The following is a 144,179-nucleotide window of genomic DNA, read 5'->3' on the forward strand; positions in this document are numbered from 1 at the left end:
CTGTTCAAGTCTGTAATTTTATTCTAAGATGCTTGTAATGTGGTGGAAACGGGAGGGTACAGAGGAAAAAGAGGGGTGAGGAGAGTGGGAAAACCAGAGAGAAACATGATTATGGTCTAAGCCTAGTTTAGATTTTATCAGAAGCTGTGTGCAATTTTGTCGTTATAGTCTAACTTTACATCCCCTCCCTCCCCCTCCCCAAAAAACCAAACCCCCCACTGTCTTTGCCTTGGGGCTATTATGAAAGTCTATGCACAAAAACACTGTACATTTTTATACATACAGGATTAATAATATAGGCATGTAGGTGGCATGATTCAATTAAAAGGCTTCTTTTTTAAAAACTTTATGCCAGAAAAGAAAATCAAGAAGAAATAATAAATAAAAAGGTGCTAGAGTTAGCATTAAGAATGCAGTTGTAATATATTGACAAAGGTTTGGGAAGTCACCCTCCCTCAAGCTCTCCAGATACTGACAAATCTCTGCAAACTAGGAAGCAAATACATAAATAACTCAAAAACATATGATTTGAGACTGTGAAGGCTTTAAAACTAAGACAACATAATTCAGGTTAAACTTGTTTGTTTTCTTTTGTTTTAAGACAATGAATAAATGAATCATCTACACCTGAATAAAAACATGTTTAACAGTTTTGAATTTTTTTTTTTTGCTTAACAACCACAAAAAAAGAAAAAAAAACCTTAAACAAAGTCGAACAAGTATTTTGATTCAAGGGCACACAAAAGCCCCCCTTCTTTGCCAGAAGGTTTTGGCAGTGGCCTCCCAGAGATGCAAATAAAGCAGGCTGAAACTCCACGTGGATGTCGTGATGGTTAAAGAGAGCAACACAAGGGTCACACCGAGCAAAACGCCACACCCTGGAAAACGGCAAGCTGCCCCGCTGCAGAGCTTGCGCGGCGTGCCAACGCGGCGGCGCAGACAGGGACGGTGGGTTCCGACAGACATTATTCAAAAGCTACCTGATGGCCACACGCCGCTAAGCGAGCACTAGCTTGGTGGTGTAACCTTTGAATAATGGGAAAGCTTTTTTTTCGGGGGGAGGGGAGGGGAAGGTGTTTTTATAGTTTTACTCCTTGTATTTAAATTCTCGTTTTAAATGACAAGGTCACTAAAACTCATGCACGCTGCAAAAAACCTCATGCAGTAAAGGTAAACCATCCAAGCAGTTTTTATTCATTAATATTCATAAATACACACAGCAGCTTCATTAGAGATTTCATTTTTTTTCCTCTTCAGTTTGAATGTGGAGTATTAAGAGAGCCTTTTTTGCATGTCAAAAGTACAGGGGCGCAAAGGAGTCTTTTCCTCCGCGCTGCAACCTACATTTACCTGCTAGAAGTAAAAATTATTTTAAGTGGAAATGATTATCATATATATCTTTTTTTTTATCTCTCTCTCTCTTCCTTTGAATGTACACAATGTAACAAGAGTGACAGACCTGAAATTACAATCACCAAAAACAAACCCAAGATAGTTGTCGTCCACTTTCATTGGCAAATACAGCACAGAGGACATTGTCTGCGAAGTGGGATGTCATCAAAGAGGAGGTGGAGGAGGCTCGTTTCCTTTATTACTCTCTTTTAAATTTAGATTTTCTAAAGCAACATCTAAAGGCATAATATCTACACAGCCCATAGCACCAAAATCGGCCACCTCCCCGCGCTCGTCCTCGTCAGAGGAAGAGCTTTCTTCCCGCATCAAAGTGGACAGTAGAAGCTCCTGGACAAACAGGCTGCGATCGGCCCGCTCACTCTCCATTGACTGACGCTCGGCCTCCGACATCTTGGGGTCGTTCAACCTACAGAGGGAGGGGAGACATGAGAGGGTCAAAGGGTGAAAACCCTGCTATGGGCGTACGCTCACCTGTGGGGCTTTTTAAGATAATCAAGACGTAGAACCCCTGAGCATGTTTGGGACTTCAGAGGTCTTAAAATATAGGTTCAGAGAATTCCTGCTGCCCCCAACTCCTCATGTTTTGGCACTCATTCACACATGAAGCTGCCTTATACTGAATCAGACTCTTGGTCCATCGAAGTCCAGTTTTATCTACTCAAGAGTGGCAGCGGCTCTCCAGGGTCTCAGGCAGGGGTCTTTCACATCACCTACTTGCCTAGTCCCTTGAACTGGAGATGCCGGGGATTGAACCTGGGACCTTCTGCATGCCAAGCAGATGCTCTACCACTGAGTCACGGCCCCTCACAAAGGAGGAGAAGGATGAGAAGAGTTGGTTTTCATACCATTTTTCTTTACCTTTAAGGAGTCTTTACCTTTAAGAGGCTTACAATTGATTTCCCCTCCCCACAACAAACACCTTGTAAGGTAGGTGGGGCTGAGAGAGTTATGATAGAACCATGACTAGCCCAAGGTCACCCAGCTAACTTCATGTGTAGGAGTGGGGAAACCAACCCGGTTCACCAGATTAGAGTCCACTGCTCTTAACCACTACACTATGCTGGCTCTCCACTTAGCCTCTGCTGAGAACTAGTGGACACAAATATCCAAGCTTGTACCTGCCCCCAAGGCCTGAGGTTCGGCAGATAGATGCAACAGCGCTCAGTTGCTTTTCTACATATGCCCCATCTCATCACTCTAGCACTTCAATGCTTCCTCCACGCTGCCCGCTCAATCCAGTGCCACGACATGCTCAGTTTGCCAGTGTCACACAGATTCAGCAAATGTGCATTTTGACAGGAGAGACTTAAGGCCATCACCTGAAACCATCAGTATTAGGTTAAAACTATCAACCTACTTGCTGCCTTAGTTCTTTGTGTAGACAGAAGAGTTGGTTTTTTTTATATGCTGACTTTCGCTACCACTTAAGGGAAAATCAAACCAGCTTACATTCACCTTCCCTTCCCCTCCCCACAACAGACACCTGTGAGGTAGGTGGGGCTGAGAGAGCTCTAAGAGAACTGTGACTAGCCCAAGGTCACCCAGCTGGCTTCATGTTCTTTATCTTTAGAAGAAAAACTTTTAAAGGGGTAATGTACACCATCACTTTGGGTCATGGGATGTTTGTGAGAAAGGAAGATATGCAAATGTTTTAAGTAAAGTAAACTAAAGTGGATCTCTCTTACCCTTACACAGAAAGAAACTATGACTGACAATTTGGGGGCCATATTATTTCTAGAGATAATGTCTCTGCAGACCAGTTTTCCATTTATTCCTTGACTGACTGGTCAGCATCATGAGGCCTTTTTACAAAACGCCGTAACTGTAAATTATTACATCTCCCTGTAGCTTCCTTCCTTAAGTCAAGGTAGCACCCCTTTCCTGTCAACCATTTTCAAAACAAAAATAGCAATTGATGGAGATTTCTAGGATTGATGTCTGTTATCGTAGGTCTTTAATAGGTTCTCTTTGTATTATTTTCCCATCTTTTGGGGGGGGGGGTTGGTATACTTAGTAGGCCCTGACCTGGATGGCCCAGGCTAGCCTGATCTCGTCAGATCTCAGAAGCTAAGCAGGGTCAGCCCTGGTTAGTATTTGGATGGGAGACCACCAAGGAATACCAGGGTTGCTGTGCAGAGGAAGGCACTGGCAAACTACCTCTGTTAGTCTCTTGCCATGAAAACCCCAAAAGGGGTCGCCATAAGTCGGCTGTGACTTGACGGCACTTTACACACACACACACACACACTTAGTAGATTGTATCTTATCCCTCTGAGGATATCTAAGGTTTTTCTTGATACAAATGCAAGCTATCAGAGAGGTTATGTAAATGGAAGTTATCTTATGTGGTGCTGTTATGCTATTATAAAGTGAAACAAATGTTTGTTTTGGGTCCAGATGAGCTAATGTTATTTCAGGCTACTTAGAAGAGAGTTTTCCAAGAGTTAACAATTAATTTTGCTTGCACAAAAAATTGCAGCTCAACACAGATGTGGAACACTGACCTCTCTCGGTAAATGAAAAGTTTGCAAAGCCAGGGAAAGTGGCACATTGTTCGCTGGGATACTATTAAATGTACTTTTACAACTGGTATTACACTCTGATCAGCATTTGTCCTTGTTCCTTCTCCTCTCTTAGGAGACAAACCAACAGTCTGTTTCTAGTAAGACAGGAACAGAGTAAGGATGTCATCTGTGTACACAAAACAACCATCACTAACGTGAAAGCCCAGCACAATGATAGTCACTTAGTGGCTCGGGAGTCGCATGGGGCTCTTCGACATGTACCCCATGTTTCAGGAAAGCGGACAAAGCCTTTGCCCAGTGGGACATGGGGTTGGCAGGTGGTCCCCATCATGAAACAGTGGCCACTGGAGCAATGGGTAAACTGAGAGCCTCCCAGAGGTGCATGCCTCATGCTCGGTTCTTTTGGTTGAAGATAATGGTGAATGTGGCTCTCTGCAAGTGGCAGAATGAGGACCACACTTCCCCCACCCCTGCTTGGTAAATTCCCTGAAGAGTCAGTTGAGCTTTTGGCAAAGAAGCTCCTATTAGGAGAAGATCCTCAGCTCACGCTCCAAACTGCCAAGTTCTGCACTGTTGCTATTAAAATATGCAGAACTTTATTAGAGAATGAACATTAAAATATTTTACAAGTTTATCAATTTTAAGGTGATAATTTTAACCAGGGGTTGTTTTTATTGAACTTACACCTTTATTTGTACGGGCAGTCTGATTCTGCGGTGCCAAACTATTGAGTCTGGAAATTTTGATGTGTTGGCATGTAATTGGTCAGTTGACCGTATTAATAAATTTGATTTGATTTGAGTGAGCGCCGCAGGCCTAGAAGAATACCAGAACCAAGACAAGCAATGGTGCCCATCCCTCTAGAACAAATTACCTTGTAAGGAGGAACTGAGAATTCTGGATAGTCTGCTGACTGTTTTCTGTGTTAGATGTGTTGGTTGTCGCTGTTGATTGTGTTATAGTGGTGGTGACGCTGCTAGTGTTGGTGCGCCTCGTAGCGTTGCGCGCGGTCTCCAGTTGCTGCCGTGCCGCCTGTGCGTGCTGCCGTTCTAGCTGCAGTTGCATCTGCAGCTGCTGTAACTGAGACGCAGACGGGCCAGAGGAATTGAGCTGTCCCCCTGCGGAGCGCCTCACACCGGACAACTGAGATAAAAGCTCTATCGGCGGGAAAAACAGCCAGAGAGAAGCTTCAGTCTTCTGTTGAGCGGATTTCATTACTAGTGTTAAAAACTCCTCATCACAGCGAGCTGCTTCCAGAATACCATCTCACACATTTTTAATTTACTGTGGTTATGAAACACAAACAAGGCACATTCCCAGTCCCTAGCTCTCAGCCTGTAATGACCTAACTATTATTCAACAGCCAGTGTTATAACAACTCAGGAGCTGCAACAAACAAGGGGGGAAATGCTGGGGCTTTGGAACTATATTTCAAAGTGGAGACTCCTTAAAACTCAAATGGTTGAAAACGACTGCAAAAAGTAAAAATATGAAGAGTTGGTTTTTATATGCCGACTTTCTCTACCACTTAAGGCAGACTCAAACCGGCTTACAATCACCTTCCCTTCCCCTCCCCACAACAGACACCCTGTGAGGTAGGTCGGGCTGAGAGAGCTCTAAGAGAGCTGTGACTAGCCCAAGGTCACCCAGCTGGCTTCGTGTGAAGGAGTGGGGAAACAAATCCAGTTCACCAGATGAGCCTCCGCCACTCATGTGGAGGAGCAGGGAATCAAACCCAGTTCTCCAGATCAGACTCCACCGCTCCAAACCACCGCTCTTAACCACTACACACACATGCACATTTAAACTGAGATCAATAGAAATTAAGATGAGTGTAAAAGTGATGTACGTACATGCCTGCTTTTAGTACAAAACACACAAAATGGAATAAGGATAAAAGCTTTGTTATCTGGCACTTTAACTGAGTTTTCCTGGTATTAAATCAGACTGATCGGTGGGGGGTGGGGAGAAGGGACAGTGAGACACAGTGGTTGCTCTGAGAGTGAAGGTATACAGGAAGGCACCGGATATGAGGGGGATGGGGTTGGGGGAGGAGCCAGCGAGGCACTTGAAGAATTAGGTCATGTGGGAGGCACTCAGGGTATGGAGGGGAAGAAGCCTCAAAACATACAGACAGGGAGTAAAGCAACCCCACCCCCATTCCCCAGGAATGCCAGACAACAAAGTTTGTGAAGTACTATAAAGATTCATAAAGCTTACCAGCTATAGGATCCATGGCTTCCCTATTGCTTGGAGAATATGAACTCTGTGAAGATGAAAACCCACCAGTGGAACTGCTAGTAAAGTGCATGTTTGATCTACGTGCGCGAGGGCCACCCAAACCCCGGCCTGGGTGAAACATTCTACGTACATGCCGAACACCGCTGGATTCATCGTAACCAATGAGTTAAGGGAAAAAAAGAGGTCACACTGTGGAGTTACTAACACAGAAAACACAGAATCGACTGTTAGCTCTAGTGTTAAACTTCGCAGAGTTCTCTTTTAATTCAGAGTTACACAACAGAGAGAATTCTGGGGTTTAAAACCAGGCCTGCACATTATAAAACCAGCAGGCAAAGGATCAGCTCATGACCTTCCTTCATCCTCTTTTTTTGTTCCACAGACAATGTAAGAGATGCCCATGGCAGACACACCCTTTTTGTGTTATTGCTGGTATCATCCAATCCAGATAGAATTGGGGTGCACGAATACCATGGCCAAACACACCTTGGTCATGGCCAAACCACAGACCGCTAACTTTTCAAGCGGCACATTTAATTAGTCTTAAAATTTTCTTGCATGATCCATTGCACTATGAAAAAAAAAATCTATAAAACATTAGCCCTCCTCATTCAGACTACCTCTTGAGAACAGGGCAGTGCAAGCATATATTTGGCAGAACAGGTAATCTGGATGACAACTCAACTGACCTTCAAAGTTACAGGAATTTATTCTTCTGAATGGAAGTAATTCAGGCAACAAAGGGAGATGCCGTGTTTATACACATTTGTTTAGACCAAGGATCTGAAATCTATGGCTCTTTACATTAAGATATATAGGAGTAGGTGGGAAACTGGAATAACTAGTATGTTAGGGAATGGCAGAGATTTTAGCGGGCTTCAAGATGCTTTACAGATAGGGATACAACAGAGGTGAACACATGCCAGTAATCCAGACACAAACAATGTGCAGATTTAATGCTAGGACACTAAAACAACCACACAGGCTGCTCCTGTATATATAACCTATTGTGAGACCTTGTGCATAATACTGGGCCCACAACAGGCATTTGGGCTGCAGAAAAGTTATAGATTATCATCAACATGTTCATCATGAACATTAAACTGTATATTTTCAGTTATGCAAATGGGCTTTCTTATCTCTTGCTTTGAATTTTGATGTAATTTGGCTCTTTAATTATAAAAAGTTGTTGGCCCCCATTTTAGGTGGACAATGACAGACCATTCTGCCTGAATGATATCTGTCTTTTAAAAAAAGTAAAATCAGATTTACCAATTTTTGTTAGCCATTATTGATGCGATTAGGAAGTGTTCAAACATCTAGCTGTTCAGACCAAAATAAACCAGACAGCCCTGCTAACAAGCCAGCAGAACCACCCATTTCAGAATCAACCTCGAGATAGCTATTAATATATAAAGCAACAACAATCTCTCTGTTTCTTCTTGGCCTGGGCAAGGATATTAAATCTCTAGGAGCTCTATGTTCCAGTGTAAGATGAGCTGCAAAGTCATCTGTGACATGATTGGGATCTCCTCCTGGTAATGCTGCACATATTGGACAAATCTGAAACGACAAAGTCAGAAGCTCTGTTTGACTATTTAATAGGGGAAAGTGATTGTTAGGTAACAGCATACTGGAGAACACAAGCTTTTATTTGGAACCAGTTTGGTTAAAATGTTATTCGTAATAGCTCCTCACTAGGTAGAGGGGGAAAACTGGACAAAGATTAGATATGAGACAGACACTCATGATGAACTTTCGACAACTACTAATAGTTGTTTATAAGCAGGGTTTATGCGAGCATCTCATTTCTCTGTCCCCCATTATTTCTTCTTTCCCTTCCCCAAAAATCCCTATATCTCCTCTTTCCCTGCTTCCTTCCCACCCACCAGCCAACTTACCTTTATCCGCCCCCTTGTCTTCAACTTTACCTCCTTCCTCCCCCTGGCAGCCCGGAAAACTCTGGCCCACTTGTGCAGCACCGGCCACCGTGTGAGGGCGCAGCTGTGTTGCGGGGTATCTACAAAGACTTTGGGGGGGGCACCTCACATTCCCCAGTATCCCCCTCCCCACACTATTTCTATTTTACCACCTCCTGGCAGCTCCTATATCCTCTCCCCTTTCTCTGCTTCCTTCTCTCCTTTCCTCCCACCCACCAATCCACCTTTTTATCTGCCCCATCTTCGCTATATTTATTATCTACCTTATTTATACTCTGCCTTTTTCCATGATTGGGACTCCAAGCTGCTTACATCATTATCTTCCATTTTATCTTTATATCGACCCTGTAAGGTAGGTTAGGCTGACAGTGGGTGACCAAGGTGTGCGACCAGTGTGGCCCAAGGTCCATGCAAGCTTCCATGGAAGAGCGTGGATTTTAACCTGGATCTCTCAGATTCTAGTCTGAAACTCTCACCACTGCACCACAATGGCTTGTGTGTGGTGGCTGCGGTTGAACAGTAGCGAGCAGCCAGACCTGGCCGAATCACGCAAGTCTGCCCTGCGGTTGCTGCTGGGCCCGGCACCAATGAGTCCTCCTTGCCTGGGGAGACCTTGCCATCTAAGCCAAGCTTTTCTACCTGCTCATCCCCACCCCATGACTGCTGATGCCTTCAAAATGTGCATTTTTGACTAGGGAGACCATGCCATCTAAGGGTGAGCTTTTCTTTCCTGCTCAGCCCAACCCCTAGCTGCCCGCCTGTCAAGCAAACAAGCTGGAAAAATGGTACTGTTTTTGTTAATTGTGAATTATTTGATATCTGTGTTATAATAGGATGTTTCATATTTGTTAGCTGCCTTGGTTGTTCTTTTGAACAGAAAGGTGGGATATAAACAAGTGAAAAAAACAAATAGAAAGGCCAAAATAGCTGTGGAAAGGGCCCTGCCCCCTCCCCCTGCCTTTTAATGACAGAAACAAAGGCTTGAAGGCTGGCAATACTGTTTGAAAGCCTAGCAACAGAGGGTGTCTTTTACCATTGCCACAGAGGGTATCTGATACCACTGCTTCTATTATGTTGGGGTTTTTTAATCCTCACATTTTGGGATCTCCTAAGGTTTGCAGAAAAAATATTTTTGGTCTGTTCATGGCCACAGTCTTTGGATTAAAGTATCCACAGATGCGACCATGTTGAGAATTAGATACACTAATGCTACTTTACACTCTGGTCATGATTTCTCCTGTGATCTGATTCAGCTTGATTATTAAATTATGTTGTGCACTTTGCAGCAGGTAATAAAGAGGAAAGGCATTCAGTATTAAATTCTTCACTCAACTTTATAAACTTACAAAGAACTCACATTAACATTAAGTAGTGAAGTTCTGCCAGTAATGCCATACTTTAGTAAAACATAAGTAGTGACCCTTGTGAGAGCAAAAAGGTGGGATACAAGTTTTGTAAAATAAATAAAAAGCTTTTTGAAATAATATCCTCCAAATTACTAGCAACGGAATATATTGTGAAAACAAACGCTCAGGCGGACTTATGGTCCCCTAACTCTTACATTTTCATTCGCAGAAAAAAACATATTCTTACAAATGCATCGAGCACTAGTGCATCTTCCAACTTTACAGTCCGGCATTTCAGTTACGAATGCCCTTGGTTAACCTCAGGTTGAAGCAGACGGTCCAGCAAAATGCTGACATGGGTAACCAGGACATTGTGACATGACGGAGAGGAGTACTGCCAGTACTGGGCCTGGAAAATCATGGACACCAATGTGCCACCTCAGTGGGGGGGGGGTCAAATGAGTAGGGCCTTAAGGGGCTTACTGAAACCACCTCCTTTTTTCAAGCAGCTGCAACTCTTGGATACAGACACTCCAAGCCGCCAGGATACTTCTTCTCAGAAATATGCTGTTCCCCCCTGCTGGTGCCCTAGCGTGTGCATGCCAAGGACAATCTCCCTATCTGTTACCAAAGCGATGCAAAGGTAATAGGCAATATAAACTGTGGTATACAGCCTGGATGAGCAAACACTTGAACAAAAAAATCAGCAAAGGGTGTGTGTGCTGTGAGCAGAGACAGAATGGTAGGAAGCAGCTTCGAAAACTCCACGCATGTTTGCTTTGCAATATGGAAGCCACAAGGGAAATAAATCCCGTATTCCTTGGCTAGGGATCCAAACATACCCTCACACACAAGGAGACACCTACATTAGCAGCCTTTACTGCTGTGCTGGCAAACAGATCTTGTTCGCAAAGATGTATAAAACATCTCTTGGTACAGGACTATACCACACCAACTCTGAAATCCTTTGTGACTGTGAAAGGGCATGTGCTAGAACCCCCTGGTTCCAAAGCCAGTTCCAAATCAGCCTGGGCTTTCCCCATAATCAGACAACAAGATGCTCACCACACCACTGCTTCAGAAGATACAGAAGGAACAGCATATGTGCCAGAATTCCATGTGGAAACTGGTTGTACTAAGGAAGTTAATGCTTTAAAAACACTTCACCATTACTGCGCCACACCCATCTAGTTTTTGATCAGGTTCCCACAGGAGAAAATTTAATTTGGTTGTCCTTTGGTTATAAGCTTTCTTGTTTCAGGGTTAGGTATAACGCTACCCTGACTCCCCTGGCCCATAATACTAGAATGCGAGGTCATCTATTGAAGCTGGAGGGTGAGATTCAAAACAGATAAAAGGAAGTATTTTTTCACACAACACATAGTTAAATTGTGGAACTTCCTGTCCCAGAATGTGGTGATGGCTGCCAACTTGGAAGGCTTTAAGAGGGGAGTGGACATATTCATGGAGGAAAGGGGTATTCATAGCTATTAGTTAAAATGGATACTAGTCATGCTGCATACCTATTCTCTCTAGTATCAGAGGAGCATGCCTATTATATTAGGTGCTGTGGAACACAGGCAGGATGGTGCTGCTGCAGTCGTCTTGTTTGTGGCTTCCTAGAGGCACCTGGTTGGCCACTGTGTGAACAGACTGCTGGACTTGATGGGCCTGGGTCTGATCCAGGAGGGCCTTTCTTATGTTCTTAATGTTCAGGAATCAGCATGTTAAGAAATGAAGAAAGAGGCAAGCTTTCCATAGGGAAAGCTGGTTACATCTCCTTCCTTTGCTCCAAACAACCAAGTTCCTTATTCAGTGACCTCTCTGGAATTTGAGTGAGTTGCATAACCCCTACAAGGGAATAAAATGCCCAATGTAAGAAAGAAGCTTGAAGACAGTATGTACCGCTGCCCTTGTTCTGACAAAGAGGGTGAGCAAATTCCTAACAAAGGGCCATTTCCCCCCCCCAAACAATTTAAGGTTGCACACATATCTGAATAGGCAAATCCTAGACTGAGACCAGGCACTAGTAATTCCCCCCCATTTTATTGATTTAAATTTCATTTACAGTAAGAGCCTTTAAAAAAAACTTGTTTAAAGTGATATCTGAATGTAACCTCTTAAAACAGAATCCATGACGTCCATACACACCTTGTGATAAAGTCTAATTTTATATGTAAATGAATGATCTAGGATTTTTTTAAATGTGTCTTTTTGAGGTCAAGTATTATACACATAATGTAGCAGTTTGTGTGTTTATTATTGTGAAAGTTATGCTTTTTTTGTGGGGAGAAACATTCTTCTGTCCCACAGCCTTTGTTTCTGGAAAGTTCTGAGAGCTTCATCTGCAAGGAGACAAATCTTGCTGAGGGCCCTTATGTATATTTAGAGTGCAGAGAGAAACCCTTATTTTCGCAATTACCGCTCATAAGCAAAAATAAATTCTATAGTGGAAAATGGCTGCATGTGGCCCATATAATCAGAGGTTTCGGATTAGGCTCCTGGTTAACATAAAGTTCCATTTAGTTAAATGTAGCCAAGCACATTTATTTGGGCACTACATGAATTAGCTTTGACTCCCAAACTTTGCTTCCATTTGTGTCCCTCTTTGTTCGTGGTGGAGGTAGTCCTTTCTTTGCAAAGCCTGCTTATGGGCCGATCTGGTTTGTGCTGGTACGCATGCAAAGCAAAAATCCTTTCTGTGACCACTAGTCCCATTCTGCCTTAAATTATAGGAAGCATCTGGCTATGCCGAACATGGACTGGTGCTTCATGAGTTTCGCCCGCCAGTAACTGTGGCACTGAATCACGTCAAAGGAGCTCACATACTCTCAAACTCAAAGGTAAATGTCAGAGCATCCTGTGTATGTTCAATACTGCCAGGACTGCGGGTAGAACTTGCATCACGCTACCAACTTGTGACTCAAGTGTGACAAATACTTTGAAGCAGTAGGTCTGTGCATTAGTTCTCATTTCACTGGAAATGCCCTTCCAAGGATTCTCCTCTGCCACTCTTTCATGTGCCCCAGCCACAAACACAGCAGATCTAAAGACCTGGGGTTAAGAAAAAAATAACTTTAAACAGTAGGTACTTATAAGAAGCCAGACCATTCACCCAAGTAAGTGCCTTCTGGATAGCAGAAAGCAGATGTGGCTCTCTGTTTTGACCATTTTGGGAGTACGACTGCTGTCTGTCTGACTATAAAAGAACAGCTTACCCTGGAACAAAACATGGGACACCAGGACACAGCCAGAGTTAGCGCAAGAAAATCCAGACTGGAACAGTGATCCACGTCTATGTAACGTTACTGCCACCCAGTGGAATCAATCAGAATTTACATCCCAGTACTAATTAATTTAACATAGAATACCAATGGACAAGCCCCGTAAATAAAAGAAAATAATAATAATGCCTACAGAACTGCATTCCCAGTATGTTCAAGAACAACTCTCTCTCTCTGCAGGTGTCTGATAACATCTATGAAGTATCATATATGATTCACTTCAGGGTCTGTACTTATCAGAAGAGAAAATAAAGGAAATAGTGTATACAAAATTGGGTCCTGCTCATTCAGTACTGGAATCAAAAGTACAAGGATCGTATACAACCATTTTGTTATTTGCAGTGCTATAAAGTTTCTGTCCCTAGATTTTACTCATAAAAACACCTCAACAAAAAAAAGTAATTAAAAAGGCAAGTTGCTATTCATTTTTGCTATTCACTGTAATAATTACACATTCAAAAAGAATCAGCAATGTACAGCATGCCTTTTTAGCTTGTTCCATAATAGGAAACGGGGAGAAAAGAAAATATTAACATTTCTTTCTAACAATGGATAGTGGTTTTTATCAATAAACTTAACATTTACTTCATTTCCTCAACAAGGCACTTATACGGAGGTTTCTGATAATATGCGAATTTAGCTGCAGCTAAACAATAAGCAAAGTGTTCCTCAACTGGCTGTCAGTCTTTGCTCATCAGTTGTAGCAGCAAAAGATTTGAAAATTGCACTGAGAGGTCTGCTTACACATTTATTCCCTTACAACGGAGCTGCTATAAACCAAACAAGGTAAAACCAGAGAAACAAGGCATTCTCTGGAGTGCTCTTCGACAACCCACAGATCAACGGTGCTGTTAGAATCACAGAGTTGGAAGGGACCACCAGGGTCATCTAGTCCAACCCCCTGCACAATGCAGGAAATTCAGAACTACCTCCCCCCACACACCCCCAGTGACCCCTACTCCATGCCCAGAAGATGGCCAAGATGCCCTCCCTCTCATGATTTTTTTAAGAGCTGGTACACAGAACAGCTAAGGTATGAGCTAGGCAGGCTGAACTCCACATGTAGCCTCAGGAAGGCCACTATTTTCTGCAGCATAGGGTATAGTAATGCAGGTCTACCTTCCAGGCTTGTTGCAAAGCTCCTTAAGATAAGGTATGTGAAGAACTCGAAAGTGTTATACAAATTCTATGCAGTATTATGCTTTTTTCCCATGATGTACCAAAATACAGACTTTTAATTACAACAAACATGGAAAAATCTTCCCCACAGAGTCTTGTACAACACCAAAGCTGTTTGCACAATCATTTGGAGATTGTAAAAATTGACAGGATTTTCACGTTTTCTTCTCAATGCGTAAACAGCTTGGAAAAAAGGTCCTTTTGGGGAGGGAGACCCGAATGGGATGGTTGATGAGAGACAAACAGAGGTTGCTGATCCCGAGGAGTGGGGAATATTCATCTATTATTTATCAATTGAATTAAAATTCGCATTCAAATATGGTGGATGGAATTGCAACATTCAGACATCGTATCAGCTTACCACTTCTGTTGATGTTTCTGCATGTTCTGAAGTAACATGTTCTTGAAGAGACGTTTCCGTATAACCCATTTTTCCACAATAAGGACAAGTAAAAGACTGTGGCTGCTCTACAGAGAAAGCTTCTCCACCATAGTACAAATCTGGAAAAAAAAATTAGGGCTCATGAAAGATTATAGCTATAAGGCAGGGGAAACATAAACTCTGAAGAACTTTATAAACTAAGGCAATCCAAGCAAAGAAGAAAGGTGAGAAGAGAGCCAAAGAGGGGGACGGCCAGGTTGGCAGGTTTCCCAGGATGCAAAGTGGCTTGAGTGGCGATGCTCTCTTTCACCTCCGCCACTTCCTTTGCCCAGGCAGTGGCTAAGCCCGTCCTAGTTATGTGCTGTGCAGTTTGTTTGTTTTTGTGCTAATTTGTGGCTATCTTGTCATAATTTCTACCGTAATGCTTAATGGTGTTTATTAACATGTAAACTGACTAGGTAAATGGAGTGGACATATTCATGGAGGACAGGGCTATCCATGGCTCCTAGTCAGAATGGATGCTAGTCATAACACATACCTGTTCTCTCTAGGATCAGAGGAGCATGCCTATTATATTAGGTGCTTTGGAACACAGGCAGGATAACGCTGCTGCAGTCGTCTTGTGGGCTTCCTAGAGGCACCTGGTTGGCCACTGTGTGAACACAATGCTGGACTCGATGGACCTTGGCCTGATCCAGCATGGCCTTTCTTATGTTCTTATTTACATTCCTAGCATAAAATGTCCCAATTGTACCGTCTATTAGAGGCAGGCAGTGAAAGAACAGTGCTCAGTGGACCAACCTTAAAGAAGGTCAAGCAGAGCCTCTACAGGCCTGAATGGGCCAGTTCTAAGAAAACAGAGTTGCACTTACCTATAACTGCTGTTCATTGATGTCTTTGGTGCAGACACACATGTGGGACTGTGCCTGCGCGCAGGCCTGCCGCCGGAAACTTTTATTAGCCTCAAACCTCTAATTGGGGATGCCCCTCCCCTTGACGCGCGAACTGGCCTCGCACCAAAACCATCGCGTGCTCTTGGGCGGGGCATCCCCTCCCTCCTCAGTTCCTCGCCCGCCACCGACCTCTGACAGTCAGTGAATAGCAGGCCCTTATGTGCCCGGTGGCAACATGTATTCGGCCTGCTAATTTTACATCTCTGCTATGTTCTCGTAGTCTCTCTCGTTTCTTTTTCTTTTTAGGTCGACAGTGGGGTCAGAGGGAGGGATGTGTGTCTGCACCGAAGACCTCAATGAACAGCAGTTACAGGTAAGTGCAACTCTGTTTTCATTTTCAGTCTTCGGTGCAGCCCCACATGTGGGATTTTAACAAGCTTACTCCATCTGGAGGTGAGTGTCGATCTAGGAGAACAACGTCTGGAGGACCGCCTTTCCTACTTCAGCATCTCTTCTTGCCTCGCTTGACCACGTCTCCGCCTTACAGATGTCACGGATGGGAACCTGTCTGTGAAGAGCAGCGGAAGAACCCTGGGCTCTGGTACAGTGGGCTCAGACTTCTAAAGGGCATGTCTTGTTTGCTTCTTTGTAAGCGACCACCCATCTAGCTATGGACTGGGGGGATGCTAGCTTTCCCTTTTTGAGACCCTGGTAGCAAATAAAGAGGGATTTTGACTTCCTGAAATGTTTTGTTCTATCAATGTAGTACAGGATGGCCCTCTTAAGGTCCAGGGTGTGGAGGGTCTGCTCAGCTGGAGAAGTCGGGGTCAGGAAGAAAACTGGGAGTACCAGGTCTTGAGTCATGTTAAAGCTAGAGACCACCTTGGGTTTGTACTTGAGGCTGGGGTGCAAGGCCACAGTTGTACACCTTGAGGAAAGGACTATCTACCCTAAGGGCAGCCAGATCCCCAACCCTCCCGGTAGAGGTGACAGCAACTAAGAATGCCACCTTGACTGAAGTAGAGACAAATGTATGTGAGCCAAGGGTTCAAATGGGGGTAGCATGAGCTTGGCCAGTACCAGGGAGAGGGACCACTGAGGGACCAGCTTGGGTATTGGGGGAAACAAATTATTGAGTCCCTTTAGGAAACGCTTGGATAGGGGGCTAGAGAAAACCGTGTACCCCTCTATCTTATCATGAAAGGCCGAAATTGCTGCTAAATGTACCTGCACAGAGTATACTGTGAGACCAGTCTTGGTCAACTCCAACAGGTAATCTAAAACATGCGGGAGGGAGCAGAGAAAGGAAAGAAATCCCCAATTAGAGGTTTGAGGCTAATAAAAGTTTCCGGCGGAAGGCCTGCGTGCAGGCACAGTCCCACATGTGGGGCTGCACCAAAGACTGAAAATGAACGGGTTCGCTCCCTGCAGCAAAACACGCCCCCCCTCCCACAACAGAAGTTCAGCATTTGTGGTCACCAGTGTCGATCATGGTTAACTTTTGAATCAGAACACGAAAGAGATGCTAAAGAGTGGGGCGGCGTAGAAATGTATAGTTGCTGTTTTAAGGAAGAAGCCATTAAGAAACCTGGCCTTGAGAGTTTCACCCCCCAGGAATCACAGCTGAGATAGTTTTGAGAACACTTGGAACTAATGAGGAGGCAGGAACCCAAGGTCAGCGGTTAAGTGAAAAGGGAGGTTGCTCGAGGGGGGAGGGAGCTTGGTTCAGGATTTTGTTTGTTCTACAGCGACTAATAGTAAGGAGGAGTAAGACCAGCTCTGTGTTGTAAGTAGAGTAGATTTCTAGTTGCTTTGAGTTTGTTATTTCCCTTTTAATTGCCTGTAACGGATATGAGAGCTTGTTTTCTTTATTTGTTCTCTCAGAAAGCAATAAACTTGTTTATATTATTTAAGCAAAGGTGTGAGTCTAGTCCCTGTGTGACTCTTCCCTGCCCAGAACGAACCGGACTTCTCGCGTTGAGAAGAGACTAGAACCTTACAGCTGTAACGAAGGAAAATACGGTTAGTAGAAAGTATGACATCTGCACGATCCAAGAGTACAAATCTTCAAAACTTTGTGGAATATTTGAAGAGCCCCTTGAAGCCTGAGAACTATAAATGGCCACTTAGTGGGGGCAGGTCCAAATACAAGAAGCAGAAATGATGGGCAAAAAAGAACCACAATTCCTCTTCCTTGTATGCTGCTGGGCACACAGAACAAGGGAAGTTCAAATGCAGCACCTCTCTTAAATCGAAGTCCCTTGAGAAACACGGGCTGCTTATACACAGTCATCAGAACTAGGGCAGTACTTAAGGAATGTGCTCGTTGCTCAGTAAGACTGCAGCACTTAAGCAGCTTTTGATGAGGCCACATAAGTAGCAGCAGTACAGTTTATAACAAGGGCACTAGATGCTGGAATCCATGACAGGAAGCTAAAAAGTCCCCCCACGCCCCCACCCCTCAACACAAAGAGGCATTCCTAGGAAGTCTAAAAATCCTCACTAGATTCAATGAACACAGTTCTCACACTTGCAAAAGAACAATTTCTGCAGAGAAGAGTGGAAGGTTTCAAGAGCGCACCGGACTTCTCAGTAGATTTTGGTCAGGGGTGTAAGGCTTTCTTGTTTGAAAGTTTCTCCAAGTCAAATCCTCCTTAGATTTGGAAAGGTTATTCCCATTATTCCCTTTGCATCAGCAGGGAAATGCATCCATGAGTTCACCCCTCAGGCCAGGAAACATAAAGATTGCTAAAGGATGCCAAATTGCTGTTTGCCCCAGAAAATGTTGCTTGAACCCATCCACCAGGCAGCTTCTAGTATTTGTCAGCCCAGACAAAACAGGGCGAGAGCCCTTTTGGTTCTTCCACTGGGGCAAAGGCTGTCAAGAAATAAGGAGTGCTCATATTAGGACCTTTTGTTGCCTGCTTCGATGAAGAGGCAGCAGAAATGCGCTTGGTGAGAAGATCTGCCTCATTAAATCAAGCTAAAGAACAAGGGCTAAGAGCTGCCACCTCTAGCAAGACACACCCATCAGGGAAGTTCTTTTCATTACACATACATTGGGAAATATTTGAGTCATCGCCGGTCTTCGTCTCCCTCATATAGGATCAAGGACCATTCCTGATGGGTTTTGCCTTGGAAGCCACCCAAACTGCACACAGACACTGTTCTTGGCACATAAATCAAGGAAAATGCCTTGAGTTTTGTTCCCTGTTATGCCTCTGAGAAACAGAGCGGCCAATACTGCATTACCTTGATATTTCACTGAACACAAAAGCACTACACTTAAAACAGAAGACAAAAAAGTCTACACTCAACACAACCCCCCCCCCCGGTCATGTCCTGCAGCAGAACAGAGAAGGGAGACCTGTATAATGACTGAGGGACAGCCCAAAATATTTCTAAATATAGAAACTGACAGTCATCAGAAGGTTAAAAAAACCCACTTTCTGGATAGCCATTTCCCAACTAAGTCTGCAAAAGTTACTGTCCCACAAGTATTTTACTAGCCTACCTGCTCATTCATATCTCTCTCTCAATTAATTCTTGTGGCACACCAAAGGCTTAAGAGAAACTCTTTTCTAATCTATACAAGCTATCTAAGCTTGGTCACCTGGAAGAAGTCCTATTCATTAGAGGCTATTTGGGCACTGGCAATTTACAAGTCTGAGCTACCGTATATACTCGGGTATAAGCCAACCTGCCTAATTTTACCCCCAAAATGGGGAAAAATTAGGCACCCGCGTATAAACCGAGGGGGAAATGCACCCCCCTGCAGGCTTACCTGACTGGGCTCCAGGCGCACAGGCAGGTGGTGGCGGCGGCCCCCTCCCTGCGTGCAGGAGGCCCCGCAGGGTCAGCTGGCAAGCGGGAGGACCGGCCCGGGTGAGGTGGGGGTGGAAGAAACCGCCGCCGCCCAGAAGGCGGGGTGGGGTGGGGGGTGAATAAACCGCCGCCGCGCAGAAGGCGCGATCGGGTGGGGTGGGGTGGGAGAAGGCGGGACAGCCCGCCCATCAGCTGGCCGGTGGGAGCGCGCTGGGAGAGGACCCGGCAGGCGAATTACCGTATTGACCCGAGTATAAGCCGAGGTGAGTTTTTTAAGCCAAAAATCATGGCTAAAAAACTCGGCTTATACTCGAGTATATACGGTATTCAGATTGAGCTCACCTATAAAACTCACATTGCTAAGTAGATAGGGAAATCAACTAAGGCTCTATACTGCTTTCTCCCTCTGAGGCAGGAGGAAAACTGAAACAGAGGGCGGTCCTAGCCCAGGGGACAGGAAGAGGAAGTTTAGAATCCTGCCTCCCTGAGCAGAAGAAGGAAACCACCCGCTGCTGAAGATGTCCTCCAACCTCAGAGTCAGAAGGTATGCTTTCACACCGACAGTTCAGCCAAAGAGAAGGGGAGAACAGAAAGGAATCCTGGAGATATTCTGCAAACTGCTATAAAAACCCTTTGCAATGGACAGTGCTTTTAGAAAGGACCTAAGGTAAACGTAGTCCCCTGTGCAAGCACCAGGTCATTCCTGACCCATGGGGTGACGTTGCATCCCAACTTTTACTAGGCAGACTTTGTTTACGGGGTGGTTTCCCAGTGCCTTCCCCAGTCATCTTTCCTTCACCCCCAGCAAGCTGGGTACTCATTTTACTGACCTTGGAAGGATGGAAGGCTGAGTCGACCTTGAGCCGGCTACCTGAAACCAACTTCCGTCGGGATCGAACTCAGGTCGTGAGCAGAGCTTTTGACTGCAGTACTGCAGCTTATCACTCTGCACCACGGGGCTCCTAGAAAGGATCTACTTGCTCATAAAAATTAGCAACCAGAACATGATAGGAAAAGGCAACAGTCTCCAACATGAGTGACTCACAGCCTGAAGTAGCTCTGCACAGGGGAGCACTGTTAGCTCAATATTTCCAGGATGCTCAGAACAAATTATATAGCACTTTCCCCCAAAAGCAGGCATCTTTGTCTGCCCCTGGGCAGAGGTGACAGTGATCATGCCCATCTGAAGGAGGGAGCTTTCTCCAGCACTGCCAGCAGTGTTTAAAGACAGCCTTCTTCCCCATAGGTGCTTGATTGCTACAGCACATTGCAAACAAGACTGTACACACTATAACTATGTACAACTACTATAGAATCATAGAGGTGGAAGGGACCACCAGGGTCATCTACTCCAAACCCCTGCACAATACAGGAAACCCACAACCACCTCCTCCCTACACCCCCAGTGACCCCCACTCCATGTCCAGAAGATGGCCAAGATGCCCTCCCTCTCATCATCTGCCTAAGATCATAGAATCAGCATTGCTGACAGATGGCCATCTAACCTCTTCTTAAAAACCTCCAGAGAAGGAGTGCTCACCACCTCCCGAGGAAGCCTGTTCCACTGAGGAATCGCTGTGTTAGAAAATTCTTCCTAATGTCTAGAAACAGTCCGTGTTTCTCAAGGGACTTCGGTTTAAGAGAGGCAATGCGTTTGAACTTCCCTTGTTCTGTGTGCCCAGCAGCATACAAGGAAGAGGAATTGTGGTTCTTTTTTGCCCATCATTTCTGCTTCTTGTATTTGGACCTGCCCCCACTAAGTGGCCATTTATAGTTCTCAGGCTTCAAGGGGCTCTTCAAATAATCCACAAAGTTTTGAAGATTTGTACTCTTGGATCGTGCAGATGTCATACTTTCTACTAACCGTATTTTCCTTCGTTACAGCAACTATACATTTCTCCGCCGCCCCACTCTTTAGCATCTCTTTCGTGTTCTGATTCAAAAGTTAACCGTGATTGACACTGGTGACCACAAATTAAATCTTTTGATTTAATTTCAACTCATTGGTTCTGGTCCGACCTTCTGGGGCAACAGAAAACAGCTCAGCACCTTCCTCTATATGACAGCCCTTCAAGTAGTTGAAGATGGTTATCATATCCTCTCTCACCCTTCTACTATTCAGGCTAAACATACCCAGCTTCTTCAACCTTTCCTCATAGGATTTGGTCTCCAGACCTCTCACGATCTTTGTTGCCCTCCTCTGGACACGTTCCAGCGTGTCTACATCCTTCTTAAATTGTGGTGCCCAAAACTGAACACAATACTCTAGGTGGGGTCTAACCAGAGCAGAGTAAAGCAATACCATCACTTCGCGTGATCTGGACACTATACTACTGTTGATACAGCCAAGGATCCCATTTGCCTTAATCTGACATGACTTGTTCTTGAGAAACCCATACAGAGACCACGAAGTAGCCAACTAACTGTGCCTTCAAGGAGTCAGCAGAAACATGTGAAATAAAGCCAGAAGTGGCAGTGGAACAGAGGTTTAACAAAACCATTTTGCTCAAGCAAATTATTGCACACCGTAGTGAAAAAGCATGAAGGAGCACTTCTCCAATGTTTTTTTTAAGCACAAAAAGCTACTAATTTGATAAGACGCACTTTCTTTGGCTATAGGAGCCAGCCAAAAAATTTAGGAACCATAATTATTTTTCAGACTCCAGGGATTTTAATGGCCATATTTTCTAACCTCTTCACAGTTTCTTGCAATTTTATTTTTTTGTTTTATTAAACAAAACTGTTACAGTACATAAGTAAACCGCTACTCCAGCCCTCCTTAGAATCATAGAATCATAGAGATGGAAGGGACTACCAGGGTATTCTAGTCCAACCCACTGCACAATGCAGGAAATTCACAACTACCTCCCCCCAACACCCCCAGTCACCCCTACCCCATGTCCAGAAGATGGCCAAGATACCCTCCCTCTCATCATCTGCTTAAGGTCATACAATCAGCATTGCTGACAGATGGCCATCTAACCTCTTCTTAAAAACCTCCAGGGACGGAGAATTTACCATCTCCCGAGGAAGCCTGTTCCACTGAGGAATCGCTCTGTTAGAAAATTCTTCCTGATGTCTAGATGGAAACTCTTTTGATTTAATTTCAACCCGTTGGTTCTGGTCCGACCTTCTGGGGCAACAGAGAACAACTCAGCGCCCTCCTCTATATGACAGCCCTTCAAGTATTTGAAGTACTTGTAATCTCCAAACCCTTCCAGCTGCTGCCCTTTTTACGTTCTCCTGCTACTTTCTTTTGTCAGGATTTCAAAAAATCTCCTTTCTAATGATGACCATGATCTCGCAAGACCTCAGTCAGCACTTCTTTGTTGGAGTGATGAAGTATGCACAGGGCAGACCTTGCTTCTTTGATTGGAGGGGAGAGGAGTTATGTTAAAAAAAAAAACTTCTCAGGTTTTTTTCTACAGATTTTTTTGGGTTTGCACAAAAATTTCCCATGTACATATGGCCCCAGAACTCTGATTTTTTAAATTTGCATTCTGGGGCCACTTTTCCAGGATTATAAACTTCCTCTCAATTTCTCATTATTCCATTACAGTTTTAAAAGATTCATTTATTTGAACATTGGAGCCAGTACAGAAAACAATTGGTTAAGAAATGAGTTCGCCCGTCACCGCTGAATGGTATAAAGAGAAGTTTCCATATAAACAAGCAATGACAAGAACTTTGTGCACATTTCTTTTTGAGTCATACAACAAAACATTGTAATGCAGAGAATAAAGAAGCTTCCACTGAGAACTGCTGAGAGATACTACAATAAAGTAACTGCTAAAAATACTAGGTCCCGCAATGAAATCTATAGGTGCTGTGGTGGCCTGGCTCCTAGGAAAGCCTACTGATTTCTGCTTTGTGACTATGTTTTAAAATAAAACTGCAAACGCTTGGAGTAGTCACCAATTATCTAAAATTATTAAACAAGCTCCTTCAGCTGATTCTGGGTTGGTTCCTCTGAAGCCAAAACGAAGGCAAGGAAACAAATGGTGAAGAGGGATATGAATTCTTTAATAATATTTATAACCCCAATGCGTTTCACGTCAATCTTCATCGGGGGAATCTAACAGTGGTGTTACATTGATGATGTTTTTGTATTATGGAAGGGAATCTTGGGCCAGTTAAGAACATTCCGCTGTTGGCTTGATAAGAGAGACATGAATTTAAAATCTGAATTACATGCAGCCAAAAAACAGATCATTTTTTTAGATGTCATGGTTTGTAGGGACACTAACCAAATTTTTTACAAAAATCCCAACTGATAAAAATTCCCTTCTGACAGCCACCACCCCACTACATGTGAGAAACAATTTACCTTTTAGTCAGTTTCTTAGCATTAGGAGAAATTGCACAAGGTTATAGCGTTTTCAGAGGGAGGAATCGATATTACAGAAAAACTTGGCAGATAAAGGATATCCAAAGCAGGTTTTGAAAACATCTCTTACCAAGGCCACTGTTAAAGATAGAAGTAAGATTCTGTCCGGTAAGAAGAAAAAAAGTGACCTGGGAAGATGTGTATGCAGTCTAACTCAGAATTCTGTAGGTGTAGCTGTGAGGGTCTCTGTCTTTGTGTCTCTGCTTTCCATCACCTGCGGTGTTATCAGTGAACTCGTAAAAGCAGTTCACACCTTCTGGTCTCAGGCGCCAGGCCTGATGGCCCATGTATCTTCCCCCCCGCTGTTCTTCCTGCCAGTACTCCCTCAGGCCGGTGCGGCCTTGGAAGTGTGATAGCCGCACCAGACTTCCTGGGATCCGTCTGATGTTTTGTATTATGCCAAGCTTGTAACTTCCCATAACAATAAGTGTGAACCCCAGTGCCCCAGTGCCCTGGAGTCAATATATTCTGTAAACCCGTATAGCCCCTCACTTGCAACTTTCTACCTGTGCCTGTCTCATCTCCTGAAGGCTTCAATAAATCTATTGTTTCTGTATCAACGTCTGAGCAACTGATTTGGAGAAGCAAACTCAGAGAGGGGGATCTCTCACATTAAGTTGCAAGTCCTTGCCTCTCGGACTGCAGCTGTACCGCTTTGGACAGAATGTCAGCCGACGAGGACACCACCCCTAACCCCGATGCCCCCAAGGAACCGGACGAGCCGGAGAAGCCGGACCCGAAGGAGGAGGGAGCCAAGCCAAAGAAACCGAAGGGTCGCGCACCCGACCAAGATCGGGACGGACGTCCCCGGGGGCTTACTTATTGGCTGGACTCTCCCAAGGGCTGGTCGCTCTCGCGGACTGCGGCGAAGGATCGCCGGTTGGCCTTCCCCAGCACGGGACTCGAAGGGGACCCGGCCCGCAAAGAGGCCCTCATGGAGGAAGAACGAAAGCAGTGGCAGGAAGACCGCCGGGCTATGCAGGAGCAGATGGAGATCATGCAACGCGTAATGGGTGAGATGGCCACGACCCTAGATGCGCTGAAGTTGCAACCTCCAGCCGGTGCTCCCCCAGACGGGGCGCCGGTAGTTCCGCCCGCAACCCCTGCCCCCCCGGCCCGTCGGGACCTGAAAGTCACGTATGACGGGTCGGGAGACCAGTTGACCTTTTTTATGGTCCAAGTAGACATTTTTATGCGGGAACAAGGCCGAACCTTCGTTTCTGAGGAGTCCCGGGTGCAGTACGTGGCTTCCTTACTGCAAGGGGAGGCGGCTGCCTGGATGGTGTTGCAGTATGAACTCCGCTCGCCGGTGCTGCGAACCCTGGACGAGTTCATGGTAGCACTCCGAAACCGTTTTGAGGACCCGACTCTGGGTGAGCGGGCTAAAGCCTCCCTGATGCAACTGCGCCAAGGGACTAAGTCGGTGGCGCAGTATGCAAGTGAGTTCCAGTCACTGGCTAGCCGAATTCTGGACTGGAGTGAAGCTACTTTGGTACAATGTTTCAGGGAGGGTCTCAACCCAGACCTCCAACATTGGGCCTTCATGCAAGGGAACCCCCCGGATGTGGAAGGTTGGGTTCGCCATGCTGCTGACATCGAGAATCGCAAACAACTCCTGAACTTGTCCAAGCAACGGCTTGGGCGAGACCCCAGGCCCCGAGGTGACCGTGGCCGGGAACTCCGGCAAGGGGGTGGCGGGGGTCTCTCGGCCGCGGAACGCCGCAAGCGGTTCGAGGCCGGCGTCTGCCTGATCTGCGGGGGAAAGGGTCACTTTGCATCGCAATGCCCCTCTCGCTCAGGCCGTCCGACCCCCCCCCGCCAAACCCAGGCCGAGCCGACGAAACCGGCCGCCGACAGCCAGCCTCGCCGCAGAAGTGGACCACTGAGCCGGCGCTCCGGCGCACCCTCCGCTCTCCACGCGCGCCCCCAGGATGGGGCATCCGACTCTACGGTCCCATCGGGGTCCCGGATTACAAATACCGTCTTTGATTCGGACGGCTCCCCGGAAGCCACCACCCCGTCCCCCTCTTCCAGCGAGGAGGAAGAGTGGGAACAGCCGGCAAAAAACGCCGTCGGTCTGCTGTAGAGGGGGCTCCGCAGCAGACCGTCCCTATCGTTGTGCAAGGAGCTCCACCGATGGTAAGCGCCCAAGAGGACAATGTATTTGTGCGTGTTCATCTGTCCCTACCCAAAGGGGGTCCCCCGTTAGAGGTCCCCGCGTTGGTCGACTCGGGGTGTGCCCGCACCATGATAAATGAGGAAACTGCCAAGAAGTTGGGTGTCCGGCGCAAGCGGCTTCCGGGACCCCTCCGTTTTTCCCAAATGGACGGGAGTGACTTTAAACGGGGCCCTGTGACCCACAGAACTGCAGCCGTGATTATGTCCGTGGGGGAACATTGGGAACGGTTGTATTTCACCATCGCCCCTATTGTAACCCCTGTGGTGTTAGGGATGAACTGGTTAAGGGGACACAATCCCTCCATTGATTGGGTTAAACGGGTGCTTTCCTTCCCCGAAAACCCCTGTGGGTTGCATGACAAGGAACGGGTACTCAGAACTCCAGCCGCCGCACTGGTAGGGTCCCCCGCCCCAGTCTCTCCTCAATTACCCTCTGAGTACTCGCAGTTTACTGATGTTTTCGATGTTAGAGAGTGCGACGACCTGCCTCCCCACAGAGAAACGGACTGTGCCATCGAGATTGTAGGGGAAGGCAAACTGTCTAAGGGAAAGGTTTACCCCATGAGCCCTAGTGAAAAGACTGTATTGCGAGACTATCTGGATGTCAATCTGGCGAGGGGTTTCATACGCCCCTCCAAGGCTCCTTATTCAGCCCCAGCTTTCTTTGTAAAGAAAAAGACGGGAGATTTAAGACTGTGTATTGACTTTCGCAGGCTGAACGCAGTCACCCAGTCTAATGCTTACCCCCTCCCTCTTATTCCTGACCTTCTAGCACAATTAAAGGAGGGCCGAATCTTCACCAAACTGGACTTGGTAGAAGCCTACCACCGCATTCGCATCAAAGAAGGAGACGAACCCAAAACGGCCTTTTCCAGTTGTTTTGGGATGTTTGAGTACCTGGTCATGCCGTTCGGACTTTCGGGGGCTCCGAGTGTCTTTATGCAATTAATTAATGAAGTTTTGCATGATTTACTGTTTCGGGGGGTGGTGGTATTTCTCGATGACATTCTTATTTACTCTGAGACCATGGAAGAACATGTGCGCCTAGTGCGAGAAGTGCTCCAGCGGCTGCGGGAGCACAAACTGTATGCTAAGGTGTCCAAGTGTGAATTCCACCAACCTTCTATTACATTTCTGGGGTATGTGATTTCCCACCAAGGGTTGGAAATGGACCCCGCCAAGGTCCAGGCGGTGCGGGACTGGGAAACCCCCACTACCCGCCGCCAACTTCAACAGTTTTTGGGGTTTGCCAACTTTTACCGGAATTTCATTCCCAACTTTGCCCAAGTTGCGCTTCCCCTCACTGCCCTGTTGCGTACCAAGGACAGGGGGGCTAGCGCCGCACTCCCCTCAGCCCGTCTGCAATGGTCTCCCCAGTGCCAGCAAGCTTTTGAACGTTTAAAGCTACTTTTTTCATCCGAACCCGTTTTGGCTCACCCGGATTGCACCAAGCCCTTCGTGGTGCAGGTGGATGCCTCGGATGTAGCCATGGGCGGGGCCCTATTGCAGAGGGATGAGGGGGGACGGTTGAGGCCATGCGCCTACTTCTCCAAGAAGTTTTCCCAGTCCGAAATCAACTGGGCCATTTGGGAGAAGGAGGCAGCAGCGGTCAAACATGCCCTTACCATATGGAGACACTTCTTAGAGGGGGCCGAGCTGCCGTTCGAAGTGTGCACAGATCACAAGAATCTTGAGGCTCTCAAGGGAGCTAGAAAACTCAATGCCAAACAAATTCGGTGGGCCCAATTTTTTGCAAAATTCCGGTTCACCCTCAAACATGTCCCTGGCAAAGAAAATGCCCTAGCTGATGCTTTGTCACGACTTCCCCAGTATCGCAACGATTTCGATCGCCCCGTCGACTCCCTGTTCACTCCCGAACAGCGAGGGGAAGTCCCTGGCTTGGCCGTTACCACCCGATCCCAAGCCCGCCAACCGGAGACCCCCCCTACGCTCAAAGGTATCCCGGAAGCATTCCAACAGCGACTCCGGGACGCCTCCTTACAGGAGGAGGAGCACCATCTCCTCCCCACTGGCTTGGAACGAACCAACACTTGGTGGGTGCAAGGGGGGAAACTATATGTCCCATCTTCCCTTCGCAAAGAAGTATTGGGACTTGTACATGGGGCCAGGCTAGCGGGTCATTTTGGTTTCATAAAAACGCTTCACCTGGTTCGAAGGCAATTCTGGTGGCCCGGTATGAGATCTGATGTAGAGTTGTATGTGCGCAGCTGCCCCACCTGCGCCACAGCCAAGAAACGGATGGGAAAACCCCCGGGGCTTCTCAAACCGCTTGAGAACCCCTCCCGTCCCTGGGAAGTCATCGCCATGGATTTTATCACCGACCTACCTCCAAGTCGGGGGAAAACGGTTCTCTGGGTTATCACAGACCTCTTTTCCAAACAGGTTCATTTCGTTCCATGTGCAGGTCTTCCTTCAGCCCAGGGCTTAGCTAAACTGTTCATCACGCACGTCCTCAGGCTACACTCGATCCCGAGGAAGGTCCTCTCCGACCGGGGGGTCCAGTTCGTTGCCAAATTCTGGCGGGCTTTCCTAAAGTTAATGGGAGTGGAGGAACAGGGCCTTTCTTCCGCCTATCACCCCCAAACGGATGGTCAAACGGAACGAGTAAATGCGGTAGTAGAATGTTATTTGCGTTGCTATGTAAATTTCCACCAGGACGACTGGGTCGACCTGCTGCCATTTGCCGAATATGCGTACAACAATGCGCCTCATTCCTCTACCGGCTTTAGTCCCTTCCAAGTTATATACGGGACGGATTTTGGCCCTTTCGGTTCTGCCCCCGTCTCGCCAGAGCTCCAGTCTACCCCTGATCTTCAGGAGTGGATTCAGGTGGTTAAATCCACCTGGCCATGGTTGCTCAAAAATCTGGAAAGGGCGAAAAGCAAGTACAAGGAACAAGCAGACAAACACCGGTCTCCGGGATGGGAACTCAAGGTGGGGGAGCAAGTCTATCTGTCCACCAAAAACCTCCGCTCTCTTCGCCCCTGCAAAAAACTGAGCGACCGTTATGTAGGACCTTTCCCCATTACCAGAGTAATCAACGAGGTTACCGTGGAACTGAGTCTCCCTAAGACTCTCAAGGGAGTTCATCCAGTCTTCCATATAAGCCTCCTCAAACCTTATGTAGCAGCTCCCCAGTTCCACCCCCCTCCCGCTCATGAGATTCCTACCGTAGTAGGAGGGGATACCCATTTGGAAATATCCAAGGTTTTAGATTCCAAATGGAAGAAAGGGAAACTGTTTTACTTTGTTCGCTGGAAAAACCTTGGCTCCGCTCATGACGAATGGGTGGCCGCACCCCACATGGCAGCTCCTCGCTTGGTCCGAGAATTCCACCTCGCTTATCCCGATAAGCCTCGTCCTCTCGGAGGGGGGCCTTAAGGGGGGCAGAATGTGAGGGTCTCTGTCTTTGTGTCTCTGCTTTCCATCACCTGCGGTGTTATCAGTGAACTCGTAAAAGCAGTTCACACCTTCTGGTCTCAGGCGCCAGGCCTGATGGCCCATGTATCTTCCCCCCCGCTGTTCTTCCTGCCAGTACTCCCTCAGGCCGGTGCGGCCTTGGAAGTGTGATAGCCGCACCAGACTTCCTGGGATCCGTCTGATGTTTTGTATTATGCCAAGCTTGTAACTTCCCATAACAATAAGTGTGAACCCCAGTGCCCCAGTGCCCTGGAGTCAATATATTCTGTAAACCCGTATAGCCCCTCACTTGCAACTTTCTACCTGTGCCTGTCTCATCTCCTGAAGGCTTCAATAAATCTATTGTTTCTGTATCAACGTCTGAGCAACTGATTTGGAGAAGCAAACTCAGAGAGGGGGATCTCTCACAGTAGCATTTTTTAAGAAGCCTTTACAAGAATTAGAACACAATGAATAATATTTCAATGTGTAGGAATAGACCTATTGTTCCTTATTAAAAAAACAGCTAGTTTGAAAGATTGTCTGGTCAGAGTGGATTTCATTTAAACCAAACTGATTTAAGTCACTAGTCAGTAAGACTAGATTTAAATCATGGTTTTCTACACAAAGACTCATTCTTGCTGGTATAATCTTAATATTTACAACCAGGTTTCTTGTTAGGTTGTCTTGTTAGGCTGTAGTCCACCCACAGGTCATCATCCATGTGGGCACTGCTGTTTTTGCAGAAATACAAAATCTATGAAATATTTTACTAGTCCAGTTGACAGTAAACAATACGATCTCAAACAACATGTAGTAGTAGTGATCATGTCGTTTATGCAATATCTCATGGTTGTGGGGAAATTTATATTGGTAAGATAAGTAGACCTCTAAAATTAAGACTCGTTGGCAGAGGGGAGGGGGAGCGCCCCATCACTAGGCAGAAGCTTTCTACTGACAAATCTCTGCGGCTGGCCTGCGCATGCGCAGTACCCGTGTGGGACTGCACAGAGGCCACGACAATGAAGAGTTGGTGCTCCTCTGGTTGAACATTTCTTAGATTATAAGCATAAACCCACAGATTTCTTGTTTTGGGTCATATGTAAATAAGATAAGACAGGATGGCAAAATACTGATGTGGAAAGAAGCTGAGTAGATTCTGAGGTTAAAAACTTTGCACCCTAAGGGGTTAAATGAGAATATTTATTGGCAGACTAAGAGCCCATTCCCCGTGCAGGCATAGGTACCACCTTATCATGGAATAAGGTGGCACCTACGACAGCACAGGGGTAAACACACCGGCGCCCAGGGTCCGCCAGCGCAGCACCGCCAGCATGGAGGGGGAACCATTCCTGGGGAAGGAGCTGTGGTTAGGGCAGCTTCTTCGGTCTTTTCATTCCGGGAACGCCCCCTTGCGGGGCGGCACCACATTTTTTGGTGGCGCAGTCCCATTGGAGGCAATGGGGGACTTCCTCCCTTTTTTGTTTTTTATTTTCTGAACATATTTTTTTGCCTCCATGGTCACTGGAAGCCTCTAAGGAGGCAGTGTGGCTATACTGCCCCCAGCCACTGTGGATCTGCCCCCCCTTCAGGATTGGGCTGCCTGAGCCGGTACTAGCTGGAACAGCTCACTTTTGCCTTAATGCATGTATGGGTACATTACTAAAAAGAATCTGAAAGGTCAGTACTAATTAATGTTAATTTTAAAAGTGATTTCTTTGTAAATTTACAATTCATAGTATACATTGTTGTTCATTTAATTTTCTCAATATTAAGATGTAATTAGATATTGCGCTCTGTACATGCTGTCTGAATTGTCCTATGTATAATTTTTCTATATTAGTTTTAATAATGTTTTAAGTAATGTATCACATACATTTATATTATTATTTTGTGTTATTTTCTCATTTGTTAGATTTCTCCTGACGAAGCTGCACGCAACATGTTGGGGTTATAAAAATTACTAAGGAATTCGTTTCCCTCTGCACCATTTGTTCCCTTGCCTTTGTTTTGCCTTGGTGCGGCCCCCTTCTTTTCTTCTCCTCTGAAGCCAAGCAATTCTACTGAAGCCCTGCAACAGGAGTGACTGAATGGTCAAATCCCACCCAAGGAAGAGCCAAGGCAGAATCCCCCAAGATTAAGACAGCGCTCACAGTCCCTTTGATAAATACAAAATTAAACCAGTGTCTTAATTAAAATCAAGAGTAACTAGCCACTGCGACCCAAGCAAATTCCCTTCACTAAAGTAAATATGCCAATTACTGAGCCCTTGAGCAAGAAGGCAATTGCCTAGTCACTGAGACCCACCCCCAAGAGAAAAGGGTTCTGCCCACACAAGTGCAGTGGAAGCTACATAGGTTTGGGACATGGGGAAATTGGGCGTAATTTCCTCCTAACCAACAAACTCCTGCAACCAGACCCAAACAAGACCCTGAAATTCACGAACCACAAGAAGGAAACAGACCTACTGGCTTGAATTTGTATAACTACTTTTCAATTCTCTAAGCGATATATACTTATGAAGCTTCATAAAATCATCAGGATCACTTCATTGTTCTTTTTTCACTTCTCTCTGCACGTGAAATTCTGCTGCCTGTTATGCTTATTCTCTTTTACCCTTTAAAAGGAGAATTCTATTCTTTCTAATTTCTCTATTTTTGTCCCCTCCAGAGAATACTAAAAACAAGGAACATTATGTGGACTTCTACCGGACAACTCATTTTTACGAAACTGCACAGCACTTTATACACTACACATTTTACTTCTTTAAGTACATTTATTGCCTGCCTTTCTTCTGTATAGAATCGGCCCTCAATACAGCTAGCAACGTAACAAAACAAAACACGATACATGCCCTGTGCAAAGCTACATTCTCTCCCCTTTTGTCCTCCCTTCTCATGGCTTGCTGATACCCACAGCCAAACTTTCATGTTACTTATGCAGAAGGAAGTCACATGAACACATATGACACTGCCTTCTACTGAATCAGACCATCAAGGTCCATCATAGTCAGTATTGTCTACTCAGACTGGCAGCGGCCCTCCAGGGTCTCAGACAGAGGTCTTTCATATTACCTACTCGCCTAGTCCCTTTAACTGGCGATGTCGGGGATTCAACCTGGGACCTTCTGCATGCCAAGCAGATGCTGTACCACTGAGCCACAGCCCCTCCCCATAAGTCCCACTGAACCATATGAGGCTCACTCCTCAAGTACTCATAGGATTGCTGGCTTAAACAATAACCCTCCAGCTGTGCCATTTAGATTAAGCACTATACAAATAAAACTTTTCTGCATAAGAAAGGGTGGTGGTGGAGCAAAATCAGAGGACTTTTTACATGCTCCACCACAGAGAAAGACTGCTGAATTCTCAGGTTACATCCTGCAAAATCACGAATCACATGACATGATCAAACAGGCCCACACATAGAGCACTTACCAAAATCTACCCTCGTTAGTATGCACTGCATTGGATGGTCAGTTGTATGCCTTGTCGTCGTTGCGCCACTTTCATAACAAGATGCACACAGATCGTAATCGTAGCAAATTAAACACTTGTATCTGCGTCCTCGAAAATTTCCTTTTAAACATGCATCGCAGCTGACACCTGGAAAAAAACACACACACAGAGAGAAAAAATTCATTAACTCCAAATTATATTCCCTTTCACTACGAATCGTTCTACTTGGCAATAGCGGCAGCTTGAAAAAGTGCCTTTTCACTGTAATGTTATTTTGTGTTCACCGTGTGTCACCTTGAGCCCTCCGTTGGGAAAAGGGCGGGGTATAAATAATAAATAAGACTGAATATAGCTGCTAAAATTACTCTTAAGAAAACATTCTATTTCACTTGCTTAACCAATATTTTATTCTTCAGTTCCCAAAAGAATGTCTTATCCTTCACCAAACGAGAGCACCCAGATGAAAATAATCACTCATTTATGTTTAACTCTTTAAAATATTTTTACCCTACTTCTTTCCCTCAAAATATTGAAATTCACAAGTGCTTGATCACAAGCTATTGTGCACTAATGGCCAAAGTTACTGCATTTCACTATTTCGGGATATATATGAATGTTTTAAATTAAAAAAAATAAATGTGTGAGCATGCCATATACATTTAATAATGGTAACTCGAAACATTACTGCCCGAAAGATATATTTCATTGTATATCCATACAGGATATTCCTGCATTCAGAAGAACCACACAAGCAAAGTGTCTGGTTCATACAAGAAATTTTATGTTCAGAGTGCCGAGTCACAAGCTGAACCTCAACTTGAAATGTGCATGGATACATTTTTAGCCCTATCCCACACTAATTAACATGCCAGGAGCCACAGGGACCCTATTTGGGTGGAAAGGTAGCATATGAATGTTTTAAATTAAATAAATAAATGTGTGAGCATGCCATATATAATGGTAACTCGAAACATTACTGCCACACATCAACAAAGTATGATAGAAACTCCATTAAGACCCACAGTGATTAAAATAACACGGAAGCACCAATCTTTGTGTTAAAGATATCACTGTTTGTCCCGGTAAGCCTGTACCTTTTTAAGTCTGGAATGGATTCAAAAGCTTAGTCCACTCAGAAGACTGGGGTCATCAATACCACAATGACTCCACAAATCAATCTGCCAATGTTATTCAGACTGCAGTGTGTCACAACCAGAGACATGGAGGAAACAAGCCAGGCCATTCCACAGCCCAGACTGTGCAAAGAAAATGTGTCAGTGCTGAAGATGGATTTCTCCAGGTTCATTCACTGAAATATTTGAAACTAAAATCTTCAAATCCTGATTTGTACAGATAGAAGGTACAGAACTTTCCTTGGTGACTATTCAATAGCTAGTTTACCATCACACTCTTTAAATGTAGGTGTGCTGGTTCCCATTCTGATCTCAAGCCATCAAGTGGCATATTATATGTGCACAACTAGTATTCAAGATCAAACATACTTTATATGAAACTGCCAACAGAACAAAGCAGAAGGATGCTCTTAACCACAGACTGAAAAACAACTTCAGTTCATAGATACTAGCACTAAATTTCTATAAAGCCAGTTATCAGTGGGCTTTGGTACCACATTTTAACAATAGCTAAAATTAAAATCTACATGCATGTTAGTCTAGTTTCAATGTGCCTCAGGTAACATGTCACAATTTTATTTTATTTTCCTCCTGGAGACACATACCCATGATATACGGGCGGTTAAATGTAAATAATGCGAATCTTTCTAGCAGGATCAGCATTCCAGAAATTTCCCCCTTTCAATCTCAAACAAGTTCCCCATATCAGTACACTTTTGATTCAAATTTTAAAAGTAAATTATTTGCAATACAAATAGTACTCTTAAGAAACTGCCCACTTTACATTTACAATTTTGGAATAAACCAAAACTGGATTCCTGAATCTCTAATTAGAGCCAGTTAAAGCCAACGAAAGTCCAGAATCGTAAAAGCTTTAAGTAACTACATCTAATAGTCAAGGGTTGGCATCCAAAACCAGAGTTATCATTTAGGGTACTGTAATCCCATCAGGCTCAAGGTTGACTCAGCCTTCCATCCTTCCGAGGTTGGTAAAATGAGTACCCAGCTTGCTGGGATTAATGGGAAGATGACTGGGGAAGGCACTGGCAAACCACCCCGTAAACAAAGTCTGCCTAGGAAACGTTGGGATGTGACGTCATTCCATGGGTCAGGAATGACCCGGTGTTTGCACAGGGGACCTTTACCTTTTTTAATCCCATAAGGAGGTAGCGGCCACAGCCATCAAGAGAGAGCCAAAGCTGGCAGGGTAAAACCACAAAATAAAAACCTTAGTTTAACCAAAGAGTTAATTTGAGGCTTTCCCACACCCCACATCTGCAAAGCCACCTTGAGCAGGTTCTCTGGACAGCATACTAATTTTCTAAAGAAATAATAATAACAAACAGCAATATCTGTGCAGATGTTACACACTCCAAAAGCTGTGGGGGGATTCAGGTTGTCATGGCAACCCAAAATGGCAAGCAGAAACATGGCAGACATAGCCACCAAGAGAAAGCCAAAGTGTGCATGTTAAAGTCAAGCAAGAACCACAGCAGTCAGGGAGGAAAGAAAACGGGATGCCCCCTCCCCCACGAAACCTCAGATGCCCCTTTCTAGTAACACAGGTTTATCTCCAGTTGGAAAGAATCTTGGTTAAAATGAATTTTAGAAACACTTTTACGTACAGCCGAGGATATGCTCAAAATCAATACTATACAGTCTCATCAAAGATACACTTCTGACTTAAATCAGCAACAAGTGCAATGTTAAGCAAAGTTTAAAACCATTGCTTCTGATTCCGCTGAAGTCAATGGGTTTAGAACGGCACTGTTAATCACTTAGAAGGGATTAAAAGGGACCCCACCCCCATTTCAATCAATGAGCAGCATAAACCACTGTAGTTCACCCACTAAACAGACATCCTGAAACACAACTGGAATTTTAGGGTTGGTGCGAGTCTTCTCACCAGCACAACCTAAACCTGAAACAAAGAGCCAAAAAGTCTCCAGTGCTTTATTTTTATGTGGAAATATTTCTATTTCTAAAGATTTAGTGTGCCATAAAACTAAAACAAAGAATGGATCTCATTGCCAATTGTAATATTCTATTTTTTTTTTTAAGTCCACCATTCCTGATTGGCTCCACAGGCCAAATCAAACCAAAGCTAATTTTTTAAAATATGCCTCCTCTCACATGGTATGAGGGATACAGTAATCACGAATCTGATACGGAACGAATAAGTAGAGCGGGTTATAAGATTGTTAGAGCGGGTTATAAGATTGATATAATAAATACATAATAAGTAATGCAAGTGATGCTGTAGAGAGTGACAGTAAAACTTGACGAGCTCCAGTGACCTGCGTCATGTACCATACTTCAATTTTAATGAAACAGAAGACACTCATGTCCATGGGGTATCAAGCACAAGTTCTGGGGTGTGCTAAAATTAGTGTGTCCCTTGTTTTCTATACCTTCAGGGGTTTTTCTTACATTTTAAAGAAGATCAGTATTATCTTTAATTTTTCCCAAGTATTTTTTCATATAAAACTAATTTCTGAATAAAACTTATCAGAATAAGACGCTTGACCCCCCCCTTCCCCAACCCATTATTTCAGTTCACATATTTGTTGCTATTGGGAAATAAAATTAACATAAAATTAAACTGTTTGCTAAATACAAGTCAAAACAAAAAGTGCTAAATCAGATCACGCTCTGTTCAGGTCATTTTCCGATGGGCATTTTTCTGGAAAACAGGCATCGCTGAACCCAACCACTTTCATCTGTCAGCCAGAATTAGACAATTTTGCGGCTAATTGGGGCAGGAATTTGTGCCATAAATAAGCTTGGGATCTGTAGGAGAATTTTTAGAATCCTGCAACACCTCAGTTCCACTAATCTGAGCCATGGCAATCGTGACGTTAAAAAAAGTTTGTAATGCAACTGCCTGCATGGGCTCTGTCTATATGACAGCAGGTTTCAGCACCACTTTATTGCTTTGGTACCTGATGCAGTTATGAAGACTGATGACTTCTTCACTGAGGCCCAAACTATAAGTGATGGCACCAGATCCATTTACGTACAACTCGGCACCAAACGCTTATAAAACAGGGGTGGGGTGAGGTCATCTTTAAAAAGGATGGGCAGAAGAGAGACGGCAGTGGGGTCAAAAATGAGACTCATTTTCAGTTGCAACAAAAATACCGACCATGTATGTGATGCTTTAGGAGATTTCAAACTGCTTCACATGAACTCACTTAATAATCGTTGGGAAGAACTCCATACAGTGGGCTGATATTATTAACTCTGTACTACAGGGGTGGATCACTAAGGCTGAAAGAATGATAAACAGCTTTCCACATGCAGAGCTTATCCGGGGAAAGCATCATGTATTTTCTTCTTTCAAATTACCTGGCTAAGCAAATTAATGAGGACAATCCTCCCTTCAACATTGTCAGACTTTGTAAATTATTGATAAGTGAAATATGAATGTGCATCAATGACAGCTTCACATAATTGCCCTCCAAACCAGAGTCACACCCACACTTTCAGCTAGTGTTCCTCCACCTTAATGGCAGGTAGTGCATGAACTCTCTTTATCAGCAAACACCAACAAAACCAGTTCCCTTGCCTTTCCACTGAGCTCCCTGATGGATTTCTAAGATTGCTCTGTGACCATATGCCCTTGAATTTCAGTCTTTCTCTCTCACCCTCATGCCCCCTTTTACTTCATCAATGGACTATTTAGAACACCAATAGAAATAGGACAGAATCAGTGAACACTATGCCACTGGAGGGTAGAAGCCTAAAGATAAAAATGGCTCATCCTAATTTTAAACGATTAACACACTGCTTTCCTAAGACCTTCTGTGCCTTTGTAACTTTCATGCATCCATTTTCTTGGTATGGTCCAGAAAATCCAAGACATGCATACACAAGTTTATCGCCCCAGATACTTTTTTTTCCTCAGCAGGGCCTACTTTGGGTATTGAAGCATGGCTGGGAGAAAATGGAGTTTGTGTGCTGGTCTGACTGGAGGTAGGTGTACCACTCCACTTACCTGCTCTTAAAATCCGCCATCGTGGTGTAGTGGTTAAGAGCAGCGGACTCTAATCTGGAGAACTGGGTCTGATTCCCCACTCCTCCACATGAAGCTTGCTGGGTGACCTTGGGCCAGTCATAGTTCTCTCAAAACTCTCTCAGCCCCACCTACCTCACAAGGTGCCTGTTGTGGGGAGAGGAAGGGAAGGCGATTATAAGCCGCTTTGAGTCTCCTTAAGGTGGTCAAAAGCGGGGTATAAAAACCTACTCTTCTTCTTTGTATGTGATGGGACAAGCAAGCTTTAAACAACAAGGCCTACCACCTCATGTCAGAGCCTGAGAAAGTCTAAAAGAGGCTGCTTTGGTTTAATGATTTGCAGCTGAGTGGGCGAAGGCTTGAACCAGAGAAGCAAAGTGGTGAAGAAACTGAGCTATGAACCAGAAAGACCCAATTCAAATTCTACTTCTATCACAAACTCAATGACTGGCTTTAGGCAGGTGCCTTTTCTCAACCTCAGCTCTCAGACTGTAGTATGGGGATAAAAATATTGACCTACTTTGGTAGTTGTAAGTTACAGAGGTAGCAAAGTGCTTCAAGCCATCTAGACCACCACCTAAATGCAATGTTTCTGTGCACACAAATTCTTTGGTTTCTTTGGTGGGAGTGTTAAGAATATACATTCTGGTGTTTTGACCACTGAAAGGTTTGTGTTTGACAGCATTTTTTAATCCTATGATGTCATCCCTGTCCCAAGTGTGGGCCACTTAGTCCTTCAGTGAATGGAATGCCAAATTTACTGTTAAGAATCTATTAGAATGGAGTGTATATGCAACAGAAATTTTAGTTGATGAAAATATATGGGTGCTAGCACAGACATACATTCCGCTTAACTTACAAACACTACAGTTGCTTCACGTAATAAAGCAACTAATCTCACTAGCATTCCTCAGAATTATGCTGTCTACATTTGAGAAACACAGCTCCCCAGTTCAACAAAGCTCCGTTGTTCCCTGCCTGAATAGTAGTGGAAATTTGTTTATTGGAGGACATGTGGAAATGCATCTGTATTAGGGTTCCATTACACATAGAAGAGCACATTAGATGCTGCATCTTAAGTTAGTTTTCCACGAAGAATGATGGGGAAAGTTACCACGGATGTTTGAATTTGGAACAGAAACTAATTAACAGAACTCAACTCTTATCCTTTTTCACATGTGTAATTCACTTCAGCTTTCCCTTGTCTAAGAAGGGCCTGCCTTTCTATCTTGGCTTTGCACATCATCATCACATGAACTGCTGGGCAAATATAGCCATGTTTCAAGAGGACTCAAGCCACAGACAATGGAAGTTCAAAACACATTATTTATTAGCCTATGTGCTTTAACTGGCACATTAATCAGCTAGAGCAGTGGCTCTTCACCTTCAACTCAGTGCCACCCACTAAATATGCAACATTACCATCAAACGTCCCCTCCCCCCAAGCCACAGCTAAAAGCTTAGGATGGAACAGCGTTCCCAACAAGTCAGCTTTTTATATTTTATGATATATGCATGAGGTATACGCGATTTGGGTCCCAAGATGGTGCCGCGGCAGAAGTGTTAAGCGTTTGAGCTCCCAGGTTTTGTTTTTTCAAACTAGTTTAGGGAGTGCTCTGACCTCTGAACTTCAGGACGGCTCAGGTCTGTAAACGATTGGAGTGTGGAAAAGAGCCATAAATCTAAAGTGCTGAGTCAATACTGTAGTCCTTGCCAGGATGTAAGATCAGTCCTGAGAGCCCTGCAAATAGGAGCTAGGTACTACTTCACCCCTCACACTGGAATGGCAGTTTGCTTGGGTGGTGCCCTGCATCATTATACATTGCACAGAATTATACATTATACTACAATTTAGAAAGGTAGGTGGGAGGAAAAAAAGAATCAGAAGAGGAAAAGGTTACAGGGGGAGGGAAGGAAGAAAAGCAGAAATAGTAGGGGGAGTCCCCCCCCCCTTGTTTATTACTATCTCTAAGCACCGGCAAAGACTGTCATGTTTTTACAAGACGACGATTGTGTCAACAGTATAGCATAATCACACACAGACTCAAACCAACATGACTAGAGACTACTGCACTGGCTAAGACTACAGGTAAAACCACCAAAAGCAATTTGCAATGTTGACCCCCCCCCAAAAAAAAGCTCAATTTGGAGCTCAAACTTTGAATAATTTTTTTTGTTTACAAACAGTGTAGTAGAGTGGCATGCATAACATTTTAAGATCCATTTCTCAAAACGGGTTCTGTAAATGCATTTGCCTAGAACAGCAGCCAAGAAGGCTGTTTCAATTCTGTCAAAAGCTTTCTCTCCATCAAGGACGGCCAAGATTGAGGTTTATGACTCTTTGCTCTTCTTTTCAATCAAATTAACTATTATCCCTTTTAATATAACCCACTTGATCAGAAGAAATATATGCACTAAGGACTACATTTTCAGTGTATTCCTATACTTCCATTGAAATCAATGGACTTAGACTGGGGTATTGCTGCATGGGATTGCACTATTCATCTCTTAGTGAGGACTAGTGCAATTCAATTCCTGATTTGATAAAGCAATAGAATGCAACATCAAAAAGGGTCCTTTCCAGCTTTCAAAATTAAATTTAGTGTCTTACAAAGAAAATGAAAGATGGAAACCAAGATCTTTGTTACTTGTTTCAGAGATTGAATGTGTACTTCAACAAACTCTATGGAATTCTATGAGGCCATCAAGTCCCTGGCTCTTATTTGTACTAATAGAAAAAGGACTGTTATGGTGGCGAAGAGGGCCCTTTGTCAATTGCATTTAGAATGGAAATTGTCCTAGACTCAGTAAATTTGGCTTTGCTGATCCATGCTGCTGTAACTTTGAGACTAATATGTTCTATATGAGGCTACTCTTTAAGACCATTAATAATTTCCACCTGCTACAAAACACAGTAGCTCACCTTTCAGCTAAAGCAAACTCGCTTGCACATATTACACCTATTTTGGAGCATCTCAATTGGTTAACTATTTGTTCCCAGGCTCAGTTCGAAGGTTTTGGTCCTTGAAACCCCTCTGGACTAGGACCCATGCACCTTAGGGATTGTCTCTATTGGTATGATCCCATGCACCAATTACACTCCTCACTGGCCATATTTTTGTAAGCCTCCTTGGGTTCTCTTGGGTAAAAAAGTTTTATTAAATTAATGTCAACACGGAAATTTTATTAGTAGCTTGTGAAATGGTGGTCTTACTTAATAATCTATTAATAGCTTCTGGGAGCTTGAGTGGTATAATTGAAAGTTGTATATAAAAAATTCTGCCATAATTCCCTTAACTTCAGTCATTACTCTCTCATCAGTTTTAGTGTGTATTTATTTTACCAGTTTCACTTTGTAGATCAGTAGCTTATCCTCGTTTCCACGTTCAAAATAAAACCTGAAAACGGGTGACAGGCATTTTTTAGAATTAGTGAATTCCATGGATCCACCGATTATAGAGTTAATTATTTTAATGGTTTTGGAACTCGGACTGAGAATTAATTGATTCTTAATTTGTTAATAACAGTGAGAATTTTAAATGATCAGAAATGGAAACCTAATGAATTATTCTCAATTGACCACTGGATTAATAAATTATTGTCTGTAACAGGTCTTCTAAAATTAGCCGATTTGGTACAGGCAAAGGAAGGTGCAATATCTGAAGTAGTTTTGAAATGTATAAACTGTTGTGAGATCCATTATATGGGGGGGAAATCAATTTAGTTGCCAAATTATCAAGTTAGCAGCAGATGGGTTCTATGCTAAATTAAATCCCTGTTGTATGAACATTTACAATAAAAGTCATTAATAAAAAAATCCAAGAGAACAGTCCATAAAAGTGAGGCTTTACTGCCTCCATTCTAAGTACCCGTTACTGGGCCTTGAAATGTTTACTCTTATGATTAATTCAAGAAGGCACATCACTGATCACTACCACAGACTGAAAGCTTGCTGATAAGCCACAGAAACAATACAAAACAGATGCCAATTTACCTAATAGGGGATGAAGGAAAATTCTAGTGCATCAGCAGTAAGAGGGTTTGTGTGGAACGAGCCACATATCAATGCTGTTCATAAGTCACAGAAACTGGAAAGTACCAGAAAGAGCAAAGAAAAAAATGGAGAGGCAGTTTGCAGATTTTACAGGCAGAAAAAGAAAATACTATTAAGATATGGTTTAGAGATGTATGTGCTAATACTTCCAACAAAAACACTACACACAACTAGCAGACAAGTAACACAAACCACAATTCTGAAAAGGTGGCTTACCAGGGTTACAAGTGTGAGGAAAACAAAACTTAATTTTTCACAACTCTTATGTAGTACAATGGACAAACCTAATCCTAAGCATTTTTACTCAGAAGAAATCCCTCCTAGGGTCAATGGGGCTTGCTCCCTAGTAAGTACAGTTATACAAAAGGGATTACCACCTCTATTTTCAGAGGTGGGAAGGTAACTACACAACAGGTTGGCGCAAAAGTCACACCCCGTTAAAATAAAATAAAAAGTTTAAAAGAAAGGTCACACCCAACAAATATGTTTTTCTTGGACAACTGGAATGGTTAGCAAAAATGCCTTCCTTCAGACCACCCTACAGAAAATGACAATACTGATGGAAGATGGAACTTTCCACTATAAAGCTTTCTCTACAGGTAAGGCTGAACAGGAACATTTATTCCACAGAAATATTTGCTCGTTCCGTTCATAATAAAGGTACCATACACTAATATCTTACTCCTCTTTGAACAGGATGCTCAATATAACAGTGTAAATGTAAGAGGCTTTGCACACAGCAATCAACTCTGTATTCGAAGTACACTCTACTTATGAATGGATTGCATTCCAAAAGTTTGTTTCTAAGTCAGGTATTTGGAATCCATCTTTCCCACAGACAGACATGAAATAGATGGTTGTTAGGTTCCTAGGATAGCCCACAGAAGCTTATTTAACCCACAATGTAGTACAAATACTATATGATTGCAACAAGAAACAGAGGAATGTAAAACTGTGCCGCAGTTAAACAAGGCAGACATGAAAATAAGTGTAGAATAAGAAACGTATTTTCCTTGAATGCTGGTGTGGCCTTGCTTACAGGAAGCAGGTTCAATCAGAGAAAGCTAAGCATGCTCAGCACTGATCCCATTTTGGGAAAGGGGGGAATTCTTTAACTCATGCCTGAAGCCAAAACATTTCATTCTTTCAGGAGCCACTAATAGAAAAAAAATTAAACTGAAAGGGGGCATCGATGGATTGGGAAGCTAAACAGGCCCTGGCAAAGGGCCCCACCCCCTCACCTGATGGAGACATGAAGAGCAGAGGGAGGGAGAGAATGGAGCCTTGATTACTTACCGTGAAGGCTCCTTCTCTCTTGAGGCGAAGGCGTCTTGAGCTGTGGGTTTTTTCCTTGCATCATCAGGGTAGGCAGGACCAATTTTGAACTTCCTGTCTCCCCTTTGGCGGGAAATAGCCTGTAGACCTCAGTTACAGTCTTGCCTAGCTACTATGACAGGAATAAAACTCACTCGATAAAAAACAATCAAGAAAACACATATAACAACTATGGTACAATTAACCAAAGGATATGTGACACTACCCATGAGGCTGCAAAAGCAGTTCCGGGATAGGAATCGGGTCTCCTGAATGAGACTAGGCGGCTCATAACATAGCACGTAACTAGGGTGGACAAGACGCCTTCGCCTCAAGAGAGAAGGAGGCTTCACGGTAAGTAATCAAGGCTCCATTCTCCTTTGAGGCTCAGGCGTCTTGAGCTGTGGGACCTACAAGAGCTCCCATGAGGGTGGGTTATGAGCCTTCCTCTGCCACCTGCTGTAGCACCCTTCGGCCGAAGGCTGCTTGGGCAGAGGCCCACGTATTTACTCTGTAATGCTTAATAAATATTGAGACAGATGCCCATGTGGCAGCCCGGCAAATTTCTTCTACCGGAGCCTGTCTGTCAAACGCCGCTGTGGTGGCTGCACTGCGCAACGAGTGGGCAGTGAGACCCTCAGGGACGGAAACACCGGATGCCCTGTAAGCCTCTTGGATACATAACCTGAAGGTATGGCTGATTGCCGCGGCCGACATTCTTTTTCCCTTGTTAGGATTGTTAATCCCAATGAACATGAAGTCTGATAGTCTAAGACTAGCCGTTCTGTCAATGAAGATACGTATTGCCCTCCTTAGGTCAAGTGTATGCCAGGAGTGTTCCTTAGGACAGGAGGGTCTTGGGCAAAAGGATGGTAAATTAATCTCTTGTTACCTATAGAAATTGGAATTGATCTTTGGGGTAAAGGTGGGATCAGGTAGCAGCAGCACCTTGTCCTTGTGAAAGACGCAGAGACCCTTACGTATGGAAAGGGACCTAATTTTGGAAACGCGTCTTGCTGAAGTGATGGAGATCAGGAACAATACTTTCATGCGAAGGTATTTTAAGGAAACTTCTCGGAGCGGCTCAAACGGTGGTTTGGTGAGTGCGTTGAGCACCAGATTAAGGCTCCAAGAAGGAAAACGTTAAGTGACCGGTGGCTGACTTTGAGTTACCCCTTTTAGGAATGCCACGATGTGTTTGTGTCTGGACGTAGGGACCCCATCTAACTCTGGGATGACCATGGCCAGTGCGGCAATCTGTCTCTGCAGTGTGGAAGCGGAGAGATTGAGCTGCAGACCCTCCTGAAGGAACTCAAGAACTTTGTGTGTGCCCAGCTTAAAGGGATCAACCTTTTTTCTTCTAGCCGAGCGAACAAAGGCTTTCCACGAAGCGTTATATATCCATCTGGTGGCCGGTCGTCGTGCCTCTAATATAGTAGCCACAAAGTCTTCTGAGTAACCCGTCTATTAAGGATTTCCTCTCAAGCGCCATGCGGTCAAACAGAACCACTGGGGGTCTGAATGGACTAGGTGACCTTGGCGAAGATGGGATCCTCCAGGGTTCCTGACACGACCTTTGTTGAAGGGTTGCAAACCAGAGCCAATAAGGCCAGAACGGTGCCACTAGAATTACATTGGCCCGCTCCTTTTGGATCTTTCTTAGTACTTTTGGCAATATGGGGAGAGGTGGGAAGGCATAAAGTAATCCGGGGGCCATGGGCTGAGAAGAGCGTCGACGCCCTCTGCTGCAGGATGGCAGTATCTTGAAAAGAACCTTGGGACCTTGGAGTTTTCTACGGAGGCGAATAAGTCTACTGAGGGAACGCCAAATTTGGTGGTAATTTGCCAAAAGGCCTCCTGGTCCAAAGACCACTCTACTTCATCTGCGAACTGTCGCCTTAAAATATCTGCTTGAACATTTAGGGTTCCCTTTATGTGTTCTGCCCGAATAGACTTGAGGTTGGTTTGGGCCCATGTGAGAATTTGTACTGCTTCCCAATGTAGGGAAGAGGAGCGAGATCCCCCGTTTGTTCAGGTGGGCCTTGGTTGCAATGTTGTCCGTTCTTACTAGGACATGTAACCCCTGGAGAAGTGGAGCGAATGCTCTCAGTGCGAGATTCACTGCTCTCAGTTCCAAAACATTGATGTGAAGGGTTGTCTCCTCTGTTGACCATCTGCCCTGTGTTGTGTGAGACAAAAATGCAGCTCCCCATCCCCCCAGACTGGCGTCTGTAAATATTTGTGCTGGCTCCTCGTAGATGTACTGCGTGGGTCGGCAAAGATTGGTGTGCTGAGACCACCAGAGGAGACTCCTCCTTGTTTCGGAGGAAAAGGGGATTAACCTGTCTCTCTTCCTTGCATTGTCCCTCTGAAAGGGACGGATTTGCCACTGGAGTGGCCTGGAATGGAAGCGGGCCCAAGGTACCACCGCTATGCAGGCTACTATGAGGCCCAACAGCCTTGCCAGAGACATCAATTTTTCTTTTCTGGACTTGGCTATGCAGGAGGCCAGGGTTGTTATTTTCAGGATCCGTTCCTTGGGTAAAGACAGTGTATTTTGGATAGAGTTTATCCGGACCCCCAAGTGAACCATGGACTGCGAAGGTGAAAGGGAACTTTTTTGAAAGTTGATCACGTATCCATGATCCTGTAAGACCTGAATCACCCTTCCTGTGTGTAGGAGGGACTGTTGTTTTGACTGCGCACAGATCAGAATGTCGTCCAGGTACGGGTGTACCTGGATTCCCTCCTGTCTGAGCGAGGCTATGACAGTGACTAGTATTTTTGTGAAGACCCTCAGGGAAGAGGCCAGACCGAAGGGGAGTGCCCTGAATTGAAAATGGGAGTGGCCAAATGTGAAGCGGAGAAAACGCTTGTGTGAGGAATAGATTGGCACATGCAAATATGCTTCTGTTAAGTCCACCGCCGTCATAAAGGTGTCCGGGAGCAAGGATTCTACGATGGATTTTAAGGTTTCCATCCAGAAATGATTGCGCGCCATTCATCTGTTCAAATACGTTAGATCTAGAATGGCCCTCCAGTCCCCGTTCTTTTCGGGGACTGTAAAAAAGATGGAATATATCCCTTGACGCCTTTCAAGGGTGGGGACTGGCTCTATCGCCTTGATGGAAAGCAGGTGTTGTATGGCCCTGAATGTTCTGGCGTACTTTTGTGTTTTGAAGGGAATTGGGGACTGTAGGAATCAATCCCTTGGGAGGGAGGTGAGCTCCAGAAGATAGCCCCTCGATACTATTTGAAGGACCCACTGGTTCGGGTTTGAGGTTACCCAATTGGAGCAGAAGTGTTGAAGTCTCCCCCCCCCCTCCCTTCCCAGTATTACTGGAAAGGGTCGATGAGGATGTTGACTTACAAGGACCCGGCCAGGGAAAAGGAGGGAGTTTCATTTGAAAGACCTGAAAGGCCTGCCATTGCCTTTGGAGGGCAAGGTTTACTCATGCATCTGCCTCCTCCTGGGTTAGAACATTACCGCCTACTGCCGCGGATGTAGAGGGGGGAATTACCGCCCGCCACCTCAGATGGAAGGGGGAATTACTGTCTCCCGACTGGAGGACTGATCCTGCCGTCAAGGGGTTAGCCGAGGGGACCATGGATGCCGCGGCGTGTGATCATGGCGAGGAGGCGGGTGTCCTTTTCCCGGCTCTCGTCCCGGCTTCGCTCCTATTGCCACGCTTTCTCTTTTGAAAAACTTGTAGCAGAGGCGGCACAGCTTTTTGTGCCTTTTTCACTTTTGCTGCTGCGGTCAGGACGCCACTCTGCTCGGTATCCTCTTGAACCATGCCCCCTAAGGGATAGCTATTGCGTCTGTTGGGAGGATCGGTCTCCTTTTGGGTGGATTGGACCAGCCCCACCTGGTAATTGGAGACCGACAGCAGATCATCTTTCCTATCTAAAATGGCTTCCGCCATTTTGGATCCCCCAGAGAAAGAACCCCGGGGAGAAAGACACACCGGACAAGTGGAGGGAAGGGGGGAAACAAGCAAATTACAAAGGAAGTATACTTACTGCCTTGTACGAACAGACTTGTAAACGAACAGAAGGTACGAACACAAAAAGCTAGCTAATGCCTAGGCAGTCACAAGCACGGAGCTGTTTCTGCGACCTGCTACCCTTTCCGAGGCAGGACGGAACTGGGGTCTGCAGGCTATTTCCCGCCAAAGGGGAGACAGGAAGTTCAAAACTGGTCCTGCCTACCCTGATGATGCAAGGAAATAACCCACAGCTCAAGATGCCTGAGCCTCAAAGGAGAAGGCACCACCATTCTCTCCTTGCTGGCTGCACGATGCCAGGCTGGCACAGAGCAAAGATAGGCACTGGCGGGGCCCTGATCCTTTTTGCGACCTGGGTGCTGTGGGGCCAGGGAGAAGGCGCACAGCAGCATTCAGCTTGTCCAGGGGCAGAGTTACTGGCAAGGAGACGCACCGATAATATGCCCTCTCCTTGCCTGTCATGCCACGCCAAGATCCAGCAGGGCAAAGCCCAGAACTCCTATGCTCCTCTTTGCTGAAGCAGCACAAACATGGCAGCGCCCAGCATCATCCACAGCAGCTCAACAGTGGTGCATCTGGTAATGAGCAGCGTGGCATGACAATTCCCAGCTTCGCCCTACGCCTGCCTGAGTGCGATGGGAGGAGAAACGCAAGCACAGCAGGGCCCTACTTCATTCTGTGACGCCTGGTGCTGCAGTGTTGATGCTGCTCCTCGCTGGCTGCACTGCACCCCAGGGCTGGCACAGGGCCAGGCACCACCTTGCCCCCACCACGCTAAGTGGGTTACGTTTTAACTAAGGTAAACTTAATTTCAAGGTAAATGAGCCAAATGCTAAAGAAATCCCTATTGTGATGTTTGTTGGTAATGCAGTGAAGACAACTCTATACAATTACTATTAGGAATAACACTGCAGATGCTATTCAAAATTCAAGTCCAACGTGCATGATTGAAAATTGAAGATAGAATTGTAGATTAAAGTCACAGGCTGAAGACAAGCTGAAGACGACACCCCGGTATTCAGTCGTTTCGCATAGCTTCCTCAGTTGAACACATGAACACATGAAGCTGCCTTATACTGAATCAGACCCTTGGTCCATCAACGTCAGTATTGTCTACCCTGACCGGCAGCGGCTCTCCAAGGTCTCAGGCCGGGGTCTTTCACATCACCTACTTGCCTAGTTCCTTTAACTGGAGATGCCGGGGATTGAACCTAGGACCTTCTGCATGCCAAGCAGATGCTCCACCACTGAGCCACAGCCCCTCCCCTTCCAACTGCATCCACTAGAAAGGAGATGTGTATGCATGAAACATCTTCCCTGGAATTCACAGAGTAAATTAACAGCTTTAGAGATGCATTTACCAGTCGACACAGGAAAGAGGATATTTTGGGACTGCATTACACAATTGTTATTTAGGATCTTCTATATACTTGGTGGCCTCGTGGTGCTGTTATTTCTTTACTATAAGTTTCGCAGCACTGGTTGTATATTTTGGATTGTGAAGACAACTCTGGCAATGTCTGACTTACAGTGTCCCACCACAGAGAAGTGGCTCAGGCAGGCAGACTCTGGCTGTGGTTAGTAGTGTTGGTCGTTCAGACCTTAGAGAGGGATGGAACAGGCTGAATGCTTAAAGGAGGAAGAGTGGGAGAGTCTAGGAAACGTAGGAAGCAGACTCAGGGAAACAGGAAACCCAGGGAAAACTGGATGTAGCCCAAAGTAATAAGGTACAGACTAGGGAGAGAAAAATGGGCGTAAGAGAGAAAAGCAAACGGGGATAGTGAGCGGGCACAGGAGGCATATACAGTGCTGAGGAAGGCTGAAGATTATAGGGTGATTTGAAATAACCAGCCAAATCTTTGACAGAAGGGCTCTGTTTATTTTTGGGTGTTTATATTCAGATGTATTCTCAAACAGACCTGTGAAGGAAGCAGGGATTGATCTTTTGCAATGTGGTCCAACTTATGGCTACCAAAATTTCATTGACTAAATTTTTCTACCTTATGCTCAGTTATTAGTAGTTGTTTTTTAATTTTGCTTTTAACACTAAGTACTGGGGGTTAACTATATTCTATTACTAGTATTTCTTTACACAATATTGCAGATCCTCTAACAAAGCAGCATGCGAAACGTGTAGAGGTAATCATATTATTGACAAACTACTTCTTTCCCAGTGCACCACCACTTCTTTTGCTCTCCTTTGTTTTGATGATAGGTATGACTCTCTTTTAAGATGGCCACAATTGTTTTCACATGTTATAATTATCCTTTGTCCTTTTTCAGTATGACAAAGGGAACAAAACACAGCACGGTACCCCATGCTTCATTTCCATGCTTTTCTTTACACACACAGGACCTGACTGGGCATCTGATCATGGTAAAAGTTTAGAATTCTCACAAGACTGCAACACAGGTTATGAAACGCAAATTGAAATAATTTATTTTCTAATGCGACACTTCCCTATAAAACAATTCTAGAAAACTCTTTCCTAATTGAGGGTAGAGTTCCCCAAAAGCAAGGAGTATACAGCCCACCCACACAAAAGATCATTATACTCAGTGAGCTTTCACAAGACTGCAATTTGCTTCAAGTAAGACTCTAACCAAAAATAGTTAAGCCCTAACACATACTAATACACAGAGTACCTGTGCTTCAAACAGCTGAGAAAATCTCACATTAAGGAGACTAAAAATTTTCCCTAACCTAACTCTGTATTAAACCAGAAGTCCTATTTCCTCAGAAAAGTACACAGAACTACCCTTGCCAGTCCACCCTACATTTGGGCACACCAATAGTTTCTCCTGTCAATCAAGCTCAGCACCATACCGCCCACACACTGTTTGTAAATACAGTCATTGTATTCCAACTATCTCCTACAATCTAGTTTTACCACATGAGTCATGGGATTTCACATTAGTACACAGAACTAGCCTTAGCCTTCTAGCTCCACAGCTTCCTTCTAAATATTGGATTATACAGGAAAACACTGAAACCTCTCCCCACTAACTTTCACAACATCCAAGGAAGTAAAGGAGAGCCTATCCTATCAACCATGCATGTATTCCCTTTCAGCCATGGTCTGCTTCTGCACCAAGGATTTTCTTTCCACCATTTTCAAAGCCAAACTTTTTCTGGCATGTAAGCTTCCTCACTTTTTAATTAAGCTTTTAAAAGATAAAGCACAGACACACTATACTTTCCATCATAAGATACTGAAGACAAGTTGACAGGCTTGGACAAATGAACAAGTTCCATTAAACAATTACACCCCTTCACATGCATAATGCGTAGGTGACCTTCAATACCAAGATGTATTCAGCGGGAAGAAAAATAAATATGACCAATACATGGACATAAAACTATGGCCCCCATTAGGCTTTTCAGCCTAAAAACAAAAGCACTTCTAATTGAGGTACACCCCTCAGAAGGACAGCCTTTCCTGACATACAAGAGAGATGTCCAAGTGAACTGTCCAACAGCTGGCGAGACAGAGGTTCTGAGGAGGAGGAAGGGATCAGATAAGCAACTGTCTCTTCACTTTAATAGGAGTGATTTCTCCTATAAAACAACAAGACCTTTCTCCTGTTGTGTATACAATTTCACAGAAAGCTGAAGTTAAGAAAAAAGGAGAGGGGCAGTGGGGGAATGACAAGTGAAATAAAGGGCAGAAAAAAGCAGCGCCTGACAAATTAGAGTACCCATTCCTTTACTTTCTTCATATGTATTTATTTTGTATGCTTTTCTAAATATTAAATTGCTCTCTCCAGTAAGTAACTGGCAGCTCCTTTTGCTAAGTTCAAGCTCCCTGTTTTATCGGTCACTCAAGACCTTGGCCATGCAGCAAAGTAAATAAAAGGACAGCCCTTTCCATGTGGTGAAACCTAATGGGTGCTTGTTAGTGCTCACAATTATTTTTGGATGTAACAGTAAGTCAAGGACCTAACGCAGATTAAAAATCTAACCAGTTTAAATAACCGCATTTAAGGAAGCCAAGTCCTTCAATTCACCCAAAGGATGACACAACTGTCAATTTAAGGATTCTCCCCCCCCCCATCCCTGATTGCAAATTGTGCAGCAGTGGCAACTTTTTAAGGTACTCAGTCAACCAACCACAGGCATAAAAATGGCTCTCTTAACTGGAGTTAAAATACTGGGAAAAGAATGCAAGATTGCATACACCCTTCCGCCAGTCTTTTCTCTGAGGCACAAAGTCCCCCTCCTTTGTAAGCCTCACAAAGGCATCTCTGAAATCCTGCTTAACCTTAACCATGGTTAATATGTGTATTGACGTAAAGCAGGGAGCAAGCTCAGTCTCATGGTCCAGTCTCAGGTAGTTATGAGATCTATAATGTTATGTCTGGTTTGATCCACAGGGATGTAGGAAACCTATATTCAGAAGGTTAGAGAACTGTAGGAAGAAATAAAAAGACGGAAAAGCTGAAAGTCAGGTAGAACTGAACCCTGCACAGAGACTAAAAGGATCTCTTGATGCTAGCAAGAGACTTCATTGTCATAAATAAAAAGAACACAGATGTAAAGTGGAGCTACTGTACCTTAACAATGGAAAGAAAATTTAAGAACTTTCCTTGCCCCAAATTTAAGCAAGGAAAATGAAAATGAATAAGCTTAGACTGAGGCCTTTTGTATCAATCCAATCCGATGATTCTTACAGTCTGTTAACTGAATGGAGGAACCCGTGCATTCTAAATGAAGCCCAGTAGCAATCAAACAAAACGCAGGAAAGTTGCTCAGCAACACTAAAGAAATTCAATTCAATACCTTGATTAAAACAAACAACCAAGGCTGGAAATTTATTTCCACAATTGCTAGGCACCAGCGTCCATGTCCAGGAGCCAGTTCTGTACAGGAACTAATTAAAACTTAAAATTTCAAACTCCTAGGTGCCAGTTTCAATTCTGCAGTTGCCCAGGCTGCCGACCACCGGAATTCTGCACCCTGCATATAATTCCACAAGTCAACCATGATAATGTGATTTAGTTTTCAGAAGATCAAGAATGTTCATCGACATAACATTTTAAAAGAAGTTAAAAGTAAAGTGCCTGCAAGCTGAGTGGAGGCTGCAAGCCATGCAACAGATCTGGAGCAACTCCATCTCTCAAAGAGGGGGGGAAAAGATCAAAAGAATTCAAGCACCAGGATGATATACTGCAAGAGAAGATTTTAAAAAGGGAAATGTTCTTTACTCAGTGACAGCTGACTCCAAATGAACAGAACAGGAAAGCAGCAAACGGGTAAATTATGTACAAACCTACAAACTACACAAATCCATGTAAGCTAAAAATAAGTTCAGGTATGTCTGAAGAAAGACTGCTAGTTAGTTGGCAAGACCACGATGAAATAACCACGGTTCAAAGGAGTAATCATCATTCTCAGCTTTTACTTATTAAAACATTTTTATCCCACTATTTGTTCTAAAGGTCCAGAAGGTACTTTACAATGGAAAAAAAGCAGCAAACTGATCATTATGTAATGATTAAGAATGAAATCATCACAAACATTACAGCACACAGAGCCAATATCAGAGCACCCAGCACATCTCAAGCAGAAATCCCTACAGCAGCCCTCTAAGGTAGGCCCAGTATGTTATTCCAGTATCGCAGGAGACAGATGAAATGGCAGTGGATTACCTAAACCCAACTAATGAGTCTGCAGCTACATGAAAATCTCATCTGGAAACTCCTTGGCTCACACTAGCCTTAGCCCCTAAAGTCTGGTGAGAAACCTATTCTGTAATTACTCATTTTATGAAGCATTTACCCCAACCTATTGTAACAGCAACACCTCACCAACATAGTTGCCCCAATCCAGAAAGGAAGATCCAAATATGGAAGCAGCCTTTTGTACTCACAGTTAAGGCATACCCCCATCCAGATGCAGCAGCTGCTATATAGGACCAGTTGCCTATACTAACAGCTGGATTAGGGTCAGTATTCACATGAGGGGACTGGGAAAAAGGCTACCACAATGCCAATTTTTAAGGTACACTCACCAGAAATTATAATAGTAAATAAATAAACACACACAACCCATTTCTACAATATTTCAGGGATCCTGGGAAAGACAAGCCAGAACATCTTAATACCATGCAGAATGCTGGAACTAAAGGACAACCTTTACTATAGTACAAGAATTACAAAGCAAACAAGACCATCCTTTTTATTTGGACCAACTCATTTTTAAAATGCTGAAGGCAAGCTTTGGAGAAACACTCACAGATCAATGGTTTGCTGGCATTTTGAATCCTGTTTAGAGATGCGGTCAAGTCCATCTCAAACAGAAGCATCACAGAACTACAAAAGGTACAGAAAAGGGGGGAGGGGGACAAAATTACCATGCAGCTGAAGCATCTTCCTTACCAGGAAAGACTAAACAGGATTTGGTTTTTTGCAGAGAGAGAAATCTCTCTAATAGCAGTAAGAACAACCAACTCTCCTTCTGTAATGCCAGAACTCTGTGCCAGCCAATGAAATTTGCCATAGATCCATGGGGAAAAAATTTACACCCTTGCATAATTAACTAACTGAACTGGTTGTAAAATGTGGTTACCAGCTTGCATGGATTTCACAAATTCATGTAGGAAAGACGTATCAATAACTAGCAACTAAACCAAACCTCCATGTTTGGCGGTCTCCACTGCATTCTATCCTATATAAACAAGCCAAGGACTTTTCCTGTGGTGAAGCTACTTCCTCACTATGAAGCTCATATGGAGCCAACCATTCTTCTTTTTGGTGCTGTCCAGTCACTTTTGACTTATGACTACCCTATGAATTAATGACCTCCAAAAGATCCAGTCATTAACAACTTTGCTCAGGCCTTGCAAGCTGAAGGCTGTGGCTTCCATTATTGAGTCAATCCATCTCATGTTGGGTCTTCCTCTTTTTTTCTTGCCTTCAACTTTTTCTAGCATTATTATCTTTTCCAGTGAGTCTTGTCTTCTCATAATGTGACCAAAGTACAAGAGCCTCCTTATTTTTCTTTTAGATACGTTAAAAATATTTTTATTCTTCCATGGATTATTTGGTTTTTGTGCTTCCAGTTGACATAACATCAAAGATTGGTCTAGAACCCCCTAATAAATACACATACACGTGTACTTATTAAGGGGTTTTAGACCAATCTTTGACGTTATGTCAATTTATCCTTTTTCATTAGCCGCCTGAAGGCATTAGACAGGGCAATGTACAAGTGTTCTAATATAGAGAAATCAATCACAAGAGAAATTTAATGAACAATTAGAGTGAGAAAGATGCCCATCTTCTCTCCAGCACAGGTACTACCTATTCCAGAATCCAGCCTATGTCTCATACTACCTCTCTGCCTCTGTCTGGCCTACTGAGAACATAATAGGTTATCCCCTTTGTTGATTGCTCCCCCAGTTCAGTGGCCTGCTCTTTTCCTCAATACAGTCCTCCCTTCACACCGCCACATTTCATAAAGTTAAAATTCTAATTACCATAAAGTTAAAATTCTAATTTGGCCTACATGCCCTTTCACTTTCTGGAGTATCAAGTTCCTAAAGGAACCCATAGACATTTCTCAGCTACAAAGTCCTAAACACAAATATACTTCAGTGCCTTGGTACCCCAGCACTCTTTACAATCCATTAATTATGCACAGTGAAATCTGGCAGAAACCTATAGAGACAAAAATATACCTTCTCAGCCCTAGATATCCAAATTAAAGGGTCTTGTTTTTCCTGCACTTAGAATCATAGAATTGAATTACTTTACTTTAATGATACTATTCATATAGCCAATTCGGCCCTGAACAATGTCACACTGAGACAAAATTATAGAATTGGAAGGTTCCATACAGGCCATCTAGTCCAACCTCCTGCTCAACGCAGGATCAGCCTAGAGCATCCCTGACAAGTGTTTGTCCAGCCACTGCTTGAGGACTGCCCACAGTAGACCTCTCGCCCTCTCTTTTAAAGGATTCATGGAGATCAGCTCTGTGAGCTGTGTTACCTAATGGAACCTGAATGCTCAAAAGTAATGTATCCCCACTTATAGCCTGTCTTTTTTCTACTCAGAACTAACAGAGACGTATACAAGGTTCCCTGGTGGTATTTCATCCAGGCTCTGTTTGGTTTCAGCAAGGCTACTGAATTATGTGCCTTCCCACCTCTCCATTACCAGATGAAGAGGAAAAAAAGGTCGCTTGTATGTTTTACACTTTGTGACTTTCCAAAGAGCATCTGGTAGGGCCAATGCTGGTAATACAAAGTTTGACTGGATGAACCTTGACCTAATTCAGCAAGACATTCTTGCTGTATATTCTGACACAGGCAACCTCGGCATCATAGCCTGACTCTAGCAGCCGGTTCCTTTCAATAGTCATGGATCCTTTGCCTGGCTAAGGCTGATACTTTGGTTACCTTCTTCTCCGGAAGGATCAACATGTTCCTTCTGGTGTCGATGATGAGCCCTATGCGTAGCAGGCTCTGGGATGGAATGAGAATCCTTTTGACCATGTTTAGGAGGTATCCATGGTCTTCCAAGATTTGAATTACTCTGGAGGTGTGATTGAGGGCCTGCGCCTTGGTTGGAGCACAAATCAAGATGTTGTTGAGATATGGATGAATCTGTATTCCCTTTCTCCTTGCCAGAGCCACTAGAGAGGCTAAGACTTTGGAAAACACCCTGGCTACTGATGCGAGGTCAAAGACAGGGCTCTGAACTGACAATGTTGGTATTGATACACGAACTGAAGGTATCTGTGAAGTCTGCTGTGGTTGAGAATATGTAAGTAGGCCATGGTGAGGTCAATAGAAGTCATTAAGGCCCCTGGGAGTAGGGCTTCAGTAATCAAATGAAGTGTCTCCATTCTGAAATGTTTTTGAGCCGTGAATGTGTTCGTGTACTTGAAGTCCAGGATGGCATGCCAGTCTCCATTTTTCTTTGCATGGTGAAGAAGACAGAATTTACCCCTGAGCACACCTTTGCTGAAGAGACTGGTTCAATCACCCGCGTGCTCCAAAGGTGCTGGAATGCTTGTAATGTTCTTGTACATTTTTCCGATTTGAGGGATCTGGGGGAAAGAATGAAATGGTCTGGGGGAAGATTGGTGAATTCTATCAGATACTGTGATTGGATAATGTGTAGTACCCTGCGTTCTGAAAGTAAGCTGGTCCACTGAGCTAAAAACTGTTGGACTCTTTCCCCCACCTCCAGGAGCTTGGTGACACAGCTTGCACTGTTTTGCTGATCTGTCAATCCTATCAGAATGATAGGGTTGGAAGTGTGACGATCTATTAGAACAGGCTCCCCTATAAAAGGAACCTTTGTTGCTTGACCACTGACCTTTTCTCTGATCTGACCTGAAGAATGGTAAGGTGTTGTAGGACCGAAAAGAAGACGCTGCAAGGGAACATTGCCATCCTCTCAAATGTCTGGGCACGGCCTTCTTACCCTTTGTCTCTATCAGGATCTTATCTAGTTTTCCCCTGAATAACTTATCTCCCTAGAACGGGTAGGCCATCACAATGGACTTAGAATGTGAGCCTGCTTGCCACACCCTGAGCCAGAGTGCTTGTCTTGTGGAGGAAGCCACAGCCATTGCACAGGCTGCAAATGTCATAGTGTCTAAGGATGTGACTCCTAAGGCGATTGCTTTCAGGACGCGGTTGACTCCTTCTGTAGCTCTTTCATGGATGAGTTGGCTTAGCTTGTGGGTCCAAACTATGGAGGCTCTGGATAGGAGGGATGCTGTTGCTTGAGGCCCTGACGGCAAGCCTCATGAAATTTTTTGGGAGGCGAAGTCTGCCCACCAGTGGATCACTGATGGAGCCCAGGCCTCAGCCAGTAAGTCAGTAGACTGTAAGTGGGAGCACCCACAAGGGGAACCTGCAGCATTTCCATGGCATGAAGCACCAGACTGTAAAGATTTTTGGTGGCGGCAGAGAACTGTCTGTTAGCTAAGGGTATGTCCCACTCAGCCCTGACCAGTGACTCAAAGTACTCTGGGAATGGTACCGAACTTACTATGGTTGGTCACCTGGGGGGAAACTCCTGACACCCTTTAGGCCTGGATTTCTTCCCTGTGGCCTACTTGACCGGGTCCAGATCCTCCGCCAGTTCTAACACCAGTATGGCTTTGGCTAATAGGGTTTGGAAGTCTTCCCCATCAAAGAGCCTGGTCTGTTGCTCTTCCACAACAGGGTCCTCCTCCTCTGAGGAGAAATCTCCCTCTTCCCTATCATCGTCCTCAGAAACCAGGGAGAACTGCACCTGCCAGAGGACTGATGCAGGTGCCTGAACGGATAGCCTTCCTTGTGGCCTTGGTAGTCCATTGTGGTCTTGGTAGTCCTGTGGTAGGGAGCCTGGCCTTCCCAACTGTTATCCCGGACTGAGGGGTAGTTGCTGGAGTAGCATGGGGGAGACCCCAGCAATCCCCAAAGCAAAGGAGGAGGAGATGTCTGGATAAGATGAAGCTCAGGGTGGATTTGATTTAAACCAAATCAATTTAAATCATGATCTAAAACACGATTTAAATCACTAGTCAGTAAGACTGGATTTAAATCATGGTTTTCAACATTAAGACTCATTCTTGTTGGTATAATCTTAATATTTACAACCAGATGAAGGTTTCATTTTTAGAATAATAACTGTAAAACTAATCTGAAAAGTTATGTCCAGTATAACTAATCTGGTTATACTGTTGTAAGTACATAGTTCAGCTTACAATAATTTCATAATTATCTATTTCCAGTTTCATTCGGGCCACCAGGCCTTGCATTTCTTTGTTGCCGCGTTTACATTTTGCACACATGCCTACCTTACCCACTGGTAGAGGAACTTCATTAAAATATTCCCAAACTGGGTCTCTTTTACAGCCTGCTGCCATTAGAGATTTTCTCCACCAGGGTGAGAATAATATGGTAAACCTCAGGCTATACACTCAAAGATCCTAAGACTTGTGGGATTGTCTACTCAAAATGTTTCACTTTCATTTGATTTTTATCCACCCTGGTGCAGTTCCTCCCTCAGGGCCCTTCTAACTATCTCCGAGATGTTGAAGTACAAGGGTATTTGAGCTCCCACGGCCTCGGCAGAGGAGAGGGGGTTACATTATCCCTTGCAGCCTGATCCAAGGTGGCCCCCTGTGCTCAAGAGATGTTTTCGGGGGAGCTGGGCGGACCATAGGTACTGTATATGGCTGAACTGGTTGCCAAAGGAGCCATTTCCTCCCTGTGGGTACTTTCTGTGCCTTTTTTACTGGCTGCGTCATTTCTTTTAGGTGCGGCCACCTCTCCCCCACTCCCCCCTTCCATTTTGCTGCATCTACAGCTGCAATAAGGTTCTTTATATTTATATGGAAAATTGATGTTACACTAATTGATTTTACCCAACAGAAAGCGGGACAATTTAGTATCCAACTATTTTTGCAAGTGGTATGCTACTCGATGCACCTGCAATGAAGAGAAAGCATGGTGTTTGAAGAAATTATCATTGATCTTAGGACAGCGAGATTTCTTCTCCATCAGAAGAGAGATTTTTTCCCCTTGTGGAATGTATAGATACCATTTTTTCTATACAATAGTCAAAGTGGCTTACAAAAATGCCATTAGACTCAAACACACGTCAAATGGTAAAAATAAAGCAGATTTAGCAGCAGGATCGTAATTAACTTATCTAACACAAGGTTAAGATCATTAGCTTATCATTAAACTACAAAAGTTTTTAAAAACAGTTCTAGCTATGGTGACAGACCAAAAAAGAAAAAAACTGCGGTGGATAGTTTGTTGAAAGTATCAACAGTGTGCAGAAGGGCTAAAAATCAGCAAATTCTACACTACAGCTCACCAGGAAAGGGACTAAAAATAAAATTGTCAGTATAGTAACACCCTTATGCAACTCCCTAGTACAGCTACTCCTGGAATACTGTACAGACCTGTGGTCATTTCATCTCAAAATAATACTGAGGAGGGGGAAAACGTAAAGAAAAGGACAACCAAAATTATCACAGGTTAGAATGCCTATCCTATGAAGCATAACTAAAGCATATGCAGCTTTTAGCTTATAAAAAAAGTTGAGGCAGGGAGACACACGCATGCAACTTAGTCACCCTATGAAAGTGAATAGCAGTACATTCAAGACTGACAAAAGGGAAGTACGGCTTCATACAACTGGTAGATCTCAATGCTATAAAATGTGGCAGGGGTCAGTGGCTGGATTTAAAACGGGATGTGTGTGATCAAATTTATGGAGGATAGGTTTATCACTGGCTGTCAGTCATGACAGCTCAGTGGGACCTCTAGGTTCAGATACAGAATGTCTCTGACTGCCAGATGCTGGGGAGCAGGTGAGGGCTATTGCCTGTGGACTTTCCTTTGGCATGATGGAAACAGGATGCTGGACTAGAGGGACCACTGGTCTGATTCAACGTTAACTACTCTTGAGTTCTATATTCTTGATATTAATAACTATTCCTGGTTAGCTTTAATAGTAGTTCACATCACTGTTTACAACAACTCTTACCAACAGTTAAGAGATAAACAGTTCTATGCCTACTACTGTGCTACTCTGGGGAGGAAATTCCCAATACTGCCCAAGGATCAAGTGTGCGTTTTTGTAATTTATGACATGTGTACAGTTGGTTACATAAAAGCTTACAAATGAGATGTGGCTTCTTTCAATATGATCATTAGTCTGTAATACGATACTTAGCAAGGCTGTTCAAGGCGTATGGTACAGCCATTATACAATGAAATGGAAGTTATCCTTGTGTCCGCTGATAAAGTAAAGTCACTTGTTTGAGAGCATGTGTGTGCCCAAAACTTCACTCATTTCAAGGGCAGAACCTAATTGCAAGTGCAGATCAAGTTCTTTCACTGAAGTTAATGGGACAGTTCAAGCTGGCTGGAGGACTCCATAGACACACGTGCTGAAAACAAATACTAAATTCATGGCAATTTGTTTCATATATGTCAGAACAGAAAACTAGCTCAGAATTCGTAGCCTCCTGTGGAAGGCTGAAACGTTAAGGTGTCTGTATTGATACAAGATCAATCTTTTTCTTCAGCATCCGGACACATGTTTTTAAATAAAAGGTTCTTCTAAAAAACACTTACCACCTAATTTCAATTATTACTTGCATGCAGATGTTCCTTTATAACCTGGCCGGTCACTTTCAAACTGTGGACCAGGACATGCTAATGCGCCACAACGGAACTGCGTGCCTGTAACAATAAATCTATTAATTAATGGCGCCTCAGAATATAACCATCGGAAGCGGCTTCCCTGCTGCATTTCTGCATGAATTACCTCCTTCCAATCAGCCTCCACTAGGGGTGGGCCATTCCATCCCACCTCTATATATGGCAAGACTGGATCATTCAATCAGGGCCAGGAGAAATAAAGCAGACTTACTCTCCTCTGAAACCTGCCTGTTGTAGTTCTGCATGAATCACTGCTCTAGGCTGGCCACTTTCTTCTCAGGAGGCAAGCCCAGAACACTGACTTAACATAAAAACACAGGTGGTGGGCTCCTGTTGAGGGCAGATAATTTTTATTATTATATATTCTGAAACTTTCCACATATAAGAATGAATTGCCTCCCTTTTTAATTCAGGGGGAAAGTATGTCTCAGCTATTTTAACTCTGGGAAGCATCAGTCTACACACCATAATTGGGGATCTTTAGAAGAACTAAACAAAAATAATCTACAATTCAACCAAGTGTCAGGAGTACAATACAATGCATGGCTGAAAAGCAATTTTTATCTGAAGTATTTCTGCTAAAGTAATACGATGTTTAGCCTTTAATTTGACGAAAGTAAACATTTAACTGCTGTAGTTGTGGACAAAAGCTTAACACTTGACCACACTGCTTACTGAAAAAAATATCAACAAAGAGGTATAAAAAAAGGAATTAACCTTATTTTTATAACTCAGTTGACAAGCAACATATGATTTTGTGCACTGAAGATTGACAATTCAGAGGGGGGTCCAAATCATCACAACGGGCTGATCTCATCTCACAAGACTCAAATAAAAACAGTGCCCTTGTCCTTCACAGATCATTACATTGAGGTGACTATAACTCCTCATGGCCCTCAGACCAGAACTCAGCAAAGTATAATAGTTCAAAATGCAGCACATCCCTTCAACTACTCATAAACCAAACTCAATAATCCAAATTCCATCAAGGGAAAGTATGATGACAGAGGGGTGGGTCCAACCTTCCTCCAAGTCCCGTTCCTCCAGCCTAAGTCGTCCAACTTAAGCACTGAGCCAAAAGGAAAGGTGGATTATAAATATTTTAACAAATGAACTTGACTCAGTAGTATGGTAGGACAGGGGTAGGAGCCATCCCAATATATATTCTGTCCGTTCCAATATGAGATAGTATGCCTAAATCCTGGTAGGATGCATGTATAGATTTTGCTGTTGGTTGTGTTTTGACAAAGAATGGGAAGACCATGATTCCTACTGAGGACCATATGCTAACTGAAGAACCAGAGCTAAAGGGACTCTTTGGGATAAAAATGTGCAACACGCAAAGCTACAAAAAGAAAGTTAAGGAGGACTACAGGGAAGCAAAGTAAATTATTTGCATCAAACTTCATTACAAAAGATCCAGAAGACACAGCCACACATGAATTAAAGGTTTTCAAACTATACATAGGAAGAACAATATTAAACAGAAGGGACAATGTTTTAGAACTGACAAATTAAAGACAAATCACCTCATTTGGATGGAATTCATTATTTTTTTTAAAAAACCTAAAAAAATGGCTGATGTGTTAAAATAAATAAATATATAAAACGTCCTTTCCAATGACTCTTAAAACCTTAGCGCTCATGGAAAGAGGAGGCAATGAATGGACTAATTTTAGGAATTAATAATTGGTTAAAAAAAATAGAAGTACAGATTAGAAATAAACTAACAGTTTTTACAATGGAAGGAATTAAGCAGTAAAGCATTTCAATAATAACTTGTATTTGAGGCAATAGTATTTAACCCTTATTTCACATTACCAGGCTCTAAATTAGCTGCGATGAACATAATAAGACCACTGAAAATGTCAAGACGTGTGTAGCAGCACCGGATGGGGGAGGGAGAGGAGGCAAATTCAGCATTAGAATTATTAGAAAGAGCAACTATCACAATGTTGTAATATATGGAAGTTAAACTATGTCTGATCCAGTACCCTGTGTTCCTGCAAAACAGTTATCTCCAGAGGATGTAATATAGCCTGGTACTCCAGCCTGCAGGGTATACACAGGCACTCAGCAGCAAACCAGGCTGTTATGGGAGATATGAGACCTATGTGCACTTTCCATACATCTGTCTAGCCCTCTCTCCTCTTCTGGGCCAAGGAACACAAACCATGTTTCCTTAACCAAGTGGAGGGAAGAAGACTGGGCAGCGATGCAAGAGCACACAAAGCTTCCGAATACCTGGAGCAGCCTGATGTATCAAGTGCCTATGCACTGGGGTGGGGGAGACTATATGGTCTGATGGTCACTAGCCTGATGTGTTTAAAAGAGAGTTAAAGAAACCCATGGAATAAAGACACATTAATGTTGAACAGTGAAAAACTAAAACTGAGCCTCCATACTCAGGCAGAAATAGACCTCTGAATTTCAAATGTTGGTTATCCCATCACTGATTGCTGCTGTAAAGGGAATACTGGGATCCTAAATCTGATCCAGTGAGTAGCTGTTAATGGGGGCACAGCAGCTAAACCTATCTCAAAATGTGTGCAGTTTTTGAACTGGCTTCAACATTACACACACCCAAACAAGACATGAGAGTGTGAGCGTTCCATACGTATTTGAATTCTGATTTCTGGGCCTCTCTGCACTTTGTACTGGTGCTAGATTTGTGCTAGCATTGTGAGGGCAAGGTTAAGGAATTGGGAGTAGTTTCTAGCCATCGCAACCAGCAACAACAGTACTCTTACGGAATAAAGACCTCAACTGGAGTGACCCATATGCATCCCAAATGGTAGTCACAGTTAATTAAAAGTAAATGGCCTTTTTTTAAATCAATGAAACCACACTGCAAGAAATAACATCTGTACTAGTGGTACTCATTCCATGGCTTGTGGAGAGCCGCACCTGCAACTACCATCAACTAGAGTAGCCACACTTTCTTCCATCCCTGGTATGAGGCTTGCACCTTAGGGAGGCTTGCAGCTTACCCATTTCTCTGGCGGGGGCTGTTTAAAGGTGTGAACCACCTGCCAACCACAACCCCTACCTGCCAAAGTCCTTGCCTATTTTCCTGAACATGGGGGCAGGTGCCACATTGGGGAATACTGATCAGAAGAGGCACAGTTGCTATGACAAAGCTGTAAGTGGCTCATGAGCCACTGAGTATCACCATTCTATATCAATTGGGTGCACTTCTATGAACTTGACCTGAGAAAAAGGTTCACTAAAATCTATAGGACTTACCTCTAAGTAAATATACATGCAACCAGGCTGCAGGAAAACTAAAGAAACTCACAAGAAAGATCATGATGGGTATCTGTGCTAGTCTGTCAATAGAGCAAGAGTCCAGCAGCACCTTAAAGACTAACAACATTTCTGGCAGGGTATGAGCTTTCATGAGCCACAGCTCCCTTTTTCAGATACTTCAGAAGTGAGCTGAGGTTCACGAAAGCTCATACCCTACCAGAAATTTGGTTAGTCTTTAAGGTGCTACTGGACTCTTGCTCTTTTCACAAGAAAGAGTTCACGTTGTGAACCCAGCCAATGGTATGTTTGCAGAATCTCAGGCAAATGCTTTTTTAAAAAATCAGACATTTATAGGGAAAGCTCTCAGATTCTGAAGAGCTGGCATACACAGGATACATATAAAACCTCAGAAGCACTTGGCATCTCTCCTTTATAATTTTAATCAGTGCAGCTATAATAGATCTTTTATTCTGGTAGAATACTTCAAGCCTGTATACAATTTGATTGCTGGCCTTAAATAAACATTGGAGAAGCATTCATCCCAAAAATAACAAATAAAATAACTTATTGTTCACTTTGAACATAAGATGTCTAATGGATCAGACCAAGGGCCCTTCTATCTCAGCATCCTGTTTCTAGCAATGGCTAGCCAGAAGCATCCAGGAAGCCCACAAGCTAGTTGTAAGGGCAACAGCCCCTCAACTCATTGTATGCTCCTACAGATTCCATTTATGTCTCATGGCTATCAGGCACCCTCAGATTTATTCTTCAGACATTTGTCTGGTAGCCATTCAAAGTCATCTCCAGCTATCAATGCCTCTTGTCGGAGAAAATCCCACAAAGCAATGGAATTTTAACTGTGAAAAGTAGAAAAACCTTCTCTCATGTAAAATAAGGCGCAAGAACACATACACCTTAACACAGAGTTTTGGTTGTGCTGAACTCTCTATTCCTCAGTATCACTATCACATCTACCTTCAGTGCCAGAGCAAAATTTTGGATCCACCAGCGATTACTTTTTCTTTCCCTTTTGATCTTGTCCATACCTTGCTTAAAAAGTGTTATTTCAGAGAAGCAAGGAGAACATCTGTATATCATTTCTCTGATAAAGTATCAAACATCACAATAAGCCACATGCTTTATGTGCATAATATATACATAATTTTCTCCTCCTATCATGCATACTTTTCAGCCTTTTCAAGTTCCTTCCCCTTTTTTGAACATCCATTTATTTCAGTGACAGCAATAAACATTACATAAAGAAATTTGACCTATCACTTACTTTACCCTTCTGTATTATAGCAAACATGACCAAGCAAAAGGAACAAGGCAGCATGGCATATTATACTATTTCAGAAGAGACAAATTATTAAGAAGTCAGTACTGCAGAGAATTTAGCAAGCCACATGCACCTCTGTGCCACAGTGCCAACCTAATGGAACGGTAGAGATTTCAACCTTGTTCCTAGACAAGGCTTGATCACAACTGCGATTTCCAACAAACCTCTGCAAAGCGCCACCCAATCGAATTTGTGTATCGCACAAGAGCACAGTTTACATATAAATAGACCCTTGCACACCTTACCCTTTGCTATTTGAAGTTATTCTCCTCCAGCCATAACTGCACGCCGTTCCCTACTGTACAAAAACAAAATTGTGCACTCCCAAAACCATATGCCAAAACCTCATATGCCAAGCCCAAAGCGCTCAGCTTCAACTTCTCCTTCAAAGCTGACTTCCTTACTGGAGAACCCTCGTGCCCTGGCGTTTTCTTCAGTCCAGCTCTACATGCGCACACCTTTCCCTTGCCACATCAACACGTCCGCAGATGGCCTCCGTGCACCTTTCCGGGTCTCTGCCAACTGTGCCAGCCATACACCCTCACCAGCACCGCTACCAAAAACCCCCCTTCGGGCTGCACTCCGACCTCCACTCCACCTGAAGCCTGGCCAAGCAGGCAACCAGTTCTTCCCCTTCGGGCGACGCAAGGGGTCCGTTTGCACCCTCGCCCCAGCAACCCCTTTGCTCCCCCCAAACGCGGCCCTCTCCCGAGGGCCGTTTCGGCCCACGATGCCCACCTGCCGCGCGTGGCTCCTCTCCACGCTCCACCCCAGCTCCCAAAACTCTCGCAGCCGTTAACCCTCCAGCATAGGCACGCCATTCCCACGTGCCCCGTAACCACCCTTCACTCTGCCCCGGGGCGGCGCGAAGCCACGCCTCAAACCCACTCCCCCCGCTCGTGGATGGGGGCCCAGCCAGGGCTTCCCCGGCTGGGCCCCCCCCCGCCTTCCCATAAACCGCCACACAGGCCCAGATCGTGGCCGAAACGGGGCAGTTTGCCCCCAAAGCCGCCACTACCCCCCCCGCACACACACCACCGGCCTAGGGCGGGGCCCAGGCCAAGGCCCGGCGGCTGAGGCGTCCGCAACGGCCTGGGCCCGGTCCTTTAGGCCGCGCCGCGGTCCGGCCCGGGAGGAGCAGCCGTAACGGACACGCAGGCCCCATGACAATGCAAAGCTGGGCCCGGCCCGCCCGCCCTCCTTCCGCCCGCCGCTGCCCCGGGCCGGGCTGGCCGGCCTCCCGGCTCCTTGGCTCCCCGAGCGCGGCGCCATGATGATCCACCTCTCCTCCCTCCCTCCTTCCCTCCCCGGCCGGGGCCTCGCACTCACCTTCATGTCGGGACATCCTAGTTCAGAGGAGAAGGCGGCGGCGGCGGCCCGGCGCGGCCCAGCCCAGGCCCGTCCCGGGCTCCAGTTCCCCCCCCCGGCGTCCCTCCCCCCACCCCCACCCCCACCCCCGGTTCTTGGGCGGCTCGGCGCCGGCTCCGCAGCCTGGGCCCGGCCTGGCCTAGGCTGGGCCAGAGTCCCCCTCCCTTCCCCTTCCTCCCTCGGGCAGGAGGCTCGGGATGGTGCGCTTCGCCTTGAGGGCGCGCGGGGAGGGAGGGGGGGAGGGAGTGAGGGGGGGGGAGAAGGCGATTCCGGCCGAGGCGGCGGCGATGGAGGTCGTGAGGCCTCTCCGGGAAAGAGGCGGCGGCGGCAGCTGCAGTTTCCCCCCCCCCCTTTCCCGGGCGGGTGCCGCCGCCGTGACACGGTGACTCTGTAAAGCGGGCTCAGCCCCCCCCCTCCGGCTCCGCCCCTCGCCTCGACGACAACGGCGGCGGCGGGCCTTTCGCCGGCCTCTCTGCTTCCCCTCCCTCGCCTCACGCTCGGCGGGTAACAGCGCCGCCACGGCCGTCTCCTCCTCCTCCTCCTCGCTAGCGTAGCCCAGCCTAGCCTGCCTTTCTCCCCCCCCCCTTCCTCTGCTCCCGCCCGCCGAGAGGAAGAGGAAATCACACAGCGGGGGAACGGAGAGGAAGGGAGGGAAGAGGCGGCCGGGGCTGAGGAGAGGGAGAGAGGCGGCCGGGAACGCACGGGAGGGCTTCGCCTTCTCGGGTCGGCCGCTCTCCGCATGCGCGTTTCCCCCCACCCGAGCTCTCAAAACTCAACAACAAGCCCCCCCCCCGGCGGAGTTTTGACAACCCGGGTGGGGGAAACGTGCCGAACCGCCTCAACGGCCTCCCTCAGTCGGCCGGCCCGCTGGACTCGCTCCCCTCCCTCAGCGCCTCCTGCCTGGGCAGCATAACAGGCCGTGGACGCGCGGGAGGTTTGGCCTTGGGTTTGTTGCGCTCTGGCATGCCCGTCCACACACCCCCACCTCCAAATGGCCCAGGCTGGCCTGATCTCGTCAGGTCTCAGAAGCTAAGCAGGGTCGGCCCTGGTTAGTATTTGGATGGGAGACCACCAAGGAACACCAGGGTTGCTATGCAGGGGAAGGCGCTGGCAAACCACCTCTGTTAGTCTCTTGCCATGAAACCCCCCCCCCCAAAAAAGGGGTTGCCATAAGTCGGCTGCGTTTTCTAGGCACAACACGATTTGACGACGCTTTACGCACATACACACATGTATGTGTGATTAGGAAACTACCTACCTTAGATTAGATTTTATACACACACACACACACACATATGGAGAGCTTAGCTCGTGTGTATGTTTCTTTCACTGAGACAGGCTGCAGGGTTACACAATCAAGGAATTAACTTTTGTATGTGGTTTTTACTATAACTTTTATACCCTGACCTGGATGGCCCAGGCTAGCCTGACCTGGTCAGACCTCAGAAGCTAAGCAGGGTCAGCCCTGGTTAGTATTTGGATGGGAGACCACCAAGGAAGACCAGGGTTGCTGTGCAGGGGAAGGCACTGGCAAAACCACCTCTGTTAGTCTCTTGCCATGGAAACCCCCCAAAAGGGGTCGCCGTTGTTGTGTCTAGACGAGCCCATTGGCTACCCTAAGTGGCTCCTGACTTGAAAATCAGTCCAGTCCTGCATGTGGGAACAGGACTGGACTGTTCCACAATGTTGGGAGGTTCTGCCAAGAGGAGTAAAAGGAGAGGGTTGAGCAGAAGAGGACTTCATTGTCCCGTTCATGCAGTTGCAGCCCACAGTCTTCCTTAAACCAGGGGTGGGGAACCTTTTTTCACCCAAGGGCCATTTTGATATTTATAACAATTCGCGAGCCATGCAAAATTATCAAATTAAAAATTAGCCAACCAATAAGTTTCTCCATGGCCCGGGTGGGAAAGGGTTAACACAGTTTCTTGGGCTGTCCTACCAGCTCCATAGCTAATGACTCTTCTGCAAGGGGGGGGGAAAGGTTTCTTTTCTTGGCAAAACAAACTCACATCTGCCTTGAATAGAGGCTACTCCTGTCCACTGGAGGGGGCAGATGGCCAGTCTTAGATCCTTCTGAGCTAGAGATCTGTCAGGCCCCAAGAAGGGCCAGACCAAATGATTTCGCGGGCCTTAAACGGCCCCTGGGCCTGACGTTCCCCACCCCTGCCTTAAACCAACCTTCATCTCTCACAAAGGATAGCTGATGAGCTGCGTTTTATTGGGGTCTTCTTAAAAGCAAAGTTTTTATGTGCATATACTGTAACTTCATAAATTGTACTTACAAAAGAGTTTTTGTTTTTTTATTATTATATTTAGCAGCCTTTTGCTATTAAATTTCCAAAGTACACTTACTACTCAAGACATACAAATGAATTAGAAAGTTTGAGAGTCAAAATGAATTATTTTGAACTGGAGTCCCCTGGGCCAAATCTGCCATCCTGCAGGATGCCTCCTCTCCCTTCAACAAGTGCTGTTAACTTAGTGGCAAAAGAGGTATGAAGAAACCTGTGGCTACAGACCTTGCTGACGGATCACTTAAAGAGGTACTGAAGCACTGGAATTTCATATTTTGCTCCATTCTCAAAGCAGCCCTCCAAGATATTTAGCTGATGACCAACAACAACGAGTAACAAAAACAATAAACAGTGCAATCCTGAACAGAGTTATATCCTCCTACGCCCATTGACTTTAAAGGACTTAGAAAAGCATAGCTGTGTTTAGGATTGCTTTGATATTTATTTGTCCCGTGGCTAATACAAGATTAGGGTTGCCACAGTTTGCATTCAAAACAGAAAAGTTGAAATCGCTATAATAGTACCTTAACTGTGCAATAGGTCAATAATATAAAAGGAGGAAGTAAAATATAGCCAGTAGTATATTGGATTGCCCATTAACTGAACTGAGTCATCACATTTCACCCCAGATCATTCATTTGAAACACAATGAACACAGTAAAGTACCATGTAAATATAAATATCACAACCATAGCAACGCCCATTTTTTATTATTCGCTCTTTATTGCTGATTGTGCTGCCATCTCAGAGCTGATTTTGACATAGGCTGTTGAGGAAACACTATGTGAACAATATTGTCTGGTCTTTTTTTTTTTTTTTTTTTGGGAGGGGGGGCACGCAACACTATATCAGTTGCAACAATACAGATAAATCCCTGGAAAAAAACGGGGTAAATGTGTAAATCAAGAACCTTTTCCTGTCTAGAGATGGTTTTATATAAGAATTGATTGAAAAAATTAACTACACTGTCATGGAATAATAATTTACATTCCATTTTATATAATGCTCTAGTTGGCAGGAAAGTACTCATTCTAAACTTGAGAAAACTACATTTTTCACTATACCCGTGAAACTCCTTTACTCAAGAAGTATGGCTTACACTATCTTAAAGGCCTTCCAGAGTGAATTAAAGACTTTTATTCTCTGAAAGGCCTTAGAACTGGATTACAGGAGAGATGTTGCCTGTTGTTTTACCCCCAAACTTATTTTACTTAGTTTATTGTTCATTTGATGTGAATGTTGTGATCAAGTTGTTTTATGCTTGGACTATTTGTGAGCCAATCTTATGACCTTTGAGGGGAAAGGGAGTTGCTAAATATTTTAAAATAAATAATGACTTAATTTTCTTCTTGGTGCTGCTTGATACAATAACACATGTGTCCCAGTGAAGCTCTGTTCTGTTTTGCTACTTTGCAGGAAAAGACTGAATTAGCTAATAATCCCACAAAAAAGGGTTAGTTTTTTCTTTGGAGCATGACCAGAATTAACACTCCACCATTCCAACAATATAAGAACACAGTTTGTTGAACTACATTAAAAAGGTAGGTAAAGGTAGTCCCCTGTGCAAGCACCAGGTCATTCCTGATCCATGGGGTGATGTCACATCCCAACGTTTACTGGGCAGACTTTGTTTACGGGGTGGTTTGCCATTGCCTTCCCCAGTCATCTTCCCTTTACCCCCAGCAAGCTGGGTACTCATTTGACCGACCTTGGAAGGATGGAAGGCTGAGTCAACCTTGAGCCGGCTACCTGAAACCAACTTCCGTTGGGGTCGAACTCAGGTCGTGAGCAGAGCTTGGACTGCAGTACTGCAGCTTACCACTCTGCGCCACGGGGCTCTTCTGAACTACTTTAGCCTGGTGTTTATTCAGAAATATTTTACCAGCAATATTCCGCCATCTTCCAAAATGATCTGATATGTTCTTCTAACACCATCTTAAGTTAACTGGCCTTTTTAATCGATAAGGTTGTCAATCAATAAGTTGGGGCTTGGAGATCTCTCAGAAGTACAACTGATCTCCAGGTGACAGAAAACAGTTCTGCCAGAGAAAATGGTGGTTTTGGAAGATGGACTCTATGATATTATGCCCTGCTGAGGTCCCTCCTCTCCCCAAATCCCACCTTCCCCTCTGTAGTCTGGAGATAGAGTTGCCAGCTCTGGGTTGGGAAATACTTGGAGATGTGGGGAGTAGAGCCTGAGGAGGGCAGAGTTTGGGGAGGGGAGGGACTTCATTGGAGTGTAATGCCTTAGAGACCACCTTCCAATGCACCCATCTTCTCCAGGTGAACTGATCTCTGTTGCTTAGAAATCAGTTGTAATAGCAGGAGATCTCCAGCCACTACCTGAAGGTTGGCAACCCTTTCTGGAGATGAACATAAAAACATAAGAAAAGCCATGCTGGATTAGACCAAGGCCCTTCAAGTCCAGCAGTCTGTTCACACAGTGGCCAACCAGGTGCCTCTAGGAAGCCCACAAACAAGACGACTGCAGGAGCATTGTCCTGCCTATGTTCCAAAGCACCTAATATAATAGGCATGCTCCTCTGATCCTGGAGAGAATAGGTATGCATCATGACTAGTATTCATTTTGAGTAGTAGCCATGGATAGCCCTGGATAGCTCCATGAACATGTCCACTCCACTCTTAAAGCCTTCCAAGTTGGCAGCTATCACCCCATCCTGGGGCAGGGAGTTCCACAATTTAACTCTGTGTTATGTGAAGAAATACTTCCTTTTATCTGTTTTGAATCTCTCACCCTCCAGCTTCAGCAGATGACCCCACATTCTAGTATTATGAGAGAGGGAGAAAAGCTTCTCCCTGTCCATTCTCTCCAAACCATGCAAAATTTTATAGACCTCTATCATGTCTCCCCTCAGCCATCTTCTTTCCAAGCTAAACAGCCCTAAGTGCTTTAACCGCTCCTCATAGGGCAGTTGGTCTAGACCCCTGAACATTTTGGTTGCTCTTTTCTGCACCTTCTCAAGCTCTGCAATATCCTTTTTTAGGTGTGGTGATCAGAACTGTACACAGTATTCCAAGTGTGGTCTCACCATAGATTGGTACAAGGGCAGTATGATATCAGCAGTTTTATTCTCTATTCCTTGTCTAATTATGGCCAGCATGGAATTTGCCTTTTTCATAGCAGCCGCATACTGGGTTGACATCTTCATCGACCTATCCACGACCACCTTAAGATCCGTTTCTTGGTCTGTCGCTGCCAGCACAGATCCCATCAGTGTATATGTGAAGTTGGGATTTTTTTGCCCCAATATGCATCACTGTAAACTTGCTCACATTGAATCTCATTTGCCATTTAAAGTTCATTCCTCCCGTTTGAAGAGATCCTTTTGGAGCTCTTCACAGTCCGGTTTTGTTTTAACCACCCTAAATAATTTGGTGTCATCTGCAAACTTGGCCCCCTCGCTGATCACCCCCAACTCCAGGTCATTGATGAACAGTTTGAAAAGCACTGGTCCTAACACAGGTCTCTGAGGGACCACACTGCTCACATCCCTGCATTGTGAGAACGGACAATTGATTCCTACTCTCTGCTTCCTATTTTTCAGCCAGCTGTCAATCCATAAGAGGACTTGTCCTCTTATCCCATGACTATGAAGTTTGCTTAGCAGTCTTTGGTGAGGGACTTTGACAAAAGCCTTTTGGAAATCCAAATACCCAATGTTCACAGGCTCATTCCTGTCCACATGCTTATTGACACTTTCAAAAAACTCTAAAAGGTCAGTGAGATAGGACCTACCTTTACAGAAGCCATGTTGGGTTTTGCTCAGCTCAGCTTGCTGTAATTCTGGGGTATCCCAAGGTCTCACCTGGAGGCTGGCATCCCTATCTGCATTTTATGTTCCCTTGTATCTTCACTTAACTCAGCTATAAACATTTTCTTGCATTTCTTCCAGATATCCCTTTTCCGTTTCTTGCCTACTCTCCAAAACGTTGCCTGCATTTTCTGTCCAATGAATTTCTGCCCAGTTTTCTAACCATAGATTCCCCAGGGCAATCATCTTCTCAAAGGGAAGTTTTGCTTCAGTGCCATTGAAAACAACAAAAATGGTAGCCATCTTTACTAGGGGAAATCCTACTTATATCAGGAATATTTGAAAGTAGTTGCCATGTTTATTAAGGGCAGCTTTATGGCTTCAGTGCCACTGACAATATAAACTGATGGCCCTGTAAAATTTACAAACTATTGAGAAAAATAGCAAATTATGAAAACTGTGCATGTAAAATATTTGCTTTGAATCAAAAACTAACTCAATAACATACACACAAGGCTGGGTTCATAACTAAGCATATTCTATTGGTCAGCAAATGTCAATGAATCAGTCAAACCTCTCAAAACAGCACCAAAAACTGTATGCGTTCCACTACTTAATGAAATTATTGAGCCCTGACATACATTTTACAAAAGCCGTTGAATATTCAGACCGCTACATTCACATGCAAAAAAGTAAGGTTTGTGCAGGAGTTATTCAAGAGTAAGTGGCTTATTTCTGTACTGTTCACACACCGTATATCATAATTTTGTAAATACATGTTTTAATTGTTTTTATGTATATGTATCACATGTTATGTGTAGTTTAGCTTGTTTGAATGATTTTTTTTGTTTGGTTTTAATTTTTTTTTCTGGTGTTAAGTATGTTTACAATCTGTTAGCTGCCACGGGGGCCCTGACGAGGTCAGAAAGGCGTAGGGTTCCCAGGTCCCTCTTCACCATCAGCGGGAGGTTTTTTGGGGGGAGCCTGAGGAGGGCAAGGTTTGGGGAGGGGAAGGACTTCAATGCCATAGAGTCCAATTGCCAAAGCGGTCATTTTCTCCAGGTGAACAGATCTCTATCGGCTGGAGATCAGTTGTAATAGCAGGAGATCTCCAGCTACTACCTGGAGGTTGTACTCAAGTAAACAGTTGTAGGCTCTTATTAAAAATAAAAGATAAACAAATAAATGCTTACAAAAATATTCTTGGTATGAGAATTATGTTGTAATCACATTATTATATTCATAATGTTAAACATAAATATGTCAATTGTGTAAAACATACACCTTATATATCCAACAATAAAGATGCTTAAAATTATTTTACACAGGCACAAAAATCGTTGTATTTCCTTTCCTTTCAAGTATTCTTTTAAAATAAAGTTCTTTTGGCTGGTCTCCATTTTGGTAGTGGTTAAATAATATTCTTTTGGCTGGTCTCCGTTTTGGTAGTGCCTGTTTCGGTCCTTCTTCAGCCACCCCAATTAATCACAGAAGCCTTCAGCATCTGGGTTTATACCTCAGAGCTTAACTGTTAATTTTAATGCCAAAATTATTATCAATATTACAATATAAACAAAGTCAAATCTATCACATAGAAAGCAATTCTCATACTCACTTATTCTTGTCATATAACAGCTTAACACAGTAACTTGTGAGGTTTGGACGCGACAGAGATTCTTTCTTGTTCACAGTCAAATGCTAATCAATAAATGTTATAGTTAAATACATGATTTCCATCCCAGGTGCAAAGTGGGTGTTACAGAAAGGGTGTGAGATCATTAGTCATGTTTAACCCATTGGGTGCTACACAATTGAAAAGGTGCACAAAACCCAGATGCTGAAGGCTTCCGTGATTAATTGGGGTGGCTGAAGAAGGACCGAAACAGGCACTACCAAAACGGAGACCAGCCAAAAGAATATTATTTAACCACTACCAAAATGGAGACCAGCCAAAAGAACTTTATTTAAAAAGAATACTTGAAAGGAAAGGAAATACAACGATTTTTGCGCCTGTGTAATATAATTTGAAGCATCTTTATTGTTGGATATATAAGGTGTATGTTTTACACTATTGACATATTTATGTTTAACATTATGAATATAATAATGTGATTACAACATAATTCTCATACCAAGAATATTTTTGCAAGCATTTATTTGTTTATCTTTTATTTTTAATAAGAGCCTACAACTGTTTACTTGAGTACAACTATACTATATTTACAGTTGAAATTACTTGGTTTTAATACTACCTGGAGGTTGGCAACCCTAGAAAGGCAGGATTCAAATTTTGTAAAAAAAAAACAAAAAAAATTAACATACAATATTCTAAATCAGAAAGCTAGTGAGGTTGCAATGGTTAAAATATTGGACCCAGTCCAAGGAGACACTGGTGTAAATCCCTTCTCCATTATGAACCTCACTAGATGTTCTTGGGGCAGTTATTCTCTCTTAACCGAACCTACTCTTGAGTTTACACACCACTCTGAGTCTTCTGAGATGTTAGACCCACAACAGTCTTATCCTCCTGCAGGTTGCGGTTGAAGGCTGGGGGGCGGGGATTTAATGCTCATAGGCGGTGGGGTCCGGTGTGGAGGTCAGATGCAGGCTGCCCTTTCAAGAGCTCTTAACCACGCTCTGAAAATGGGGCTGCGCTGCCTAGTGCCTGTATTGTGAGGAGAGGAAAATGGGCACACGCTGCCCCAATCACATTCACAGCAAGCATACATAAGAGTTGCCAGGTCCCCCGTGGCCACCAGTGGGGGAAAGGGGGCATAGAGTTGCCAGATCCACATTGGGAAACTCTTGGGAGATTTGGGGGTGGAGACTGGGGAGGACAGGGACCTTAATAGGGTGCAATGCCATAGAGTCCACCCTCCAAAGCATCCATTTCCTCTGTAGTCTGGAGATGAGCTGTAATTCCAGGGTATCCCCAGTTCTCACCTGGAGGCTGGCATCCCCAGCACACATACACAAAAGAAGATAAAAATGAAATGGCAGCCTGACCGGCTGAAAAGCTCTAAAAGAAGATTCCCCATTATATTTCTAATATATAATCTGGCAACCGACCTTTAATCATAGAAATCAGCCTGGCCAGACAAGTTCTGGCCACGCCGCTCTCTTCTTCAAGGGTGTTGTGATGGGAGGAAACCCCATGGCCTGAACTCTTTGACAAAGAACAACCGGTCATGCTGGTTTTAGCCCAGGAGGGAGATCATGTTTTGCAAAGTCCTGTGGGAATTAACCAGTTGTTCTTGACTCCAATTACTATAGTGCAAGTAGACACACACTCTCTATAGTGAGCCAGGATGCCCTAAGAAGGGGGACGGATGATGCTCGGCATTTATGTAGCTCTTCAGAATGTTGCAAACATGTCACATCATAATGCTTAATACAATCACGTAAGATACATCAGTATTACTGTTCCCATATTGCAAATGGGAGGGTAAAACAGAGCGGTTGGCCACTTCAACAGAGCTCAGGTTATTCGACAAGATGTAGGCTTGGTTACAACTCAGGTCTTTACTGAAAAGAAAAAACTCAAGCCTTTACTGAGTGTGCTACACTCTGGTTTTGTTCAGGGTTAGTGCCAGAGAGCCAGCTCTGGGAGCCAGCGTGGTGTAGTGGTTAAGAGTGCTGGTTTGGAGCAGTGGAGTCTGATCTGGAGAACCAGGTTTGATTCCCCACTCCTCCACATGAGCGGCGAAGGCTAATCTGGTGAACTGGATTTGTTTCCCTGCTCCTACACATGAAGCCAGCTGGGTGACCTTGGGCTAGTCACAGTCTTGCAGCCCCACCTACCTCACAAGGTGTCTCTTGTGGGGAGGGGAAAGTGAGTGTAAGCCGGTTTGATTCTTCCTTAAGTGGTAGAGAAGTCGGCATATAAAAACCAATTCTTCTTCAGAGGGTGGCTTCCACTTTAAATGGCAGTTTAGAGCAAGGCTCTTGATAGGTAGTTTTTTTGTTTGGGTTTAGTACAACTTGCATCCATGTCTCTGTGTAATTATGGGAGATGGCCAAGGATGTGAAGCAGTGATGGAGAGGGTAGTTGTATTAGTCTGCAGTAGAGCTGTTAGATTCAAGTCCAGTAGCACTTTAGAGACCAACCAGAGTAGGAGAGATGATAAACTGGGTATTTTCTTATGCAGGCACATTGAGGGTTTTGATTCTGTTTAGATTCAAAGCCAAATCTTAACTGGGGTTCAACCAGTGGCAAATCTGAATGACAGACCACATCGTTCAGAATGTCGGTGAAGTTTTAGGTGTTTGCTAACTGCCTCCTCCCTCTGCAAACAGATCATAGTTTTGTTTTGTTTTTATAATGTTGAGAACTGTGAATGATCATCCTGGCTACCAAAGGGAGTGCATTAAAACAACACCGAACACTGCAACTCCTCTGAGAAAATAGGTGTCAAATCATTCATATAGATACACATTTTCAGAGACCTGCTTCATGTAAGCACGTGTGTCCCCCCGATTCTTCTTCAGGACAACTGGGAACTGGATACACAAAACAATGTCATTGATGTGCATTGTGTTTTGAGGCAAACATTCTCTAAATGGTGTATAATTGGTGATAGCTCATTTGCGTGTGTGAATTGGCACTTCTCTTTCAGCAGCGAGCATGCTTGAGGTGAACCAGCCGTTTAACGACTTACATCAAAACCAAAATTAATACCTTTGATCTACAGAATCAACTTGAAATGGGTTAGCAGGGCCCAATCCACCATTCAAAAGTTACTCTGCATGTGCGACTGCTAGACAAGTGGCTGCTGAGATTTCTATTTGAATTTGACATTATACCATCCTGCTTTACATACGTACTAACATTGGAAAAAATATTAACATTGCTGTGCCTCTGGCAAGTTCAGTTTTAGAACATTTGAAGAACAAAATATGATAAGCACATAGTTCTCCTACTGTGTCTGAACGACTCAAGGAACAAAGATTTCCATGTATTAGATAGCCAGCTATGAAAATAGGGACGAAGACTCACCAGTGGTTGTTACAGCCCTACAATGGTCAGTTGCTTCCTAGTCCTACAGGTGGCTCAATAGCATAATGTGTAGTTTATAGATGCCGTGGGTCACACTTGGGATCCCCTTAAAAAAAAAAACCTAGTGTAGCCCCTGGCCTTAGGGGTTGACGTGTCTGAACTAAACATACGACTCTGCCTTATATTGAGTCAGACCACCGGCATAGCTAGCTCAGTACTGCCAACTCTGATTGGCAGCAGCTCTTCAAAGTCCCAGGCAGAGAATGGTAGCTTCCAAATACCTTCCATCTGAGAACTTTAATTGGAGATGCTGGGTATCGAACCTGGGACCATCTGTATGCAAAGCATGAGTCTGATCACAGAGGCACAACTATTACCCTGAGATACTTAAAAGAAATCCAAATACAAGATGCACATTCAAACCTTGTACTAGTATCTATACTTTTATTACAAATTATTGATGGCATTAGTTGGGTATAATAATAACACAATCAGTGTTGCATAGCTGCTCCAACGTACAATTACATTCGCTCCTTGTGGTGATTACAATTAAGTTACTCTATAGATCCACCATACACAAAGATCTCTGCAATCCAACTCAAATACATTCGGTATCTTACATGCACCTGCTGTGACCAGAACGGGGGCCAACGTGTGGCAGGAACAGACTTAGGGCATGAAAATAGCTATTATAGCATTCTTCATATATACTGTTCAGAAATAAGTCATTTATTTGGTAAAATTCAAGTAATTATTAAGTTAAAAAAAACACACACAGTGCTTTGGAACACCCCACAGCCAATGTGTATAGCAGCAGTTACCAGGGGTCAGTTGATTATGCTGAATGCTCTGCACTCTTGGTGTGGTTAGAAGCGATACCTCGGCAGTAGTGAATAACTACACCATAATTAAGAAGAGGGTAACCAACATCAGTTGAAGTCACCTGCCTAACTCTCCCCCCCCTTACAGCTTAATACACCACACAGCTAAATATGCGCTCTCTTGCTCTCTCCCCGCCCCCCACCTGTTTACATGAAGTTACTGCTGATCGGTTTCAGTTGGCACATTCTGCTCCACATTCGGAGTGTGTTTACTCTTCAGCGATCTTCCTATGTATTTCCAGTATTCCTTCCGTATAATGTCTTTTTCTTTAGCCAGGATTTCACACAACTGGAGAAAGGAAAACAAAAAAACCCAATTTTGTTAAAAACACTATTTGCATGGCTGTATTGTTTATTCATTAGCTTGATTTAGAGCCAGCACAAAACCGTAACTTATTATACAGTGAGGGGAAAAAATATTTGATCCCCTGCTGAATTTGCCCGTTTGCCCTCTGACGAAGAAATGACCAGTCCATAATTTTAATGGTAGGTCTATTGTAGCTGTGAGAGACAGAATAACAGGAAAACCCCCAGAAACCCAGAAGACAAAACTCAGAGATTGATGTGCATTATAATGAGTGAAATAAGTATTTGATCTCTTTGCAAAAGATGACTTAGTACTTGGTGGCAAAACCCTTGTTGGCTATTACAGAGGTCAGACATTTCTTGTAGGTGGCCACCAGGTTTGCACACATCTCTGGAGGTATTTTGTCCCACTCCTCTTTGCAGATCCTCTTCAAGTCAGTAAGATTTCGAGGCTGATGTGTAGCTACTCGAACCTTCAGCTCCCTCCACAGATTAAGGTCTGGAGACTGGCTAGGCCACTCCAGGACCTTAATGTGCTTCTTCTTGAGCCACTCCTTTGTTGCCCTGGCCGTGTGTTTTGGGTCATTGTCATGCTGGAATACCCATCCTCGACCCATTTTCAATGCCCTGGCTGAGGGAAGGAGGTGCTCACCCAAGATTTGACGATACATGGTCCCGTCCATCGTCCCTTCGATGCGGTGAAGGTGTCCTGTCCCCTTAGCAGAAAAACACCCCAAAAGCATATGTCCCCCTCCTTGTTTGACGGTGGGGATGGTGTTCTTGGGGTCGTAGGCAGCATTCCTCCTCCTCCAAACACGGCGAGTTGAGTTGATGCCAAAGAGCTTGATTTTGGTCTCATCTGACCACAACACTTTCACCCAGTTCTCCTCTGGGTCATTCAGATGTGCATTGGCAAACTTCAGACAGGCCTGTACATGTGCTGTCTTGAGCATGGGGACCTTGCAGGCTCTGCAAGATCTCGGTCCTTCACGGCGTAGTGTGTTACCAACTGTTTTCATGGTGACTATGGTCCCAGCTGCCCTGAGATCATTGACAAGTTCCCCCCGTGTAGTTCTGGGCTGCTTCATCACCGTTCTCATGATCATTGCAACTCCACGAGATGAGATCTTGCATGGAGCCCCAGACTGAGGGAGGTTGACAGTTAGGATTAGGGTTGTCACCTTCTCACCAAGCTGCTTGGCAATAGTCTTGTAGCCCAGTCCAGCCTTGTGCAGGTCTACAATCTTGTCCCTGACATCCTTGGTCAGCTCTTTGGTCTTGGTCACGGTGGCTAGTTTGGAATCTGATGGATTGATTGCTTCTGTCGACAGCAGAACCCTAACCCTAATCTGGCTGGTTGATAGGGGATCAAATACTTATTTCACTCATTATAATGCACATCAATCTCTGACTTCTGTCTTCTGGGTTTCTGGGGTTTTTCCTGTTGTTATTCTGTCTCTCACAGCTACAATAAACCTACCATTAAAATTATGGACTGGTCATTTCTTCGTCAGAGGGCAAACGGGCAAATTTAGCAGGGGATCAAATACTTTTCCCCCCTCACTGTAACTATTTGGTTTCTGAAACTGGGATTCGACTTACGGGTGACAGCTTGGAGCCAGTGATTCACCGATGCAAAAATCAAGGTCTTTCCCGCATTCCACCCCCACCCCTAGCTGACCCCGGGAAAAAGTTTTTCCTAGGGTCACGAAACCCACATGGACTAACAGCCATGTGACTCAGGTGGCCGCAGTGGGTCATGGGAAAAAAGTTAAATATCTCCCTTTGGCCTCTTCTGGCAACACCTTCTGCGGTCATATTGCTGGACTTAACCCGATCGCTCAAATTCTTGTTTGTCTCAACAAATGCTGGTTTCACTGCCTTTGTTTTACAGCCATGGATGGCAGGGCTGGGGAATAAAACAGGACGTCTGCAGTCACACCATAATTAAGACTAACTGTGGCTAATAAACCAAATTTGAACCACGGTTTCAGATCCTGGCTCGATAGAATGCAACTAACACCAACCACAGCTACTCTAACTAAACCACTGTTAGAAGAGATAGTATGGCTGGTCCAAAGTCTACTAGTGAGTTTCATGGCAGAGTGAGGTACTGAACCAGAGTATTCCAGCTTTTAGTTCAGCACTATTACGTGACACCACTCTCTACTGGTGGAGTATTCAGAAATATGGCATCCCTACACACACATGTAGCATCTGAAGCAGTAAAAATCTCAGCTTTTTTGGCATTGCATATAGGACAGCTCTCAGGAAGAGGCATCGTGGTGCAGTGGTTAGGATCTGGAAAAGCCAGGTTCAAATCCCCACTTTCTATGGAAGCTTGCTGGGTGACCCTGGGCCAGTCTCAGCCTAGCCTAACTCACAGTATTGTTGTGAGGTTAAAATGGAGGAGAAGAGATTCAGGTTAGGCATCTTGTGTGCCCATTGGGAAGAAAGGTGGGGTATAAATGAAGGAAGGAAGTAAAGGAAGAAGGTCAGTGGATCTTCAAGAGCAGCAAAGTGATCTATTCATTCTACAGTGCCAGGCTTCAGAGTGCTAAATGAAACAGCACAGGGGTTTGCTAGCATATAAAGATTTCCCCTTCTTTGAGCGTTAAGGTCAATCTGGCCTTTGAGATTTGACCTAGCAAGAGAAATGAACAACCCCTGAACATTAGGTAAGTCTTCTGGATAGGGCTATAAAGCATAAGCCTGGACTCTTAAGGGACACTAATAAATACATGCCACATCCCAATCCTTCTTGTCTAAGGCTCCAAACTGGCAATTCTGTCACCAAAACAACAGAAGTAGCAAACACAGTGCCGATTCTAAGCAGGCAGTGTTAGATAGCACCTTTGAAAATTTTGCCACCCACACGTTATGAGAGACAGTTTGGCTGGAAGCCATTAGCAATAAATAAAAAGTTTGGAGAATATATTAGACACGAAGACAAATCAGATGCTGCATCTGCATAGAAGGGCACATCGTGAGGTGAATAGAAAATGTCACTATCTCAAACAGAACAGCCAAAAAGCTCAAGCACATTTTGGTCGAGACAAACATTAAATATTAACGATTTGATAAACAACAGGTATGAAATAAGCAGACACAGCAACTACGAAAAGAGCATATTCATGCCACTGCATTTCAAGAAAACGGTAGAAGTTGAATAAATAACTATATAACAGAGGGAAATTGTTTAGAACAGTGGTTCTCAACCTTTTTTGCTCCATTCCCTCCTTTCACCATTGTTCAGAATGTATTTCCCCCCTTCCCAAGATAGTCATAAACTTTACTGAATATCGCAGATTAAATTAAAAACAAACTACAATTTTACAGATTGTACATAATGCACAGGACATCACACTTTGCTGAATAGTGGTTCCAACCCCCTCCCCCGGAACCCTAAAATTCCCCCCCCGGGGGGAATTCCTCCCATGTTGAAAGCCCATGATTTAGAAGCTTTCTACACCGCCGTTCCAGAGAAGCTGCTTAAAGTGGCTTAGGAAGTAACCCATAATAATAAAAAAAAATAGCACAAAAGTTGTTAGCAAGTAATAACCTATTAAAAACAGTCACAGCATAAAAATAACATAAAGTGCTGAGTAGTTTAAAATAAGTCTCAAAACACTTCTCAAGCTAAAAGCTCACTATAAAACCATGTAAGCAATTGATTAAAAGCCTGGGTAAAAAGAAATGTTTTGGCCTGGCACCTAACAGAGAGTACATAGGTGCCCAGCAAGCATCAAGGGAAAAGACATTCCACAGACAAGATGCCACCACTGAAAAAGCCCTGAAAATTATAACTCCCAGTTACCACTGTATTGCGCAGAAGTGACTTCATTAATTTTTTCTTTACTTACAATGGTGCAAAAATCCAGACTTGGTGAGACAATTAAAAAAAAAAAACTGTCCACCCTTGAATCTGTTGCAATAAGCTAAAATTTGGTGCAATCTTTTGTACCTCTGAGCACATGAACACATGAAGCTGCCTTATACTGAATCAGACCCTTGGTCCATCAAAGTCAGTATTGTCTACTCAGACTGGCAGTGGCTCTCCAGGGTCTCAGGCAGAGGTCTTTCACATCACCTGCTTGCCCGGTCCCTTTAACTGGAGATGCCAGGGATTGGACCTGGGACCTTCTGCATGCCAAGCAGATGCTCTACCACTGAGCCGCAGACTGGCTGCTTTCTCAATTTCCGTGATGAAATTTGACCAGAAGAGAGAGGTATCTCTGCGGTCAATTGCCAAGCAGGCCAAAAACAATAGCAGGGCAGATAAATAACTGTAGGGCTTTTTAAAAGACAGGGTTTACATTTACCTCTAATGCTTTGTTGAGTGTTTCTTCCTTGTTTTCACACTGGTGGTCTAGCATGTCTTCATATATGTCCACCAAGAAGCCAATCAGGTAGGGAGAACTGTGGCTTGGCTGCAAGTTCAACAGCTGTTCCAAGAGACCGGGGTATTTTGATAAACCGCGATCCTGCAGAATCCTGATACGAGAAGAGCATCGCTGTGAATTTTGGGGTGCCATCACCCCATGGGTCAGTAATGACCCGGTGCTTACACAGAGGACTACCTTTACCTATATGAATCATTCTTTGCTAAAAAGATTTTCGAGCAACCAAGTGTATGGCATAATGTAAACCCACTACCCAACTCAAGTGGAAACAGAGACTAACACTGAATCTTCAGAGAATCAGTAGAAAGGTCCGTTCCCCCTTGAGCTACAAGATGGAAACAAGTGTGGAAATTTGCACAGAGCTGCGGGAATCATGTGGAAAAAAAGAACCAAGACAAGGAGAATGCCACATACTCTAACCACTACACCACACTGTCTCTTGTTGTTTGTCCAAAAAGAGACTGGAGTTTGCCCAGGAAGAGCCTCTATAACAAATTTCTTCCCAAATCCACAAAGTAACAAAAAGACTTCTTCTGCTACTTCCACAGCCCCTTAGGGAGAGGACCAGCATTAACACACTGGGGGCGGGGGGAGAGATTTAGGCAATCTTCTTCACACTGCCTCTCGGCCCTGCCCTCCCAATCTTCAATACGTTTTTGGGTAACAATACAGTCAACCTTACATTGATGCAGTGTGGATTACTGAGGTGTGAAGTGCTTTAAGCTCTGTGTGTAAACCCTAAGTATTCTCTTTTGTTTGACATTTCTGACTTGCTTTGCCCTAGTGCCAACAGTGATGCATGTAATGCGTTAACTATCCTCCCAACCTTCCATTTTAAAAAAATCAATTTAGTTGTGTCCTTTTGTTGTTATTATCACATTAATAAATCAACAACATTCATTGGTCATCCCTTCATAGTGAGGCATTTGTAACTATCATCTGTTAACTTGAAACCATCACCTACTTCCGTGAAACCATAATCTGTTTCCTTGAGAGCCAGTATGGTGTAGTGCTGTGTTGGCGAACCTATGGCACGCGTGCCAAGTCCGGCATGCCGAGCCCTCTCTGTGGGCACGCGTGGGGGCGGCAGGGGCTTTGAAGGGAGCGCGGAGCCGTTCAAAGCCCCCCCTTCCCTGGACTCCCCGCCACCCCCCACTTGCCGAGCTGAGAGGAAACCTCAGTATTCAGGTTAAATTGCCGTGTTGGCACTTTGCGATAAATAAGTGGGTTTTGGGTTGCAGTTTGGGCACTCGGTCTCTAAAAGGTTCGCCATCACTGGTGTTGTGGTTAAGAGCGGTGGTTTGGAGCTGTGGACTCTAATCTGGTGAACGGGGTTGGTTTCCCCAGTCCTACACATTAAACCAGCTGAGTGACCTTGGGCTAGTCACAGCTCTCTCTATGAACTATCTCAGCCCCACCTACCTCACAGGGTGTCTGTTGTGAGGAGGGGAAGGTGATTGGAAGCTGGTTTGATTCTGCCTTAAGTGGTAGAGAAAGTCGGCGTATAAAAACCAACTCTTCTTCTTAAAGCATACCCTTGGGATTCATTCAACTTAATTCAAACACATTCTCACTTAGGAACCATATGTTAACCTGCAGCGTTATTCTTGAAACACCCGTCCAATAACATTTTGCTGATTTAACCCAACGCGTTTGGGGTCTCTTCCCTGCCGTGATTTTTTTGTTTGCTGTGCTTGCAGCGCACATTCGCAGCTACTGATGCGAACCAAAGTCTCACCCTTTCAAATAGTTCCAGGCACTCTCGTTGTGAGGCACCATCTTGATCATTTCTAGGGTATACCTGAAAAGGAGAGGAAATAAAAGCATCTGACAAAGGGCAGAGGAGAAATAAAGCAATTTATTTATTTATCACTTTAGATTTATATATCCCGCCCTCCCCAGCCGAAGCCAGACTCAGGGTGGGTGACAGCATTTAAAACCAGCCTACAGACATAATAATTATTAATTCCTAGCAGGATAAGAGATATACAGAATACACACACACACATAAAATCCATATTAAACAATGAATACTACAGGATAAAATATAGGTGTGACAGCTGGGAGAAGTAACATGGTTAGTTCAACAGTTTTAAGATAGTTGTTTAAGAAAGTTAAGTATACTAGGAAGTTTTACTATTACCACATAAGGTAGATTTTAATATAATCTTAATGGCTAGTCTTAAATGCTGTATAATAGAAGATAAGGAGAAATATAGATATTATAATACTACTACCTTCAATTCCATAATATTGTAAGAATAGTTGGAATAGTTGGTCAATTTAGGAGAAAGTCAGTTGCTATGTTGTGTTATGTTAGATGGTATGTAGTTAGGTTGTATGTAATGATGTATGCTGTGTTTTATGTGTATGTTGAATATAAGTTTAAAATAAAAAATTAAGTTAACTGTTTAATTGTTTTAATGGAATGAACAACCATAAATCATAATAAAACTACACATGGTACAATAAAAGTGGTTTCTGCTGAGAAATTTTGCAGCCAAACATTCCCCCATAGATCACAACTTAACTCAACTAAAAATGGTGTGTGTGTGGGGAGAAAGATAGGGATGCCAGCATAGATGACATCTGCGGCTGCCCTCAGTTGTAGGCCTGGTGGAACAGCTCCGTCTTACAAGCCCTGCAGGACCCTGAGGTCCCGCAGGGCTCTGATTTTGCTAGGGAGGGAATTCCAACATGCCGGAGCCAGGACCGAAAAGTTAAATCTGTGGCAAAGCGCTCAATTACAAGAGGAAAAAGGCAGCGCTCACCTCATGGGAAAGGACTTCATACCCCCTATTTCTTTTGTTGATAAGGTGGAAAAAATGGTTTTCTAGACTGGCACAACACACAGGCAAGGCCTCAGATGGCAGCCAACATAAAGGATTATTCACAAGTTGCCAAATGCCCAATACGGATTGTTTAAAAAGAATTCCCCCCACCCAGTGGAATAAACTTTAATGCTTTTTTCAACACTATACTGTGCATTGAGCTGTATAGTAGGTCTCTGCCCGAAGGGGGTTTAAAATCTAAAAACTGGGACAAGGAAAATCCAAAAGGAAGGAGATTCCAGGCAGGGAGGAACAGGCAAAGAATATACCTCAGTTACAGTCATATATGTTTGTGCTTTGCCTGAGTAGGGGAAGGGGATATTTCTCTAACAAAGAAATTCTGAAGATACTCAAAGTTGAAGGAAAATAATACAGCAGTGTCTCCTCACCGTCTCAACTGGCCAGGAGATCCTCAATGCGTTCACTTCCTCTACCTGTGTAAATGGAGTGAGAGGAAGTTGGAGAAATTTCTACTTACTGGACTTCTCTCTCTAGAACAGCAGGGTCATCGTATCCAGTCGTGTTTGAAATGATGAAGTATCTTTGGTTCCAGACCGAGTTGTTCCGGACATCTTCTTTCAGAAGCTGTTCGACGTACTCCAGCTCATCATCCCACAGTTTAAATTCCTGAGGGGGAAAAAAAAAAAACAAGCAAGAGGGGAATTTCAAGAGAGGAAGTGGACTGAAGGAGATTGCCTCAATTATCGCCAGGGGAAGCAGCTCTAGACTGAAAGGCTAAATCAGCATACATTTTGAGATGAATAAAACCATGTTGGAGACTGACAAGACAGTCTTATAATTTGGAAATGCAAACCACAGAAGCAATAATATTTGCGTGCACAGAACAGCATCTCGGATGAAATGTGTGGAGTGCATGTGGATTGATATGATGATCGGACTTTAACTACAAATTTTTTTAAAAAAAGATGTAACAATCCATTTGTAGCGTGATCAAAAAGGAAACCAGGATCCAGAGGCAGGACTCAAGTTCAAACCGCACTCCAACAGGGTTGGAATGTATCCCTTTCCTTCCTCGGCGGATAGAGGGGAGAGAAATCCAATGGAGAGGAGCCACCACTGAAAAAGTCCTGTCTCTGGTTGCAACCCATCTCATTTCTGCAGGCAGAGTATGGAGAGCAAGGCTTGGGAAAGGGATCTCTCAACCGGTGTGCTGGCCTTTGCTGAAAGGGTGTCACAATCACTAAGGAGGGCCTGTACATTGCAGTATGCAAGCAATCCCTCTGCACACATCCCTTCAAGGATAAGGGCAAAACCTTCCTTGGTAACACCCAAGAACAAAAATACCTGTATGACCCACTGCCTGTGTTGCCAAGCGTGGTAGTTCTTGGCATCCTGGTTCAGAATGTCCGCTATGAAGTCAAGCTCCCGGGATGGATCCTTCAGCCACTCCACCAATACTCGTCTGTGGTGCCTATCAATCGAGAAACCACAATGCATTTTAAAACAGGATCCATTCAGACACTTTGCACGTTAAAGGTTTGTTGTTGTTGTTAAAGCACCATGTTGGGTGGTAATCACCCGGGGGGGGGGGGGCAGAACACGGAATGGAACGACACTTGAATGACGGAATTCAACCAGCAGGTTAGTTCACACTTGCATGTCATGTGAGCTGAATCCATTGAGTTGATGCCAGATTATATCAAAGTTTCCTCAGCTACAATTCAGCTGCGTTGACTCACTCACCAGTGCGAGTCATCATTTGATGCCACTGTCAACACACGAGCATCAACATGCATGTGTGAACCAGACCGATTTTCCACATACATGACTACCACCAGCCCACCCGGAGGAGATGCTATACTGGCGCAACAGTGCACTGGGTCAGGTACATGGTCCCCTGGTGACACCATCTTTCACTGCACTGCATCTTGTGTTGGGATTATTAATTCACCATTATAGTTTTTCCTGCATAACAGGTTTCATTGACCCATGTCATTGTCAGTTTAAAGAATGTCCTTCTGGTTCTCCATGAATACCGTTTGCCCCCCCCCCTTGCTTGCATCCAATAATGGCCCTCTACAAAATATAACATGTGCATTACCGATGGTACATAAATAAGCAATTTGCATTATTCTGAAGCATTTGTGCCATTTGGGCAGGCCCTGCTTAAACTCCTGAGCTCTGATCTGTATGTTATCATCTGGCCTCCCTAGACGGACCAGCAAGAAGGAACAGGGGAAAAAACTGGTATTAAATAACAACTAGGCTTTACCAGACTTGATAGTTCTTTGGCTGATCTTCAATGATAGCTGTGATGTAATTGAGTTCCTCATGCAGGTCTTTCTTTAAGGACTGCAGAAGAATCCTACGGAAATGCCTGCAGAAAAAGAAATTTCAAGCAAATCTGATCTTGGGCCATGGTTCTTCTCCACTTTTTCTTGCACTGGTACAGAATAATAAAAACCAATTACTACCAGTCATTTTTTTTAAAAAGCACATTAGCAAAATTTAAAAAAACAAGTCCAATAATTCTGAGTGGAATGGAGGGGATTTTCTAGGAAAACCATTATGCCAAATGGTAAGATTAAAAGAATACCAACTATTGCCCCAAAACTGAGACCTGGTCCCACATCCTGGCTTGAGAGGTTGTATGAATGGAAGGGCTGTCTGACTCGCAAATCTTCCATTAGATTTGACCCTTGACGAGAGGGACATCCATCCAAGTCACACTAAGTGCAATCCAGAAAAAGATCTGTGTGCTTAAGTCCCACTGATTCTCAAGGGGACATCAGCACAGTTAAGTTTATCTGGATTGCACCCAGTGCAAATAAGGCACTACATGTTAAAAAAAAATCAACAATGTTTGGCATTTACCCAATTAGGTGATCAGATAAGCAATGGATGGTACATTATAAAATGAGGCCTCCATCCTGCAATAAGGGATTGGCAGAGCAGCCCCTCCTCACCACTCCTGCTGCCCCCCCCCCCAGAGATTCTGCTCTGGGGGGAAGAAGGGACCCCCAGAAACAGCATAAAGGGGGGGGGAGTTAGAGGTCTGCAGCGGAAAGAGGACCGGCAAAAATCTCCCTCCCTTCTGTTAGTGGAAACCCTTATCAATACATCATCTGAAGAGACTGTAGGTCTCATTTTCAGAGGAAACTGTTTGCCATCCTTATCAGTCTCTCGAAGTAGCTTACAATCTGCAGTCAATAAAAAACAACCCAAACTAGATATCAAAACCCCCTTAAATGCTGTATTAAAGCTGGAAATATAATCCCCCCCAGTCAACCTGAGCTAAATCAGCCCACCATTTTAAGATAAGAAGATTTTCACAAGGCCTTTAAGAGCTTTAAAGGTCAACATCCAGGCCAGGTTCAGACAGTGTTCTCCCCCCGTTTGCTCTATCATGTGTAGTGGGGAAACAAGTTTACTTCCCTGTTTACCCAACTAGCCCCTCCCACCTTCCCAAGGCCACTGGATAGCCATGTGTGCACGTAACATCCAACATGTAAACAAGAGACAGTTTGGCGTGTCCAATTATGATCCGGGTTCAGACCCCATTCTCCAGTGAAGGTGACTAAATGGCCTCAGGTCATTCACTATCTCCCAGGGACGCTTGTGAGGATAAAAAAGAGGCAAAAAAGGAAGAATGATGTACGTTGCTCTGTACTCCTTGGAAGAAAGCCAGGGTAAAACAAATACATTCAGTTGACAGTGTGGTTGACTTCTAGATTTTATCTGGGATGTTGATCATGCAGTTCCAGCCAATGCACGTGGGATTTTACATCTGTATGCCCTATTAAGAACATAAGAAAAGCCAGGCTGGATTAGACCAAGGCCCATCAAGGCCAGCGGAGGAGGAGAGGTGTTTTTTATATGCCAACTTTCTCTACCACTTAAGGAAGAATCTAACCAGCTTACAATCACCTTCCCTTCCCCTCCCCATGACAGACAACCCTGTGAGGTAGGTGGGGTTCAGAGAGTGTGACTAGCCCAAGGTCACGCAGCTGGCTTCATGCATAAGAGTGGGAAAACAAATCCAGTTCACCAGATTAGCCTCCGCCGCTCATGTGGAGGAGTGGGGAATCAAACCCAATTCTCCAGATCAGAGTCCACCATGCCAAACCACCGCTCTTAACCACTATACCATGCTGGCTCTCTATTCAAGCATTACACCCACTTGTCAATGACAGGGGTGCTTGAGGGATGGGGTTAGTACAGCCTCACTCTCCATTATGCAGATGGAGAAGTTTTGGGGAGATAAGAGCCAAATGCTTTGAACTGTGCCTTGAATCAAACCTGCCACTAGTGCAACTCCCAGGTGATTATGCCTTATATTGTCCCAGCAACTACTTCCAGGCAAGTGTCTGGCTCTTCCATTGTGCTTACCAGACCCTCGTCGAAGGCATCCACACAAAAAACGCATTGCGGTTATTCAACCCAGGGACTGCCATGGCAAGTTTGGTGGCACCCGAGTCTCATACATACAGCATGAAACTAGAAAGAGAAAGTTCTGCTCATTTATTTAAAGTCTTATAGAGAGAAGAAGAGTGGGTTTTTATATGCCGATTTTCTCTGCCTTTTAAGGAGAATCAAACCAGCTTACAATCTCCTTCCCTTCCTCTCCCCACAACCGACACCTTGTCAGATAGGTGAGGCTGAGAGAGTTCTGAGAGAACTGTGACTAGCCCAAGGTCACCCAGCTGGCTTCATGTGTAGGAGCAGGGAAACCAACCCGGTTCAGCAGATTAGAGTCCGCCGCTCAAGTGGAAGAACAGGGAATCAAATCCAGTTCTCCAGATTAGCATCCACCGCTCTTAACCACTACACCACACTGTCTCTCAAATATACACACACACATATATATATATACACACATATACATTTATATATCCGATCACGTTATATCTCTCCCCTTTTAACATATAAACCTAACGCCTCTGTGTCTGACATAATGCCTTTTTTATTAAGTGACAGGGATCCCAAGGCTATAGTCAGTGGCAAGATTTATTTCAGTCCTTACATCCCTCAAACATTAGATTTACGCTGCTCAAGATCAATGGATCAAGGAGCTTCTAAGGGATAAAGGAAAGTATATATATATATATATATAGAGAGAGAGAGAGAGAGACAGACAGACAGACAGACAGACAGACTCCTTTTAGTATAATGTGTCATTATTTTGCTGTTTCCTTGTATACAACAAAAGGACCTGTTTCCATTCTAAGAGATCTCCCCAGCGCACGCACACACACACACAATCCATCAACTATTTAGGAAACTTAAAGCCACCAAAGAAACAATAAAATGAGTAAACCTGAACATCGCCACCTACCATACAGTATAATTGGCAGCATTGAGCTCAATGGCATCCCCTGTCAGCTGGAACGCTCTTTCGCTCCTTTCGTCGCGCTGCAGAACGGCACGGAAGTAGTCGTATACATCTTTAACTGCATGGAGAAAAGGGTGTTAGTCCAAGCGGCACTCTGGCACTCCTTAGTCACCCCTCACTTCCATCAACTCAGTTCAAACACCGCTGCCAAAATCCTTCACAGCTCCTGTCACTTGGGTGCCGGCGATGTGCCTCACCAGATCCCTATACGCTTTGCTCATACTCTTCCATACACCTAACACAAACACGTTCCTTGCCCTTCTCTTGAACCTCTCTAAAGTTTTGTCCCACCTCACTACTTTTATAGGCTGTTACGTTGCTACTGACAGGTGTCATTCATCTGATCTAGCCGCTGTCCTCAAGCTGGCTGAGCTCTTAATTGACTCTTGCCTATTCTGGCTTGCTGCCCCCTTAGGCCTGGAACACCCTCTCAGGATCCCCACACAGTGCCACCCCTCAGGGGCTGTGGCTCAGTGGTACAGCCTCTGCTTTGTATGCAGGAGGCCCCAGGTTCAATCCCTGGCATCTGCAGTTAAAAGGATCAGGTAGCAGGTGATGCTGAAAGAGCTCTGCCTGGAGCCCTGGAAAGCCACTGCCAGTCAGAGCACAGGCCTGGAGAGACCAATGGTCTGACTCAGCATAAAGCATGAACACATGAAGCTGCCTTATACAGAATCAGACCTTTGGTCCATCAAAGTGAGTACAGTTACTCAGACTGGCAACGGCTCTCCATGGTCTCAGGCAGGGGTCTTTCACATCACCTACTCGCCTAGTCCCTTTAAGTGGAGATGCCGGGGATTGAACCTGGGACCTTCTGCATGCCAAGCAGATGCTCTACCACTGACCCAAAGCCACTCCCCTGAAGCAGCTTCAGAGGTTCAAGCCTCTCCCTAAAGGCTGGAGTGGGGTGGCATGGCATAGTGCTTAGAGCGCTGAACTGGGAACAACCGGGTTTGAATCCCCGCCCTGCCATAGAAGCTTGCTGGGTGGCTTTGGGCCTGTCACAATCTCTCAGCCTAACCTACCTCAAAAGGTTGTTGTTGAGAGAATAAAGTGTTCGGGGGGGGGTAGAACAATATGAAAAGCTTCTTTGGGTCCCCATCAGGGCGAAAAGCAGGATATAAATTAAAAAGTCAATATGAAGCACACCTTTCCAGCAAAGCCAAGGCCTTTTAGTTCCCCCGTCCCCAATTGAAGTGAAACCCACATATGTGTAATTCAACACTTTCACTTGTCTTCCTTGTTCTTTTTGCCTCCTTTCTGCCTTTCCTTCTGCTGAAACACATATTGTAAGCCTACCCCTCCCCCAGGACAAAGACATCTCTCCTTTTGCATATCAGACTCTGTAAAGCATTGTGGGCAATGAAGGAACAATCAACGTCAGGGAAAGCAACTGGCACAGAAGAGCAACCCTGTATCATTTTTACCTGCATATGTAACAACAAAACTATTTGCTAGCAGGACACCTGCTGAAGTGTCTACACCCATATTCTCTACAAAAATACCTGACCCCTCTGAACGTAAGCTCCCGAGGTCTATTTTAAATTTCCCTACGTGGAGCTTTACCACTCTTTTTAAAAAGTGGGTGAAGCTGTAAACAATGTTTAACCGCCACACCTTATTGCTAACAGCAAGCCTAGTCTTCTTTCAAGTCCTGAGTCATCGTCATTCTCCTTCCTACATCAACCTCGCTTTTGCGTTCCCGCAAAACTCCCAATTCTTTTCTTCTTTTAAGAGGAACGCTTCCCCTACCTTTAGGCATGTCATTCACATGCAACAGTAATGAATTGGGAAAGTCCTGTGATAAAATTTGTTCAACTGTCGCTAAGTAGGGTTGCCAACCTCCAGGTCATAGCTGGCGATCTCATGGGATTACAACTGATCTCCATCTGAATGGCCGCATCGGCAGGTGGATTCTATGGGATTATACCCCATTGAAGTCCCTCCCCTTCCCAAACCCCTCCCTCCTCAAGCTCTGCCCCAAAAATCTCCAGGTATTTTCCAGCCCGGAGCTGGCAACCTTATGTAGAAGTACTACTGGATGCTATCTCAGCGTCAGCATAGAATATGAGAAGGCAGGAGTAGAGACACGAGTCTCAAGAGGCAAAGTGAGAAAGCTGGGGCTTAGAGAATGAAAGGTAGGCAGGGTGCAGCTGGCACTAGCCCAATCAATCAGCTACAGCATGTTTCCATGGCCACTTCTCGAACACATTCCTACTTGTTGGGCATCTCACTAGTTCATTAAGATGCCCTGGAAGCTTACATTTCTCACTGTATATAATCTGAACCACTGGGTTTGGCCCATCATCTTGAGGCACCGGCTCAATATCAGCCCATTCCTTCCTGTCCCTGTAAAGACATAATTGACGACAAGAAAGGGTATGAAACACCGAGACACTTCAAAGCTGCACGTTTCAAAGGTTCTGCCAACAGCTAGGCTCATCGCCACTCAGTTCCCTCTGAGTGGCAGACAATGTCCACTGGTGCTTACAACTGTATAAAGAGAGTCACGCGCGACCCTGAAGTACATAGCTGCTTAAAAAAAGGTAAAGGTCCCCTGTGCAAGCACCGGGTCATTCCTGACCCATGGGGCGACGTCACATCCCGACGTTTTCTAGGCAGACTTTGTTTGAGGGGTGGTTTGCCAGTGCCTTCCCCCAGTCATCTTCCCTTTACCCCCAGTGAGCTGGGTACATAGCTGCTTGGGACCACAGAAATTCCTGCCATCACTGTAGCTCCAAGAAGTGCTCTGTTATTGGGGGAGGGGGAATGCTGCCATACTGTCCAGCGGCAAAAGCATACACTTCTGGTTCGCTCAGGACTACCTCCATGCGATCAACATGGAGGGGCAACCCAACCATAGAGACACGGGAAGGAAATTGGTGGGGTTTATGCATGCATGAACTGAGTTCTGCCATTCCCACTTCATCCAAGGCAACAGCATCAGAGCTGAATCACAACACTGATGTATAACATTGACAGCAGACAGCTTGATAGTTAGGACAGCTGTGTTGGTCTGCAGTAGAACAGTCCGATTCCAGTCCAGCAGCACTTTAGAGTTCAACAAGATTTTCAGGGTATACGCTTTTGAGAGTCAAAGCTTGCCTCAATAAGAATAGCCCAATGCTTGGCATTCTTAATTGTATGCTTCATACCAGCACATGCCTCCAGGCATATGCAGAGAGCCTTTCCCTCTAAACCTAGCAATTCCCACCAGCCCCTTTCCAGGGATGTGGGACCACAGCCTTAAGGAAGCAACAGGGGACAGTTCTGTAGTTGTAATCTACTTGCAATGCCGCAATTCATTGAACCCATGAAGCTGCCTTGTACCGAATCGGACCCTTGGTCCTTCAAAGTCAGTCTTGTCTACTAGACCGGCAGCGGCTCTCCAGGGTCTCAGGCAGGGGTCTTTCGCATCACCTACTTGCCTAGTCCCTTTAACTGGAGATGCCGGGGATTGAACCTGGGACATTCCGCAGGCCAAGCAGATGCTCTACCACTGAGCCACAGCCACTCTCCATGGCTCTCCAGGGTCTCAGGCAGGGGTCTTTCACATCACCTACTCGCCTAGTCCCTTTAAGTCACTGGTTCCCAACCGGGGGCCCGTGGACCCCCAGGGGTCCACGAGAACTAAATTAAGGCCCGTGAAACAAAGTTATAAACCCATAATAAATTAATATTTTCAATTAAAAGTTCTCTATTATAAAAAAATTATATTCAAATATTATTCTAAGTTTAATGTTTAACTAACAGTTATGATTAAAGTTTATTTTCAAATTCTCGGAATTTTAATTTTGAACCTTGGGGTCCCTGCACCCAACAAAAAAGTCCTAGTGGTCCCTGGTCAAAAAAAGGTTGAGAACCACTGCTTTAAGTGGAGATGCCGGGGATTGAACCTGGGACCTTCTGCCTGCCAAGCAGAGGCTCTACCACTGAGCCACGCCCCCCTCCCAGTTGATTTACCCCTAGGGTATGGAAGGGTCTCCAGGGTCTCTTTCACATCACCTACTCGCCTAGTCCCTTTAAGTGGAGATGCCGGGGATTGAACCTGGGACCTTCTGCAGGCCAAGAAGGTGCTCTACCACTGAGCCACGGCCCACTCCATGGCTCTCCGGGGTCTCAGGCAGGGGGGTCTTTCACATCACCTACTCGCCTAGACCCTTTCAGTGGAGACGCCGGGGATTGAACCTGGGACCTTCTGCCTGCCAAGCAGACGCTCTACCACTGAGCCACGGCCCCTCCCCTGAATTTCCCCGAAGCACGCCGGTTTAAGAGCCTCTCCCCTGTGCGACCCAAACCAAGCGGGCCGACTCAGGGGAGGGCGTGGCTGTTCCCCGGCCGACCCCCGTCTCAGCGCGGCTGCGCTGGAGCGGAAGCGGGCGAAGGGCACCGCGGCAGCGGCCACTACCTGTACAGCAGGTAGCCGCTGGCGTCCAGGGGGATGCCGAACTCCAGCTCGCTGTCTCCGGCGGCCTCCGCTTCCGTCTCCAGACGAGGAGCGCCGTGCTCCGGATCCGCTCTCCCTTCTGGGTCCGCCATCATCGCGGCCGCCTCCCACCCACGCACCCACCCCGGAAGAAAGGCAGCGAGAGAGGCCGCCCTAGCAGGACCGCGGGGGGAAGACTCGCTCGCCCACACGCACCATAGAGACGGGGCGGGCGGCTAGAGCGCCCCCGCGGTGGAAACGGAGACATTCCACGCCCAGTGGGTGTGTGTGTGTGTGGGGGGGAGGGTTATGTATCGAGGCCTTGGCCATAGAGATGGAAAAGACAGACTCTTCCCCCGAGTGGAGAGGCGGACCGCACTGCAGTTCCCTCTGGCTCAATACAAAGAGGGCTCTCACCATAGAGGCGCGGGGACAGAGCGGCGCCGTGTCTGACAATATGGCGGCTGTCAATTTGCAGCAGAAGTTCAGTGGCGCCTTAAAAGACTGACCACATTTAACCCAGCGTGGATTTTCGTGGGTCGCTTCTTCAGCAGACCTTAAATAAGTCAGCTCTGAAATAAACGTGGTTCAGGGACCGCCGGGCTTCTGTTTTAGTTTGCTGCAATAGACCCCACTGGAATCGTCAGTTTAGAGCCAGGTGTCGAGGATGTCAATTCGAGCGAGCCAAAAACTCTTATGCTTTCTAATCACTTCCGCGGCTGTCTTTTGGCAGCTTCTGCTCAAGAAGCGATCATAGAATCATAGAGTTGGAAGGGGCCACCAGGGTCATCTAGTCCAACCCCCCTGCACAATGCAGGAAATTCCAAACTACCTCCCCCCACCGATGCCCCCAGTGCCCAGAAGATGCCCAAGATGCCCCCAGCTCCCATGAACTGCCCAAGTTCATAGAATCAGCATTGCTGACAGATGGCCATCATGGACAATAATGTCCATGGTCTTCTAAAAAGGCTTCCGGTCCCCATTGCAGATCTTAGAAGCTTTTAAAAGTGGGGCCGTGTCAATGGGATCAATGTAAACTATCTAATATGGCAGGCAGAGGTAGAAGCTGTTCTTCATTGCAGTGCTTTGAGATGGCTTGTTTTAATATTATTTTTAAATGATCTTATTGTTTGCCTCTGGAAAGACAGCACATACGTTTTCTAAGCACATAAAGTAAATCATGCCCTATAATCAAAACAGGTTTTTTTTTTAAGAAGAAGAAGCACGGATGTTACATTTTATTTTCTGGCACAGCTAAACACTTCCTCCACATGGCTTTTGCTCTTTTTAAAATCCTGATGAAAGGCAGGAACTCAACAAATGGACATAGAACGATGAGAAAGTCTTCACCTGTTGAATTTCTATATGCTCTAGATTTTAAAGACTTGTGAGATGCAGTGCTTTAAAACATTACATTCTTTAATTCCACCAAAGTGAAAAACAAACTGTGGAGGGTCACAGAAGGGGGAAAAATAGGACACCTGACTCTTTAAGACTGGTAAAAAAATTCACATTGTGGTAATACAAAAAAAATTTTTTTTTTTGCAGCTACTGAATTCCACCTACTATCCGATTTTGTAAATGAACAGTGTTTCCTTAGCCAAAGCCAAATATTGTAATGGAAGCCTGTTCCAGTTATAGTTTGCTTGGCTTCAGTTCTGACTCTGTTATAAAAAATACTCTTTAATCTCTCAAAGATCTGTTTAACCCTTCTCTTCTCACTTTATGGTCAAGTATGCACTTCTCTTTTCGCCATTCCTTCTCTCTTCCCAATTCTCTTTTCTGTTTCCCTGGCAAGTCACAAAATTTAAATGGGCAGAGCAATTCTGAGGTGCATCTATGCCAGGGGTGGGGAACCTTTTTTCTGCCAAGGGCCATTTGGATATTTATAACATCATTCACGGGCCATACAAAATTATCAACTTAAAAATTAGCCAACCAAGCCCCAAGCAGGCAGCTGCTCCAGATGACACACACACCCGGCGCGGGCAAGCAGGCAGGCTTCTAACCAGTGGCACACTCGCCCACCTGGTGGCACAGGATGGTCCTGCCGCACGCAGGAGTTGCTCCTGCTCCGCATGGCTGGGGCCGGATTCTACAGCCGGCTCCTGCTACCTCCACCTGCAGGGATGAAATGAGGAAACTGGCAAACAACTCCCCTGGCCCCGCACATGCTGGCCCTAACCCCTTTAACCATTCCATTGTCACCACTTCCGCCCCCAGCCCTCTTGTAGTTCAGAGGAAATACATTTCTCCATGGTCCAGTTGGGAAAGGGTTAACACAGTTTCTTGGGCAGTCCTAGCAGCTCCTTAGCTAACGACTCTTCTGCAAGGGGAAAAAAAGTTCCTTTTCTCAGCAAAACAAACTCGCATCCGCCTTGAATAGAGGCTATTCCTGTCTGTAGGAGGGGGCGGATCACCAGTCTTAGATCCTTCTGAGCTAGAGATCTGCCAGGACCCACGAAGGGCCAGACCAAATTATTTTGCGGGCCTTAAACGGCCCCCGGGCCTGACGTTCCCCACCCCTGATATATGCCGTGGCGGCTGGCTGTGGTGTAAATATGGTACTGCTTGTTCACTCCCTGTAGGGTTCCGTTACACGGTGGCTGGCAGAATTTTTTTTTTTTTGTGGCTTCCAGTGGTCGCAACTGCATCAGTGTGCCCGGCAACATCCCTGCAACATTCTTGGAGATGTTGTGGGGAGGGTGCCGGGCAATTCAGCCCCTGCAGTGGCCAAGCTCTTCACTGTCTATGGGATGCTCCACAACATGATCATACACCAACAGCTACCCCACTCCTTGTAGGGGGCCTGTTGGAGAGTCCCTGGGTCGGGGGCAGGACAAAGTGTGCCACACTTTGGAGTATCCTTCGAGGAACCAGTGAACTAGCCTAATGATACATTAGGCAGAGAATTAATTTGGAAACATAAGAGTTGATTGGATTTGGGGCTGAAGAAAAGACTGTGAAACGGCCGTCCCCCCTTCTTTTCCCATTATTTGCATCATTGGGATTACTCTGACTGTATACCATTTACTGGATTATTTTGAGAATTTATCTTTCATTTCAGGAAGAACATACACCAAGACTATTTTGTTGCATAGAGACTGCATCATACATGCTTTGTATATACTGTATATATTAGCAGAATAGTAGTTCATGTTTATGTATTCCATCATTGTTTTGTCATTTATGTCTAAGCACTCAATAAGATTTTTGCTATTCTTGTAAACTTAATCTCCTCCACTACCTGGCAGTTGGCAACCCTAATCACAAGGGGGTATGGGGGCACATCTGGTGCCTGAGTAGCGTCTGAGAGCGACGCAGCAGTGCCAGGGGCTCTATGCTGGTGTAAGGGTCAGTTGGCTCCCTAAGCCCTTTCACAACCCCCCCCCCAGATTGCGCTGTTAAATGCTTTAAATTCTGCCCATTGGTTATCATTACATGGATGAAGAAGAGGAAGGATGTTCAGTTTCCAACATATTTTATAATTTCTAATTTATAAACAGAATGAACATTGAATGCCAGCTTCTCATTTGTCCGCTGAGACCAACACAGGTTAAGTCTCTATTTTATTTTTAAAACCTCTAAAGTAATATTCCATCAATTATTGAGGAAATGCTCATTCAGAGAGAGAGAGAGAGCTTAGGGCTGTTTAGTTGGGAAAGAAGGCGGTCAGGGGGAGACATGATAGAGGTCTATACAATTACGCACGGTATGGAGAGAGTGGACAGGGAGAAGCTTTTCTCCCTCTCTCATAATACTAGAACGCGGGGTCATCTGCTGAAGCTGGAGGGTGAGAGATTAAAAACAGATAAAAGGAAGTATTTCTTCACACACCGTATAGTTAAATTGTGGAACTCCCTGCCCCAGGATGTGGTGATGACTGCCAACTTGGAAGGCAAGAGGGGAGTGGACATGCTCATGGAGGATACGGCTATTCATGGATACTAGTAGAAATGGATACTAGTCATGATGCATACCTATTCTCTCCAGGATCAGAGGAGCATGCCTGTTATATTAGGTGCTGTGGAACACAGGCAGGATGGTGCTGCTGCCGTCTTGTCTGTGGGCTTCCTGGAGGCACCTGGTTGGCCACTGTGTGAACAGACTACTGGCCTTGATGGGCCTTGGTCTGATCCAGCCTGGACTTTCTTATGTTCTTATCAGGCAGGCAGGCAGAGACAGATAACATGCATCTTTCAAATGGCAGCTGCTAAAGTGTTATGACTGGTGTGCTGGAATAGAACTGGGTTCGAACCCCCACTCTGGCCATGCAGTTCATTGGGTGACCTTGAGCCACTGTCTGCCTCAATTTCCTTGACAGGGTTATTGTGTGGATACAGCGAAGAGGGGAGAACAGTATCCATCAGCATGTGAGCTTCTTGCAGGAAGGGTGGTTTAAAAAAAAATTAAAGAACACCTGTTTCGGTTGAAATTCAAAACCCTTATTCTGAAGTAGCCCCACACTTTTACCTAACGTTGCTAACCTCCAGATGATGGCTGGAGATCCCCTGCTATTACAACTGATTTCCAGCCGATAGAGGTCGGTTCCCCTGGAGAAAATGGCCGCTTTGGGAATTGGACTCTATGGCATTGAAGTCCCTCCCCTCTCTAAACCCTGCCCTCCTCAGGCTCCGCCCCCAAAATCTCCATGTATTCCCCAACCTGGAGCTGGCAACCCTAATTTTACCTCGGATGTGGAGGTGTCTCAGAACTGTATTCAAGGCCACCTTTTAGTGAGAAAAGGAATGGAATAACAACAACAGCAACAATAACCCAAAGTAACCTCTGTGATGAATTCTTTTCTCAATACTTTTTTGCAAGAACTTGAATGCACAGAATCTCTTCTGCCAGGAAGGTACTTCTCATTAAGGTGCCCTGCACGTTCTGCTCAACTTCTCCAATGTGGGTAAGTTTTATTTAATGTCAGTACAGGAATGTGACTGAAAGAATTATTAAAAACTGTCTAAACCTGAAATGCCATTGCTGGGAGGGTGGTATTGAATCCAACCCTAAACATTTTTAATTCAGAGGGCAAACTCCCAAGCATTGCCCATAGAACACACTGCCACCATGTGGCCAAACTGTATGCAGCACACAAATGTGCCTTTTACTCATGAATTTTCTGGTGTGCCTCTAGCAGTTCTCTGAAAAGGTGGCATAAACGTTTTCTAAATACAGAAACAAAAAGACTGGTGAGTCCCTCATTCAAAATAAAATCACAAGCCAAGAGCTCTGAAACAACTGGATGATTTTTGGCTACGCAACAGCCACAAGCTCAATTTGTTTCCCCCTCAACAAAAGAGAGAATAGCGTTTGTAGGATATTTTAGATCACTGGTTCCCAACCAGGGGTCCATGGACCCCCAGGGGTCCGCAAGAACTAAATTAAGGTTCGTGAAACAAAGTTATAAACCCATAATAAATTAATATTTTCAATTAAAAGTTCTCTATTATAAAAAGTATATTAAAATATAATTTAATGTTTAACTAACAGTTATGATTAAAGTTTATTTTCAAATTCTCGGAATTTTTATTTTGAACCTTGGGGTCCCTGCACCGAGCAAAAAAGTCCTAGTGGTCCCTGGTCAAAAAAAGGTTGGGAACCACTGTTTTAGATGTTCAAAATGCTTCACACATATTAATCCTTACGACAGTCCTATAAGGTAAGGGAGGGGAGAGGCCAAGATACAGGGACTTGCCTGTAGTCACCTAAACGCGTTTCACCAAAGAAGTCTGAGTCAGACCTAGGCTTCCCAACCTCCAAGTACTAGGTGGATGTAGTGTGGCTAAGGCAAGGAAAATGTGTTAAAAACATCTGTGCGGGTGCTCCATTGTTAACTGCGAACGCCTCTGCCTTCACAACAATATGAGCTACATGGAGAATTACAAGTAATTCTTCAACTGAACTTTGATTTACAACCTAAATACTTTTTTGTTAGGAATGACTCCTTCACAACTAAAACCTTCAGACAAAGAACTTTTTTTTAATGTGGGATGACTGCAGCAAGAACAGTTTATGCGAGATACTGGAAGGACAAAAAAAATACCATCATTAAATGAATGGATCACAAAAATGTATTAATATGCGGACATGGCTAGACTTTCCACCTGGATGAAGAAGAAACCACCGGAAGAACACGAACAGAAATGGCAATCATTCTCCGAAAGATATACTGTGAATTTAAGATAGAAACAAAATGCCTATTGTTATGACTTAAGGCATGAGTTAGAATAGTTAAAAGTGAGAAATGTTAGAGTGACTGTCTGATCTTTATGAATTATATAATGACTATAGAGAAGAAACGAAGCTAAAATAGAAACTAGAATAGAAATCTGATTGTTAAGAAAAAGGCAGGAACAGAGAAGACCCGTCCTGGACGCCAACCCAATAAGACATGTTAAGATAATTGTCCCTTTCCCCCTTTCCCCCCTCTTTTCTATGTATTACCCAAAAGACCTAATAAAATATTTAAATAAACAACACCAATATGAGTTACGCAGAGAACTGGGTCTGTATGGAAGCAGCCTGGCACGGCTGAACCATATAGAACTACGAAGAAGCTTTTGAGAACCTCAGTCCTCTTCTTCAGGCCCGACGTTAGGCAAAAATAAAAGTGGGCCCAGGAGAGAAGATGATGTGCTATACTGTTGTATCACACTGTAAGCTGTCTTTCAGGAAGTCCCATGGATTTCAATGGGTGAAAGTTACTGTCTGTTTCGGCTGAGTTACTGTCTAACTCTCGCATTCAAATTAACGTGACTTGAACTTGGTCAGAATCCTTAGGGTTGCCAGTTCCGGGTTAGGAAATACCTGGAGATTTTTGGGGGGGGGGTTGGAGCCTGGGTTTGGAGAAGGGAGGGGCTTCAATGCCATAGAGTCCAATTGCCAAATCTCCAGGTATTTCCCAGCCCAGAGCTGGCAACCCTTGGAAGGGGTTAAACAGCAGTTCCCAACATTCATAAGTTTAACACTGTTATAAGATATCTGAGTGGTTGGTTGTAAACACCCTGCAGTTGGTAGCGGTTTTCTTCTACCATATTTTGGAGGAAAGTTCCCGACCTGCAGAGTTTTGGCAGGGCCGTGTTTTCACACCCTATATACAGGTCAAAGTTACACTTCAAATTTTTATTGATTTGTGTGATATCTGGCCAATGGTGAGGTTGTTGTAACCGCTTGACTCCTTTGCATGGCAAAGATTTCTTTCCTTTTTTTTAAGATCGTGCATTTTATGTTACTGTTTCATAGTAATTTTTTTTTTTTAAATATAAACCGCCTTAAACTTTGGGAAGGCAGGGTAAAAACGTTTAAAATAAAAGACACGTTTAGCATCACTGTCGCGTGAAACTCGCAGCGACGCTTAGTTAAACGTGGGCAGACTTTTGCAAACCCCCACCCCGTTCAATAGGCTTTGAACGCTCCTGATATATGTTTAGTGACGCAACCCCTCCCTAAACTTTAGCATAATGCAGCAGTAATCCCGCCCAGCTACAGATCAGCCACCCCCGGCGTTGATGCACTCTTAAAACGAGAGGCCAGAAATCATTATAGAAACCTGATCTCCCCCCACCCTTTTAATTTATTTAAATTGCAAGGGAAGGATTTTTTTTTGGTGTGTGCTGAGATCCCTTTCCAGGGCTTCAATAAAAAACGATGCACCGTTGAACCCCATACACCGAACTTTGCTTTGCAAAAAATCTGGGGCCAGGGGGGAAATGTTCCCAGTTCCTGGCTTCTGCGCCTGTTTCCCCAACCGGGATATTTGAAATCCCGGAACCTGGATTGTCCTGAATTGCAGCTCCCAGATGGAAGATTTGGCGTGCCAGATCTCCGATCCGCTCCGGGTTTTTCCCTGCCCTTGAAAATCCCGAGGGGACAAATGCACAAACTGAAAGTATAAAGAGCTTAGCAACAACAAGCGAGACGAACAGTGATCTGGTGAGTATTTCGTGCTTTTTTTTAAACACACACACACAGATCTCCTGCCTAGGATGCTGCAATACTTAGAAAGCCGGAAAGGGCCGCCCGCGACTGCGGCATCTTGCAATGGGCTTGTTTATTTGGCCATATTCTGAAGTTTTCTTTTTTTGTTTTTTTTTTTAATGTGGTTGGTATATGAAAAGGGATTCTTTAGATCTGCACGAAAAAGGAAAAAAAAACAAAAAAAAAACGGGAAGGGGTGTTTTGCCAGCAAGGGGGCCTCTCATTCAATCGATATTGCCATCCCTTCTTTTCTTGGTCCTCCTCGTAGGCTGATAGCTCAAAGCGAGCAAACAACCCCCCCCCATTATTTTATCTGCACCCCAGGAAAAGCTCCACCAATTCCTGTTTGAAGAGGAGAAGCTGATAAAGAAAAGAAAAGCTTCTAAAGAAAAACTTATAAAGAAAAGAATTTGAAATAGAAAGAGTAGGTATGTCTAGATCAGTGGTTCCCAACCTTTGTTTGACCAGGGACCACTAGGACTTTTTTGTTGGGTGCAGGGACCCCAAGGTTCAAAATAAAAACTCCGAGAATTTGAAAATAAACTTTAATCATAACTGTTAGTGAAACATTAAACTTAGAATAATATTTAAATATATATTTTTATAATAGAGAACTTTTAATTGAAAATATTAATTTATTATGGGTTTATAACTTTGTTTCGCGGACCTTAATTTAGTTCTTGTGGACCCCTGGGGGTCCACGGACGCCCGGTTGGGAACCAGTGGTCTAGATACTTGATAGAGTTGCAAGACGTTCTAGGGTTATAGTTTAAGGATGGAATTTTTGGCAATACTTTTATTTTACTTTTTTAATATAAATTTTGTTAAGGCTCGGAGGACAAAGTATGTTCCATTTTGCTTTTTCCCTTCTCCTCCCTTCTTTTTCCCCGTACCCTTAATGTATGAAATAAAAAAAAAAAGGAAAAGCTTCCAAAAGCAACCAGCGTTAAGAGGAGGAAGGCAGAACTTTGAAGGACCGCAAAGGAGTTTACAGGGCCATCCTGAGCTAAGTCGCCCCTTTTCAAACCACTAACTTCAGTGGATTTAGAAGGGCGTAACTTTGCTTAGGGTGGCACTGTCCATAGGTGAAGCCCCCCTCCCTGCCACTGTATCTGCACATAAGGAAAAGTTTTGCCTGATAAATATTTGTTTTGCTGTGCAGCCTTTGCAAACAGAGCAGCACTTAACAGGAAAAAAGTTGGCAACTCTAAGGCACCGGCGGCTGTGTTAAATTGGGAACTGTGTGAGCCTTCTCCAAGGCGAACATCAGTTCCAGTATGTGCCTTAACTACTAAAACCAAGACTATGTGCTGCAGTTCTGGCCATAGAGAGAGACCTCAGCAGTAGAGCATCTGCTTTAGATGTAGAAGGTCCCAGGTACAAATCTTGGTATCTCCAGTGGAAACCAAAAAGCAGGTGATAGGAAAGACGTCTACCACAGAGCTGCTGTCAGTCAGAGTAGACAATGTGGACTTCAATAGACCCAGCGGTCTGACTCAGTACAAGGCAGTGTCAATTAAAAGAAGGGAAAGACAAGTCAGATTTTGCACCCCATTCTGAGCCCAGTAAACCTGAATTGTTCAAGTTTTGTACTGTTTGTAAAGTCATACATTGTTTCGTTAGCTTACTTTGTTTTGCAAGGCTAAATTCAGAGGAACAAATGCAAGAGTGTTCCCCTTTTGGCCCACCATCTTTATTTTATGAGATGTTACCAGATATGAGCCCCATTCTCTCAAGCCTGTCCTTAAGGCTAGAGATTTGCTTTCTTTATATACATAAAGAAAACAGAGATTCCCAGGCTTCCCAAACCAAAATGCCATGTTGTTTTTTATTCTCACAAAGCACCATGGAACACAGACTGCCCTGATTATTAGGACTAACATATGCTCAGGAAGGACTAAGATCTCGAAAATGTAACTTGGAATTATGTTTTCTGATTTAGTGGATGGATGCATTCACTTCCAAGAAATCCTGGGCTCAAGAATCTTCCCCACTGTGGAGCGAAGATCAGAAATCCACTCTGGCCTCAAGCTTGGATCTCTGTCCTTGATGGCACCAAATCTTTGTCATTGGTGGCCATAGCGAAGCGCCGTAACTGTAGGGAGATCCCGCAGCTGGACCACTTCCTGGTATGGAGCATGCAAAGGAACCCTGAAGCATCAATGCTTGCTCTTCGTGCCTGAACATTAAGGGATGAATGCAATCAGGAAGAAGAGATTTTGGGCATCCTGTTTCTGCGTGATGGCCTTTTTCTTCCTTCTCGTCACTCTCCAGGTATCAAAGATCTTTAGGACAGCAAGTTGAAAAATGACAGAAGATCTATAGTTGCTGTATGTAGTGGTGGGAGGGGGGAAGTAGATGTGGTGGTGGTGGAAAGTGACGTTAAGTCGCAGCTGACTTATGGTGACCCCATAGGGTTTTCAAGGCAAGAGATAAACAGAGGTGGTTTGCCTTTGCCTGCCTCTGAGTAGCCACTCTAGACTTCCTTGGTGGTCTCCCATCCAAGTACTAACCAGTACTAACCAGGGCCAATCCTGCTTAGCTTCTCAGATCTGACAAGATCAGGCTAGCCTAGGCCATCTGGGTCACTGGGTGAAGTGGGTGTAGACACTGGCAACTCCAGGAGAACTTCATCATAGAGGGGGAGAAGCTTCCGCTCACCCTCTTTCTCCCTCTCCCAGTTATCCTTTACCTGTGGTCCAGGCTCCTCTTTCATTTACCCCTCTTCTCTCCCACCCTATGAAGTCACCACCCCATGTCCTCAAGTCTTTATTCTTCCACTGCAGAATTTTTATTGAGAGGAGGACACATGCCAATAGTAGCAATAGGTGGTAGTTACAATGTTGGACTACGATTTGGGAGACCAGATTTGAATCCCTGCTCTACAATGAGAGCTTGCTGGGTGAAGTTGGGCCATACTGTCTCACTCACACACATTCTCTATCTCTGGCCATATATGCATGGGAGGTTTTGCCTTGGATTTGCCACTCTCTAGATGCACATTTCCCCCATCCGAATTCTCACAACTCAAACATAAGGCCCCATGCAGAGTTTTGAGAATTCAGATGGGGAAAACGTGCATCTAGAGAGTGGCAAATCCAAGGCAAAACCTCCCATGCATAAATAGCCACTCTCTCCCTCCCTCCCTCTCCCCCCCCTCTCTCTCTCTCACACACACACACACAAACAAATGGTGGTTGTTGTAGGATAAAGTGGAGGAAGGGAAAACAGTGTTGCAAGCTGCTTTAGGGAGACAAGTGGAGTATAAATATGTAAATATGTTTATGGGGATGGGTAAAACAACGGTGTTCACATGATCATGAATTGTTTTGTGACAGCTTGGCTGCTCTTATTAGGTGATGAGCAGATGTCATGGGGAAGGATCAGTGATAATCCCTTTATGACTCCAGTTTATCGCGTAGAAAATTATACGTTTTATAGTGTGAAAAATGATATGACAAATTTTATATAGTCATATGCAAAGCGCTCCCCCTAGCATAGGCTCTGTATTAAGGATAGTGGTACCATCTGAGTAAACACATTTACATTGGGCTGTAACAGATGATACTATTAAAATGTGGTTTAGAGAGTTACGGTTCAATTGAGTATACAAACATGAACACCATGAACAAGTACATAAGCTAGACAAAAATAGTCCGTATTGTTACAAGGTTTAAATATAATGGCCAAGTTCGAATGTTGGTGACATCCACGTGTACCAGGAGACCAGCAACCACATGCATTGTATGTGCCACCTGCCCAATGCACACAGTTGCCTTGATGTGTGTATTATACATACATGTGTAGTTTACATGCATGTGTATTTTACATGTGCATATAACCTGGATATCCAAGGCTAGCCTGAGATCTCAGAAGCTTAGCTGGGTTGACATTGGCAAGTATTTGGATGGGAGACCTCCAAGGAACACCAGGGTCGTGATGTGGAGGCAGGCTATGGCAAACCACCTCTGAACATCTCTTGCCTTGAAACCCCCACCAGGGGTCGCCATAAGTCAGATGTGACTTGACAGGGGAGGAAAGGCTTCAACACACACGATCCACAACCCTCAAAAATCCAGGGCATGCGAAACTCACCTGTTGGCCTGTTCAGACAATAGGTTGACAGCGCGTATCAGCAGTGTTGTGGGCACACATGGATGTAATGTCTGAAAAGAGCTTCATGCTGGTTCATGTCTAAATAGTTGGTGGCAGCAGGACAGAACATATATAGGGTTGGATCCAGCCGGCTTTTTCATACAATTGAATCTCACCCAATTCCCCTCCATATTACAGCCCCTGTCCCACATGGTTTTTGTTCATGTAGGTCCCATGATTCTCAGAATAACCTTTTCAGGTAGTCAAAGAGGATTCCTCTTTCCTTTCTCACCAGCAAATAAACTGGTTGGATCCAACCCCTAATAACATTAGTTAATAAGGAAAATGGATAAACTTGAGCATTACTGACATGAAGTTATATCAAGTGCACATGATAGAATTGGCAAACTAGGAAGGTTGATGTTTCTTATTTCGGGCTTTACTGTAACTGCTGTTACATGTTCAGCTTGCTGTGTATGCGTTAGGTGGGATAATGCTGCCAGAAAGGTTCATTTGCTCATGTCTGCACAGCTACAGCAGCTGGTTAATAAGTTGGCAACCCTAAGCATGATAAATGGTAAAACAGTCATCCAGCAACCGGATTGTAATCTCATGAGAACAATAAAATCTAGAAATAATTTACCTTGTGGGAGTCCCATTGATTATAGTAGAATAAAATAAGAATGGGAGGTCACAGCCCATTGGTTTCTAAATGTTATTAATTAATTAGTTGAAGTACTGCATTTATTATATGGGAAAATATTCAGGCCAAGCTTAATGAACTGTCATAGCACAGGGGGCCTGCAGATTTTTAAATAACTTGCTTCCCCATGCTCTGTTGTTCTTCAAAGCCCAAAGGTTTAAAAACCCCAGTATACTGTCCTGATCTGATTGTTCCAGCCTGCCAAGATGTTTCAAAAGTCCCTTTTGAAATGAACCCCTAATGAATAGGCTGGAGAAATGATGTGGTTAAGTGGAGGGGAAGCCAATGCATTGTTTGTGTGCCCTCCCGTTAGAGCTGATTTATGGCGACCCCGTAGGGTTTTCAAGGTAAGAGACGTTCAGAGGCGGTTTGCCTTTGCCTGCCTCTGCCTGGGCTGAGAGAGTTCTGAGAGAACTGTGAGTGGCCCAAGGTAGTTACCCAGCAGGCTTCATGTGGAGGAGTGGGGAATCAGACCGGGATCTCCAGATTAGACTCCACTGCTCTTAACCACTACACCATGCTGGCTCTCTCCAACGCATGGAGCAGTAATTAATACATAATTGCATTTGTTACACAGGAAATAACAGTTTTTCACGCTGATACTTTGCACATGAGTGCTTCTTTCATTGTTCAGAATGCTTCATATACATTATTGGGCTGTAATCTTTACAGCAACTCTGATAGGTAGGCTTGTATGATCCCCAAACGAGGACTGTACTGTGGCTTGCCTAATTTAAAACGGAAGAAAAGCTTCTTTTAAAAGGCAAATATCATACTAAGTAGCAAAGTCCAAGCCTCTTTAGGCAGATTCCTTCCTGCAGTCCCTATGCTGCCCTAGCAGCATTCCTAAAGATGTCCATGGTTTCAGCAGTCCTTTGTTCATGAGTCAGTTCAAAGTGGAATCAGCCATGTGTTATCTGAGCTACTTATAGATCCAGGCAACCACGGGCAGTGTCCAGATGAGCATTAGGAAAACAACTGACTAACCAATGACATCTTACTGATTGTTCTCCAGATCATCTTTGTCTGTTGATGTCGGGCTTTTCCATGTTTTCTTTTTCCTCATCTCAAAGTTCCTGTTTCTTCCGTGTTTTGAAAAGTTTAGCTCATGTGTGATTCCCTCTAGTGGTTGATTTGATATAGCAGTAGATTAAATCTGGTTTATTTCTCTGCTGATTTAAGGAGCACCTTTTTGCTCTTGATAAAAATGATATCGAATTGACCACTAGAGGGAGCAAAACATGTGCAGAACTTAAAAAAAAAAGACTGAAGAAACAGGAGCTTCAAGACAAAGAAAAAGAATGGGAAAGACTATTGGATAATATGGCTTTTTCTCTATTTCTAAAAGGTGGTTGTGGAACTTGGAAAGTCGGAAAGGCTGGAGACTAAAAGCTCAATTTCACAAAAAGGTGCATTCAAAGAGGAAGAACATCAGAAAGATGCAAGCTTGTTGGTAAAGAAACCAGATTTTTCCAGCACTACAAAGACAATCATGAACAAAGATAGCCACCCTGTCTTGGTTTGGTGGTCTCCACTGACGGGCGAGACCGGACGACTTGGTCAGTGTGGTCAAGATGCTTGCTTCTTTACTATCAACAGGACCTATCAGTACAATCCTATGACTAAAGCATTTCTCTTCTATGGTAAGGAGCTAGTTTGCATTAATTTTTGAGATGCTAAATGACTTTCTTTTCTGTGTGTAGTTCAGCTGTTCAAAGGCTCGTTTTTTTAAAACATGCAGCAGAAAATCATAGGAACCATCTTGGAAGGAGGGAGAAATGGAGTCCTCAGTGTGGCGGTGAGATGAGAGATCCTGTTTTAGTCCTTGGGTGTTTTTTCATCCTCAACCATCCCTTCCTTCCAGGTAGTGCTTTCTTGACAAGTGCCAGAGTTCACAGCTACCGGGAAAGGCTTAGCTTCTGACTGGAGAAGACTTCCTTCAGATGAGTGGCTTTTGATTGCAGCTCCATAGATGAGAAGGGATCTGGTCCTGTCCAACAGCACAGTTTGGAAGAGGAGGCGCCTGTTTCCAGGCCCTCGTCAGCATTCTTGGTGTCATCTAGCTGGGATTTGAAATGATTGAAGGTGGTGACAGATCATGATTTCATAATATGTTGGATTCTTTTTCTTTCTGTAGAAAGAGATGACACCAGCAGATGTTCGTATTTCTTACTTTGTATCCCATATTTCCTCTACAGTGTGGCATATGTGGAATTCTCTTCAAAACAAAAATAACTGTCAAGAGAAATGCTGTTCTTTTTTCCAACTAGGTACAGACTTCAGTATTGATGCCTTACCTCTTCCCCGTAAAGCCCATCATGACTGGGCCCTTTTCCACGAGGAGTCACCCAAAAATAACTACAAGCTCTTCCAGAGACCAGCGATCACTTTGTTCAACTACACGGCGACATTCAGCCGCCACTCACACTTACCCCTCACCACCCAGTACCTTGAAAGTATTGAAGCCTTAAAGTCCCTGAGGTACATGATCCCTTTGCAAGAGAAGAACAGTTTGAGAAAGAGACTCGCTCCGCTGGTCTACGTGCAGTCAGACTGTGATCCCCCCTCCGACAGGGACACCTACGTGAGGGAGCTGATGACCCACATTGAGGTGGACTCTTACGGAGCCTGTTTGCATAACAGAGATCTTCCGGAGCATCTCAAAAACCCAGCGTTCATGGACAGCGATAACTTCTACAAGATACTTGCCCAGTACAAATTTGTCTTGGCTTTTGAGAATGCCGTTTGTGAGGATTACCTCACTGAAAAATTGTGGAGACCACTGAAGCTGGGGGTGGTCCCTGTTTATTATGGCTCCCCCAGCATCACAGACTGGCTTCCCAGCAATAAAAGTGCTATCCTGGTGGCAGGATTCGCACACCCCAAGGAGCTGGCGGGGTACATCAAGGCTTTGGATGCGGATGACAAGGAGTACGAAAGCTACCTCGAGTGGAAATTAACAGGCCGCATCTCCAATGAACAACTGCTCACTGCTATGAGAGAGCGCACCTGGGGAGTGCAGGATATCATGAAGGACAATTACATCGATGCTTTCGAGTGCATGGTGTGTGCTAATGTGTGGGAAAACATCAGGAGAGAAGCAAAGGTAATCGAGAAGGCAAATTCCATGCTGGCCATAATTAGATGAGGAATAGAGAATAAAACTGCTGCTATCATACTGCCCTTGTACAAATCTATGGTGAGACCACACTTGGAATACTGTGTACAGTTCTGGTCACCACACCTCGAAAAGGTTATTGCAGAGCTTGAGGAGGTGCAGAAAAGAGCAACCAAAATGATCAGGGGACTGGAGCAACTGCCCTATGAGGAGCGGTTAAAATGCTTAGGGCTGATTAGCTTGGAAAGAAGGTGGTTAAGGGAAGACATGATAGAGGTGTATAAAAGTATGTGTGGTATGGAGAGAGTGGACAGGGGGAAGCTTTTCTCCCTCTCTCATAATACTAGAATGCGGGGGGTTATCTGCTGAAGCTGGAGGGTGAGAGATTAAAGACGGATAAAAGGAAGTATTACTTTACACAACGCAGAGTTCAGTTGTGGACCTCCCTGCCCCAGGATGTGGAGATGGCTGCCCACTTATGGCTACTAGTAAAAATGGATCCTGGTCATGATGCCTACCTATTCTCTCCAGGATCAGAGGAGCATCCGTGTTATATTAGGTGCTTTGGAACACAGGCAGGGCAATACTGCTGCAGTCGACTTGTTTGTGGGCTTCCTAGAGGCACCTGGTTGGCCACTGTGTGAACAGACTGCTGGACTTGATGGGCCTTGGTCTGATCCAGCTGGGCCTTTCTTATGTTTTTATGTGAGAAACGTGTCTTCTTAATTTCAGCCAGGCTAGGGATATGCAGGGCACTAACTCAGACCTGTCAGGTACCAGCTTTCCTGAGAGCCTCTATGTAGTCGGTAGCAGGTTCCCAGTCACAGACCCGGAATACAGCTTTTGGCTACAGAGACAGACGGTGGGCTCTGTAGGACCCGGGAGAGCCTCCCACAAAAGCAAAGATTGATCTGCTACTAAACAGTAAACTGACTTAGGGTCTGACAACGCATTACGCTTTTCTCCAGGTCTGTGTGATCTATGTGCATTTGAAGGTTTCCCACTGGGACCTCAAACCCAAGGTGTGCAGGGCCCAATTCAGATTGGGACCATGGCACATGAGAAGGGGGTTCATCCTTCCCCCGTGTCATTTTCCCAAATCGAAACAACCTGGGGAGGGAACCATTGGCCACGTGTGGGCTCTGCATGTACTGATGAAGTGCGCAGAGGTTTCTCCAGTGGGGCAAATAGCAGTGCATGGAGCTGTTTTGGGTCCAAGAAACCAGCAAGGGGGGGGAGCCATAAGCACTCTGTCCCTGCTCATTACTGCCCCGATCTGAATCTGGCTCCATCATAGTCAGTATTGTTTACTCAGACCGGCTCTCCAGGGTCTCAGGCTGAGGTCTTTTACATCATCTACTTGCCTAGTCCCTATAACTGGAGATGCCGGGGATTGAACCTGGGACCTTCTGCATGCCTAGCAGATGCTCTACCAGTGAGCCACAGCCCCTCCCCATTGAGGTAATTGTTAGTTGCGCAGTCTGGCAGCTGCTGATGTTTGGTGCCCTGAATTCTTGAACTTGAACTTTAGGCCTGTAATGTTGAAAACCATACAATTCAGTTCCCACTTTTAAACATTTGCATCTTAGTACTGGGTTCTTTGTGAGTGGAGAATGTACCTTATGGCAGAGTTTTAAGCTCCCCCCCCCAATCCAGTTTTTAACAAAAGGTTTTGGCCAAATATTTTCCCCCAGACCCTTCCAACACTGTTCTGGACAAAAGTATAATAGCCAGACAGTTGTATTCTACAGAAAACTCAACCAGTGCCCTAGCGACCACATGCATGTGATTCAGTGTAGTCTTAACAGAGTTCTGCCTTTCTAAGTCTGTTGAAGTCGGTGGTATCACTCTGCTTCATATGTCACTGTTTTCTCTTCCCTACTTACCTATGGTAGTTAAAGAAGCCACTAAGTATTTCATTGAGAAAATGTACCTGTGCATTGCTGTTTAACAGTTGGGCCATGACCACTGACTTAAGTTGGTGCGCACACCACAAACTACTTACAGCTATATGTAAATATAGTCCACAGCGTATTAACAGAGATGCCACAAAGTCACTTTAGTAATGTTTATCGAGTGCAGCTTCAGAAGATGAAAACCTGCCAAGCACTGTTTGATCCACGGAAGCCGCAGTTGAACATCTTTCAGTAGCATTGCAAATTCGTGCTAAGGTTCTGGTGCTCATTGGTTCATCTTCTGCTTCTGAATTTTGACTTCATGTTTTAAAAATCAAAAGCTTATTAATTATTGCTTGTTTGCTTCATAAGCTTAATATGGCTTAATTTTGTTTACATGAGAAGCAGTATCACTCTAAAGTCCAACAGCAGGTGGGCTATATGGAGAGCCAGGATGCTGTAGTGGTTAGGAGTGGTGGACTCTAATCTGGAGAAACGGGTTGGTTTCCTCACTCCTACACATGAAGCCTGCTGGGTGATCTTGGGCTAGTCACAGTTTGCTCCAAACTCTCTCAGCCCTACCTATCTCACAAGGTGTCTGTTGTGGGGAGAGGAAGGAAAGGAGATTGTAAGCCTGTTTGATTCTCCTTAAAAGGTAGAGAAAATCAGCATATAAAAACCAACTCTTCTTCTATTTGGACAGTCCTTGAATAAAGTGAAGTAAAGTTTGGTCCAAGTCTTCCTCAGAGCTATTGCTAGGAAAAGCATGTTGCGTGAATGAGAGAACTCCCCCTTTCTACTTTCTTGAAGAGGAGGGGACAGGGAGAGAGAGAACACGGAAAACAAAAGAAAATATTTTAAATGTGTTTATCTATTATATTTCTACTTTTAACAGACTCTTAGTGGCTTCCCATCCTGGTCACTGCTCAGGTCTGTACCTGTTTAAAGGTAAAGGTAGTCACCTGTGCAAGCACTGGATCATTACTGACCCATGGGGTGATGTCACATCCCGACGTTTACTAGGCAGACTATGTTTACGGGGTGGTTTGCGATTGCTTTCCCCAGTCATCTACACTTTACCCCCAGCAAGCTGGGTACTCATTTTACAGACCACAGAAGGATAGAAGGCTGAGTCGACCTTGAGCCAGCTACCTGAAACCGACTTCAGTTGGGATCGAATTCAGGTCATGAGCATTTGTACCTGTTTAGCATCCATTAACTGTGTAGTATCAGGTTCTCTCACTTGGCCCAGAGCACAGAAAGTTGGAACCAGGTTCCAGTCCTTATATCCCCCAAACAATGCTGTTCAAGATCAATGGATCAAAGAACTTCTAAGGGATAAAAAGAAAGGGAATCAGGTTCCATGGTTAGAGTCCGAGCTGGGTCCCAGCTTCGAGAGGCTAAGAGATCACTGTGTGGGAGTAACCGTTTCAGTCCCTGCGTCTCCCGTACCACATGCTGCTTAATAAAACTTACATAGCATTTCTGTGTCCTTTGCCAGGGAATGTTACCAAGAAGGTGGAATGCTGAAGCCAGTCACTTGAGCTGCCCCAGACCTGAAGGGTTTGTTTTTCCATCTTCAAATAATCACAGAACGGCTCTACGAGACATGTGGATACCAAGTTTCGAGCAGTCCAAGAGTGAAGCAAAGGCCCTGAGGTGGCTGGTCGAAAAGAACCGAAATTTCACCGCTCAGGAATTTTGGACTCTTGTGTTCAGGGAATGACCTGAAGGCCATTTGACTCCAATCTGCAAAAACAATCTGCAAAAGAGCTTGTAGGGTAAGCTATTGTCTATAGGTGGTCGTAATATGGTAAGAAATTGTTTTAGCAACAGAGTGTACGAGGAGAAAAGGTGGTGTTCAGTGAAGACTAATCCAAAATAGGGACAACCCAATTGGGTTATTGTCCATTATGTTTTTATACTAAAACTTAGTATAAATTATGAGCATAATTAACACTGGAACACAAACGCCATGATTAAGTGAAGCCTACATTTTGTCTTTCGCATCTGTCTTGGAGACTGCTTCCAGGTTGGTCCCGACATAAAGACGTCTGCCTACATGGTTCAGTTAGATTATGTGTTTATAAACCACCCAAGTGATGGACCTTCCGCATGAACAAACATCGCAAATATGCTGGAAAGCCAAACTGCAAGGGGCAGGAGTCTTTACCTGAATCTGGTCTGGCAAAGGGCAGGTGGAACCACCCTGGGAATGATAGTACAGTACAGAGAAAATGCCTTAGGTTCTCTCACTTGGCCTAGAGCATAGAAAGTTAGAACCAGGTTCTATGGTTAGAGACCGAGCTGGGTCACAGCTTCGAGAGGCTAAGAGATCACTGTGTGGAAGTAACTGTTTAAGCCCCTGCATCTTCCATACTACATGCTGCTTAATAAAACGTGCCTCATCTGAGGCATTTTATATGATTGGCATGCAAGGGCTGATCAATAGCATTTAAACTGCTGGTAACATCTGTAGGCCATGACCTTGATGGCCCAGGCTAGCCTGCTCTCGTCAGATCTCAGAAGCTAAGCAGGGTCAGCCCTGGTTAGTATTTGGATGAGAGACCACCAAGGAATACCAGAGTTGCTGTGCAGAGGAAGGCACTGGCAACCCACCTCTGATAGTCTCTTGCCATGAAAACCCCAAAAAGGGGTTGCCATAAGTCGGCTGCGACTTGACGTCACTTTATACACACAACATCTGTAGGAGCACTGTGACACAGAGTGGTAAGAAGCAGTACTGCAGACCAAGCTCTGTTCACGACCTGAGTTCAATCCCAACGGAAGTCGGTTTCAGGTAGCCGGCTCAAGGTTGACTCAGCCTTACATCCTTCCGAGGTCAGTAAAATGAGTGCCCAGCTTGCTTGGGGTAAAGGGAAGACGACTGGGGAAGGCACTAGCAAACCACCCCGTAAACATAGTCTGGCTAGTAAACGTCGGGATGTGACGTCACCCCACGGGTCAGGAATGACCCAGTGCTTGCACAGGGGACTACCTTTACCTTTAACATCTGTAAAGTAGAACCACAGTTTGGGTGACCGATGTGATTCCTGTCCATACCAGCTCTGGTGATGCATACTGCTTTATCTGAGCGTCTTATGATTAAGCTCTGATAATGCATGAATTTGCCCTTAGAGGAATAAGTTATCACTTTGCGGAGGCACATGCAGATAGGAATGCCAATATCCCCTCTTTCAGTGCACCTGTGTCATTTATGGATGCAGGGTGTCAGGTATAAACCAGTGTCGTTGTGGTTGGAGTCTTGGATTAGGTTTGGGGAGACCCAGGTTCAAATCGGCACTCGGCTAGCATGTTCACTGAGTGACTTCGAGCCAGTCACTCTTCTGTCAGCCTAACCCATCTCACAGGGATGTCATTGTGTGGATAGAAGGGGGAATGTATGCCACCGCTGGTGGAAGGGTGCGATCAGAATGTACAGCGTCTGGGAGTTGAACTGGGAATGTCAGGAGATATTTGGGACTGGGTGCGCTTAGGCTGCAGAGCCTGGTCTGGATATAGAAAGGAATATAGTCCACTTTGATCGGCAGGCAGTAGAAGGCTTCTGGATTGGCCTGGTCAGGTGTAAATATTAGGAGTCTTTCTCATTCTCTGGCCAACAGACCAGGAATCTCATATCTGTCGCACTCAAACTGCAGCAAAATCACCATCTGCCAACTTTCTGGGAGTCTGGGTTGGAAAACATACACTACAGCTTGCTGGAGCCGGGCCTTGGCATACGGCTAGAAGAAATGCAGCCAGTGACGCTTTCTTCATGCAGTTTGTCAGGGCCAGAAGGCAAGCAGTATGCAGATTGCAAAAAGAGAGAGAGAGAGAGCACCCCACCTGTTGAATTTCTGCATGTCACCAGCTTTTAAAAGTACAGAAAATAAGCCAGGAAAATAAGCTGCCACCTATTCCCTTATAAATAGATGCTTGATGGGATAAGGCCCCGTTTCTGCATATGAATTAAGACCACATGTGAGCCTAAAATTTTGCAGCTTCAGGGCCTTTGGGGGGCACTCCTATTACAGAAGATGGGGGTAAGCGAATGTTTAAACAGCTGGTTGCTCTGAAGCAATGCACAGTCTGTGGCAAGGTGTTCATCCCTGTACTGACTGGCTTCTGTGATTATAGTGGTGCAGGTCTGACCTCTGTGCCAAAACACGCCCCCCCCTCCCGGACAGGTGAATAGATGCGAGTGCTTCTGTCGCTCAGCATGTTTGTGCATCGGCAATCCCCTTGGCATCAGCAGTTTTAGCTGAAACTTGGCAGGCTCAGGTTTCCCGATGCAAAGCAAGAAATGTAAAATGCATTAGCGCTTGGCACACACATGCTGAAGCCCAGAGACAGATTTAAAGTGTTTTTTTTTTTAAAAAAAAATGCTGGTTAAGATTCACCCACTGTCCACAGTTTAAAAATGAAGTGGCGAAAGATACCCCATTTCAAACCCCCTCTCTGAACAGAATAGAGTCTCTTAGGATTCTACACTGTTTTCTCCCATTAATACAAGCCCATGTAACTTGTGACCTGTGTAGTGTTAGACACAACCCCATTTGCCTTGTACAGTGGCCGAGGGCCTTCAGAAAACCTGCTTTGAAACTGTATGAACAGAGGGTGGGCAGTGCCCAGCAGGCTGCAACGCGTGGCTGGTGTATTTATCTTGTTGATATACAAGGTCTGCAGCTCTGCATTAATATGAGCGAGAGGGAACATGGCTGAGGCTCAATGGTAGAGCATCTGTGTGGCACACAGAAGATCCCAGGTTCAATCCCCCTATCTCCAGTTTAAAAAGGCGTGGGTATTAGGTGATAGAGCCCCGTGGTGCAGAGTGGTAAGCTGCAGTACTGCAGTCAAAAGCTCTGCTCATGACCTGAGTTTGATCCTGACGGAAGTCGGTTTCAGGTAGCCAGCTCAAGGTTGACTCGGCCTTCCATCCTTCCAAGATCAGTAAAATTGAGTACCAGCTTGCTGGGGGTAAAGTGTAGATGACTGGGGAAGGCAGTGGCAAACCACCTAGTAAACGTCGGGATGTGACGTCACCCCATGGGTCAGGAATGACCTGGTGCTTGCACAAGGGAGTACCTTTACAGAGTAGGTGATAGCCCTGACCTGGATGGCCCAGGCTGGCTTGTTCTTGTCAGATCTTGGAAGCTAAGCAGGGTCAACCCTGGTTAGTGCTGGGATGGGAGACTGTCTGGGGTGGCATACAAGCCAGAACCAATTTGAAGAGGCTGAAGGCCCAATTTTTGTAAGCCCATAGTGGGATGTCCACCTTAGAGAGAAGCCTCCACAGAAATCAAGAATGTGGCAGCTATGGGAGGTGGCCAGGCAGCCCATTGGAAGTACCATTGCCTAGCCTCTGTGTCAGGGGGCTTGGTTCATGTAGGGGGGTTACCCTTGAGTGTCAGCCATTGAGTTCTCGATCAACCGCAGACTCAAGTGCACCTAAACCCACTGCAATCAATGACCATCTAATGTTGCATGAACACATGAAGCTCAATCAGACCCTTGTTCCATCAAAGTCAGTATTGTCTGCTCAGACCGGCAGTGGCTCTCCAGGGTCTCAGGCAGGGGTCTTTCACATCACCTACTTGCTTAGTCCCTTTAACGAGAAGCTGGGGATTGAATGATTCAGTGATTTCTTGGTTGCCACCTAAAAATGTTGAGTTTTAAAGATTCATTATCACCATAAATTGTACCTTGCTACCTTAATCATGGTTGCTGTGAGCCAGCGTGGCGCAGTGGTTAAGAGCAGTAGACTTTGATCTGGAGAAGAAGGTTTGATTCCCCACTCCTTCACATGAAGCCACCTGGGTGACCTTGGGCTAGTCACGGTTCTCTCTGAACTCTCAGCCCCACCTACCTCACAAGGTGTCTGTTGTGGGGAGGGGAAGGGAAGGAGATTGTAAGCCAATTTGAGACTCCTTAAAGGTAGAGAAAGGTGGGGTATAAAAACCAACTCTTCTTCTACTACTAGTACTAGTTCTGTGATTGCACTAACCTTTCAGCCTCCATGTTATCATGAAGGAGGGGTGTCCGTAATCCACTAACGGTTTGCATTATGCTAGAAAAAAACCATGTTGGGGGGAACCTTTCAGTGTTATTGGATATTCTGTTGATCAAGTAACATCTGAATATGCCGACTTTAAAACACAATAAAAATTTGGAAAAAAGAACGGAGAGTTCATAGTTTGTTTTCAAAATGTGCTTATAGCCTTTCTGCTGTAAAAGTGATAACTCATACAGATCTGTGAAGAAGCCACCTGAATGGAATTTATCGACAAAGAAGCATTGAAGTAATACAGGGGTCCCCAAACTTTTTGAGCCTGCGGGCGCTTTTCGAATTCTGACATGGCGTGGTGGGTACAGCCACAAAATGGCTGCCACAGTTTACCTTCAGTCGCACAGTGAAGATTCTTGTCTTGTGACGGCTGCTGCCAAAGCAACGTTTTTTAAAAAATATGCACAGCAAATTAAATCTTAAATGGACAATCAGAAGCCTTGCGGGGCAAAAGCCTCCCTTGGCCCTGCCCACTTCCTAGAAATACTTGGTGGGCACCAAGAAAGGTGTATGTGGGTGGCTTGGTGCCTACGGTCACTGTTCGTAGGGTTGCCAACTTCCAGGTACTAGCTGGACATCTGCTATTACAACTGATCTCTAGCCGATAGAGATCAGTTCACTTGGAGAAAATGGCCGCTTTGGCAGTTGGACTTCAATGGCATTGAAGTCCCTTTGCAAACCCCGGCCTCCTCAGGCTCCGTCCAAAAACCTGCCACTGGTGGTGAAGAGGGACCTGGCAACCCTATATGTTGGGGACTCCTGAAGTAGTGTTTTCATGGGTATCTTTCCCACATCTCTGCAACATTTCCTGGAATAACCCCCTTACACTCCTGTAACCAAAAGTTGCTCCAGGAGTTTGGGGGGGGGGCATCTGGCCCATCATAAGAAAACACAGACAAGGGGCAGATTAGTTCTCTTCCTGTGTGAAGAGTAGATGTGGAGAGCCAGCGTGGTGTGGTGGTTAAGAGCGGTGGTTTGGAGCGGTGGACTCATCAGGAGAACTGGGTTTGATTCCCCACTCCTCCAACATGAGCGGCGGAGGCTAATCTGGTGAACTGGATTTGTTTCCCCACTCCTACACATGAAGGCAGCTGGGTGTCACAGGTCTCTCAGTCACAGCTTCCTCAGCCCCACCTACCTCACAGGGTGTCTGTTGTGGGGAGGGGAAGGGAAGGCGATTTTAAGCCGGTTTGATTCTTCCTTAAGTGGTAGAGAAAATCAGCATGTAAAAACCAACTCTTCTTTCTGCATGCACAAGGACCTTTTGCATTGCACCCCTCTTCCTTGAATATTTGAAGCTATGGTTAAAAGTGTCTATCTAGTCCATCTCCCATAGTAATGCATTGCTATGTAACAAAAGGCTTCCTTTCCCTTACATCAGTACTTTCTTAGCTTCGACCTCTGTGCACAAAAGAAGAAAATGTACCACTCTCTTCTGCTTCAGTCTAGTAGCTCCTCTCCAGCATCCTACAGATTCATTGATCTGGTGGTAGCTGAGGATCTCTTCCTATTTAATCTGGGCGCTTTGACATTTCTCTGAAACTCAAGCTGGCAAAGGCAATGCTTAGCAATTTCAAATCACAGGGAAAGCTGCATCTTTGGAGTAGGCTGGATTGCTTTGGAGCGGAAACAGCCTTCTTGGAATTATAATAAAACCTTTAAACATTGAGTGGGACTGTGAAATTTATGACTGCTGGAAGATATTTAGTGTTATATATACAGGGAGACCCAGTAGCAGTCCTAGCACATGGGAGGCTCTCACACCCCTTCTGGATTTTCCACAGTTGGAAAATTCACACGTTTTATTTCAAGGGCATTTAATCCCTTCTCCCGCTGTTGCTATGCACATGTGTAAAACCCAAAGGCCGCTTAAACACAACTGTATTGGGGTTTCTGAATACACTCATGGACATGCAGGAAGTCTTATTTACATATATGTGCCTTACTTTTGTCCTCGGTGCATATGCTGACAATATTCTCCAATCTGTTATATTCACGACAACCCTGAGAACTAGGTTAGGCTGAGAGGGCACAGTGGTGATTCGAACCCGGGTCTCTCAGATCCGAGCCTGACACTGCCATGCCGCCTTACGTTCAGTTAACAAGAGCCTTTCAAACTTCCTTTATTTTACAATGCATATACATCGGGGTTTGAGCTCCAACTTGAACATATTTATTAAGGGACTTCACTAAAGCCGCAGCAACAGGAGCACGACAATCCATGCCTTTCTGCCCCCGCCCCGAACGTTTCTAGTTCCCATTGTTACAGAGCTGATCATTTACATTCCTGCTAACCGTTAACGCTGATTTCCTGCATTTACTGAGGAAGAAAATACTCCATGATAGCCCAGTGCTCCTTTTTCTGCCCTCACTGCCCTGTGCTCGTTATTCTACCCTCACTGTCCCGTACTCGTTATTTTGCCCTCACTCTCCACTGCTCTTTTTTCTGCCTCGTGACCTATACACCTTATTCCACCCTCACTGCCCAATGCTCCTTCTTCTGCCCTCACTGCCCTGTGCTCGTTATTCTACCCTCACTGTCCCGTGCTCGTTATTTTGCCCTCACTTTCCATTGCTCTTTTTTCTGCCTCGTGACCTATACACCTTATTCCACCCTCACTGCCCAATGCTCCTTCTTCTGCCCTCACTGCCCTGTGCTCGTTATTCTACCCTCACTGCCCCGTGCTCGTTATTTTGCCCTCACTCTCCGCTGCTCTTTTACCTGCCTCATGATCTATGCGCCTTATTCTACCCTCACTGCCCCATGCTCCTTATTCTGTCCTCATTGCCCACTGATCCTTTTTCTGCTCTCAGACTACAGCAGAGAAGAGTTTCCTAAATTCCTTCCCTGCCCTCTTCCTTCCTCCTGACAAAGCATCCCAGTCAAGCAAGCCTCCGCGTTGTCCGCAGCAGCTGAATTCTTCCCACTAATGCTCCTTGGCGCGCCTCCCAAGCTCTTCTCCCTTCTGGCTCTTTTCCTTGTCCTTTTATAACCTAAGCCACCCACCCTAGCCAAGCCTTGTAACCCTAGTAGCCCCCTTTCATTCCATTCTCCCACCTTAGCCTGATTCACTACTCCATTTCGCGGGGAGGGTGGTGGAGTGGGGGGAACGACTCTTTCCGACTTGAGCCGCAGCTGGAGAAAGCTGCCTCTTCATCCCTCTCTGGTTTTCCCTTTATAACTCTGGTCAGCAAATATTAACAGCCAAGTAAAGAGATGAGGAGGCCAGCAACACTGACCTGCTTACTCATGCAGAGACCCAAATAAAGGGCCCGCTAACCCCCCTCCCCAGTAGAAACAGGCTTGAGTAGAACTCTTCCTCTCCACACCTCTGTCACTTCGGCCATTCATTCATGGAAGGTTTTGCATTGGATTTGCCACTCTTTAGATGCACTTCCCCCCCATCCATATTCTCAAAACTAAGCCGCCATGCAGAGTTTTGAGAATTCAGATGGGGGAAATGTGCATCTATAGAGTGACAAATCCAATGCAAAACCTCCCATGAATAAATGGCCTTCGACTTGTGCCCAGTGAAGGCTGCTGAAAAGGGGAGGCTGTGGGGGCAGGCCCTATTTAAGACGCCGAGAGGCCTGAATGTTTGTTTGAAGGGAGCCCTCCATGTCCTTTTTTCTCAACTGGAAAACACCACCACGATGTACATTGTAGGGTTACCAGGTCCCTCTTCGCCACCGGTGGGAGGTTTTTGGGGAGGGACTTCAATGCCATAGAGTCCAATTGCCAAAGCTGCCATTTTCTCCAGGTGAACTGATCTCTACCAGCTGGAGATCCTACCCTTTGTGGATTGATATAGCTCTGGGGTTCCTGGAAATGAAATGCTAGAATAGAAGGGCCTTTGCCCTGAAGCAGCAAAGCAAATCTTACTTTCTTAGGATTCCAAAAGAGCACTTGAAATTTCATTTGTAGGCAAAGACATGCTCACTAGGCAGAGTTGTGTGAGTCAGTCTAAGGCCCTGTCAAATGGATCTGTATGAGATAATCTGGATTTTTATTCTGTTATGCCTCTGTGTCATTTGTAAATAGCAAAGCAAAATGAGATCTTTATTGAAAGACGTCTTAAGCGGTATTGATCTGTCTCCTGGCAGTAAAAGAGCTTGTGTAAAGGGCCTTGTTGCAACAGAACCCTTGTGGTAAACTTGGACGGGCTCTTCAAGACGAAAGAAACAAGTCCTTGGTTTTGCTGGCTCAGTCAAAACAGCAACGGGGGTGGGGGGTGGGTTGTGCTTTGGGGAAGGCGGAAGAGAAGAGAGCAAAGAACCGAAAATGCAAACAACCACCAGGAGAACACTTTAGGGTATTAATAATTCATGGTCCATGAAAAATTGAATTCTCTTGAAGTGGAGATTTTGTGACACATTTACAATTTGAAAAGCTGATAGTACATGGCTGAAACCGCAGGGGTGGGATGGGAAATAGAAGAAGAGGTCCAAGAAGAAATGGGAATATGAGCAGACATTTGGCCTGTTATCCCCCCTGCCTACTTTCCTAACTCACCCAGTTCCAATTACATTGGTACAATAACCAGCAATGCACAGAACAATCTACAAAGTTGTACAGGTTTTTTAAAATAAAAAATTGGCAAATACAAGGATAATTTAGGAATAAAATATATTATTTTGGGTTGGGGGAGCTGAATTACATCATTCATTTGATCCAAGTCTGATGGACACAAGACAATAGCTTTAAAAGTATCAAAAGTGGCTTATTTTCCCAGGGTATATTCACTTTTTTTTTTTTTTTGGTCTTACTGTTGCTTTTAGTCGAATTTTTTTTAAAGGTTTGTGAAACAAGGGGTGGGTGGGAACCTCCAGCTAGATTTCTCAAGGTGAAAAATGGAATGATGCCAAAGAATCCCCCCCCCAATCTCTCTTCAGTTCTTGGGGGGAGGAGGAGATGATAGTTGCTGTCCAGCATCTGTAGTACTGTGCAGGATAAATGTGTTTGCATGTATTTCATTGATAATGGTGGGCAACTTGCCTTTCAAGTTTGTCTGCCATAATAAATCTTCTAACTGAGATACCCCATTGAAACTTCCAAGGAACCACAGAATTCCCTTCAGTGTGTGTCTGAAAACCCTTGGAGACTCACTAGAGCTCCTGATCTAGATGGCCCAAGCTAGCCCGATCTTGTCAGATCTTGGAAACCAAGCAGGATTGGCCTGGGTTAGTATTTGGACTGAAGACCACCAAAGAATTTCAGTACTTCTATAGAAATGAAGGCAATGGCAAACTAACTCTGAACGTCTCTTTGATGGCCCAGGCTAGCCCGATCTTCTAAAATTTAGGAAACTAAGCAGGGTCAGCCCAGGTTAGCTTTTGGATTGGAGACCACCAAGGAATTTCAGGACTTCTATGGAAAGGAAGGCAATGGCAAACCACCTCTGAACGTCTGTTGTCTTGAAAGTCCTGTGGGGTTGCCATAAAAGGTAAAGGCAAAGGTCCCCTGTGCAAGCACCGGGTCATTCCTGACCCATGGGGTGACATCACATCCCGACGTTTCCTAGGCAGATTTTGTTTACGGGGGGTTTGCCAGTGCCTTTCCCAGTCATCTTCCCTTTACCCCCAGAAAGCTGGGTACTCATTTTACCGACCTCGGAAGGATGGAAGGCTGAGTCAACCTTGAGCCGGCTACCTGAAACCAACTTCCGTCGGGATCGAACTCAGGTTGTGAGCAGAGCTTGGACTGCAGTACTGCAGCTTACCACTCTGCGCCACGGGCTCTTCGGGGTTGCCATACGTTTTATTTATTTATTTTTTAATTTATACCTCACCCTCTATTGTTATATCCTGGTCAATCCTGGCACACCCCTACATGGTGTACAGGACCAAAGCTTGAGCGCAAGGATTGCATAGTGCTGTGTAGTCAGAGATTACATGAATCTCCTGGCATCCATCTTGGTGGTTGTTCTTGTGCAAAGCTGAAGCGAAATGACAGGGCTGGATCAGCTAAAGGTGGGCCATACCCTCCCCAGAAAGGAATGTTGCAGCATCTCTGTGGAGACAAAAGAAGACCAAGATAAGCCGTTTCCTGCAGTAGACTGTTCACACCCAGCCAAATCCCTTCAGTCCATTCAGATGCACCCTTAATTCCGTGTAGTTTCCAGCCGAGCCCCTCTATGACTCATCTTCTGGACCCCACCTTCATCTCCAAGTCTATCACAATGCCTGGACATTCAATCATTCTATGATTTTCCTATTCTGTACACCCGATTAATCCTGTCGTGAGCAATCAAGCTTTTTGTCGCTATCAATGTACAGACACTGACAGTCATAGCCTCCAGCTACAGTTTGGGGTTTAAGTATAGCCCCATTGGCCACTGTCAGGTTTGCTAATACTTCCAGGATCCAAAGTGTGAACCACAATACTAGTGTGTTGTTTTCCTTGCTAGTAAATGCTGGCCATTCTCTAGCTTTCTTTGCTGCTGCCATTCTGGACCTTGCTCTTCAGGAAGGTAACTATAAACCAGCTCGGGACTCTTAAACCTTTACTTTCTTAGCTCTGTGTGTGTTTGGAATTGTTTGCGTGTGTGTGTGTTTTTAACCTACCTGATAATTTTTAATAGGATCCTTAAAATTAATAAAAATTTTCTTTGTTGGGTTTTTCCATTTTGGTTTGCTCACCTGGAGCGGAACTGGTTAAAAGACCCCTACGCGAACCTCTTGCATAGCTCTATCTAGTCTCCAGCTATTTCCCCCCAATAAACAGAGACCCCTGTGCTTAGCGTAACACTATCCTTGGCCGAAGCCAGGCTCAGGGTGGCTAACAACATAAATAGGCTGCGACTTGATGGTGCTGCATACACACACACACACACAGCTTTGAGCCTGGACTCCTTCCAGAAAAGTCTGAATACATTTTTATTCAAGTGGGCTTTAGGTCGCCAAAGGCAGGAAGTGACTAAAGTGGTTTAATCATTGCAATTAGCTTTTTAAATTATTCTTTGTTTATTGCTACCTATCTCAAGGCTTTAAAAAAAGCAGGCTATAAATCAAACACACAGACACACAGAAAGACGCTCCTAGTTTGCGTAGGAATTCTATTTTTCTAATTTTGCAGCCGTCTTTGGGGCAGTGTCCAAGAAACTTTTTCAAACACAGGCATGGATATGTGATCCTATTAAAAAATATCCGCAAACGCATTAGAGAGAGAGAGAGAGAGATTTCTTTACTTCAGGAAATATTTTTCCATTTCTGAGAAAGGAGGTAAGATGAAGCTGAACAGATTAGCTATGAAAAGTAACTCGATTCCTCCACAAAGAAAGAAAGAGTCCACTGGTATTGTTAAATATTTATTCTGAAAAGCTGATGCATTACGCATTGGGAGACATCACTCTTCCACAGGGGCATTTTCTATATGATTAAGCCCCGAGATACACCTATGAGCCAGGATTGAACCACAGCAATCCATCATTTGGGCAAATGATGCTCCCTAGGAAGAGTGATTGCTGGAAGCCTGGAGTCCCAGAGTAAATATTTAACTGCATCTGTGTCTTCTTTCTTCCTTCTTTTCATCAGTGGGGTCCTGACTGCCCTTTGCTTTCTTCTGAAGTAACTGATCCAAAATGTTGGGGGCTTTGCAAGAACAGCCAAGAACTTGCTGTTCCCAAAACAGAACAAGTTTGGACACAGGCAGATGTTATTTGCAATTCAATCGCTTCTGTTGAGGGGGTCTGCTGGAGCAAACATAGTATAATAAATTTAATCATCCCTAGTGGGTAGCCATGTTAGTAGCTGTGGCTCACGAAAGCTCATACCCTACCAGAAAATATTTTTGTTAGTCTTTAAGGTGCTACTGGACTCTTGCCCTTTTAATCATCCCTATTCAGAGGTTGCTGAAGAAAGCATCACAAAGGGGATTGGGTAGGAAGAATTTAGATAGGAAATGGGGGTGCAAATCAATGTTACTGTTGTGGGGGACCAGGGGGTGTCACTGTGGGAGAGGCTGATGGAATTATGCTGCTGCACAGACTCGGTGAAGTCTCAAACAGAAATGTAGAACTTGGCAAAACCCTACAAACTATTGGCGGCGGGATGGGGGGGGGGAGAGATTTCCATGCTACCTAATTGCCTTTGTACTCATGGATAGAAGAAGAAAAGTTGGTTTTTATATGCCAATTTTCTCTACCACTTAAGGAGGACTCAAACCGGCTTACAATCACCTTCCCTCCCCCTCCCCACAACAGGCAACCTGTGAGATAGGTGGGGCTGAGAGAGCTCTAAGAGAGCTGTGACTAGCCCAAGGTCAACCAGCTGGCTTCGTGCGTAGGAGTGGGGAAACAAATCCAGTCCACCAGATTAGCCTCCACCGCTCATGTGGAGGAGTGGGGAATCAAACCCGGTTCTCCAGATCAGAGTCCACCGCTCCAAATCACCGCTCTTAACCACCACACCACGCTGACCCAATGCAGGAGAGAGAAACACACAGGAGAATATGAAGATAGAACAGCTGACCAGCGCTGCTGAAAGTGGGACTAGGGGGCACAATTCCTGAGGCCCATGTCAGCTGGAGGGCCCCTGAAGTCAGTGTCATGCTACATCCAGCTGATTGCTTTTCCATTTATTTTACTCTTAATGCAGATTTGGCTGCAGCCACTAGGGGTGCAGGGAAGTCGGAGCACAGTTATTGTCTAGGCTCGCCTTTCTGCAAAACTGAAGCAAACTTGCTTAAAAGATCATGCTAAGCCCATCAACCAAGCCAGCATTGGAGCAAGGCAAGAAAAGCCAGCATGGCTGATGGCTGCTGGAGTAATTGCCAGCCTGCAGCCTGCTAACAAGGTCGTTGTCTCCAGCAGTTTATCCTTTCCCTCTTCCTTTCCTTGCACCTAGCTCCACAGGTTTGCCTGTCCAGCCAGACCTTGCAAAGCTGTAGTTAGTGAGTTGCAGCAAGATAAAACCTTTCCCTCTCTTTTCCTTTGCTTCTCTCCTTGTTTTCCAAACTTTTCTCATTAATTTCTCTCCCCCCATGTAATTTTTCCATGTTTCCCCCCTTTTATTTTCAAGTCTTGGTCTCAACCCTTTCTCATCCCTATCCTGCTTGGCAACTTAAAGGTAAAGGTAGTCCCCTATGCAGGCACCAGGTCATTACTGACACATGGGGTGACATCACATCATGATGTTTACTAGGTAGACTGTGTGTATGGGGTGATTTGCCATTGCCTTCCCACACATTCTGAATAACTTTACCCACAGACAGCTGGGTATTCATATTACCAACTTCAGAAGGATGGAAAGCTGAGTCAACCTTGAGCTGGCTACCTGAAACAGACTTCAGTCGGGATCGAACTCAGGTTGTGAGCAGAGCTTGGACTGCAGTACTGCAGCTTACCACTCTGTGCCACAAGGCCACTTAGAATGTGCTTTCACACATCCTGAATAATGCAGTTTCCGTCCACTTTCAATGCACTTTAATGATCATTTGCAAGTGGATTTTGCCATTTCACACAGTAAAATCCAGCTGCAAAGTGGATTGAAAATGCATTCTTCGACATGTGTGAAAGCGCACTAACATACTAGCAGCCCTTTTTTAATATTATGAACAGAAAGGGACGAGTTAATATTTCCCCATGATCTAACAAAGTAGTAAAAGTAGTAATCCAGTGAAGGAGAGGAAGGGTGGAGGAGAGGAAGCATCCCACAGTCATCTTGAAGCTGAAGATGGTGGCCAGTTCTGAGTCTCCTAGCTTTATTTTATTTTGTGCCTGCCACAAATGGACAGATGGATGGACAGATCGATTCTTTCATTACTATAGATTCATGGTAACAGCAAGCCAAGTGATTGGTTTTGTTATATTTGGTTTGGATCAGGATCATATATGTGTGTGTGTGGGTAGAATCTTTGCCCGGTGGCCCACGGTGGCTCTCAGCAGCCCTGCAGCTGAGCCGGGGAAAAGTCACCCCCTCTGTGCTCTGGTTGTGAGTTTCCAGAGTTATCTGGCAGAGTGACCCAGCATGGGATACAATGAACCTTGGGCCTGAGAAAGTGGCACCTTAATGAGCTTTCGTGAGTCACAGTGACTAGGGTTGCCAGCTCCCTCTTAACCATCGGTGGGAGGCTTTTGGGGTGGAGCCTGAGGAGGGCGGGGTTTGGGGAGGGGAGGGACTTCAATGCCATAGAGTCCAATTGCCAAAGCGGCCATCTTCTCCAGGTGAACTTATCTCTATCAGCTGGAGATCAGTTGTAATAGCAGGAGATCTCCAACTAGTACCGGGAGGCTGGCAACCCTAACAGGGACTCACAAAAGCTGATATAGAAATAAATGCTGTTAAATCTTTAAGGTGCCGCTGGAATTTTGTTTTATTTTGCTACAATAGACTAATGCGACTACCCCTTTGCAATCATCAGGGAAAGCAAGATCATTCTTTTCTTCAGCTTTATGATTCAACATAGCCAATCAGGTATGGTTATTATATGACGTAAAGTCAAAGCCACTTAAGAGCGATGGAAATACTTCATGAACTGGCATATACTTTTGAACCCTTTTCTTGTGGTCATCAAAAGGAACAAAACCTTTTGATAGTAACTACAATGTTTGTGAAAAGCAAATTAGACCCATCATATACAGCAGGGGTCTCCAATACTTTTTACAGGGCTGCCATCCCCCTGGTGGGAGAAAGGGACCCCCTGTTCCCAGGTCTCATTTCCTGACACTGCTCTGAGCGGCGGCAAGAGAAAAATAAAACAAAATAAAAAGAGAAAAATAAAAAGAGGAATAAAAAAGCCTCCTGGACTTAACAGAAATTCATACAAGAAGTAACAAAGGGTAGCTCTAGGAGTCACTGGAAACTATGGTTTTCAGGACCCTAGGGATCGATGGGATACCCCCTCAGCACTGCTGCTATATAGGATATAATTCTTTGCATATTTTGGTGTAATTTCAATGGGAAACATTGCTTTTTTCACCAAGGCAATTCTTGAACTAAGCAAAGGCATACTTTCAGGGTGCCTCTGCCAGTTTCTGGAACACAGCACCGGTCTTCAAGTAACATATCGTAATATAAGCCAACTCAAGCAGAGGATTAGTTAACAAAATCACAGTAGCAGCCTCTTGTGTGAGCAGTGCAGGAGTTAAAGCCAATATTTGAAATTTGCCGGCATAGCTTTTATGATTCTGCTCCTGCCCATGACATTTACAGCCGCATCCTGCAGATCAATATTGAAATGAAATTGCCATTGCTCCTTTTATTTATTCCCCCCCCAGAAGTCGCTTTATACCAGCAGACGCGTCTCCCTCCTCCTCCCTCAAAAATCACATAGGATGCAGTCTGCACCTTGACCACCGGATGTCACTATAGTGTTGGACATGAGGCCAGACTTGCTTAGGCCAAGCTGCAAGTCCTTGGATTGGTTGGGATGGTTTTGAGGGTTGTCAGTAGCATTCGTGGGCTGACGGCTCAAACCCCTCCGCCTCACTGAGGACCTGAATACAACCCTCTTGGGCTAAAGAAATGACCGTACATAACAATGCATATGAACTGGAACGCCTGACTTTCCTTATCCTCGACGTCCGTCCCAAACACATTCGCTAGCCGACAGTGGCAGATTCCAGAGCAATCTGGACAGTAGGTCGTTGGCTCCTCTTCTGCCGCAACTTTAGGAGGAAGGTCGCTGACCCATGAGTTACTTTAGACTGGAATTCCTTCTCTCCCCGTAAAGGAAGTCTTTCACGGAAAGTCACAAGAGCGTTAAGGAAGCTGGCAGGACTTGTGCGGCCCGCTTTCATCTCCTCTGTGAATAAACAGCAGGCTAAGATTTCCTGAGCTATCGATACAGCACCTTTGGCATGGCCAAAGAAGAGGATCTGCAGATGGGGCGCCGTTCTTTACAGTCATTTCTATAGCGGCAATGTGGAAAAAGGCTTCAATCTGTGTAGCCTGGTCCCATGCATTTTTGTATATGTATTTAAAACAGTTATATCCCCCCCCTTATGTCCTCAGATACAAGGTGTCTAAGAATGCAACACCAGGTTGCAAGGACAGAAAGCACAACGATCCAATCATCATGTTTCAAAATGCCCAGATTAAAACATAAAATTAAATAATGGACAGATTTAGGGTTGCCAACAGTGCTTGGGCAAACGCCTGGAGATTTTGAAGGTGGTGCCTGGGGAGGATGGAGTTTAGAGAAGATGTGACATCACTTCCAGGAGACCCTATAGGAATTTCTTCTGATTTCTTTAGAATAGATCAGAGAGGCATGGGAAAATTCCTAGAGAATCACTATGGATGCAATTTTCCAACATTTCCCCCCCCTCCTGTTCCTCAATTTCTCAAGCATGGAGGATTGGGGTCGAGGCAGGGGGGCAGGCAAAACCAGAGTTTAAAAATGCAGAACTGTAAGTGGTGGCAGCTGTGCAGGTTCTAGCCCTTGGAAAGATGGGAAAGCTGATTCTATCCCCTTCCCCAGAAGCAGAGAATCTCTGCCCCCATTCCAAGAAACTCTTGTTTTAACGTTAGCCAGGTGGACAGGAGAGAGGCTTTTTGCCCCTTTGTCCTCGCCAAAGACTTGTGGACCTTTTGGATGCTCTTGTAGAGGTCCAGGGGTCAGACTCCAGTTTGATAACCACTGGCTTAGTGCAAAACATTTCCTGATGTGCTAGTTGCTAGATGCAGGGAACTCTTTTTGGGATCCCATTCTTCTACTTTGGCACACCACCTTGTTTGTTTAGTTCATGTATACCCTGCCTTTCTCACCACTGTGGAGCAGATGAAGAAGAAGAAGAAGGAGGAGGAGGAGGTTGGTTTTTATATGCCGACTTACTCTACCACTGAAGGAAGAATCAAACTGGCTTACAATCACCTTCCCTTCCCCTCCCCACAACAGACACCCTGTGAGGTAGGTGGGGGCTGAGAGAGTGTGACTAACCCAAGGTCCCCTAGCTGCCTTCATGTGTAGGAGTGGGGAAACCAACCTGGTTTGCCAGATTAGCCTCCGCCCCTCATGTGGAGGAGTGGGGAATCAAACCTGGTTCTCCAGATCAGAGTCCACTGCTCCAAACCACCGCTCTTAACCACTACACACCATGCTGTTTGTTCCACTGGAACACATACAGCTACTTTGTTCCACATACAGCTACTTTGTTCCACTGGAACACATAAAGGTACTTTATACTACACCTGATCTTAGCCAAAAGGCCGAGAAGCTACTTTACACCAAGTGAGACCATTGGTCCATCAAGGTCAATACTTTCTACTCTTCCTAGCAGGTCTTGAGATTCTCAGCTATAGGTCTTTCCCATCAGCTTCTACCTGATCATTTTAATTGGATATGCTGGGGATTGAACCTGGTACCTTCTGCATGCAGAGCAGAGCTTCTGCTACCCAGCCAGGGCCTATCCCTGTGCAATGTGTAGAAGAACATCTCTTCAGAGAGACCAGAATGGGTGTGGGTTCCTTTAAAAACAGCTGGGGACTTAAAAGGGATTTCCCCACAGATAACCCAACAGGTACTACAGTCAACCAGATAAGGTTGTATAATACCACTATTACTTTAAGTTGACGGTTAATGTTGGAAGGAAGCTGTGGAATATTCTTTAATGGCTGGATCAGTCATGGACTGTTTAATTTTAGTCCATCCTCTCATAATGCTAGTTGGTCTATAAAATTTTACGATGGGTTTGTTCCATGTGTGCTTTATGGGGGCACTGTCAGTTTCATGGATGAGGTAAACTGTCTTGGCTCCGATTAACCTAACGTTCATACCAGCTGAGGATCAAAACCCCCACATGTGCTAATCTCTACAGGTGCTATCTCTGTGTGGAATTATGTTGACGTCTAACAGAGACAGATGAAGATCCTGGAAATGGATGAGTGTGGAAAGCTGCATTCTGATCATAACTTTTCAGCTCAGGTTCAGGTTTTACGTCGGTCAGACCGTTACAAGGCCAGATGACTGGCAGAAGGAATGGGGAGAGTGAAGGTGCATAAAACTGTCATTGGAACAACATTCCACATTTCATATAAAACACTGGAAGACATATTACCCTGGCATGTGCGTGTGAGAGAAAGTTTTCAGACGCTATGGTAGATTTTGTCTTATAATATGCAAAATATGCCCGTATTTCCCAAAACATGTGTTATGAGAAATACCTTAGATTAAGCAATTAAACTCTACTGTCAGCTCAAAGTGCCCACCTACAGAGGAAGTGCCTGTTGTCTCTCAGAAGGATGCAGGAGTGAAGTAGAGAGTCCATTTTTAACTCAGAAAAGAAGTGTACCTCAGGTTAGACGTTTGGGAACATTTTAGTTGTAGCTTTATTAGATGAGGAGTTTGTTTAATGGCTTTTTATGTCTATTGATGACTCCAAAGCCACTGGAATGTGTGACACACCACAGATCCCTGGGAGGGGAAGCAGGCAATAAAGTTACACAGTTTTAAAAGTACCTGGGCTTTTGGAGCTAACCACCAGAAACAATCTTGGGCCTGCCACTGTTTTGATGGACTGATGTTTATTTAGGAACTAGCGTTGCCTATGTTACTTCCCATCTGCTCCACCTGTACCTACAAAAATAGCTATTCAGTACACAAGATACTACAAGCCTTTAGAGCTCTGTCTCCACAAGGAAACTGACCCCATAAATAGGGTTGCCAATCTCCAGGTGGTGGCTGGAGATCTCCCGCTATTACAATTGATCTCCACGGGATAGAGATGAGTTCCCCTGGAGAAAATGGCCACTTTGGCAACTGGACTCTATGGCATTGAAGTCCCTTCCCTCTCCAACCCCCACCTTCCTCAGGCTCCACTCCCAAAATCTCCAGGTATTTCCCGACCTGGAGCTGACAACACTACCCATAAAGAGCTGCTCCCGGAACTTCCTACCACCTGTGGAAGTGGAGAGTGTGAAATAATGTGGTGGCTTTATGTGCAATTGGAAAATGGGCTGGAGGACAGAAATAAACAAAAGCCCAGAAAGGGATGGAGAAGAACATATGTAAAACTGAACAAAGGTTCTAATTGTGTTTGCATCAGCACGATGAACTCTTTGGTTAGCAATCTGGGCGTACTTTCATCCAAACCCTGAGATGATGCAAACACAATAGAGAGGGGGGAAAAACCTGCTAATTGAGTTGGTCTGTGATACTCGGCCCTATAAATGTAACATTAGTTGAGAGACAGGATATCATAGAGTTCCTATGATGTTATTTTCAAATACAGATTGCTGTCTTTTTCATTATTGTTATCAAATGATTCATTTGTACTGTGGCACAAAAAGAGCCCCATCCTATTGTGGATCAAATAGCCCTGGGCCAGCCCCATGTGGCTATTTCCCCTCGTTATTGCACTAAAAGCTGCCTTCCAAATTTCTCTCCTTGTTAAAATTGAAACATGCAAGAAATATATGTACCTTCTGCAGCCAACATTTTAAAAACTGGCTACGTCTTTATCTGCAAACCTGGCCAGATCACTGGGGAACTGCAGCAATAATCCATAGGAAAAAAGATATCTGATCACTCGGCAAGACAAGGGTTGGCCTGGCTGAATATACAAATAGGTTGGTTCCAGGTACTTCATTCCTTTCCCCTAGATTATGCATAGCCATTCTGCCACTGCTGCTACCATTAATTCACCCAACTCCTCTGCCCAGAAAGGGGATTACCGTAGTGATCATCTCTCAACTGTAGCTTCTCACAGCTTTTGAGATATATCATCTGTATTTTCAGAATATGTGGCTGACTGCACAGGTATTCTCAGGCCTCCCAGCTAGCTGAAAACTCAAGACTCTACATCCGGTGCCCACTGCCCGAGTTCTCTCTACCTGTGTGGACACTAGAGGACAGAAATAGAAGGAATGGACAGGGCAGGAAAACACCTGAAAGGTAAAATGAGGCCACTATAACCTAGGATTCCTCTGCATTACTCAGGGCTTGATTGGGATGGCCTTCGGCCACAAACAATAAACTTTATCATCATTATCACTCAGCACTAGGGTTGCCAGCACCAGGTTGGGAAATACCTGGAGAATTTTGGGGGTGGAGCCTGAGGAGGGTGGTATTTGGAGAGGGGAGGGACTACGATTGGGTATAATGTCAGAGTCCATTTTCCAAAGTTGCCATTTTCTCCAGGTGAACTGATCTCTGTCACCTGGAGATCAGTTGTAATCCCAGAAGATCTCCAGCCAACACCTGGAGGTTGGCAACCCTTCTCAGGGCTGAAAGGAACTTATGAACATATGAAGCTGCCTTATACTGAATCAGACCCCTGGGTCTATCAAAGTCAGTATTGTCTACTCTTGGGAGCATGTTCTCCTGGTACATAAGGTAGGCATATAAAAAACATAACCACTGAACAGGGCTGCATTTTATAACCTTAGGTCAGCAGCCATCTGCTGCTCTGTAAGATCTCTCTCCACAGCCATTTATGCAGGGTATTTACTTCGCAGTCCCTGCTGGACTGCTCCAAGGCTTCCTTTGCATTAGTCATGATTTTACCGACCTTCAGACATGACTTCACTTTGGCCCCCTTCTTCCCCCGCAGTTCTAGGATCCTGTTTTAGAACGAATTTAAATATTGCTTCGAGGCAAGAGCAACACAAATTCTCCCTATTTCCATGCAAAGCTCTTAACTTCGGGTTTCTCTCCCCACACCCATTTTGGCTTCTCCCTCCCATGTGTCTGTCCCTCCCATCCAACCCCTTCTCTCAAAGCTAAGCACAAAAGAAAGAGTTAAACCTTCATGAAATGTGCAGGAAGACACTAAAGAGAGGCTGCAAAGATTGGAAGGCAGCTCCCGGCAGGGAGCTGTTGAAGAAAGGTGGGGAGGAATACCCAACAAAAGTGCACGCAGTCCCTTTAAGAGCTGACCGGCCTCCTCCAAGTAAAGTGCAACAAGGCTGCGTTTTCAGGGGGGAGGGACTCAGAAGCTCCGTTAATCACTGGGGATGCCTAATTAATCACAAGGTACTCCTGGAAATTGGGATGGGGGGAGCCCACGTGCATAAAGTGTTTGAGAATTCAGAACAGAAAACTGTGCGGCAACCCAAATGTAAATTTCCCCTGCTTAAATGACCAGAATGTTGTAGTTCTTTTATTCAGGTATTGGACATTATTAGCACCACTGTGTTTTTCCAGCACACACTAGCATGTTCGGGCACATATAGGTAGCGGACATCTTCTAATGCTGTCTTTCAACAACAGAGCAAGATCTTTAGTATTATGAGCCTGGTGTCCAAAAATAGCAGCAGACAAAAAAAAAGAAAAAGAAAAAAAAGAAAAACCCCAGGCACAATAATATAACAGACCATGCAAGTAACAACAGCATTAACCTCTGGGACATGACATAAAAGGGCAGAGGCGCATGCAGCTGCACACAATTGATTTGTTTCAATATTAGAAACAAACCTATGATGACTCCGCAGTTTAAAGAACGTTTGAGAGCTTGCCAACAAGATGCAGGGGCAAGAGAAGCAAGCAGAACAGGGAGATGCTCGGTAAACTATCCACTGACTGAAGTGGGGGCAAAAGGGACCGGGGCATAAAATGAGTTCTCAAAACATCATGTAACATAAACGTTATTATTAAAGCCAAGTCAAACGACATAAAACATTTTCGTTCTGTCCGGAGTATCTAAGCGTGGTTTTTAAAGTTGGAACTGAGAAGCAAGATAATAGCGTGTTCTGAGGATTAGTGTGGGCACCAGGCCAGGCAGGACGGCCCTGTGGCAGCTTCTCATTGGCCCTGGGACTCCAGAATAAAGCATATTCAGCCAGTCAATACTGCTGGGGAAGGAAGGAGAAAACCTGAGACTTGCAACTTTTTACCACATCAGCCAACAGATTTTTTTCCCCCTCCCGTAAAAATGTCTGAGGGGGAAGTGAGAACGTAAGGGCACACAAAATGTAAAATTTCAAGTGCGGAATATCATATTTGTAACAGTCAATTTATTTTTTACTCACTCTAGCACCAGTTCTTGTGACAGGGGGTGGGGGGAGACGACAGAATTGGAAGCCTGCGTTGAAATAATTGAGTCCAGCACTGGGAATAATTGTCACGGGAAAGAGTTTCTTGGTAGCCTACAAAGCTGCTTCCACATGGGAATCCCCCCCCCCACAACATGGGCAGCTGGTCACCCCTGTAATAATGGGGAACACCTAGATGATGTTGAGCCCAATATAGGCCCAACACCTCTGGAAAAAATATAAATCTCATTCTCTCCACTTTAAAGAGGAAAGTGCAGAGAGGCTGTGGGTGAAGCGTCTGTCTGGATACTCCCCTGAATAGAGGGACAGGTAGGATTGCCAGACCTCTAGGTGGGGCCCGGAGATGTCCAGGAATTAAAACTGATCTCCAAACTACAGAAATCAGCTCCTCTGGAGGAAATGGTAGTTTTGGGGGCTGTGCGTAGCTATATCTAGGCTTGCCAGGTCCCTCTTCACCACCGGCGGGAGGTTTTTGGGGTGGAGCCTGAAGAGGGCAGTGTTTAAGGAGGGGTGGGGACTTCAATGCCATAGAGTCCAATTGCCAAAGCGGCTATTTTCTCCAGGTGAAATGATCTCTCTTGGCTGGAGATCAGTTGGAACAGTGGGAGATCTCCAGCTAGTGCCTGGAGGTTGAAGGAAAATAACAAGCACTGATGGCTACTGGAAACATCAATAAGACTTTTTATAATTCAGTCATAAAAATCAAACCTTATACAGTGAAACAGAAGCAAACAAAGTCCCGTGGTGAAAATAATTTTCGCCAGGTGAGGTCTCCCGGTTGCCAAGTTCCAGGTGAAGGCTGGAGATCCGTTCACTGCCAAAATCAAGTTTTGGCTCAAAATTCTTCGGCTACATACAGCCAATATCGATCTGCAACTACCTTTGCCTGCGGTACCTGTTTCATTTGCGGCTTGGCATGCCGCTAGTGCCGCTAGTGCCGCCCCAGTGAACGGATCTCCAGCCTTCACCTGGAACTTGGCAACCGGGAGACCTCACCTGGCGAAAATTATTTTCACCACGGGACTTTGTTTGCTTCTGTTTCACTGTATAAGGTTTGATTTTTATGACTGAATTATAAAAAGTCTTATTGATGTTTCCAGTAGCCATCAGTGCTTGTTATTTTCCTTCAACTCTGTTATTATAGCACGAGGGACGATTTTTGAATTGTATAACCAGTGCCTGGAGGTTGGCAACCTTAACTATATCCAATTGAGGTCCCTCCCCAAACTCCACCCTCCCCAGGCTCTCCCCTTAAATATCCAGGAATTTCCCAAGCTGGAGTTGGCAAGGGCAGAACTAAGCTCCACTTTGAAGAGGGGGTGGGGGAGCTTTGCCCCTTTTAGCCTTTGAAGAGGCTTATTTACCTTTCCTTGGCGAGCCACACTGTAGCAATACCACACAACTTGGTAGGAAAAATGGGGAGTGGAGGGGGGGGTCTCGACTATAGGATCCTGGTGAAATCTCTGTTGCATCAGTATTTATCTGCAGGTGTGACAAGCAGGCTTCCCAATTGCCCAGTCCTGGTGAGGAATTCCTTGGTCCCAGCTCTACTTTCCTACCATCAAAAAATTGAAGAGTGGTGGGAAATGGCACCCATAGGATGCTCTAGGATTCCCCCCCCCCACCTCTGTGGTCTTTACCTCAGAGATCAGGGGGATTCCTAGAGCATCACCCAGAAGTCATATCACATCCTTTTCAAGCCGCCCCCAGGTACCGCTTACTTACTCTTGAGGAAGAGCCATTTTTCATGCTCTTATCTGGACGTAGCCCAAGTGACCCTACCTGAAACAATGTGGAGATTTTATTGTTTCACAAAACAAGAACAGTTATATTAAAATGTTTCCTCACATTTATTTTGGCGCTTACGCACACACACACACACACACACAGGATGTTAAGCTGAGTTTGCATGCAGAGGCCATTTTTGCATGGTAATTAGCAGCTGAATTGCCCTGCATATTTTTTTAATTTTGCACGCTGAACTGTCATTACGGAAGTGACTGCAAACCCGGCACATACCTTCTTCGCATTACAAAAGAGCCCATTTAACACGACCTTTGGTGTTTGCCGCGAAGAAACCCCCTCAAGGAACAATGCAAAACTTCAGAGGCGCATTAGCTATGCATATGCTAATGGCTATGCAAACCGGAACAAAGGAGCAGGGGAGTGGGGGGAGTGGGCCTTCTCCTTTTGGGACAGTTAAAAGGCATTTTTAAAGTCGCATTTTAAAAAAGAGCTTTGAGCAAGCATCAGAATTGACCATGCAAAAATGGCCAGAGTGTAGGAAATGTAGCTGTACTATCAAAGGATAATTAGATAGCAAAAACCTTGGGATTGAAGATGCAAGGAAACAACAGGTAGATTTTTCTGACTTGGGGTGGCGAAAGGAAGTCGGCTTCGCTAAGTAGCATCTTTATAAGGCGTGTGCGACATACAAATTGTAATGCTGGTGAACAAGAAGCAAAAATGCTAAGCATTAAAAATCAATCAAAGTGACAACCCAGGGCAGATACGCAGGCTGACATGACAAAGAGATCTGGCACCGGAGGATCATAAAATGAGATTGCTTTTGAATTTAGGAGTGGGTTTGCTCGAAAGCAGCGGTGAGATCATTTTCTCTCAGTGCCAGCAAGTGAGGTGCTGCATACATTGAAGCTTGGAGTCAGGTATCATTCTTCTTCCAACGGCAGGGGAGAAATGGTAGCTGGTTTCACAGGGAGTGGAGGAAAAGCCACCCCTGCAGTGCCCTGTCCCCACACCACTTGCTGCTGGCATGGCCCCTCATCAACCCATACCCTCCCTCCTCACCATATTGGTGCAGAAGTGCCACTGATCCAACAAAAATCTTTCTAGGCCACCCTTAGGGTTGTCAGCTCAGGACTGGGAAATTCCTGGAGAGCTGGGGGTGGACCCTGGGGAAGGCAGGGTTTGGGGAGCGAAGTAGGCTTGCCAACTGCCTGGTGAGGGTGGGCAAAAGCACTCCAGTCCACCAGGCTGCCTGCCGACCCTCAGCTGGTTGGCGGGCGGAAGAGGGCCAGTGGGGTGGGGATGTGTGATTGGCATGTGCCCATCCCATGTGGCGGGGACGCTCAAGCAATCACCCCCGAAACTCTGTGGAAACCCAGAAGTGACGTCGGCGCATCACGCACACTGATCGCAGCTGCCAGCCACCCCCCGCAAAGCTCCCGCCAGTGGTGAGGAGCAACCTGGCAACCCTAGAGTGAAGGGACATTAGTGGGGTATAAAGCCATAGGCCTTTTGTGCATGGCTGTTTGCCTCGTGGTCACTCGTCTGACAACTTCGGGTCATTGTGTTGATTACGCATACCGTTCCCGATCGTCAGAGGTTGCCTTGCTCCCCCCCTGCATTTCCCCACGTTTTGCCTGTGTTTTCAAATTCAAGATAAAACAAGTCTCTGAAATGCAGGCAAAACGAGGGGAATTGCAGGGGGAGAGCGAGGCAACCTCTGATGGTTGGAAACGGGCGCATAATTACAAGAAAGACCCGAAGTCGTTGGAGGGGAGACAGCGAGGGAAACAGCCATGCATAAAAGACCATAGAGCCCCACACTCCAAAGCAGCCCTTTTCTCCAGGGGAACTGATCTCTGTCATTTGGAGACCAATTGTTGTAATTCTGGGAGATCTCCAGGCCCCATCTGGGGGAGGCAACCCTAGCCCCCCTAGGAAAGAGGAAAGCCAGAGCCATGAAATTGACCTTAATATGAACTTGAGTTTCATTCCAGTTGAGGGTGAAGCCTGGAGAGTTAAAGGCTTCAAGGAAATGATGGACTTTTGGGAGACATTTGAAGGAAAACAAGAGTCAGATGGCGCTACAGACGCATTTTAAGAGGGAGGGAGAATGGTCCGTAGAGACAGCGGAAAGTAGAGGGCAGCCGTTGTAATACAGACAAAAAACAGAGGAGAGCCATTCTTAAAGGCAAGGTAGCTTTTCCAGGATGATGACTGAGTCAGGTAGTAAAATAAGTAGTCACTTACGAAGATGTCCATAGAGAAATCAAGAAATCTGGTCGGGAAGTTGTGAGTTTCCTTATCATAGGGTTACTGTATCTCAGGCTGTAGCAGACAAACAAACCTACCAACGAAACACAGCAAGGAAGGAATAGGACCAGGGTTTATGAAGCTGGCCTAGGAAGCGAATAGCTTCTTTCCCACAGCGGCAGGAGTTTGGAGGGTTAAAGAGACGTCTACGTGGAGCAGCAGAAACCCAGTTGCAAGTCATCTCATTAAACTAAAGTTAGCCATTTATCTTATCATAAAATTTTAAATAGCATTCATTGGCTGGAATGCTGGAAGCCAAGAGAAGATTTGCTGCTCCTTGAGAAACCAGGTAGAATTCAGCCTGCATATTTTCCATTCTCTCTCTTCTCTGATAAAAGCCAAAGGTTTGCATTCATTTTTTCTTTTAAAGGAAGTCAGAACTTCAGGGGAGTGGCAGATTTCTGTGAGGCTGGCCACATAGCTCCTCTGCCTGCAGCTTAGAATCATAGGCCAACTTTTCATGGTAGATTTTGCTTCTTTCTTGCCGTAGAGCCCCCCCCCCAAAAAAAACGATTTAATTTTTTTTTTCATTACTGCGGATCATCCCAATCAATTTCAAAGCAGTTTTGGTTTTTCATGGGAACAAAGCAGGCAGTATTCTACAACGATTTGGTCTGCCCCTTTGCTGGAGCCCTCCCTTTCTGATAAACTCATTGTTTAGGCCCGCCCCCAACTCCACCCCAACTCCACCCAGCGGATTACCTTGTGTGGTTCATCCCTGTGGACATGGCCCCAGCGCAGAAAAACAAGCACCAGTCCCTCTTGTTTCCTTATATAATTTTTCTATTTACCATGCTCCCTGTTTCCTACCACCCCCGTACTTGGCGACGCTCCCCCCCTTTCCCAGACTTTGACAGACGGTCATTGTTGTGCCCCCCCAGTAAAGCTCCGGCTGGCCGGCCAGTGCCAGGAACCTCCATCCAAGAGGGCTGGCAGCCTTGGGGTTGAGCCTTGGTGGCGAGCGCTCAGGAAACCAAACCGCTCGACTCCATTTTCATGCAACCGAATGTATGGGGAGTTTTGCCTTGGATTTGCCGCTCTCTGGATGCTTTCTGGATGCAAACTCTCCCTTCCCTTCCCTTTGCAGCATGCCGATCCGCACACTTTCCCAAGATTTCCATAGTTCCTTTGTTCAGTTCTTTTACCAGGTTGGGGATGCACAGGATGCATGGGGGCGGGGAGAAGAGGGAGACGCAGAGCAGACTGGCCGCCCCTCCTCAGAAGGGTGACGGGAGTTTTGCCTTGAATTTGACACTCTCAGGATACACATTATCCCCATCTGAATTCTCAAAACTCAACAATAAGCCCCCAAAGCAGAGTTTTGAGAATTTGAATGGGGAAATGTACATCTAAAGAGTGGCAAACCCAAGGCAAAATCTCCCATGCATAAATGGCCAAACACTCTCCCTTCCTTGGTTCTTGTAGGTTATCCGGGCTGTGTGACCGTGGTCTTGGTATTTTCTTTCCTGATGTTTCGCCAGCAACTGTGGCAGGCATCTTCAGAGGAGTAACACTGGACAGTGTCTCTCCCTTCCCTTCGCAGCATGCCGATCCGTCCTGCCTTGGAGGGAGGCTGTCTCCTGGGCGCGATCCCCTAAACATACCCCCCCTGCAAGCAAAGCCGTGGCACTCGGTCTCCAAAGAACAAAGAGTGCGATCTGCAGCAGCTATGCGCCACCTGGCAGTCTTATGAAGAGGAAACGCACACATCTCCAGCCAGAAGACTTCTGCGGAGGTGGAATGGCAGCCTGCGATACTTGCCAGAGCACAAAACTCCCCTTGTCCAATCACCGTTCACGTGCCGGGGAGGGAGGAGAAATTTGCCTGCATGGGCGGGGAGAAGACATCTGACCCCAGGGAGTTTTTCATGGAGATCTGCGCCAAAAACCGTGTAGCAAAAGGAAAGAACGGACCAAAACAGGTTTGACTTGATGCGGGGATGAAGCGTTTTTTTCCCACAAATTCGAAGCAGTCATGAAAAATCAAAAATTAGCAGTGTTGCAAAACAAAAGTGAAACTGCTTCAAACCTCCGTGAAAAAATGACCATAGAGTTGGAACGGACCACCAGGGGAATCTAGTTCATTTTAAAATGCTATATCGCCATACTCCCATTTCCTTGACTGGTCAACTTGCTCAGGATAAGGTTCCTTGTAGGGGAAAATATTGGAGTCTTATTCGTATATTGATTTCACAAGTCCTAATTATTAACATAAGAACCCCATAGTTCGGAGTGGTAAGCTGCAGTACTGTAGTCCAAGCTCTGCTCACGACCTGAGTTCGATCCTGGCGGAAGTCGGTTTCAGGTAGCCGGCTCAAGGTTGACTCAGCCTTCCATCCTTCCGAGGTCGGTAAAATGAGTACCCAGCTTGCTGGGGGTAAAGGGAAGACGACTGGGGAAGGCACTGGCAAACCACCCCGTAAACAAAGTCTGCCTAGGAAACGTCGGGATGTGACGTCACCCCATGGGTCGGGAGTGACCCGGTGCTTGCACAGGGGACCTTTACCTTTACCTTTTTAATTATTAACATAAACGTGGTGACGAGGAAAACAGGCAAGCCCTTAATTCTTTAAGGGTGCCTTAATCATCTTCCCCACTGAAAAACCAGCAAATCCTTGGATACCACATAAACACACACACTAGGGTTGCCAACTCCGGATTGGGAAATTCCTGGAGCTTGGGGGGGGGGAGCTTGGGGATGGCATAGTTTGGGTAGAGGAGGGACCTCAGCAGGGTATAATCCCATAGAATTCACCCTCCAAAGCTGCCATTTTCCCCAGAGGAACTGATCGCTATACTCTGGGGATTAGTTGTAATTATGGGAGATCTCCAGGCTCCACATAGAGTTTGGCAACCCTAACTAGGGTTGTCAACCTCCAAGTACTGGCTGGAGACCTCCTACCAATACAACAGATCTCCAGGCAACAGAGATCAG

The 144,179-nt window shown here is 45.0% G+C and overlaps 3 protein-coding genes and 1 non-coding gene across 4 annotated transcripts; 2 read left to right on the plus strand and 2 right to left on the minus strand.

The window, feature by feature from the left end:
• Window positions 1–1,056: 1,056 nt before the first annotated feature.
• LOC130476735 (E3 ubiquitin-protein ligase KCMF1) lies at window positions 1,057–66,212 on the minus strand. The gene is made up of 7 exons (XM_056848713.1): window positions 66,096–66,212; window positions 32,451–32,618; window positions 14,290–14,429; window positions 7,652–7,742; window positions 6,159–6,344; window positions 4,813–5,095; window positions 1,057–1,819 (listed from the first exon to the last, which is right to left on the minus strand). Exons 1-7 carry the CDS (start codon window positions 66,109–66,111, stop codon window positions 1,558–1,560), a joined length of 1,146 nt encoding a protein of 381 aa, XP_056704691.1. The 5' UTR covers window positions 66,112–66,212; the 3' UTR covers window positions 1,057–1,557.
• Window positions 66,213–78,233: 12,021 nt separating this feature from the next.
• On the minus strand, window positions 78,234–95,513 carry FNTA (farnesyltransferase, CAAX box, alpha). Its single transcript, XM_056848376.1, has 9 exons — window positions 95,380–95,513; window positions 93,235–93,320; window positions 90,915–91,029; window positions 87,852–87,956; window positions 86,924–87,050; window positions 86,097–86,245; window positions 84,526–84,588; window positions 82,707–82,878; window positions 78,234–78,367 (listed from the first exon to the last, which is right to left on the minus strand). Exons 1-9 carry the CDS (start codon window positions 95,511–95,513, stop codon window positions 78,236–78,238), a joined length of 1,083 nt encoding a protein of 360 aa, XP_056704354.1. The 3' UTR covers window positions 78,234–78,235.
• Window positions 91,434–91,502, plus strand: TRNAT-UGU (transfer RNA threonine (anticodon UGU)). The gene has a single exon. It is a non-coding gene; the product is annotated as a tRNA-Thr (tRNA).
• A 10,005-nt stretch (window positions 95,514–105,518) lies between the features above and the next one.
• Window positions 105,519–114,917, plus strand: FUT10 (fucosyltransferase 10). Its single transcript, XM_056848589.1, has 4 exons — window positions 105,519–105,654; window positions 109,527–109,821; window positions 110,449–111,284; window positions 114,693–114,917. The coding sequence occupies exons 1-4, from the start codon at window positions 105,574–105,576 to the stop codon at window positions 114,915–114,917; spliced, it is 1,437 nt and encodes a 478-aa protein (XP_056704567.1). The 5' UTR covers window positions 105,519–105,573.
• The last annotated feature ends 29,262 nt before the right edge of the window (window positions 114,918–144,179 follow it).

The sequence above is a fragment of the Euleptes europaea genome, chromosome 4 (assembly GCF_029931775.1).
Source record: "Euleptes europaea isolate rEulEur1 chromosome 4, rEulEur1.hap1, whole genome shotgun sequence".
NCBI lineage: Eukaryota > Metazoa > Chordata > Lepidosauria > Squamata > Sphaerodactylidae > Euleptes > Euleptes europaea.

What these genes read in the sequence shown, in the direction of transcription:
- FNTA (XM_056848376.1), bottom strand. Translation starts at nt 95,513, where the DNA reads ATGATGGCGGACCCAGAAGGGAGAGCGGATCCGGAGCACGGCGCTCCT. An exon ending in GCCTGGAACTATTTGAAAGG is followed by an intron (nt 82,879 to 84,525) that starts GTGAGACTTTGG and finishes TTCTCGTATCAG; the next exon opens with GATTCTGCAGGATCGCGGTT. An exon ending in CACTCAACAAAGCATTAGAG is followed by an intron (nt 78,368 to 82,706) that starts GTAAATGTAAAC and finishes TCCTTTCTCCAG; the next exon opens with TTGTGTGAAATCCTGGCTAA.
- FUT10 (XM_056848589.1), top strand. Translation starts at nt 105,574, where the DNA reads ATGAATGCAATCAGGAAGAAGAGATTTTGGGCATCCTGTTTCTGCGTG. An exon ending in TAAAGCATTTCTCTTCTATG is followed by an intron (nt 109,822 to 110,448) that starts GTAAGGAGCTAG and finishes TTTTCCAACTAG; the next exon opens with GTACAGACTTCAGTATTGAT. An exon ending in ACATCAGGAGAGAAGCAAAG is followed by an intron (nt 111,285 to 114,692) that starts GTAATCGAGAAG and finishes GTCCTTTGCCAG; the next exon opens with GGAATGTTACCAAGAAGGTG.
- LOC130476735 (XM_056848713.1), bottom strand. An exon ending in CAGAAACATCAACAGAAGTG is followed by an intron (nt 7,743 to 14,289) that starts GTAAGCTGATAC and finishes TTGTCGTTTCAG; the next exon opens with ATTTGTCCAATATGTGCAGC. An exon ending in AGCCATGGATCCTATAGCTG is followed by an intron (nt 5,096 to 6,158) that starts GTAAGCTTTATG and finishes TCCCGCCGATAG; the next exon opens with AGCTTTTATCTCAGTTGTCC.